Source organism: Ranitomeya imitator, chromosome 5, assembly GCF_032444005.1.
Source record: "Ranitomeya imitator isolate aRanImi1 chromosome 5, aRanImi1.pri, whole genome shotgun sequence".
In the NCBI taxonomy this organism is placed as follows: Eukaryota; Metazoa; Chordata; class Amphibia; order Anura; family Dendrobatidae; genus Ranitomeya; species Ranitomeya imitator.
Genome location: NC_091286.1, coordinates 149,812,692 through 149,934,587, shown reverse-complemented (window position 1 = coordinate 149,934,587; position 121,896 = coordinate 149,812,692). Strand labels below are relative to the sequence as shown.

The window sequence follows — 121,896 nt, the reverse complement described above, 5'->3', positions numbered from 1 at the left end:
CAACAAGACAATAATCCCAAACATAAAGCAAAATCTACAATAGAATGGTTCACAAAAAACATATTCAGGTGTTAGAATGGCCAAGTCAAAGTCTAGACCTCATTCCAATCGAGAATCTGTGGAAAGAGCTGAAAACTGCTGTTCACAAACGATCAAACCTCACTGAGCTCGAGCTGTTTGCCAAGGAAGAATGGGCAAGAATTTCAGTCTCTCGATGTACAAAACTGATAGAGACATACCCCAAGCGACTTGCAGCTGTAATCGCAGCAAAAGGTGGCGCAACAAAGTATTAAGTTAAAGGGGCCGAATAATATTGCACGCCCCACTTTTCAGTTTTTGAATTTCCACAAAAATTTTAAATAACCAATAAATTTCATTCAACTTCACAATTGTGTTAAACTTGTTGATTCTTCACCAAAAATTTACGGTACATTTGGTATCTTTATGTTTGAAGCATGACACGTGGGAAAAGGTTGAAAAGTTCCAGGAGGCTGAATACTTTCGCAAGGCACCGGTGCTCAGGAAGGATATAATGGAACTAGAGAGAGTACAAAGGAGGGCAACAAAATTAATAAAGGGGATGGGAGAACTACAATACCCAGATAGATTAGCGAAATTAGGATTATTTAGTCTAGAAAAAAGACGACTGAGGGGCGATCTAATAACCATGTATAAGTATATAAGGGGACAATACAAATATCTCGCTGAGGATCTGTTTATACCAAGGAAGGTGACGGGCACAAGGGGGCATTCTTTGCGTCTGGAGGAGAGAAGGTTTTTCCACCAACATAGAAGAGGATTCTTTACTGTTAGGGCAGTGAGAATCTGGAATTGCTTGCCTGAGGAGGTGGTGATGGCGAACTCAGTCGAGGGGTTCAAGAGAGGCCTGGATGTCTTCCTGGAGCAGAACAATATTGTATCATACAATTATTAGGTTCTGTAGAAGGACGTAGATCTGGGTATTTATTATGATGGAATATAGGCTGAACTGGATGGACAAATGTCTTTTTTCGGCCTTACTAACTATGTTACTATGTTACTATATGGACATGTAGGTCATTGGAAGTTAAATAAAATAATATCTTGCTATCTGTGATCTGATGTCTTATTCCAGAGAAATTCACATTTTTCTTATATGTAAATGAGCTATTCCATGCTATGGGCTGAACAAAGATCTGCATGAGAATCTGCCTCCAGAGATTATTCTAAATTAACCCCTTCCCGTAATGGTACTCCCAAGTCAGACTCACTCTGTATGGTGCGGGCTCCGGGGCTGAGCTTGCACCTATCTGGGCACATCACAGCTGATCTATACAGCTGAAATGTGCCCGCAACAGCTGTGAGTGGAATCGTGATCCACCCACGGATGTTAACTAGTTAAATGCCGCTGTCAATCTCTGACAGCGGCATTTAACTCGCGCTTACCGGAAGCACATCGCTAATCCCGCCCATCGGTGACCTTGTCACACGATCGCAAGCAGCAGACCTCCCCACGTAGTGTATAACACAGCCCGCAAAGTGTATAGCACAGCCCACGTAGTATATAGCACAGCCACGTAATATATTGCACAGTCACGTAGTATATTGCACAGCCCACGTAGTACATTGCACAGCCCACGCAGTATATTGCACAGCCCACGCAGCATATTGCATAGCCCACGCAGCATATTGCACAGCCCACACAGTATATTGCACAGCCCACGTAGTATATTGCACAGCCCACGCAGTATATTGCACAGCCCACGCAGTATATTGCACAGCCCACGTAGTATATTGCACAGCCCATGCAGTATATAGCATAGCCCACGCAGTATATTGCACAGCCCACGCAGTATATTGCACAGCCCATGTAGTATATTGCACAGCCCACGTAGTATATTGCACAGCCCACGTAGTATATGCACAGCCCACGTAGTATATTGCCCAGCCCACGTAGTATATTGCACAGCCACGTAGTATATTGCCCAGCCCACGTAGTATATTGCACAGCAATGTAGTATATTGCCCAGCGCACGTAGTATATTGCCCAGCCCACGTAGTATGTTGCACAGCCCATCTATATATATAATTGCCTAAGGGTTTTTCCGTCTGTCTGTCTTTCTCTCTGTCTGTCTGTCTGTCTGTCTGTCCTGGAAATCCCACGTCCCTGATTGGTCGATGCCGCCAGGCCTCGACCAATCAGCGACGGGCACAGTATTGACGTAGAAATCCCGCGTCTCTGATTGGTTGAGGCCGCCAGGCCTCGACCAATCAGCGACGGGCACAGCGACGATGATGTCATAAAGGACATAGACATCCCGCGTCTCTGATTGGTCGAGGCCGCCAGACGATGATGTCATAATGGTTGCCATGGCAACGATGATGTCATAAAGGTTGCCTCGATCAATCAGCAACGGACACAGTCTGCCGCAAATTCTGGAATCATCATTGTCCATATACTATGGGGACATGCATATTCTAGAATACCCGATGCGTTAGAATCGGGCCACAATCTAGTGTAGTATATTGCCCAGCCCACATAGTATATTGCACAGCCATGTAGTATATTGCACAGCCCACGTAGTATATTGCCCAGCCCACATAGTATGTTGCACAGCCCACGTAGTATATTGCACAGCCACGTAGTATATTGCACAGCCCACATAGTATATTGCACAGCCCACATAGTATATTGCTCAACCACGTAGTATATTGCACAGCCCACGTAGTATATTGCACAGCCACGTAGTATATTGCACAGCCCACATAGTATATTGCACAGCCCACGTAGTATATTGCTCAACCACGTAGTATATTGCATAGCCCACGTAGTATATTGCACAGCCACGTAGTATATTGCACAGCCCACATAGTATATTGCACAGCCCACGTAGTGTATTGCACAGCCCATGTAGTATATTGCACAGCCACATAGTATATTGCACAGCCCACGTAGTATTTTGCACAGCCCATGTAGTATATTGCACAGCCCACGTAGTATATTGCACAGCCCACGTAGTATATTGCACAGCCCACGTAGTATATAGCAATGTGGGCATCATATCCCTGTTAAAAAAAAAAAAATTAAAAAAATAGTTATATACTCACCTTCCGTTGGCCCCCGGATCGAAGCGATAACCGACGCTCCTTGCGCGCTCTGGTCTGAAGAGTGCATTGTGGTCTCGCGAGATGATGACGTGGTCGAGACCACTACATCATCATCTCGCGAAATCGCAATGCATGGAGCGGTCAACGGAGCGTCACGAGGAGCGGGAAAGCCTTGTTCTGGATTCGGGGGGCCGACGGAGGGTGAGTATATAACGATTTTTTATTTTTTTATTATTTTTAACATTAGATCTTTTTACTATTGATGCTGCATAGGCAGCATCAATAGTAAAAAGTTGGTCACACAGGGTTAATAGCAGCGTTAATGGAGTGCGTTACATAACGCGGTCCGTTAGGGCTGCCATTAACACTGTGAGCGCTGACTGGAGGGGAGTACGGAGCGGCCACTGACTGCGGGGAGTAAGGAGCGGCCATTTTGCCACCGGACTGTGCTCATCGCTGATTGGTCGCGGCAAAACAGCCACGACCAATCAGCGACTTGGGATTTCCGTTACAGACAGACAGAAAGACAGACAGACAGAAAAACAGACAGACAGAAAGACGGAAGTGACCCTTAGACAATTATATAGTAGATATATGTCAGCATTCAGACAAAGAGTAGGGATGCCGTGAATCTGAATAAATAACACAGTGGGATATTGTAATCTCACAAATATGTACATAAATGGGGCTAAGAAATAAATTGTACACATGAATTCCGGATTATAGACTATTACATCATTATGCATTGATGCAAAACTCCCCAGAAATATAGTATCATACAATACCAGGGAAAGACAATAACGTTATGTTTCACTGATTATACAGTTCAACATCATACTGTTGTAAAGCTCAAGGGCAGCAGTGTGCCCAAAGAAAATCTGTTTTAATCTGGCCAGTTTTCAATATCATGATCCCTTAAGAGCCGTCCCCACCGAATCCTATTTAAACCAGCTAGAGATGTAAGATTTAGGCTATGTGCACACGTTCAGGATTTCTCGCAGAAAATTCCTGAGAATTCCGGACATTTTCTGCAAGAAAACCGCATGCGTTTTTGCACACGATTTTGCCGCAGTTTTGCCGCGTTTTTGCCGCGTTTTTTTCCGGACACTTCCCAATGCATTTTGGAGTGGGAAATCCGCCAAAAAAACGGAAAATTAATGAACATGCTGCGGTTTTTACCGCGATGCGTTTTTTTCGCAGAAAAAAACGCATCATGTGCACAAAACATGCAGAATTAATTCTAAATGATGGGATGCTTATTGTATGCGTTTTTTTGCGGTTTTATAGCATTTTTATCGGGAAAAACCGCGAAAAAAGCGCAACGTGTGCACACAGCCTTATAAGGGGGTATGATGGAAAACCACAACTTGTGATGCCTTATAATAATTCCCCTGTGCCTCCTTTAATAATGCTCCACATTGACCTCTTATAGTAATAAACTTGTGCCTCCTTATAATAATAAAAATATCCCTTGTTCTTTCATATATTAAAAATAATAATCACTCCTTGCTTCCCCATAATGATAACAATCCCCCCCCCCATTGTGCCTCCTTATAATAATGACCCTCAGTGCCTTTTTATTGTAATAATGCTCGTGAGCAGTGGCATACATAGAAATAATAGGCGCCCCATAGAAAAAGTCCTATCACATCACAGTAAAAGAAGAGCATACCTGATAACAATGTAGCAGACAAGGCGGACCACAACCAGATAGGCCCTTCTCGCATTTGCCAGTATTGCCAGATGGCCAGTCCGGTCCTGGCATGCACCATAATAAGTGGCATTTTTACACCATATTTCTTGGGGATAATGATAAATTCCCCTCAATAAGTTATCGATTTGGACATTTACCAGGCTGTTGATTTATATTTCTGAGGCTTTCTGATACTTCTTGCATGCATAGATGTGCAGTGAGACTCCTACAGTGCTTTTTTTCCTATACACTTTTCATCTTAATGTAAGAAACATACAAAAATGCTGTCAATTGCTTTTTTTTTTTAACATAGAGCCCAGATCAGTTCATTGCTTCGGCTAAGTGCATTGCTTCACTTGGGCAAACCTTTGTAAAGTTTGTTGAAATCATGGCTAAAAACTGTGCTGATGAGAGAAATACATGTGGGCTGCTGTGCGGAATGGAACAGGTTCAAACAATTAGCAATCAACTCAACATAATATCAAGGTATGCTAATCTTCATTTTATTTGTATGCATCCAATGAATGAAAAGAAAGAAATGTTTACTTTTATTTTATCGTAATAATTTCCAGAACATGATGAAGTTGTCATGCCGTTGCTGCCGCCGCCTCATTCGGGCTCCTCGTATTTTATCCCGGTTTCTTTCTAGTCTTAAAAAGGAGGGGCGTAAAGATGGGGGTACTGTCATGCCGTTGCTGCCGCCGCCTCTCCCCACTGCAGTTCGCCGGGTGCGCGCGCGCGCGCGTCGCATTCAGCTCTGCGCGTGCGCACATCTGATTCCTCTGTTGGCGCTCTTTCCTGTCCTCTCCGTCATCCTGGAGGACTGTAACCCGGAAGTAGCTCCCATGCTGCTATGTAAACTGCTTCCTGCTGCTTCTCTGTGCCTGATGTTCATTTGTGTTTACAAGTGCTTCTGGCCACCTGTGGTCTCTGTGCGTTCCTAGCTCTCTGACTTTGGGTCTCCTCCGCCCTCTGCAGTGCCTGCCTGTTTCCTGTGTTCCTGCCTTGTTCCTTCAGTTCCTTTTTCTCTGCGGTACCTGCCCGGCTCCTATATCTTTTCCTTGCTCCTGTCAGCCTCGGTGTCTCCATATTGTCCTGCCAGCCTCCGTGCCTCCGTAGCGTTCCCATCTTCTCCCTTGTCTCAGTAGTTCCTTTCTGTTCCCTCTATTCCCTTTGTGCCTGCTGTGTTCCCATCTGTTCTCAGTCGACCCTCCAGCTTCTGTGGCGATAGTCCCTCACGGGCCTGCCCCTAACTCTCCCTGTATAGGGGGCGGTCCACCTGGTCAGCTCGTCCGAGAGGGGTTCGTAATCACGGTCCAGTGGGTCCACTCTCCGTTTTTCACTGTTTGAATCTATATGCTCTAATCGGACTGCACTCGGGTGACATCCGAGTGCAGCCAGATTCTTACAGCATCACAGTAACATCAGGCCATGGACCCCGCTGGAGTCTCCGCCACTCAAAAGGAGTTACTCTTTTTGCGTGAAAACCAGACTAGGATCATGTCATTTTTAAAGAATATGGAGTCTCGCCTAGCGGCTTTACAGCCTTCTGATCCTGGTATTGCTCCGCAGTTGGTTGCCCTTCAGCAGGAGCTAGGTCAACAACGGGACACTCGGTCCCATATTTTGAATTTTATGGCCTCCATTAATGATCGGCTTCTCTCCCTCCAGAATGTGGCCTCTGTTTCCACTCCTGTCTCTGCGCCACAACCCTCGCCCCGACTTGCTAGACCTCCTCGGTATGGTGGGGATTCTAAAGCGTGCCGCGGCTTTCTTAATCAATGCCAGTTGCATTTTGAATTGTCTCCGCTACTTTATCCTACCGACCGAGCTAAGGTTGCTTTTATAATATCCCATTTGGAGGGTGAGGCTTTGGCATGGGTTAATCCCTTCTGGGAGCGTGATGATCCTTTGGTCTCCCAACTCAATCCGTTCCTGGATACCTTCCGTAAGGTTTTTGATGAACCTGGTCGTCTGGTCTCTACCACTGAGTCCCTCTTTAACCTTTACCAGGGTACTCTCTCAGTAGCCCAGTACGCCATCCGTTTCCGGACTCTGTCCTCAGACCTTGGGTGGAATAATGAGGCTTTGGTTGGAGCGTTTTGGCGTGGTTTGTCTTCACGGATTAAGGATGAGTTGGCGGGACAGGACACTCCCACCTCTTTGGATGATCTTATCTCCTTGGCCATACGCATTGATCTGCGCTTTCAGGAGCGCACTCGTGAGCTTGCCAGAGAGAGGAGACCTCTTCGCCAGACCACTGTTGCTCGAGGGACTTCTTTTTCTCAAGCAGCCCCGGTGGCTTCTTCATCTTCTCCTGAACCCATGCAGGTCGATCGCCTTAAGTCTTCTGAGCAATGCCGCAAGGAGAGACTCGCACAAGGTCTTTGTTTTTACTGCGGCAGTGCCTCTCATCTCTTACGCGCTTGTCCTCAGAAGCCGGGAAACGCATCCGCCTAGGACAGGTAAGAGAGGCCTTCCTAGGTGGCTATGATTCCTCTCCGCCTCTGGTTTTGTCTGTTATTCTACATTTAGGTTCCCGTCACTTTTCTCTGGAGGCTTATGTTGATTCAGGAGCGGCTGGGAACTTTGTTCAGCTCGAGGTTGTTAACAGGCTTGGGATACCTGTTAGACCCTTGGAGACTCCTAGACAAATAGCTTCCGTCGATGGTCAGCCTTTGCGGGAGACCGTCAACTTGGTTACGGAGGAAGTCGAACTTCAGATTGGAGCTCTTCATCGTGAGAAACTGGCCTTTTATGTTTTACCTTCTTTGTCTCATTCTTTCCTTTTGGGTCTTCCTTGGTTGAGAGATCACGAACCCACGCTGGACTGGCGTACTGGAGATGTTCTACGGTGGGGACAGTCTTGTCTGAACAGGTGCCTGCTTCCCGTCAAGCCTGCGTCCTCCTCTCGGTCTGCTTCGGAATCCGTGGGAATTCCTCCAGCCTATTGCGCTTTCTCGGACGTCTTTAACAAGAAGGAAGCGGAGATTTTGCCGCCGCACCGCTCTTATGACTGCCCGATAGACCTTGTTCCTGGTTCTACTCCACCTAGGGGTCGTATTTACCCATTGTCTCCTACCGAGACTCAAGCCATGTCCGAACATATTCAAGAGAATCTGGCCAGAGGCTTCATTCGAAAGTCTTCCTCACCTGCAGGAGCTGGGTTCTTCTTCGTTAAAAAGAAGGACGGTTCTCTTCGCCCATGTATAGACTACCGGGGTCTCAACACCATCACGATCAAAAACAAGTACCCACTTCCTCTCATACCAGAACTCTTTGATCGTCTGCGTGGAGCACGAATCTTTACCAAATTGGATCTCAGAGGAGCTTATAATTTGATCCGTATCCGTTCTGGTGACGAGTGGAAGACTGCGTTTAATACCAGAGATGGTCATTATGAATATTTGGTTATGCCATTCGGTTTATGCAATGCACCCGCAGTCTTCCAGGAGTTCGTAAATGATGTTTTTCAGGATCTACTTTACACCTGTGTTGTAGTGTACTTGGACGATATCCTTGTGTTCTCTCCAGATCTGTCTACTCACAGAAGAGATGTACGGCAAGTACTTCAGCGTTTGAGAGAGAATCGGCTGTACGCAAAACTGGAAAAATGTGTCTTCGAACAGTCATCTCTACCCTTCTTGGGTTTCATCATTTCCGACGCTGGTTTGTGTATGGATCCGGGAAAAGTTTCTGCCGTGCTCAACTGGCCGCGTCCTTTTGGAGTGAAAGCAATTCAGCGATTTCTTGGATTTGCTAACTACTATCGGCAGTTTATACCTCACTTTTCCTCTCTTTAAGCTCCAATCTCCTCCATGATTCGGAAGGGTGCCAATCCTCATCTGTGGTCGTCTGAGGCCGAAGAGGCTTTCCGGTCCATCAAGCAAGCCTTTGCCTCAGCTCCTATTCTTCATCGTCCAGTGACCAATAAACCCTTCATCCTTGAAGTAGATGCTTCTGCAATTGGAGCTGGAGCTGTGCTCTCGCAGAAATCCTCTTCTGGTCGTCTTGTGCCCTGTGGTTTTTTCTCAAAGATCTTTTCCTCCTCAGAAAAAAATTATTCCATCGGTGATAAAGAACTGTTGGCAATCAAGTTGGCATTAGAGGAGTGGCGGTACCTCTTAGAAGGGGCTTTACATCGTTTTATAATCTACAGCGATCACAAGAATCTGGCGTATATTCGTTCTGCGCAAAGACTTAATCCTCGGCAGGCCAGGTGGGCCTTGTTTTTCGCCAGGTTTGACTTCGAACTTCGTTTCTTGCCAGGAAATAAAAACTCCAAAGCCAACGCTCTGTCTAGGTCATTCCAGGTGGTGGATTTGGAGGACGAGCCTGCACACATCATTGATCCTGCCAGAGTCATCACAGTTTCTCCAGTCTCTCTCACTTCGTTGCCTCCGGGTAAGACCTTTGTCGCTGAAGGGAACAGGAGACGTGTCTTACTTTGGGGTCACGCCTCCAAACTGGCTGGACATGTTGGTTTCAAAAAAACCATTCGTTTGATCTCTCGTTTTTACTGGTGGCCAACGTTGTCTAAGGATGTCCAAAGTTTTGTTGCCTCTTGTCCTTCCTGTGCCAAGAATAAGATTCCCAGGCAACTACCTTCTGGGCTTCTACATCCTTTGCCAGTACCTTCCTCTCCGTGGTAACATTTATCTATGGATTTCATCACTGATCTGCCTCATTCTTCTGGTTCCACCGTCATCTTCGTGGTCATGGAACGTTTCTCCAAGATGGCTCATTTCATCGCTCTCCCAGGTTTACCTTCTGCTCCCGAATTGGCAAAGATTTTTGTTCACCATATTTTTCGTCTTCATGGTCTTCCTTTACATATTGTTTCTGACCGAGGTGTTCAATTCACCGCCCGCTTCTGGAGATCCCTCTGCAGATCTATGAACATTTCGCTTGATTTTTCTTCGGCCTACCATCCACAGTCCAATGGCCAGGTGGAACGTACTAATCAGACCTTGGTAACTTATCTACGTCATTTTTCCAATTCTCATCAGAATGATTGGTCTGACTTACTGCCATGGGCTGAGTTTTCTTACAATAACCATCCCAGCGAAGCCACTAACAAATCTCAATTTTTTATCGTCTACGGTCAACATCCTGGTCTTCCTCTTCCGGTTCCTCCTGTCTCTACTGTACCAGCGGCTGATCTTCTGTCTAGAGAGTTCTCCAGGGTCTGGCAGGAGACCAAGTCCGCCCTTGGGTTGGCTCAAGTTAGGATGAAGAGACATGCGGACAAAAGACGTCTTGATTCTCCTATATTCCATCCTGGGGACAAGGTTTGGGTTTCTTCTAAATTTATCCATCTCAAAATCCCTTCACATAAGCTGGGTCCTCGCTATATCGGTCCATTCGAAGTTTTGTCTCGTATTAATGACGTTTCTTACAAACTTAAGTTGCCTGCCTCTCTGCGTATTTCTAATTCTTTTCATGTGTCTCTCCTTAAACCTGTAGTTTTTAATCAGTTTCATTCTTCTAACCTTTGTTCTCCTTCGCCTGTTTCCGAGGATGATGTCTTTGAGGTTAGGGACATCTTAGCCATGAAAAAACTTAGAGGGAGAACTTTGTTTTTGGTTGACTGGAAGGGTTTTGGTCCTGAGGAGAGGTCCTGGGAGCCTCGAGAGAACATTCGGGCTCCTCGTATTTTATCCCGGTTTCTTTCTAGTCTTAAAAAGGAGGGGCGTAAAGATGGGGGTACTGTCATGCCGTTGCTGCCGCCGCCTCTCCCCACTGTAGTTCGCCGGGTGCGCGCGCGCGTCGCATTCAGCTCTGCGCGTGCGCACATCTGATTCCTCTGTTGGCGCTCTTTCCTATCCTCTCCGTCATCCTGGAGGACTGTAACCCGGAAGTAGCTCCCATGCTGCTATGTAAACTGCTTCCTGCTGCTTCTCTGTGCCTGATGTTCATTTGTGTTTACAAGTGCTTCTGGCCACCTGTGGTCTCTGTGCGTTCCTAGCTCTCTGACTTTGGGTCTCCTCCGCCCTCTGCAGTGCCTGCCTGTTTCCTGTGTTCCTGCCTTGTTCCTTTAGTTCCTTTCTGTTCCCTCTTTCCCTTTGTGCCTGCTGTGTTCCCATCTGTTCTCAGTCGACCCTCCAGCTTCTGTGGCGATAGTCCCTCACGGGCCTGCCCCTAACTCTCCCTGTATAGGGGGCGGTCCACCTGGTCAGCTCGTCCGAGAGGGGTTCGTCATCATGGTCCAGTGGGTCCACTCTCCGTTTTTCACTGTTTGAATCTATATGCTCTAATCGGACTGCACTTGGGTGACATCCGAGTGCAGCCAGATTCTTACAGCGTCAAAGAAGTATTAAAGAGTTACATGTGTTAATTGGTTACATCAAATTTATTTGATGGATAGGTTAAATTAATATCTTAAAAATCTTAACTTTACAAAAAAAATTGTAAATGTATTGTTGCAATACTGAGAACTTTTCAGACAAATACAGCAAACATCTGCAATAACTAAAGCATGTCTTACTTTTCCTCCCACACTCAACCTGTAGAAAAGCATGGTCTTGTGATCTCATACCCCAAAAGTTAAAACTACTTTTGGTGCACATAAACATGTACAGTACAGACCGAAAGTTTGGACAGACCTTCTCATTTAAAGATTTTTCTGTATTTTCATGACTATGAAAATTGTAAATTCACACTGATGGCATCAAAACTATGAATTAACACATGTGGAATTATATACTTAACAAAAAAGTGTGAAACAACTGAAAATATGTCTTATATTCTAGGTTCTTCAAAGTAGCCACCTTTTGCTTTGATGACTGCTTTGCACACTCTTGGCATTCTCTTGATGAGCTTCAAGAGGTAGTCATCGGGAATGGTTTTCACTTCACAGGTGTGCCCTGTCAGGTTTAATAAGTGGGATTTCTTGCCTCATAAATGGGGTTAGGACCATCAGTTGTGTTGAGCAGAAGTCTGGTGGATACACAGCTAATAGTCCTACTGAATAGACTGTTAGAATTGGTATTATGGCAAGAAAAAAGCAGCTAAGTAAAGAAAAACGAGTGGCCATCGTTACTTTAAGAAATGAAGGTCAGTCAGTCTGAAAAATTGGGAAAACTTTGAAAGTGTCCCCAAGTAGAGTTGCAAAAACCATCAAGCGCTACAAAGAAACTGGTTCACATGAGGACCACCCCAGGAAAGGAAGACTAAGAGTCACCTCTGCCTTTGAGGATAAGTTTATCCGAGTCACAAGCCTCAGAAATCGCAGTTTAACAATAGCTCAGATTAGAGACCAGGACAATGCCACAGAGTTCTTGCAGCAGACAAATCTCTACAACAACTGTTAAGAGGAGACTTTGTGCAGCAGGCCTTCATGGTAAAATAGTTGTTAGGAAACCACTGCTATAAACAGGCAACAAGCATAAGAGACTTGTTTGGACTAAAGAACACAAGGAATGGACATTAGACCAGTGGAAATCTGTGCTTTGGTCTGATGAGTCCAAATATGAGATCTTTAGTTCCAACCACCGTGTCTTTGTGTGACGCAGAAAAGGTGAACAGATGGACTCTACATGCCTGGTTCCCACTGTGAAGCATGGAGGAGAAAGTGTGATATGTGGGGGTGCTTTGCTGGTGACACTGTTGGGGATTTATTCAAAATTGAAGGCATACTGAATCAGCATAGCTACCACAGCATCTTACAGTGGCATGCTATTCCATCCGGTTTTAGTTTAGTTGGACCATCATTTATTTTTCAACTGGACAATGACTCCAAACACACCTCCAGGCTGTGTAAGGGCTATTTGACCAAGAAGGAGAGTGATTGGGTGCTACGCCAGATGACATGGCCTCCACAGTCACCAGACCTGAACCCAATCGAGATGATTTGGGGTGAGCTGGACAGCAGAGTGAAGGCAAAAGGACCAACAAGTGCTAAGCGCTCTCTGGGAATTCCTTCAAGATTGTTGGAAGACCATTCCTGGTGACTACCTCTTGAAGATCATCAAGAGAATGCTAAGAGTGTGTAAAGCAGTCATCAAAGCAAAAGGTGGCTACTTTGAAGAATCTAGAATATAAGACATAATTTCAGTTGTTTCACGCTTTTTCGTTAAGTATATAATTCTACATGTGTTGATTCATAGTTTTGATGCCTCCAGTGTGAATGTACAATCTTCATAGTCATGACAATGCAGAAAAATCTTTAAATGAGAAGATGTATATATATATACAGTTATATGAAAAAGTTTGGGCACCCCTATTAATCTTAAGCTTAATGTTTTATAAAAATTGTTTTTTTTGCAACAGCTATTTCAGTTTCATATATCTAATAACTGTTGGACACAGTAATGTTTCTGCCTTGAAATGAGGTTTATTGTACTAACAGAAAATGTGCATTCTGCATTCATACAAAATTTGACAGGTGCATAAGTATGGGCACCCCACCAGAAAAGTGACATTAATATTTAGTAGATCCTCCTTTTGCAAAAATAACAGCCTCTAGTCGCTTCCTGTAGCTTTTAATTAGTTCCTTGATCCTGGATGAAGGTACTTTTGACCATTCCTCTTTCCAAACAGTTCCAGTTCAGTTAAGTTTGATGGTCGCCGAGCATGGACAGCCCTCTTCAAATGATCCCACAGATGTTCAATAATATTCAGGTCTGGGGACTGGGATGGCCATTCCAGAACAGTGTAATTGTTCCTCTGCATGAATGCCTGAGTAGATTTGGAGCAGTGTTTTGGATCATTGTCTTGCTGAAAGATCCATCCCCTTCAACTTTGTCACTGATTCATGAACATTATTGTCAAGAATCTGCTGATACTGAGAGGAATCCATGCGTCCCTCAACTTTAACAATATTTGCGGTGCCGGCATTGACCACACAGTCCCAAAGCATGATGGAACCTCCACCAAATTTTACTGTGGGTAGCAAGTGTTTTTCTTGGAATGCTGTGTTTTTTGGCCGCCATGCATAACGCCTTTTTGTATGACCAAACAATTCAATCTTGGTTTCATCAATCCACAGGACCTTCTTCCAAAAATAAATTGGCTTCTCCAAATGTGCTTTTGCATACCTCAGCCGACTCTGTTTGTGGCGTGCTTGCAGAAACGGCTTCTTTCGCATCAGTCTCCCATACAGCTTCTCCTTGTGCAAAGTGTGTTGTATAGTTGACCGATGCACAGTGACACCATCTGCAGCAAGTTGATACTGCAGCTCTCTGGAGGTGGTCTGAGGATTGTCCTTGACTGATCTCACCAATCTTCTTCTCTGCCTTTCTGATGTTTTTCTTGGCCTGCCACTTCTGGCCTTAACAAGAACTGTACCTGTGCTCTTCCTTTTCTTTACTATGTTCCTCACAGTGGAAATTGACAGGTTAAATCTCTGAGACAGCTTTTTGTATCCTTTCCCTGAACAACTATGTTCAATAATCTTTGTTTTCAGATCATTAGACAGTTGTTTTGAGGAGCCCATGATGCCACTTTTCAGAGGAGATTCAAACAAGAGAACAACTTGTAAGTGGCCACTTTAAGTAGCTTTTCTCATAATTGCATACACCTAGCTTTGAAGTTCAAAGCTCAATGAGGTTAGAAAACCAAAAAAAGTGCTTTAGTAAGTCAGTAAAAAGTAGGTAGGAGTATTTAAAACAAGAAAATGATAAGGGTGCCCATACTTATGCACCTGTCAAATTTTGTTTGAATGCAGATTGCACATTTTCTGTTAGTACAATAAACCTCATTTCAAGGCAGAAACATTACTATGTCCAACAGTTATTAGATATATGAAACTGAAATAGCTGTTGCAAAAAAAAAAACAATTTTTATAAAACATTAAGCTTAAGATTAATAGGGGTGCCCAAACTTTTTTATATAACTGTATATATATAGTATTTATTGTATTTATTTTCTCCTTATTTTTTGGTGTAAAGTACAGTAATAGACTTGCTAACACCAAGTCTACAGTAATAGCCCCGAAAATACAAGTCTATAGTAATATCTCTCAAAACCTCCAATCTACTAGAGTAGGATGCCCCCTAACCACTAGTCTACAGTAATAGCCCCATAACTCACATTCTACAGTTAAAGCCCCATAATCCCCAGTTAACAGTAATAATACATTTAAGCCCCAGGGTATAGTAACAGCCCCCCAAACCCTGATCTACAGTAATAGCCCACCTAACCCGCAGTCTACAATAATAAGCCCATCAGCCCTCTACAGCCGGAGTCCAGCTGGGACCAATTTTTCAGTCCTCGCTTTCTGATTGCTGCATTCACATCATGATTGTGCAGGAGATGCTGAAATATCGGCCCTTCCATGGACGATCACTGTGGCTGATACCCAAACTCTGGCGATATCAGCCAGGGGCAGTGCAGGCTGAAAACGCTCCAGATGCAGCGATCGATAGTGATTGCATTTGGAAGGTTGTGAGAGTGAGAGGGCTCCTTCTTTCAATCCCCTCAACACCTCTGTGATGAAATCAAGGGAAGCAAATGGTTGTCATGGCACCCGTAGGTCACACGATGACCTCCTGGTGTGCCAGGTATGGTTATCTGTTAGATCCAGCCATAGGCAGGGTGTAACAGGCAATCGGCCTGTATAATATCACAGGCCTTAAGCATAGGATAGCTGGTGCATTTCAATGTATGAGACCAGTGATCAGACTAATAAAAGTTAATGTTCCATAGAGGGACTAAGCAAAAAAAAAGTAAATAAAAAGTTAAGAAGATGATTGAATAAATTATTAAAAAAACACATATTTATGTAAAAACAAAAGTAAACCAAAAAAATTACACTTATATTTGGTTTTGCAATGATTTATTAAACTGTCACAATAGTTAACCTCTACAGTGAATGTCGTCAAAAATAAAAAAAGGGGCATCATACCGCTGGAAAAAATGGAATAAAATGCGATAAAAAATACAAATGTAAGGAAAAATGGTATCGCTGAAAAAAGTTATTTGACTCCCACCAAAAGAAATCCAGGGATCTCCAGAAGCATGAGCTGGGCATAATGTACATTCAATACAACATATTGGACACTACAATAGCATATTTGCATTTTCACTTGGCAATATCCATTGCTGATAAAATCACCACTACACCTGTAAATAAATTCCCTGAGGGGGTGTAATTTCCAAATTGAGGTCAAGTTTGGTGCATTCAGTTCTTCTGATACTTAGGGACTCTGTATATTGAGTTTGCAAACAATTCTACCAAAATTTGTTTTCCAAAAGTCAAATAGCGCTCCTTGCCTCCCTAGTCTTACGATGTGGCCAAGCAGTACTGTACAGACACATATGTGGTATTGCCATGTTAACGAAAGATTGTGTAACAAATTATGTGGTCATTTTTACCTATTTTCTCTTGGGAAAATGTAAAATCTGGGGCTAAAACAATATTATAGTAGTAAAAATGTATTTTTTTTTATTCAATGATATAAAATTTTGTGAAACACGTAGTGTTATTATGCTCACTGCAATAATTTTATTAAAAGGTGTGGTTTGTAGAGATGAGCGGTGTTCGAGTCGAACTGTTCGCAATTTCAAATTCGAGCTGTTTTGGGCGGTGTTTGAGTCTTTCAACGAACTCGAACAATTTGTTTAAAATTTGGCTGTTCGAGTTTCGATAACTGTACGTTTATCAAAAGCCTAAATTGATTTTCCCACTAAAACTGCTTATCAATGTTAATAGACTGTTTCGGTGTATAGTGGGCTGAAATAATGCCGATCTCCTTTTTTTTCTTTCCCTCTTTTATAGTGGGTGGTGTAGTCTCTCAGCCTATCAGCAGTGCACACACAGCAATGTACATGTGATGCACACAAGCAAGGGCATGTGTCATTGGCTGTGTATGTCACATGTCCTTGCTCTTTAAGAACCAGCCATTTTCCCTGTCACCACCATTTCCTCACTGCTGCAGCTTAGTGTTAGAATGCACCGCTGCTGCTGTGGGCGCTATACATTCTAAGAGTGTTTTTTGTGAGCAAATTTTCTATTAGATAGAGAGAGATAGGTTTAGGGAGTCAGGACTAGTTGTAATATCAGCCCTTTTCAGAGTAGGTTACAGCAGTTTATAGCACTTTTTGCCAGGCAGGTCTGTGCCAGTGCTTTGCAAGTGTTTGTCACAGCATTTGGTGTAATCTAGTTCAGCCAATCCTTTTGGGCTAGTAGCATTGTCTGGTAGTCATCTGAGTAGCCCGCCTGTGAAGCTAGCTACACTGCTGGTGTATCTAAATTCTTACTGCATCTAACCCAGTAAATAGTTTTGGGCTTAGTAGCAGTGTCTGCACGTCAGCGGAGTAGCCCGCCTGTGAAGCTACACCGCCTGTGAATCTAAATGTTTACTGCATCTAACCCAGTAAATTGTTTTGGGCCTAGGAGCAGTGTCTGCTGCACGTCAGAGGAGTATCCCGCTTGTGAAGCTAACTACGCCACCTGTGTATCTAAATTTTTACTGCATCTAACCTAGTAAATCGTTTTGGGTTTAGTAGCAGTGTCTGCATCTCAGTGGATTAGCCCGCCTGTGAAGCTACACCGCCTGGGTATCTAAATTTTTACTGCATCTAACCCAGTAAATCGTTTTGGTCCTAGTACCACAGTTTGGCCACTCAGCTCTGCTCAGTTTCCATCCATCGTTTTTTGTGCCAACAACTACAGAGTTGCCAATTAGTAAAGCACCTAAATGAGTGGCAAAAGGCCTGCTGCTGGTGGAAAGGGGAATGGGCATGTTGGAAAGGGAAAAAAAGGTTGTGTCTGTGGGCTAGGTGGTAAAGCAACAGTAACATGTGCAGAAGAAACACTATCTTCCAGCCAAAGTAAGATGTCTACTTCTTTTCGTGGACAATCTGATATGATCCCTTTCTTACGACCATCGCTATGAGCATTGCTACAAATTCCAGATGAGGCACAAAAACAGCAGGTGCTTGAATGGATATCAAGTGCTTCTTCAAGTGGGCTCTCCTCCACCTCAACTTTAACATCACAAATACTCCAGTCCTCAGAGGTGTCACCCCAATCGCACTTGCTTCCTCAGAGCTCCCAAGTCTCCAGCCGCCCGTCTGAGTATGGGGTAACACAGATGGTTGGGTCTGCAGAGCTGTTTACTCATACTATAGCCTGGGAATCAGAGGTCTGCTCCAGAGCTTCTGTGAATCCAGAAGAGGAAATGATGCCCAGCTTCTTTGTGAGTCAGATCGAAGCCCAGATGAAGAAGGTTCTGAGCATAATGTAGACCCTCGTTCCTAAACTGTAACTCCTGTTGGTGGAGACAATGAGGAAGATGATGAGGAGAATGAGATACCTGATTGGAACGAAAACTTGACTTTTTGGTCAGGGCAGGAAGAGGTTGGCTCTGAGGACGACGGGTGTGAGAACACACTGGTGATGATGACGAGGTTGGAGACAACACTTACTGTCAACCCACAGTCTGCCAGTCCATGAGGTCAGCAGAGGAGGTGGAGGAGGATGCTAGTGATGAGTCTGGCGATGAGGTTAGGTTGCGCCTTCCTGGACAGAGATGGAGTACTGGAAGCACGTCAACAACTGCATCCTCAACCACAACTGTGCCTTTGAGCACAAGTCGAGTTGGCTTTTCAGGTCACATGGGCTCTAAGGCTTGCATAGCCTGGGCATTTTTTGAGATCGCAAATGATGACCCAACTCATGTTGTCTGTAAGATTTATCTCCAAAAACTCAGTAGAGGCCAAAAAATTAATAGTTTGAGTACTTCATGCATGAACCATCACATGGATATGAGGCATAAGTTGCAGTGGGAAGCTCACTGTGCTACAATGCGGCCTAGTGGGCCGGGCCAACCACCATCTGCCCCATCAAATGCATCCACGGCCTCTTCATCCTCTGTGACTGTGAGGACAGCAGTGGCACATGGGTTTGGACGCAGACCTTCCACCTCTTTACCCGCAACAGCCAGGGTGATTGGCAGGTCGTCAGTAAATTTGCAAGTGGAAACACCTGCTGGTGTTGAGCTCTCTCCGACATTGAGACCACCACATTTTGATCAAAGCAACATATCTCCACCTGCACCTTCCTCACAGACCAGCAGTTTGCCGGGGACACCCTACTCAACCCCGTCTAAGCATGGCAGCAAGCCCTCGGTCCCTCAGATGTGGACAAGTAAAAGACCATTTCCTCCTAGCCATGACAAATCTAAGAGGTTGAATTTCACCATCTGCAAGCTGTTGGCTACAGAAATACTACCTTTCCACCTGGTGGACACAGAGGATTTTCGAGACCTTATGCCTGTCGCAGTGCCCCAGTACCAGATGCCCAGTCGCCACTTCTTCTCAAAGAAAGCTGTGCCTGCGCTACACCAGCATGTCACACAAAACATCACCGCTTCCTTGAGAAACTGTGTGTGTGACAGGGTGCATTAACACCAAAGCCCTAGGCGCACTACTACAATAATAGAGAATAAAAATATATGGGGTGCAAGTGAGTGATAAACCGAAATGAACAAAAGGGAAGAAAAAAGCATCACTCCAAATATGCATACCTCATACATAAGACAAAATACTAGAACATGTTAGAAAAAAACAAGATTTTTATTGGCACACCACACAAATTAAAACATAATTAAAAACAGCAAAAAGGCACCCTGTCCATACACAACATTACAGGAATACCAAATATTGTATACACAATAAATGCAATCTAATGTGACCAAATAAATGCCAGCCCATGCATCTGTGAATAATTGGGCCTATTTAGAGCAAGCCAAAAGGATCGTCATCAGGCTAGAAAAAAGCCCCAGACAACCACAGTTGTAAAACATAGGATAATATAACCAGGCAAAGCCTAGGTCCATATAATAACCCCTATTTGGCTCATGGGATAAATGTACTCCCAAGCTGGCTAACTAATCAAAAGAATCCCAACCAAACCATAAATATGGTACACAAATGCGGAAATATGTTAGGAAAAGCCCCAGAAAATGCTGAGGCTAAATTACCCAGTACAAGATAGTCACCAAGCTGAGGTTTCACAGGCCGGCAAGAGGAAGGACAGGGGCCAATGCAGCCCACGCGTAGCGCCCTCACTGATAGGGCTTCATCAAGGGAGATAATGGCGTGTGTCAAGACTCTTGTTTAAATAAAATACAATAATAAGCATGAATGGTACACCTGTGAGAGAGCGGTGGAGACGCTGATGGAAAGTAACTGCAGGACAGGAGGTGTGGCCGGAAACCGGCAGGCACATATGTAGAGTCAGATGAGGACGGGTATGAGAACTCACACCGTATTTAGACAGTAGGGAACTCGGCCAGCCTGACAGGGTGCATTTCACCATAGATACTCGGATGAGTAGACATGGACAGGTGCGTTACATGTTGGTGACTGGGCACTGGGTAATTATGGTGACATCAGGAGAAAGGGCTGCTGTCCAAGTCTTGCCGTCCCCACGAGTTGAGCGTCGATCCTCTGTATCTCTAAGTTCCTCCACTGCTTCTGCCTCCTCAACCTCCTCTCGGTTCTCCACCTGCACCCAAAGCCTGTCTGGTAATGCCACCCGCGTTCTAACTGTGCAGAAGGAATCCTGCACACCTCCTTACTATGCTGTCACCAGGGTTCATCAGGCAGTGTTTACCTTGAAATGTCTGGGAAATGTGAGTCACACAGCTGAGGAGTTGTGGTCAGCTCTGGAGACCGACTTCCATCAATGGTTGTCTCCACTGAACCTGCAGCCAGGGAAGGCAGTGTGCGACAATGCTACAAACCTGGGTGCGGCTCTTCGCTGGGGCAATTGTTGTGAATTCTGTTGTCGAAGTCCCTCCTGTGGTCGTGAATGGTACTTCGGCGAGTTCTGTCTATGGGCTCCCTCTGGTGGCTGTGAGTGAAGCTGCTGCTTCTGAGGTTCCTTACACAGGTGACGTGGTTTATCCTTTGGCTCTATTTAACTCCTCTCAGATCGTTACTCCATGCCAGCTGTCAATGTTTTTGCATTGGTTCAGTTCGATCCTGGATCTCTCTGGTGACCTGCCTTCTCCTGCAGAAGCTAAGTTCCTAATAGTCATTATTTGTTCACTGTTTTCTTGTCCAGCTGGTTTTCATGATTTTGTCTTGCTAGCTGGAAGCTCTGGGATGCAGAGTGGCCCCTCCGCACCGTGAGTCAGTGCGGAGGTCTTTTATGCACACTCTGCGTGGTCTTTTGTAGGTTTTTGTGCTGATCGCAAAGTTACTTTTCCTATCCTCTGTCTATTTAGTAAGTCTGGCCTCCCTTTGCTGAAACCTGTTTCATTTCTGCATTTGTGACTTTCATCTTTACTCACTGTCAATATATGTGGGGGGCTTCCTTTACCTTTGGGGAATTTCTCTGAGGCAAGGTAGGCTTTATTTTCTATCTCTAGGGCTAGATAGTTCTTAGGCTGTGACGAGGCGCCTAGGTATGGTCAGGAGCGCTCCACGGCTATTTCTAGTGTGTGTGATAGGATTAGGGCTTGCGGTCAGCAGAGCTCCCACATCCCAGAGCTCGTCCTGTATGAGGTTTAACTATCAGGTCATTCCAGGTGCTCCTAACCACCAGGTCATAACAGTACAGCTGGCCTAACACCTTCACTAGGTGGATGAATAAGGATAGACGTAAAAGGGGGTGTACAAACAACCAGGTCTGAACAGAGCTTTATCCATCACAGAATCCACAACTAGGCATGAACGGTATGACCAAAAAACATCTTTATCATTCTTTTCTTCCCAGGTGACTTTTTTTTTACTACTGTTACTGACATAATATCCCTTATTAAGAAACATTTGCAGATATTACATCAGGATGAAAAATTTTCTAAAATTTTAGATTCTGGAGTCAGATATGTGGCCAAAAAAATCACCCTCTTTGGCCAATATTTTACCCCAAGCCTGTATGTGCAAAATGCAAAACCCAATGGCCCTTGGCCATTCCTTAAAGGTTGTGTTAGATCTGATTTATCGCTCCTCAGTTTATGCTCATAAATAAATAACAGTACAGCTGGCCATAAGTATTAATGCATCTCAATAGAGGGATAAGAGAACTTCTGAGACCATTTTTTTTTATTTGCACTGTGTTTTGTCTTTCTTTTCCCCTAGACCTTTGGGTGGTTCAGGACACAGGCGTAGATATGGACATTCAAGGTCTGTCCTCTCGTATGGATCATCTCTCTGCAAGGGTACAAAACATTCAAGATTTTGTGGTTCAGAATCCTATGTTAGAGCCTAAAATTCCTATTCCTGACTTATTTTCTGGGGATAGATCTAGGTTCTTGAATTTCAAAAATAATTGTAAACTGTTTCTAGCTTTGAAACCCCGCTCCTCTGGTGACCCCGTTCAACAGGTAAAAATCATTATTTCTTTGTTGCGTGGTGACCCTCAAGACTGGGCATTTTCCCTTGCGCCAGGAGATCCTGCATTGCGTGATGTTGATGCGTTTTTTCTGGCGCTTGGATTGCTTTATGATTAACCAAATTCAGTGGATCAGGCAGAGAAAATCTTGCTGGCTTTGTGTCAGGGTCAGGATGAAGCGGAGGTGTACTGTCAGAAGTTTAGAAAGTGGTCTGTGCTTACTCAGTAGAATGAATGTGCCCTGGCGGCAATTTTCAGAAAGGGTCTTTCTGAAGCCCTTAAGGATGTCATGGTGGGATTTCCCACGCCTGCTGGTCTGAATGAGTCTATGTCTTTGGCCATTCAGATCGATCGGCGCATGCATGAGCGCAAAGCTGTGCACCATCTGGCGGTATTCTCTGAGCATAGGCCTGAGCCTATGCAGTGTGATAGGACTTTGACCAGAGCTGAACAACAAGAACTCAGACGTCGGAATGGGCTGTGTTTTTACTGTGGTGAATCCACTCATGCTATCTCCGATTGTCCTAAGCGCAATAAGCGGTTCGCTAGGTCTGCCACCATTGGTACGGTACAGTCTAAATTTCTTTTGTCCGTTACTCTGATTTGCTCTCTGTCGTCCTATTCTGTAATGGCATTTGTGGATTCAGGCGCTGCCCTGAATTTGATGGACTTGGAGTTTGCCAGGCGCTGTGGTTTTTTCTTGGAGCCCTTGCAGTATCCTATTCCATTGAGAGGAATTGATGCTACGCCTTTGGCCAAGAATAAGCCTCAGTACTGGACTCAATTGACCATGTGCATGGCTCCTGCACATCAGGAGGATATTCGCTTTTTGGTGTTGCATAATCTGCATGATGTGGTCGCTTTGGGGTTGCCATGGCTACAGGTCCATAATCCAGTGTTGGATTGGAAATCTATGTCTGTGTCCAGCTGGGGTTGTCAGGGGGTACATGGTGATGTTCCATTGCTCTCAATTTCACCTTCCACTCCTTCTGAAGTCCCTGAGTTTTTATCAGATTACCGGGATGTATTTGAAGAGCCCAAATCTGGTGCCCTACCTCCTCATAGGGATTGCGACTGTGCTATTAATTTGATTCCTGGTAGTAAGTTTCCTAAGGGCCGTCTGTTTAATTTATCTGTGCCAGAGCACGCCGCTATGCGGAGTTATATAAAGGAATCCTTGGAGAAGGGTCATATTCGTCCGTCGTCGTCACCATTGGGAGTAGGGTTCTTTTTTGTGGCCAAGAAGGATGGTTCTTTGAGACCTTGTATTGATTACCGCCTTCTTAATAAGATCACAGTCAAATTTCAGTATCCTTTGCCGCTGCTGTCTGATTTATTTGCTCGGACTAAGGGGGCTAGTTGGTTCACCAAGATAGATCTTCGTGGTGCGTATAATCTTGTGCGAATTAAACAGGGTGATGAATGGAAGACGGCATTTAATACGCCCGAGGGCCATTTTGAGTACCTGGTTATGCCATTCGGGCTTTCTAATGCTCCATCTGTGTTTCAGTCCTTTATGCATGACATCTTCCGAGAGTACCTGGATAGATTCATGATTGTATATTTGGATGACATTTTGGTCTTTTCGGATGATTGGGAATCTCATGTGAAGCAGGTCAGAATGGTGTTCCAGGTCCTTCGTGCGAATTCCTTGTTTGTGAAGGGGTCAAAGTGTCTCTTTGGAGTTCAGAAGGTTTCATTTTTGGGTTTCATTTTTTCCCCTCCTACTATCGAGATGGACCCTGTTAAAGTTCAGGCCATTTACGATTGGACTCAGCCGACATCTGTGAAAAGCTTGCAGAAGTTCCTGGGCTTTGCTAATTTTTATCATCGCTTCATCGCTAACTTTTCCAGTGTTGCTAAGCCGTTGACTGATTTGACCAAGAAAGGTGCTGATGTGGTCAATTGGTCCTCTGCGGCTGTAGAGGCTTTTCAGGAGTTGAAGCGTTGTTTTGCTTCTGCCCCTGTGTTGTGCCAGCCAGATGTTTCGCTCCCTTTTCAGGTGGAGGTTGATGCTTCCGAAATTGGAGCTGGGGCTGTTTTGTCGCAAAGAAGTTCTGATGGCTCGGTGATGAAACCCTGTGCCTTCTTTTCTAGAAAATTCTCGCCTGCTGAGCGCAATTATGATGTGGGCAATCGGGAGTTGTTGGCCATGAAGTGGGCATTTGAGGAGTGGCGACATTGGCTTGAAGGAGCTAAACATCGCGTGGTGGTCTTGACGGATCACAAGAATTTGACTTATCTCGAGTCTGCCAAACGGTTGAATCCTAGACAGGCTCGATGGTTGCTCTTTTTCTCCCGTTTTGATTTTGTGGTTTCATACCTTCCGGGATCTAAGAATGTGAAGGCTGACGCCCTGTCAAGGAGTTTTGTGCCTGACTCTCCGGGTGTTCCGGAGCCGGCGGGTATTCTTAAAGAAGGGGTAATTTTGTTTGCCATTTCCCCTGATTTGCGGTGTGTGCTGCAAAAGTTTCAGGCTGATAGACCTGACCGTTGTCCTACGGAGAAACTGTTTGTCCCTGATAGATGGACTAGTAGAGTTATCTCGGAGATTCATTGTTCAGTATTGGCTGGTCATCCTGGAATCTTTGGTACCAGAGATTTGGTGGCTAGATCCTTTTGGTGGCCTTCTTTGTCACGGGATGTGCGTTCTTTTGTGCAGTCCTGTGGGATTTGTGCTTGGGCTAAGCCCTGCTGTTCTCGTGCCAGTGGGTTGCTTTTGCCCTTGCCGATCCCGAAGAGGCCCTGGATGCATATTTCCATGGATTTTATTTCTGATCTCCCTGTTTCTCAAAAGATGTCGGTCATTTGGGTGGTTTGTGATCGCTTCTCTAAGATGGTCCATTTGGTACCCTTATCTAAACTGCCTTCCTCCTCTGATTTGGTGCCATTGTTTTTCCAGCATGTGGTTCGTTTGCATGGCATTCCAGAGAACATCGTCTCGGACAGAGGTTCCCAGTTTGTTTCGAGGTTTTGGCGGTCCTTTTGCGCTAAGATGGGCATTGATTTGTCTTTTTCCTCGGCTTTCCATCCTCAGACTAATGGCCAAACCGAACGAACTAATCAGACTTTGGAGACATATCTGAGATGCTTTGTTTCTGCTGATCAGGATGATTGGGTGTCTTTCTTGCCTTTGGCTGAGTTCGCCCTTAATAATCGGGCCAGCTCGGCTACTTTAGATTCTCCTTTTTTCTGTAATTCTGGTTTCCATCCTCGTTTCTCTTCAGGGCAGGTTGAGCCTTCGGACTGTCCTGGTGTGGATGCGGTGGTGGACAGGTTGCAGCAGATTTGGACTCATGTGGTGGACAATTTGACATTGTCCCAGGAGAAGGCTCAACGTTTCGCTAACCGCCGGCGTTGTGTTGGTCCCCGAATTCGTGTTGGGGATTTGGTTTGGTTGTCATCTCGCCATGTTCCTATGAAGGTTTCCTCTCCTAAGTTTAAGCCTCGTTTCATTGGACCATATAAGATTTCTGAAGTTCTTAATTCTGTGTCATTTCGTTTGGATCTTCCAGCTTCTTTTGCCATCCATAATGTGTTCCATAGGTCGTTGTTGCGGAGATACGTGGCACCTATGGTTCCCTCCGTTGATCCTCCTGCCCCGGTGTTGGTTGAGGTGGAGTTGGAGTATGTGGTGGAGAAGATTTTGGATTCCCGTGTTTCGAGACGGAAACTCCAGTACCTGGTCAAGTGGAAGGGTTATGGTCAGGAAGATAATTCCTGGGTTTTTGCCTCTGATGTTCATGCTGCTGATCTTGTTCGTGCCTTTCATGTGGCTCATCCTGATCGGCCTGGGGACTCTGGTGAGGGTTCGGTGACCCCTCCTCAAGGGGGGGGTACTGTTGTGAATTCTGTTGTCGAACTCCCTCCTGTGGTCGTGAATGGTACTTCGGCGAGTTCTGTCTATGGGCTCCCTCTGGTGGCTGTGAGTGAAGCTGCTGCTTCTGAGGTTCCTTACACAGGTGACGTGGTTTATCCTTTGGTTGGCTGCTCTATTTAACTCCTCTCAGATCGTTACTCCATGCCAGCTGTCAATGTTTTTGCATTGGTTCAGTTCGCTCCTGGATCTCTCTGGTGACCTGCCTTCTCCTGCAGAAGCTAAGTTCCTGATAGTCATTATTTGTTCACTGTTTTCTTGTCCAGCTGGTTTTCATGATTTTGTCTTGCTAGCTGGAAGCTCTGGGATGCAGAGTGGCCCCTCCGCACCGTGAGTCGGTGCGGAGGTCTTTTTTGCACACTCTGCGTGGTCTTTTGTAGGTTTTTGTGCTGATCGCAAAGTTACCTTTCCTATCCTCTGTCTAGTAAGTCTGGCCTCCCTTTGCTGAAACCTGTTTCATTTCTGCGTTTGTGACTTTCATCTTTACTCACTGTCAATATATGTGGGGGGCTTCCTTTACCTTTGGGGAATTTCTCTGAGGTAAGGTAGGCTTTATTTTCTATCTCTAGGGCTAGATAGTTCTTAGGCTGTGACGAGGCGCCTAGGTCTGGTCAGGAGCGCTCCACGGCTATTTCTAGTGTGTGTGATAGGATTAGGGCTTGCGGTCATCAGAGCTCCCACATCCCAGAGCTCGTCCTGTATGAGGTTTAACTATCAGGTCATTCCGGGTGCTCCTAACCACCAGGTCATAACAGGCAATGTCACACACGTGCCTTGTATGGCTCGCGTTTTGAACCTGGTTGTCCAGCAATTTTTATCCCACTATCCCGGACTAGATGGGCTTCTGCAGAGGGCATGGTCGCTGTGTGCTCACTTCCGCCGTTTGCATCCCGTAGCTCAACGACTTACATCTCTACAGAAGTCGTTGGGCCTGCCAGTTCACCGGCTGAAATGCGATGTGACCACACAGTGGAATTCAACTCTGCACATGTTGCAGCGACTGTGGCAGCACCAATGAGCCCTGGTGCAATACGTTATGACGTATAGCCTGGGCCAACAAGATCCAGAGGTGGGGCAAATCACGCTGCACGAATGGTCTCAGATCAGGGACCTATGCACCCTTCTGCACAGTTTTGAAATAGGGACGAAGATGTTTAGTGCTGATGATGCCATTATCAGCATGACTATTCCGGTCATTTACATGCTGGAGCACACCTTAAACAGTATTCGGAGTCAGGTGGTGGGACAAGAGGAGGAGGAGGAGGAGGAACAGGAGGAGTATTATGCTGAAATGATAATATCTCCAAGGTCCAGACAGTCGGCAACACCAAGGCGGCTGGCATTGGAGTGTGGGGGAGAGGGATTACCGAGGGTGCATGGTAGCAGCCAAACTGTTGAGGAAGGTGCAGGAGCCGAGGAAGAAGTCGAGGACCTTGATCAAAATTCTGTTGTGCGAGATTGGGGGGAGAGGGCAGAGGAAGGAAGCATGATTCTCACCTCGCCACCACCAAGACAACAAGGACTTGGTCAGCCTGGATGCGCAAGACACATGAGTGCCTTCTTGCTGCACCACCTGCAACATGACCCTCGGATTGTCAGAATCCAAAGTAATGCCGACTACTGGGTTGCCACACTCTTAGATTACCAGTACAAAAGTAAATTTGGCTAAATAATTCCTGCCATAGAAAGGGATTCACGCATGCAGGAGTATCAGCAGAGACTGTTACAGAATCTTACATCTGCTTTTCCACAAAACACTAGTGGTGCATGTAGTGAATCTCTGAGTTCTAACTTGCCAACCGTGTGACTGTTGAGTCATCACTCAAACCATCTGTAACATCGCATCTGGTGGTAACAGAAATTTTTTCCAATCATTTAAAGAATTTTTTAGACCATCCTTTGCAAGGCCACAGGAGACAAGAAGTCTAACGCATAGCTAACGCCTAGAGAGGATGGTACAGGAGTATCTCCAAGTTAACATCAATGCCATGAACGTGTGGAACTGGACCCTTGCTCATTTTGGGCTTCCAATCTGGAAAAATGGCCTGAGCTCGCCACTGGAGATCTTGTCGTGCCCCGCAGCCAGCGTTCTCTCTGAACGTGTGTTCAGCGCTGCTGGTGGTGTGCTGACAGATAAGCGCATGCGGCTGTCCAGTGACAATGTAGACAGACTAACGTTCATCAAGATGAACAAATCCTGGATCCGCAAGAACTTTTCTACCCCTGTGTCATCCTGGGGAGATTAAAAGCTTGATGATTTTTGAAAATCACCTCACCAACCATTTTAAGAAACTCTGGCGAAATTGATGCCACTTAAGTGTGGCCCAATTTTTGGAAAAAATGGACACTCTTTTGGGAGTGTGTTGTGTTTGACATGACATTGGCATCGTCAATTCCAGGTGGGTGGGGTCGCTCCCCCCCTTTTAACCTTTAGAAACTACATACACTATGGCTTGGGGTAACACAGATGGTTGAGTCTGCAGAGCTGTTTACTCATACTATGGCCTGGAATTCAGAGGTCTGCTCCAAAGCTTAGTGTCTGCTAGTCAGCAGAGTACCCCACCCATGAAGCAAGCTACACCGCCTGTTTATCTAATTACTAATTTTTAACTGCATATAGCCCAGGAAATCATTTTGGGCCTAGTAGCAGTTTCTGCTACTCAGCAGACTACCCCACCCATGAAGCAAGCTACACCACCTGTTTATCTAAGTACTGATTTTTAACTGCATCTAGCCCAGGCAATACTTTGGGCCTAGTAGCAGTTTCTGCTACTCAGCAGAGTACGCCACCCATGAAGCAAGCTACACCACCTGTTTATCTAATTACTAATTTTTAACTGCATCTAGCCCAGGAAATCCATTTGGGCCTAGTTACATTTTGTGCTACTCAGCAGAGTATCCCACCCATGAAGCAAGCTACACCGCCTGTTTATCTAAGTACTGATTTTTAACTGCATCTAGCCCAGGAAATCTTTTTGGGCCTAGTAGCAGTTTCTGCTACTCAGCAGAGTGCCCCAACCATGTAGCAAGCTACACCGCCTTCTTCCTTTCTCAATCTATCCCCTTCGGCTCTGGGGTGTCCGCTCTCCCTCCAGCTCTCTTCTTCTCACAGGTGGACTACCGCGTGTATTTACACTGTGGCTAATCTTTTGGGCCCAGGCATAAGAAGTCGTCGAGGTAATGGATAATATGTGCCCTCTTAGAAACGTCCATGACGACCCATTCGAGGAAGCAACTAAACGCCTAAAAAAGTGAGCAGGATATGGAGCACCCCATGGGCAAACAGCGGTCTATGTAGTATGCTGCTTCATAGAAGCAGCCCAATTGGCGGACACTATTCGGAGGCACAGGTAGTAACCGGAACACCCCCTCAATGTCTGTTTTGGCCACTAGGGTGCCCCTTCCCAACTTCTTGACCCACCTGCTTGCCTCGTCAAAGGAGGTACAGTATATAGTACTGTACTTGGTTCCGTGTCGATGTTGTCTTTTACTGACATGCCCCTTGGATATGACAAATGGTGGATTAGTCTGAATGTATTGGGTTTCCTTTTCGGCATGACTCCCAACGGGGATACCACTACGTCTTCTAAGGAAAGTGTTCTGAATGGACCCGCCATTCTACCTAAAGATATTTCTTTTTTAATTTTTTTATCACGTCTGGGTGTTGGTAGGCTGATTTTAGATTTTTACTCCAGCCTTTCTTTATTTTAGAAGGGCATGACATGCCTATATCTGTGTCTCCTGCTCCTGTTACTCCACCTTTATTTTCGTATGACTATATGTACTTATGACTTTTCCATGTGTTTGTTGTGTCTTCTGAGCAGTTTGTCAGCTTTTGGACACCTTTTAAGGTGTTTTCTATGTGTTTTCCATGTGTTTGTATGTGCTTGTGTTTGCCTGCCATTGGTTTCAATGGGGTTCGACGGTGTTTGTCAAATGTTTGACAAACATTCGTCGAACATGCCCCAATTCGATGAACTGAACCGAACTAGAACACTAGGGTGGTGGCTCAACACTAGTAGTTTGTAAAATGGGGTCACTTATGGAGAGGTCTTGTTGTTTTGACATCTCAGAGGCTCTGACAATGTTACATGGCATGTTACATGGCACCCGCAAACCATTCCAGGCACATTTACACACAATATGGCAATCCTTCCCTTCTGAGCTTTGCACTTTGCCTAAAAAGTAGTTTTTGACCACTTATAGGGCATTTCCGTACTCATGAGACATTGCGTAGCATATTTTATTGTCCATTTTCTCCTATTAGCCCTTTTGAAAATTAAAAACTTAGTGGAAAAATTGTAGCTTTTCATTTTCATAGCCCAATGTTATAAAATTCTGTGAAATATGTGTGGGTTTAAAATGCTCACCAGACCGCTAGAGAAATTCTTCGAAAGGGGTAGTTTCCAAAATGAGGTCACTTTTGAGAGTTTCTGCAGTTTTGGAACCTTGACACCATCCAAAATCTACAATATTTCAGACAATTTTGCACTCCAAAAATCAAATAGTGCTCCTTCTCTTCCAAACCCAGCCATTTTCCTAAACAAGATTTTCTAAGCACATATGGGGTATACCAGAACTCAGGAGAAAATGCACAACAAATTAGGTGGTCCATTTTCTCATGTTGCCCTTGGGAATTTAAAAATTGGGGGCTAAAACAACATTTATGAGGAAAAAAAATAATTTTTAATTTTCATGGTCCAATGTTTTAAAATTCAGTGAAGCACCTGAGTTCAAGATGGTCACCACACCTGTAGATAAATTCCTTTAGGGGCGTAGTTTCCAAAATGGGGTTATTTGTGTGGGGTTTCCACTGTTTAGGCACAACAGGGGCTCTGCAAACTCGATATGGCGTCCACTATCTATTCCAGACAATTTTGCACTCCGAAAGTCAATGGCACTCTTTCCCTTTTGAGCCCTTGCATGTGCCTGAACAGTAATTTTCCACAACATATCTGGGAACTCAGAAGCAACTGAACAACAAAATATATGGTTGATTTTGGGTATGTTCACACGTTCCTGATTTCCATCCTTTTTTTTTCAGGACTGAAACCGCAGCTCTTGGCAGAAAACGCAGGTCCTTTTTTTGGTCCTTTTTTTGTGCTTTTTTTGTGTGTTTTTTGATGCGTTTTTTGATCCTTTTTTTATGCAGTTTTCTATGCAGAGTCTGTGTGTTTTCTAGGAAGTTTTTTTAGGGTTAAAATGGCTGAAAATACCCTAACCCTACCCTTAACCCTACCCCTAACCCTAACCCTACCCCTAACCCTACCCCTAACCCTACCCCTAACCCTACCCCTACCCCTAACCCTATTCTAACCTTAGTGGAAAAAAAAAGTTCTTAATTTTTTTATTGTCCCTACCTATGGGGGTGACAAAGGAGGGGGGTGTCATTTACTATTTTTTTATTTTGATCACTGAGATAGGTTATATCTCAGTGATCAAAATGCACTTTGGAACGAATCTGCCGGCCGGCAGATTCGGCGGGCGCACTGCGCATGCGCCTGCCATTTTGCAAGATGGCGGCGCCCAGGGAGAAGACGGCCGGACGGACACCGGGAGGCCGGGAAAGTATAAGGGGGGAGATTAGGGCACGGGGGGGCATCGGAGCACAGGGGGGGGCATCGGAGCACGGGGGGGCATCGGAGCATGGGGGGGTGGGATCGGGGTAGCCACACTCCGCCCACGCACTTCCGCCCGCTTCCCCGCACTTCCTGCTGCAGCGGTTCGGCACCACAAACCGCAATAAAACCCGCAGATATATTTTTGATCTGCGGGTTTTACTGCGGGTTTGACCTCACAATGGAGGTCTATGGGTGCAGAACCGCTGCGGCTCCGAAAAAAGAAGTGACATGCTCCTTCTTTTTTCCCGCAGCTATTCAGCGCGGCTTTTTTTTTTAAATTCAGGATCATGTGCACATCGGTTCCTGTTTTCCATAGGGTACATTGTACTGTACCCTGCATGGAAAGCAGCTGCGGAACCGCAGCGGCAAAAACGCTGCGGTTCCGCAGTAAAAAACGCACTGTGTGAACATGGCCTTTCTGTTACCTTGTGAAAATAAAAAAATTGGGGCTAAAACAACATTTATGATGAAAAAATGTATTTCTGCAAATGCGACATGGTGTCCACTATCCCAGACAATTTTGTACTCCAAAAATCAAACAGGGCTCCTTCTTTTGCGAGCCATGCCTTGTGCCCAAACAATAGTTTTCCACCACATATGGCGTATTGGCGTACTCAGAACAAAGTGCACAACAAATTATATGGTCAATTTTCTTCTGTTATCCTTGTGAAAGTGAAACATGATTTTAGCACTGATCAGAAGCAATGTTTGGCTCCTCATGCACATGACAGCATGACAAACACATGATGATCACGGGGCTGAACCAGATCAGTAACACAGACTTCCTGGTGAAGTCTGTGTTCGGTGTCTGTGTCCAAACAGTAGGTGTTTGGTGCGGACGCTGAATCTTACTGTTTGGGTTCGCCCATCTCTACTTGTGGTCCTTCTATACTCATAAGGTGCAAGAACTGTGTGCAAATCCAGAAAAGAAATATAAGGAGGCTCATCCATACACCCTTGAAGGAACCAAATAGATTATGAGTGCCTGATAAAAAAAATTAACAAAGTATAGTTATGGTCCTTCTACACTCATAAATGCTTTGCACAGAGTGCAAAGCCAGAAAAAAATTATAAGGAGGGTCATCCATACACTATTAGAGGCAGCAAGTGGAGTGCCTCATAGAAAAATTAACAAATTGTAGTTGTGGTACTCCTACACTCATAATAGCTCTGCACACAAAGTGAACTTGTGGTCCTTCTACACCTATATAGGCTTTGTATTCAGTGCAAAACTATAAAAAAAAAATCATAAGGTAGATCATCCATACACCCTTGAAGGCACCAAGTGGAGTGCCTCATGAAAAAAAATAAAGTGTAGTTTATATACTCCTACACTGATAAACGCATCCATAGACCCTTGAAGGTAACAACTGGCGGGCCTCCTTCAAATATTGAAGTTCAAAACCACTTTATGTAACTGCTTTCATCTGGTGGCGAAGAAAAGTTGTGGCTAATCCAGGCTTTGTTCATTTTTATCAGAGTGAGCCTGTCAGCATATTTTGTTGACAGCCAAAAGCGCCTGTCTGCTATGATTCCCCAATGGCACTAAAACCCTGCTAGCGGCAGGGCAGCACAACACCTTCAAGGCAAGCAAAAGCTCATGTACGGTGTCCAGCTTTGAGACCCAATAGTTGAAGGTCGCAGAGGAATTAGAGATCACTGGTTTTGTCAGTCATGTATTGCTTAACCATCTTTAAAAACATTTCCCTCCTTCTGAAAAATACCCAATCACCAAGACATTGAAGCAGGGAGGGTGTCATAAAATTGGTGCAGGCCTTTAACAGTGTACCCCTGTCTCTGCTGCACCTGGTGTGTCTCCCTTGCCTCTCCTCTTTGGTTGGGCAAGGAAGTTTGCCCCCTGCTGCTAGTGTTGTCTGATGGGAATTTTTCCATCATATTTTCCATAATGGCCTTCTGGTATAGCACCATTTTAGTCGACCTCTCCGCCTCAGGTAGTAGAGATGCAAGGTTCTCCTTGTAGTGTGGGTCTTGCTGGGAGAACAACCAGGACTCTTTTTTGGCTATCATTATTGTAATGCAAGGGTCACATAAAGCAGTTGTAAGTAGGCTAATGGCCATATAATCAATAGGGGGTATGTGTCAGAGATGACTGCTCCCTGCGATGCAACCCGAAGTATTTTGCTTTAGTGAATGTGAGCACTAAGATGTCATTTAGTGCACCTGGGTCCGGGTTGCAGGTAGCTATAAGAGATTGGTGGGTCTGGTTACCCATATACCTCTCCTGTGGGTGTGGTTACAGCTTATGTAACGAAGGCTGTTGTTTGGCACAGGGGCTTGGGCTGGAGGTGTGGAGACCTCCATGGCCTGTGTGCAGACAGGGAGAAGCCTTCCTGTGTATGTGGCTCCAGACCGAGCCTGAGTGCTGGACATTACCCGAGCCTGAATGCTGGACATTACCCCAACCTGTGTGCCCATAGGCCCGAGAGAGCAGGATACTGCCAGTACCTATGTGAGGTCAGGGTCATGTGACCTGGCCATGTTAGTTAGTGGCTGTTGGTGTCTTGGGAGAGCAGTAACTTCCACATAGCTCTCAGAAGAGCTAGAGGACTGTGCTATGGACACTGATGTTTTGTTTTTGCCTGCCCTAAAGGCTGTTTTTCCTTTCTGTTGGTACTTCCAGGGATATGAAGCAAATAAACCCATATGGACTTTGAAAGGAACGTGCCTCCTGTCTTCCTCCTGATGCACCTGAGTGAGTACAATCTCTACATGGTGCATAAAGTTGGCCATAAGTATCAAGGTCCCTACAGCCTACACTTCCCTGTCTCCTCCATGATGACTACTCTCATTCTCCATCTCCTCCATCTCTTCTTTCTTATTCCCCTCCTCAGCCCATCCATGTAGTAGAGACAGAAAGAAGCTTGTGTGGTTATTAGCCTCTGTTGCATTAGCAATCATTTCTTGTACCACATTCTCAGCTTCCACCTCCTCATTCTTACCCAATCTACACTGAGCAGATGAGATGAGGCTAGGCTGGGCAGTATCTCCCTGTCTCATGTCTTCACCTCCACCTGGTACACATGCAAAGCTTCAGCTTTATTTGTGATCAGCGACTGTTTAAGTAGGCACAGAAGTGAGATCATTGAATACTGCATCATTGCTATTCACCATTTTCATGGAGTCCTCAAAGTTTTGGAAAACTGCACAATTGTCAGATATCCATGACCATTCTTCAGTTGTTATGTGCGGAGGCTGACCAAAATACTGATGGGCATGTAGGAGCTGGAAATACACAACTGGCCTCTGCTGCTCACTAAACCTTGCCAGCATGTGAAGTACAGAGTTCCAGTGCGTGGCAACATTGCATACCAGTTGATGAGTTGCATGCGCTGCTGCAGCAGTGGTGGCAGCTGTAGGCAACTTGCTGAAATGGGAGCTGACATGGCTTACCTTGACCAGATGGAAAATCTGGGTCGGTTTTCAGAAACCACTGAACCACCAAACTGAGCAGGTGGGCCAAGCATGGTACGTGTGCTAGTTTGCCAAGTTTCAGAGCGCTACTAGGTTACACCTATTATCACACATGACCATTCCTGGTTGGAGGTTCAGCAGCGAGAGCCACAAATCAGTCTGGTCTGTTATTCCTTTCCCTTCCATTATGCGATGCTCCGGGGGCCTCCAGCCAGTGGCGTGCCACTAATAGTGACACACCACGCAGCTGCTATCGGGCCCATGAGTCCGGGGTGCCCACCCAGTGCCAGCGGAGCAGCGGCAGGCGACAGGAGACAGAAGCCGACTGGTGCGACTAAAGCCTGTCCCCGCTGCTAAATGCTAGCATCTTCCAGGGCATATGTTCTGCCTCGGCTTTAGTGTCCTCTCTATAAAGGCCTGGCATCTAATGTAACTGCCTGTCTGCTATTCCAGTTGGATTGTGCCCAAATGGCTGAATCCTGCCAATTCAGTAAAATAGTGGAAGGCTTGTCAAAGTAACATTCGTTGCTTACCAGACCATCTGTTCCTCACAAATTGAATAATTTGCCAGCCACTGTCCTAGGGCGGGTTCCAGATCATCGTGACACCAGTCTCCATCAGTGGATGATGTGCAAAGCGTCATCAGGGGGTGTTTAACTAAATAATATGGTGTAAAGAACATCACCACCATGTGATGCGTCATGTGCTGTCCGCCATCCAGGGGCGGGTTCTGGATCAACTGATGCTGCAATAAGCATCAACAGGGGGCGTGTTACTAGATTACAAGGCTCGTAACCGCTGCGTGACCCGATCCGCGTCATCATGAGGCATGTCCCTGATCAGCATGATGTGGTGCACGTCATCAATATCTGATATAATACCTTTCATCCAAACGTATGTCCGTGCATCTGCCATGCACACTCTTAAAAGAGGATCACATACTGTAGCCTTGTGCTAGCAGTATAATACCAGATGATACATTCATCTTGCACTCATTGTGCCCACACCAGGATACACATCATAAGGGGATCACATATACAGGAATGTAAATGTATAAATTGAACAATCTCACAGAGATAAAAGGAGGAGGAAAAAGGAGAAGTATTGGAATAGCAGAATGGCCTGTAACTATCAATATAGATATGTCTGTCACATACTTGTTATTAAATATGCAACCATTCAGGATCTGGCTGAGATATTCTCAGTGAGATTTTGCTCATGTAACCCCCTTCAAAGAAAATATATAATGGGGGGTGGAATATTGGTGATAAAATGTAAAGATGGTCCAACGTGTATTTATGGTCAATTGTGTTCCTCAATCAATGGAGGTGAGACCTCATCGAGTACACGGACCTGAGTAACTGAGAAGGAGCTGTAAAACAACCCTAGTTGGTGCTCAGTATATAACATGTAAAAAGGACATTTTTGGCTGATCCCCTAGTGCAGAAAAAGACCCCTAAATATGGACCAGGAGAGGGATACAAGATGGGTAAAATGGAGAGTGAGCCAGGCACAGATAACTATTGAGGAACGGGAGAAAATGACAGAAGGATGCAGGTGGAAGAAAGATATAGGAAGCTCCTTAGGACAATTAGGTGGGGGGGGCTTACTTTTGGGACGGACTCAGAGAAAAAAATCATAATTCAATCCAAAAGGGCTGTATGTTCTAAGCTTGCATATCCATGTCACTTCCTTTTGAAGAATTTTGTCCTTGCTGCCACCCTGATTTGTTCCTCCGATAGGTGATCAGGGCAGAGCTACCAATCACGTCCCGGATATTGTTATCCATATGTAAGATTTCCAATATCTAGCCAGGATGTTTCTGGTTTCTGAAGCCCTGTTATCAAATGTAGTGATAAGGCAGACAGTTTTTTCCTTTTTTTCCCATTTTCCATCTCCCAAGTATATTTTAGGGGTGAGGATTTGTGCCCTATCCGGTTTGAGTGTAAAGTGAAATGCTAGCCGGAAGACATGATCAGGGTATCTCCTTTCACTGAATTTGAAATGGAGCAGATCTGCCTATTTGATTAATTCATTCTTTTCGGAGCAATTGTGGCTTAGGAATATTTGAAATGCCCTTGTCCTTTGTATCTGCTAATGTCATATGCTTGGTGCTTTAAGTTTTTTATCCCATATATGTTAAAAGTTAAGCTTTATGGTTCCTTGGCTAACATTTGCCATTCCCAACTGTCATCTTTTTGTGGCCATGGATACTCCTGTCCCTCTTGAAACATGCAGAGTGAGAGGCCACAATCAAGAAATGATGTTGTAAAGAGTTCCTTAGGTGTCCTAGTGTGGGGTCACTAGTATCCTGGACTCAACGTGGTGAGAGGAAGGAGATTACAATGAGGTTTAAGTGATCCAGATTATTGTCTGGTGAGACTGGACTGTGTGGCAGACTGGGAAGTATGCTGGAAGCATTATCTGCTATCCAACTGACTACCTGTCCGCACTGGTGTGACATCAGAAGTGGTGTACCTTCCTGCAAAGTGGGACAGGAAGCTGTGTGCTGTGGATGAGCATGTTTCTTGTGCTCCAGCAATAGGCATAGTTGCACCTGCTCCACGTCCTCAGCATCTGCATGCACCATCATCAGCACTTTAACTTCCCCATTCCTTACCACACTTCTTATGAAATTTCCAATTGCTAGGTCTCTGGAAACCAAATTTATTTTTAATAACAAAAAACAAATTGGTCACCTGCAGCAGGCAAAGTGGCTTTTTGGGGCTTAATACCACCAAAATGTAGCACAAAGCACTTAATAGTCTATGAATAACAAATTGAATGCAGAAACATTTTTTAATACTTTTTTTGAGTGTTATATACAACCATAATGTAACACAAAGAATGTACTACTCTATGGATGAAAAATTGAATCCAGAACAATTTTTGAACGCTTTTTAAGAGTGTTATACACCACCAAAATGTAAGACAATTCACCGAACGTTTAGACAGTCGTTGAACATGTTGGCCGAACAGTTCAACAAACGTACCCGTACCCCATTAAATTCAATGGGAAATCAAACCAAACATATACACAACACCATAAGCTTTCTTAGAGAAGTAAAGGCGACTGGGCAACTGGTACTGGGGGACTGCCACTGCCATCAACTTTCTAAAACCGCCCGTATCCACCATGAGGGCAGGCAACATTTCCGTGGCCAACATATTGGAAATGGTGGAGTCAAACTGAGTTGGGTCATCTTTTGTGGTCTCAAAAAAGACCCAGGCTAGCAAACTTTCCTGCTCCTGTGAACTGCACACTCACAACTGGTGCTGGTCACAGCCAGAGTTAGGGCTGAGGATGCATTGCTTGTCCTGGTTGCATCACTTTGTGTCTACGTAGGAATCTGCAATGTAACCTAAACATCTTCCTCCTCCACCTCCTCTGCTGATCATCTCAGCTGTGTACCTTTTAGCTCAAACCAAGTGAGATTTACAACCTCATCATCATCCTCTTTGTTCTCTCACTCCTCACCCAGAGAGTCACCCTCCTCCTCTTTCTGCTCTGACACCACAGTACAGTTCTCGTGCACCTCTGGTATCTAAGTCTCATCATTATCACTTCCACTCTCAGTGGTTAATGTCTGGTGACAAGGGTCTGGATTCTGACAAGGATCTGGACTCGGACCTTCAGGGACAAAGGTCCGAGTACCTTGGAAATGCATTGGAAATCTGACCCCTCTAAGTGCTTGTCTTTCGGTGATGTCACCACTACTAAGCCCCGCCCCCGCTCTCCATGCGAACCGACGACGGCGTTTCTCGGCTGGAGCACGCTGCCGCACAGTCATCCAGCTGCTCAGCAACTATGGAGGTTTTCCCCACCAACCAGGGAGAACGCTCCCTGGCATCCCACCGCACTTTAACCTCCAGCTGAGCCGTGCAACTACCGCTTGCGGGCATTGTGTGAAGCGCAACCTGCCACTGATTACATCCTGCAGCAAGTTCTATTCATATAGCGAACAAAAGTAAGTTTTTGTTTCCTTATATATACTATATTTTGTCCTACTACAGGTGTGTTTTTTTATATGCCCCTAGTATATGGTTCTCTATGTGTATATACATATCCCTTATGTCAATTATACTGGGTATTGTATATCAGAAACAGCGATCACTGGAAGCGCAGGGGTTTTTATGTTTTAGTGACTCTAATCTCATTAGTCAGCAGCAGCAGAGAGGCTGACCGAACACCAACAGCTTCCACTATCCCTCTTTTCTCTCTACAGGAGCGCCAGTGTATTATTTATTTGGAACCAATAAATTTTGTTCAGCTTCACAATTGTGTTCCACCTGTTGTTGATTCTTCACCAAAAAATTTACATTTGGTATCTTTATGTTTGAAGCATTAAATGTGGGAAAAGGTTGAAAAGTTCCAGGGGGCCGAATACTTTCGCAAGGCACTGTACTTCTTGAATGTTGCTTTGAGCAATTTGAAGAGTGCAGTTTTTAAAATTGTGTCACTTTTGTAAATTTTGTTCATAAAATGGAAAGCTGCTGATAAACCTTTCACCTTTCTAACTTCCTAAAAAAATTATGTTTAAAAAATTATGCTAATGTAAAATAGATATATTGGAAATATTAGTTATTAACTATGTTGTGTGGTGTAACTATCTGATTTAAGAACATAAAAATTCAAAGTTCGAAAATTGCTAAATTATTACAAACTTGGAATATTAAAATTGTCATCCAGTTTTTAAATTAAAGGGATTCCAGTGTTCAATGCTTAACACTATGAATTGTCATTATTTTAATTTCAGTGTAAAAGCAGCTACAGGATGCGATGACTACTCTGCGGAGGATGTGCTGCTGAAAAATGCACAGAACTTAATTCATAGTATTTTACAAACCTGGAAAGCAGCACAAGCAGCATGTATCAAGGTAAACTATTTTGTCATGTCGTATACTTTAGGATGACAAAATGCTAGTAAAATTCATCCTCTGAATATGAGCACACTAATGCTCCTTTTTACATTCTTGTATTGATAACTTGAAAGGTCTGCAGGATGACATTCTCACCATACATACAGGTGCTTCTCACAAAATTAGAATATTATCAAAAAGTTATTTTATTTCAGTTCTTCAATACAAAAAGTGAAACTCATCTATTATATGGAGTTATGATAAACAGAGTGATCTATTTCAAGTGTTCATTTATGCTAATGTTGATTATTAGATCTACATCTCTGGACCAGATATCACCTCCCTTCTAACAAGAATCCCTCAATGTCTGTCCACTATTTCATCCTTCTCCGCTAGATTTCTGAAACTTAACATGGACAAAACAGAATTCATCATCTTTCCCCCATCTCATGCGACCCCCCCAACGAACCTATCCATTACAGTAAATGGCTGCCCACTCTCCCCAGTCCCACAAGCTCGCTGCCTCAGGGTAATCCTTGACGCTGATCTCTCCTTCAAACCACATATCCAAGCCCTTTCCACTTCCTGCCGACTTCAACTCAAAAATATTTCACGAATCCGTTCATTCCTCAACCATGAATCTGCAAAAATCCTAGTCCATGCCCTCATCATCTCTCGCCTTGACTACTGCAACCTCCTGCTCTGTGGCCTCCCCTCTAACACTCTCGCACCCCTTCAATCTATTCTAAATGCTGCTGCCCGACTACCTGTCCCCCGCTATTCCCCGGCCTCTCCCCTCTGTCAATCCCTTCACTGGCCATCCCATTGCCCAGAGACTCCACTACAAAACCCTAACCATGACGTACAAAGCCATCCACAACCTGTCTCCTCCATATATCTGTGACCTCGTCTCCCGGAACTTACCTACACGCAACCTCCGATCTTCACAAGATCTCCTACTCTACTCCCCTCTTATCTCCTCTTCCCACAATCGTATACAAGATTTATCTCGCGTATCACCGCTACTCTGGAACCCTCTACCACAACACATCAGACTCTCGCCTACCATCGAAACCTTCAAAAAGAACCTGAAGACCCACCTCTTCCGACAAGCCTACAACCTGCAGTAACCACCGACCGACCAAACCGCTGCATGACCAGCTCTATCCTCGCCTACTGTGTCCTCACCCATCCCTTGTAGATTGTGAGCCTTCGCGGGCAGGGTCCTCACTCCTCCTGTACCAGTTATGACTTGTATTGTTTAAGATTATTGTACTTGTTTTTATTATGTATACCCCTCCTCACATGTAAAGCGCCATGGAATAAATGGCGCTATAACAATAAATAATAATAATAATAATTATTATGGCTTACAGCCAATGAAAACCCAAAAGTCATTATCTCAGTAAATTAGAATAATTAACGAAAAAAACTGCAATGGCTTCCCAAGCGTTTAAAAAGGTCCCTTAGTCTGTTTCAGTAGGCCCCACATTATGGGGAAGACTGCTGACTTGAGAGATGTCCCGAAGGCAGTCATTGACACAGTCCACAGGGAGAGTAAGCAACAAAAGTCATTGCTAAAGAAGCTGGCTGTTCACAGAGTGCTGTAGCCAAGCATATTAATGGAAAGTTGAGTGGAAGCAAAAAGTGTGGTAGAAAAAGGTGCAGAAGTAACCGTGATAACCGTAGCCTTGAAGGATTGTTAAGAAAAGGCCATTCAAAAATTTTGGGAAGATTCACAAGGAGAAGACTGCTGCTGGAGTCATTGCTTCAAGAGCCACCACACACAAACGTATCCAGGACATGGGCGACAAGTGACGCATTCCTTGTGTCAAGCCACTTACCTGGGCCAAGGAGAAAAAGAACTGGACTGTTGCTCAGTGGTCCAAGGTGTTGTTTTCAGATGAAAGTAAATTTTGGAAATCAAGGTCCCAGAGTCTGGAGGCAGGGTGGAGAGGCACACAACCCAAGTAGCTCCAGGTCTTGTGTGAAGTTTCCACAATCAGTGATGGTTTGGGGAGCCATGTCATCTGCTGGTGTAGGTCCACTATGTTTTATCAAGACCAAAGTCGGAGCAGCCGTCTACCAGGAAATTGTACAGCACTTCATGCTTCCATCTGCCGACAAGCTTTTTTGAGGTGGAAATTTCATTCTCCATCAGGACTTGGCACCTGTCCACACTGCTAAAAGTACCAATACCTGGTTTAAAAACAACAGTATCACTGTGCTTGATTGGCCAGCAAACTCGCTTGACCATAACCCCATAGAGAATCTATGGGATATTATTAAGAGGAAGATGGGAGACACCAGACCCAACAATGCAGACAAGCTGAGGGCAGCTATCAAAGCAACCTGGGCTTCCATAACACCTCAACAGTGCCACAGGCTGATCGCCTCCGTGCCACGTTGCATTGATGCAGTAATTGATGCAAAAGGAGCCCTGACCAAGTATTTAGTGCATTTACTGAACATACATTTCAGTAGGCCAACATTTTGGATTTTAAAATCATTTTTCAAGCTGGTGTTATAAAGTATTCTAATTTACTGAGGTAATGACTTTGGGGTTTTCATTGGTTGTAATCATCAACATTAACAGAAATAAACACTTGAAATAGATCACTCTGTTTGTAATGACTCTATATAAGAATTTCACTTTTTGTATTAAAGAACTGAAATAAATCAACTTTTTGATGATATTCTAATTTTGTGAGAAGCACCTGTATAGGAAATTATGTTTGTATGGATGAGTAACTGAAAGCCAAGCTCTCCGTTTAAAACTTTTTTGTTTAGTTTTTAGTGTTTAACCTTTCTAATATCATCCACATAAACCTCACAATCGTTCTTTACCTGATATTTACCCTGGTTACAAGTGAACACATCGCTGGATCGGCGTCACACACGCCGATCCAGCAATGACAGCGGGTGATCAGCGACCAAAAAATGGTCCTGATCGTTCCCCAACGACCAACGATCTCCCAGCAGGGGCCTGATCGTTGGTCGCTGTCACACATAACGATTTATTTAATGATATCATTGCAACGTCACGCTTTTGGTGACGTAGCAACGATCCAGCTAAAGATCTCGATATTTACCCTGGTTACCATTGTAAAAGTAAAAAAAAAAAAAACACACTACATACTCACATTCCGATGTTTGTCATGTCTCCTGCCGTCAGCTTCCCTGCACTGACTGTCAGTGCCGGCCGTAAAGCAGAGCACAGCGGTGACTCTGGACTTGTTACCTGTATTAATTGCGACTGTTTGAGTGTGTGGACAGGTGTCTTTTATAACAAGTTCAATCACACTCTAACCTTTTCACCGTAGACAAGACCAAACAGCTGTCTAAGGACACCAGGGACAAAATTGTAGATCTGCACAAGGCTTGGAAGGGCTGCAGGACAATAGACAAGCAGCTTGGTGATAAGGCAACAACTTTTAGCACAATTATTAAAAAATGGAAGAAGCACAAGATGACTGTCAATCATCCTTGGTCTGGGGCTCCATGCAAGATCTTGCCTTGTGAGATAAAGATGATTCTGACAAAGGTCAGGAATCAGCCCAGAACTACCCGGGAGGACCTGGTCAATAACCTAAAGAGAACTGGAACCACAGTCTCAAACATTACCATTAGTAACACACTATGCTGTCATGGATTAAAATCCTGCAGTGCATGTGACTTTCCCCTGCTCATTCCAGCACATATCAAGGCCTGTTTTAAGTTCGCCAATGACCATCTGGATGATCCAGAGGAGGCATGGGAGAAGGTGATGTGGTCAGATGAGACCAATAGAACATTTTGGTATCAACTCCATTCGCCGTGTTTGGAGGAAGAAGAAGGATGAGTACAACTCCAAGAACACCTTCCCAACCAAAGCATGGTGGGGGAAACATCATACATTGGGGTTGCTTTTCTGCAAAAGGGGATAGGAAAACTTCACCATATTGAAGGGAGGATGGATGAGGTCATGTATCGCAAGATTTTGGCAACAACCTCCTTCCCTTAGTAACAGCATTGAAAATGGGTCGTGGCTGGGTCTCCAAGCATGACAATGACCAGAAACACACAGCCAGGATAACTAATTGGAGGCTCCGTAAGAAGTATTTCAAGGTCCTGTAGTGGTCTAACCAGCCTCAAGACCTGAGCCCAGTAGAAAATCTTTGGAGGGAGCTGAAACTCAAAATTGCCCAGCAACAGCCCCAAAACCTGAAAGATCTGGAGAAGATCTGAATGAAGGAGTAGGCCAAAATCCCTGCTGCAGTGTATGCAAACCTGGTCAAAATCTTTAGGAAACATGTGACCTCTGTAATTGCAAAAAAAGGTTTCTGTACCAAATATTAAGTTCTGTTTTTCTATTCTATCAAATACTGTACATATTTCATGAAATGAAATGCAAATTAGTTATGTATGAAGCTGTCCTGCTCTGATCGGGAGAACTGTGGCCAGTCCGTACATTGAGGTCCGAGATTGGACTAATTTGAACATAGGTCTATAAGCCACAATATGGGTGATTTCACCCATTTGAATTGATTTTATTGTATGAATAGTATGAATAGGGTGCAAGCTATTTGCTCTCAGAATGGTCTGCTAGTGAATTATGATAAGATTAGGTTTCAAATTTATAGGTGTTTTCATTACCTATTTTTAGGTATCACTTCATATTTGAAATGACTTTAAATGGCTTAAATGTAATAAAATGACCAAAAGTTACCCAATTTTAAAAACTGCACCCTTCTAGGTTTTCAAAAGCACTTTCAGGAAGTTTGTTAACCCTACAAGTAATTCACAGAAATTAAAGCAAAGTGAAAGAAAAAAAATAAAAATTATACTTTTTTCCACAAAAATGTTGTTCCATTTTCCCTAGAATTACAAGAAAAAATTGATAACACAGACTGTTGTGGAATTTCTCTTGAGCATGCTAAAACCCATATGTGGTTGGAAATTTCTGTTTGGGCATATGGCAGGACATGAAAGTGCAAAATTGGCTGGAATAAGATAGCAGATGCCATGTTGCATTTGCAGCGCCTCTGAAGTGCCAAAACAGAAACCCCATTTTGGACACTACACCCCTCAAGCAATTCATATAGGAGTGTGATGGGGATCTTGATCTCACTGGTGCTTCACAGAATATTATAATTTTGTGCCATGAAAAAGAAATATTGTGTTCTTGGCTATGAAAATGTTGCAACTCCCTGCTGCGGGAAATACACATATGGAATTTGCATGCGTATTCCCGCTAAACACTAGAGTAACCCCCGGATATGGCACGGAGGGTCCGAAAGGAGGGGGCCATGACCGGGCAGGTTGCAAGTGACAGATATATTTGGGGGTTAGGAAAAGGCAGTGGGACCGCAGGGGTAAGCGGGGGAGAGGGGGGGAGAAGTAGTAGGGGATTTATCAAAGGGGAAGTGACATAGGGGAAGTGACTTAGGACGAGTGAAAGGGGGGGCACATGGGGTTAAAAAGGATGCAGGAAGGAGCCGTGACCCTCTTTCGCTCAGGACGTCCGGACATCAAGCAAGCTGCTCTCCCACCCTGCAGGCACACCGAGCTCTCCCATCCCGTGGGAACATCTTACCAGCATGGACGTCATTGCCAGGCTCCAGGCGGCTGCCAGCGCTCACCCCCCAGGATGGTTGGAAAGCATTGCGGAAGGTATCCTGGGAGTGAGCGGTGGTAGTGGGGAGTCCTCGGTGCCAGCTGGTGGGGCAGGTCCGGGGCGCGGGAGTGAGGGCAGCTCAGGATCCCGCAGGAGGAGCGCAGGGGGTGGCAGCGGCAGGAGGAGTGCGCCAGCGAGCAGGCGTCAGGCGACCGATGCTCCATGCTCCGCTGGGCAAAAAAGGCAGGGAGAATGCGGTCCGGAGCCGACAGGGGGGCGGAGGAGGGAGTCCGCAAGACCCACCGCAGCAGCAGGGACAGGGATCTCCAGGGAGGCCTCCGGTAGTAGTCCCAGCAGCAGAAGCGGCCGGGGGTGTGAGCGTTCCATCGGCAGCCAGGAGAGCCAGGACACATGGGCGGCGCCATCTTGCTTCCGGGGTCCTTCTCAAAGGCCCCCGGGAAGCGGGCTGCCCAGCGAGGTGCCTGTTGAAAGAATGCAGATTCCGGGGCCGTCCAGCCAGATGCCTGTGGGGGAAGAGGGGGTGAGGAGAAAAACTCGCAGGACTAGGCCCCCCGGAAAGGCTGTCCATGGAGATGCCGGTAAGGGGGCAACAGCGCAGGACAAGGAGCCCTTCGAGGCAGCAGGGGGCAAGCGTTAACAGACGACGACGGCCCAGGATGATGAGCACCCCCAGGAAGCCAGGGCGACGCATCGGGTTGCAGACCCACCAGCAGAACACCCAGGGCAGAGCCAGGCAGGTGAACAGAACTAGCGACAGGGTGGCCACCACACAATATAGCCACAGGAGCCAAGAAAGAATGGGAGACGAGCGCGCTGAGGGTGGGCGCTGGTCGCAAGGAGCAAGATGGCCCTCATCCCTGGATGCGGACAGCGACGGCGACGGCGAGGAGGATTCCAGGAGCACAGCGGCCGGGGAGAGGATGACTCCCGCGCGGCCTGGTAACTATGAATCCATGTTTCCATCATACCCAGATGCAGGCCCATTGCTAGTGGATGGGGGAGCCAGGGATCACAGATGGATAGTGTAGCCACTATTTTAGGGTCCTTGGAGGCCACCTTTAGGGAAACGAGGGCAATGATAGTGAGTCTGGCAGACAGAATGGATCGTTTTGAGGGACGCGGGCCTGGGCATCTATCAGCTTGGACTAGCCCATACTTGCGGCCTGGTGCCGCTGGGGGTGGGGATGATATAAACAGGGCCCCCGAGTCGGCGGCAGCCGGGGATGAGGAGTATGGGCAGTTAGATGACTCGGCGCGGGGGGATATATATTTTTGTTTTACGGGTAACTTGGGTATGCATCTTAAGAAAGAGATAAAAGAAAACATATGGAGGGATGAGTATGTGGACATATTCGCGCTTTTGCCTGTAGAGAGGTTGAGCACAAAGTTAGGAAAGGATGGAGGGAGGAAAGAAGAGGAGCGAACAATTACGGTGGCACATACGTTTACAAATTGGTGGCTTTCGCGATATTGGGTAGCGTCATTGGGCAAAAGGCGCCAGAAAATTGCTCGCAATTGTTTTGCTACATGGACGCCATTGCTTACAAGTCGTATGGGGGGCAAGCTGGGCTGCGGTATGACGAACAGTTTCGTCAGCGCAAGGCCATGCAACCATCTATGAGATGGGATCAAAAAGATATTGGCCTGTGGCTTCAGATTATGTCTCAGAATCACAGACATTGGATGCCCTTTCAGGGAGGGGCCGGTGGCGCCGGCCATACAGGATACAGCGCAGGAAGCATGGCAGGTGGGAACTTCCAAGGTCGGGGCAGTAATCAAAAACATGGGCTCTGCTGGCAATTCAACGAGGGACAGTGCAAATTTGGAACAGGCTGTAAATTTAGGCACACGTGTTCCAATTGTGGGGGATCGGCACATGGGGCCAATAGGTGGCCTAGGAAGTACGGTGGTAAGGTGGGAGGAGCCAGTCATGGTCAAGGGCCAAACACCAGTCAAGCTACACGCGATGCTCCCTTATCTAAGTAGGTATCCGGATAGGAAGAAAGCAGACTTATTAAGCAAAGGTTTCAAGGACGGGTTTTCTATCCCTTCCCCGGCGCGCCAAACGCCACGGAAGAAGAAGAATCTCAGTTCGGCCTATCAGCACCCCGCAGTTGTAAAACAGAAACTTGAGAAAGAGGTGCTGATGGGCCGGATGGTGGGTCCGTTTAGTTTCCCACCCGTGTCGGACTTGGTGGTTTCTCCATTGGGCATTGTACCAAAGAAAGAACCGAACAAGTTCCGAATGATCCATCACCTGTCATATCCTCGTGGTAAGTCCGTCAACGACGACATCGATCCGGAGTTATGTACGGTGCTATATGCATCATTTGATCTGGCATTAGATTGGGTAAGAAAATGCGGAAAGGGGGCGCTGATGGCAAAAACGGATGTGGAAGCTGCCTTTCAGCTACTGCCAGTACACCCAGAGAGTCAGCGATTGCTCGGGTGCTACTGGGAGGGAGATTATTTCATAGACAGGTGTTTGCCAATGGGATGCTCATTGTCATGTTCGTTGTTCGAAGCCTTTAGCACATTCCTGGAGTGGGTAGTTAAGGATATCATGGGACTGGGATCGTTGATCCACTACCTCGATGACTTTTGGTGTGTAGGTCCTGCACAATCAAAGGTGTGCGATACCATCTTAAAAAGTTTGCAGGGGGTTGCTAAGGAGTTCGGGGTGCCATTGGCTCCCGAAAAAACTGCCGGCCCAACGTCGTGTATCTCCTTTCTGGGAATCATGATCGACACTATATGGTGGGAGTGTCGTCTCCCGGGAGAGAAGGTGGCAGCCCTGAAGGAGGAAATCCTGGTGGCGGTAACACTATGGGGAGATCAGCTGAAGAACCGAAAAGTTAGGTTTAAGTGCGATAACATGGGAGTGGTCATGGCCATAAATAACATCACCACGTCTTCGCCGCCAGTAATTAGAGTGTTGAGACAGCTGGTGTTGGAATGCTTAGTTATCAATGCTCATATTACAGCATCTCATGTTCCAGGAGAATTTAACTCGATCGCTGATGCGCTTTCTCATTTTCAGTGGCAGCGGTTTCGGGCGTTGGCCCCCGAAGCAGAAGAGGGCTTACCCTGCCCTCCCGCACTATGGAGCGTGGCATCAGGGCTGCCGAACCGCTGATCAAGTCATCCGTAACAAGTAGCACGTGGGCGGCGTACGGACGGTCGTGGAGGCAGTGTGAACAATGGCTAGGCCGTGGGAGCGAGGACTTGTCAGAAGAGGAACAGATTGGGGTGTTATTGATGGGAATTAGGCGGGCCGCAGATGATAGTTGGTCAGCGGCAAAAATTAGTCAACTAATTGCAGCACTAGCATTTGGGTTTAAGCTGAGGAACAGAGCTGACTTGACAAAGAGTTTTTTAGTCAGACAGGCCATAAAAGGTTACCGTAAGGGAAGGGGTAGAAAGGACAGCAGGCGGGCGGTGTCATTCGGCATGTTAGAAGAACTAGGAGGGCAGTTAGAGGTGGTGTGCAGGACACAATTTGAGATTTGCCTGTTTAGGTTGGCTTTTTCACTTGCATTCTTTGGAGCTATGAGGAACTGGTAGCACCAGGCAAGGCCATAGCAAGGGGCATTCTAGCCAAAGACATTATAACGACAAAAGGGGGGTTGGAATTTTGGATTAGGAGATCAAAGATGGACCAAAATGGAAAAGGAAAAAGGGTATTATTGGGAAAAGTAAGCGGTTCTAACATGTGTCCATGGAAATGTTTTGGTATATTCTCGGCAGCCAGGCCTAAACAAGGGGGACCGCTGCTATGTCACGAGGATGGGTCATTTTTGTCCAGGTATCAATTTATTAAAGTATTCTGGATGTGTGTGGTAAGGGCAGGTATGGATCCTGGCAGATACACAGGCCATTCCTTTCGGATCGGGGCAGCAACGGAGGCCGCGGTGGGTGGGCTGAGCCCGGAGACAGTGAAGCAAATTGGCCGGTGGGAGTCGCAACGGTACAGGTCTTACGTACGACCTCAAGGTTACGAGGCAGGGATTCCCCCCAGAGTTGGTACATCACACTAATTTCTTTTGGTTTGTTATAGGACAAGTCCCGATTGTCATCTGGATCTTAGGACATTCATACGTTTATTGGGGAGCACAGCGGGCTGACAGAAGGACAGGCGGGAGACATTTAGGTATTGCAAGAGATAGGGCGGTGATTAGGTGGTTGGGATATCGGGGTTTAACATGGGGCCAGGTACTGCACTAGTTTTACCGGGCGGTATACCTCTACGGGGTCCCAGATATATTAGTATTACATACCGGGGGTAATGACTTGGGGGCTAGCTCGGGAAAAGGGCTGAGTGCCAAAATCAGAAGGGATGTAGGACAACTTGGGTTAGCATGTCCAAACTTAAGGATAGTGTGGTCTGACATGGTACCTAGAAGAAAGTGGCGAGGGGCACGGTCAGTTGGAAAGATTAACAATATAAAGGCACAGATGATTGGCCTCGGGGAGACCAAAACATCCAACACTGCGGAGACACCATCACGTGTTTCTCAACGCAGTGATTCCAGAACACTGCCCCCATTCCTTATGGGAATATGCAGATGCATGTAAAGAAGCTGCGGAGACACCATCACGTGTTTCTTGACGCAAGCAGTGAATAGCCAGGCCTTTCCCCGGGAAGGAACAACCACGGGAAGTGCAGCATTCTATGAAGGAAAGCCACCTATGCCAAGCATGGTATCCATCCACAGACAGCTGTTTTGGGGTTATTGCCCCTCATCAGTGTGGAGTAGGAATCTGGCTATTAGGAGCAGTGCCTAGTAAAAAGGCTATAAAGGCACAGATGATTGGCCTCGGGGAGACCAAAACATCCAACACCATTGAGAAACACGTGATGGTGTCTCCGCGGTGTTGGATGTTTTGGTCTCCCCGAGGCCAATCATCGAAGCTGGCAAAAAAGTTCAGTAAAGGGGGGATTCTTGCACTGCGGGACCCCCCTACCGTGGATAGTTACTTTGCTGGTGGTCTGGTGATACCTGGGTGATACCCGACGAGGCAGGTTGGGGTCACGTTATCGTGGGACCCGGAGGGCCACCTGATGTTGGAGGTCGGGTTCGCAGTACCGATGGGTGGGTACCCGACGATGGAAGTCGGGTACAGGCTAACGGTGTGGAGGCAACCTCTCCCCTCAACTCATGGTGCTTCCAAGCATGGAAAAAACGCGGCTGGGAGTAAGGCTGAGAGGGAAGAGGCAGTGCCGACGGGATAAACACCAGACCAGGATCGGGTTAGCTTCGAGGGCCTCACCAAGGGTCTTTTTTATTATTATCAATAATAAATTGGCTGCTGTGGCCGTTATTATCCAAAAATACTGGTGTGGTGTGGTTATTCAAGAAAGGTCTGGGGAGTCACGGGGAGTCAACCGTGCCAAGGTCATGTTTTGCAAGCTTAATTAGCTTGCAGAATGCTAGCGTTTTCCAAGCGATCTGTATCATCGCTTGGAAAACTGATTGACAGGTTGTCATAGTGTTTGACAATTGTGACCAACTTTTTATTATTGATGCTGCCTATGCAGCATCAATAGTAAAAAGATCTAATGTTACAAATTATTTTAAAAAATGGTTATTCTCACCTTCCGACGGCCCCCGATCTCCTCAGCCGTGCACACGGTGTCTTCTGTTCCCAGGGATGCTTTGCGCGAAGGACCTTTGTGATGTCATGGACGCGTGACTGCGACATCATTCCAGGTCCTTCACGCAATGCATCTCTGGGAACGGAAGCCACCGCGTGCACCGCTGAGAGGCGGGAGGACTCCTGGGGCCATCGGAAGATAAGTATATGACTATTTTTTATTTTTGTTCTTTTTTTAACAGGAATATGGTGCTCAGTCCGTTGAGGAAAGTCTCCTCTCCTCCACCTTGGGTACCAACCGCACATGATCCGCTTACTTCCCGCATGGTGGGCATAGCCCCATGCGGAAAGTAAGCGGATCAATGCATTCCTATGTGTGCAGAATACCCGTGATTCTGCAAAAGTAATGAACATGCTGCGTTTTTTCCAGAATGCGTTTCCGCTCTGAAAAAAAACACAGTATGTGCACAAAAAATGCGGAATGCATTCTAATAGAAGGATGCTTAATGTAAGCGTTTTTATCAAATTTTTATAGCGGAAAACCGCCAATAACTCCAAATGTTTCACAGGTATAACAGGAGAAAATGGACCACAAAACTTGTGCAATTTCTCCTCAGTATGCTGACACCCACATGTGGTTGGAAACTACTAATTAGGCACACTAAAAAGATCACGAGGGAAGGAGTGCTGTTTTGAAGTACAACTTTTGTTGTAATAGTTTACAGGCTATATGTAGCATTTTCAAAAGCCTTGGTGGATGTTCCATAGCAGCTAAGACCTCCCAAAAAGTGCCTCTTTTATATAAATTTTGTTCTTCAACAAATTAACATAGGCGTGTAATAAAATTGGAGTTTCGATTTATAATTAAGGAGCATATGTAAGTTGTGCAGGGTAAAGGTACCGTCACACTAAGCGACGCTGCAGCGATACCGACAACGATGTCGATCGCTGCAGCATCTCTGTTTGGTCGCTGGAGAGCTGTCACACAGACAGCTCTCCAGCGACCAATGATGCCGAGGTCCCCGGGTAACCAGGGTAAACATCGGGTTACTAAGCGCAGGACCGCGCTTAGTAACCCGATGTTTACCCTGGTTACCGTTGTAAATGTAAAAAAACAAACACTACATACTTACATTCCCGGTGTCTGGTTATGTACCTCGCCTTCAGCTTCCTGCACTGACTGAGCGCCGGCCGTAAAGTACAGCGGTGACGTCACCGCTGTGCTTTGCTTTACGGCTGGCCGGAGCTCACCAGTCAGTGCGGGAAGCTGAAGGCAAGGGACCTGACCAGACACCGGGAATGTAAGTATGTAGTGTTTGTTTTTTTACATTTACAATGGTAACCAGGGTAAACATCGGGTTACTAAGCGCGGCCCTGCGCTTAGTAACCCGATGTTTACCCTGGTTACCAGTGACGACATCGCTGAATCGGCGTCACACACGCCGATTCAGCGATGTCAGCGGGAGATCCAGCGACAAAACAAAGTGCTGGACTTTCCCCAGCGACCAACGATCTCCCAGCAGGGGCCTGATCGTTGGTCGCTGTCACACAGAACGATTTAGTTAACGATATCGTTGCTACGTCACAAAAAGCAACGATATCGTTAACGATATCGTTCAGTGTGACGGTACCTTAAATCAGGGTGTCAGGGTTTTTTTTTCCCCTTTTGACCATGTCAGTGTGTGTGGCCTTCAGTTGCTGAGCATTAATAATAATAATTTTATTTATATAGCACCAACATATTCTGCAGCAGTTTACAGTTAAGTGGGTACATGTACAAACAATAAAGATATTACAAACTTCCACAGTTACAGGAGAAGTGAGGGCCCTCCTCGCAAGCTTACAACGTATGAAAATGATCAGTTACACTAGTCACTGATAACTATCTGTACTTACGGTGCTAAATTTGTGTGCAGGATTTTGTTTTTTTTATGTACTATTTTTTTTTATCCACACAACCTCTGTCTTCAACCTTTAACTTCAGCGCTCTAATCAGTATTGCACATCATTGCTCAGAACCTGTGTTAAACTTTTGTTCCAGGATTTTTTTTTTCAAAACAGTAAAATAATAATTTATTGTAGTTTCTAATTTTTTGTGGAAAATTACTTGAGTAAGAATTTTACTACAGCTTTTTTCTGCTCATGAATAGAAGTATCGTTAGTGCAAGTTAGTTGTGGACGTTCAGTAATTGTCTTTATTGACAGTAGTTTTGTAATTTTTTTGTGTAATTTCTGAATTTTACTGGAAAATTACTGTAGTAAGGATTTTACTACAGATTTTTCCTACAAGTCATAGCATAACAGTGGTGTAGCACATATTATATTTCATTTCATTTTCATATTCTCCATTTTATTTTTTCAATTTTTTATCTTTTCATTTCTAAACTCTTCATATTTTTTCAATCCTTTTTTTATTGTTTCTTCTTTTCTATTCTTTTCTGTTGTTCTTTTTCACTTTTTCTTCTATTTTAATCAAATTATTTAATTATACAATACAGTATATGTGAAAAACACTATAGACACACAGACACATACACACACCACTCCATGAAAAATAAAATAAAATGGCTAAACATCCCAAAGGCTATATTTGGCCGAGGAGGCATACACCTTCCAACACTGAAGATTCAACATTCCTATATTTTTCCTCCTGGTCACGTCTCAGAACTGCAGATGAGACAATGTCCACTGCTAGGGACCCCCTGTAAACACAACCCCTGAAAGATTATGAGCCTCAGATTCCTAATTTTGTGAACAGATCAGGAACCCAATTTGATACTACAAGCCTCACAGAACTAGACTATTCCAAAGTCCTTTTCCCTGAGGACTTCATAAATCACTTTGTGGCCCAAACTTATTTATATACCCAACATTTTTTATTGCCTCAAACCCCACTTTATTGTTCACTAGTTGGATCTCCGTAGATCCAGCAGAAATGATGAAGTTTTTGGACCTTGCGCTGCACATGGGGATAGTGAAGAAGAATATTGTCAGTATTGGAGTGTGGACATTTTATGTGACTCTAATTTTCCACGTGGCCTTGACCTGGGCACAGTTTAAGGTCAAGTTTTGTCCACCCCAAGATAACCCCAATTTTGACCGACTATTAGAGATGATTGAGCACTAAAATGCTCCGATCCTCGTTACTCAAATCAAGCAATTCCTAAGACTTGGATGCTCGTTTGAGTAACGAGTATAATGGGAGTCAATAGGAAATCCAAGTATTTTTAAGACCCTACAAGGAGCTATGGGGGGCAGTGAAAATGTTGAAATGGATGAAGGAAAAAGTGCTAATTGGAAGGAGAACAGAATAAGGAAGATCCCTGGAAGCATCTCTAACTCCAAGATTGCTGCTGAGAACAATGTTGTCACACTTTTTCTCCAATTTAAGGAGTGGCAATAAAACATTCAAAATTGACAAGAAATTGGAGTTTACAGGAAAAAAATATCAAGAAACATATGTATAATGAGTTGACAAAATTTAAAAAGAATTAAAAAAATATAAAAATATAATAATTTAAGTAAATAAAAATTTATATTTTTTTTAGTGTAATTTATGAAGGAAGCAAGAACTGCCAAAAATGTGATGGGAGAAGGACTCCGATACACCTTGTATTAGACATAAAGGGGGTCTCATACACATTCTGTTCAAATTGTCATGTAGTGGTACTCCTAGACTCAAAAGCTATGCAATAAATGCAAAGCTTGCCAAAAATTACAAGCACGGACATCCATACACCGTTGAACACACCAACTGTAGTATCTCATTCAAATATGGTGAACAAAGTGTAGCTGTGGTACTCATATACCTGGAATGTGTCTCCCTCACCTCTCCTCCTTGGTGAGGCAAGGAACCTTTCCCCCTGCCGCTTGCATTGTCTGATGGGAATTTTTCCAATATATTTTCCATAGCCTTCTGCTATAGCACCATTTTAGCATACCTCTCCGCCTCATTAAGGAGAAATGTAAGTTTCTCCTTGTAGCATAGGCTGAGCAGAGTGAACAATCAGTACTCTTTTTTTGGCCAAGATGAATGTAGCATGAGGGTCACAGGAAAAGCAGTAGTACATAATGTCTGCCATGATTGCCAAGGTCTCTACAACCAACATTTCCCTGTCTCAACCACGATTACAACTTTGTCTCCTCCTCCATCTCTTCCACCTCATTCCCCTCCTTAGCCCATCCACATAGGAGAGACGGGATAAAGCATGTGTGGGTACTAGCCTCTGTTGCACTAGCAACCAGTTCCTATTCCTCCTAAACCTCAGCCTCCATGTTCTCATTGTTACCCAATCCGTGCTGAGCAAATGACATGTGGCTGGTTAGTATTTCCCTGTCTCATGTCTTCCTCCATTTCCCTCTGATCTCTGTGCAATACTTCATGTTTAGTGAGACATATATATATATATCAAACCCGACAGGATATGAGACATGGTTTACATACAGTAAACCATTTCATATCCCTTATTTTTTACATATTCCTCAATACTAATGTTAAAAGTGTCTGTGTGCAAAATTTGAGAGCTCTGAGTGTTAAAGTAAAGAGTTAATGACGGAAAAAACTGGTGTGGGCTCCCGCGCAATTTTCTCCTCCAGAGTGGGAAAGCCAGTGACTGAGCGCAGATATTAAAAGCATAGAGAGGGACCATGGTTATTGCCCCCCGACAAAAAACATCTGTCCCCAGCCACCCCAGAAAAGGCACATTTGTAAGATGCGCCTATTCTGGCACTTAACCTCTCTCTTCCCACTCCCGAGTAACGGTGGGATATGGGGTAATAAAGGGTTAATGTCACCTTGCTAATGTAAGGTGACATTAAGCCTGGTTAATAATGGAAAGGTGTCAATAAGACACCTATCCATTATTAATCTACTATTAATAAAGGGTTAAAAAACACACACACATTAGGAAAAAAGTATTTTAATTAAATAAATACACATGGTGTTGTAATAGCTTTATTATACGCTCAATCCAAATGACGACCCTTGTCTTCTGACAAAAGTTAAAATAAAAAGCAACAATATCCCATACCTGTCCGCCGTACAGTCATGTCCCACGATGTAAATCCATCTGAAGGGGTTAAATAATTTTACATCCAGGTGCCTGCTAATGCAGCTGCCCCTGGCTGTAAAAACAGGGGAATGAATGGAATGTAGCTACCTAGACCTGTGGTGCTGCGCCCCCTGCTGGCATAACCTCATATGAACTCTAGCATGGGAATTTTTCAGAATATTTTCCCACGTTAGAGTTTATATGAGGTTAAAATAGTGGAAGCCAGAACCCAGTCAGACCTTGGGATGGAACACATCCTCCCAACGCTGAGGATTGCAGGCCCTAGGTCAGTCAGGGTTGCCCCCACAGTCTACAGCTCCTGCACCTCATCCTCCTCCTCTTTGGCCTCCATCTCCAAAATGACCACATCAGTCACAAGCTGGAAGCACTGCAGCACTGCCTCAGCCAAGTGGCAACAGTCTGTGCTGACGCTAATATGGTTAGGTGACAAACCGCACAATGCTGAAGAGTTGTGGACAGTGCTGGAAGAGCAGGGAGATCTGTTGCTGAAACCACTGACCCTACAGCCAGGCATGGTTGTGTGTGACAATAGCCAGAACCTGGTGGGGGCTCTGAGACAAGCTGACACACGTACCATGCCTGGCCCATGTGCTTGACCTCGTGGTTCAGAGGTTTCTCAAAACCTACCCGGATCTGCCAGATCTGCTTGCCAAAGTATGCCACCTGTGTGCCTATTTTAGAAAATCAGCTAAATCTTTTGCTGCCCTTGTCGTGCTTCAGCAGTGTTTGCAGCTTCCGTCTCACCGACTAGTGTATGATGTCTGCATGCATTGGATCTCTACACTGCAGATGTTGGAAAGGATTTGTGAGCTGTTTAGGGCAGTTATTGACTACCAGCATCAACAACGCTGTCTGTATTCAGTTCAGACTCCACACATAAGACCTCAGGAGTGGACATGGATGTCAGACATATGTACCATTCTCCAAAACTTTGAGGACTCCACCAAGATGGTGAGCGGCTATGACGCCATAATTATCATCACTATCCTGCTTCTTTATGTTCTGAAATGCTCTCTGCTCACAATCAAAGAGGATGCAATGCAGGCGGAGCACGATGAGATGGAGCAAGGAACCATACAGGGTCATTACACACAGCCCAGACTCATATCATCTCAACGTGGATTGGGTGACAAAAAGGAAGAGGAAGAACAGGAACTAGTTTCATGCGCTATAGACGGTACTACCTGCACAATTGTCGTACAGTCTGTTCAGCGTGGATGGCCTGAGGACAGGGAGGAGGAGATCATGGTCAGTTGTCCTCTTGGTGAGGACATGAAAGTCTTGCCTGTTAGCAGTCTGGCACGCATGGCTGAGTTTATGTTATGCTGACTTTCCCGTGACCCTCACGTTCTCAAAATTTTGGGTGATAGACATTACTGGTTGGGGACACTTCTAGACCCACTCTACAAAGAGAACTTTCTATCTCTTATTCACGAGGTGGACAGGTCTACTAAAATAGAGCTGTACCAGATGGCCCTTGTTGCAGAATTCTTAAAAAAAATTACATTTGAAAACGCTGGCGGCAGAGGTCACAGTTCATTTAACAACCAAGGAGTACAGGTGAAAGAGACACAACTTCAATCTAGCAGAGGCTGGGGAGCACTGAGAGTTCTGGGAGAGTTTTCTCAGACGCTCCCATCGCACCGGCTCTGAGGCGCGGGGTACTCTCACAAGGAGTGCAACATTTGGGAAGTTGCTGACTGTACCAACTTCCTCCGTGATTCCTCTGTGCCTTATAATTATTGGGTATCCAAGCTGGACATGTGGCATGAACTGGCTCTCTACGCCTTGAAGGTCCTGGCCTGCCCTGCCGCTAACGTTTTGTCAGAGTGGGGTTTTTAGTGCTGCTGATGGAATTATAACTGATAAGCGCATCCACCTGCCAACTGAAAATGCTGATAGGCTGACTCTTATAAAAATGAACAAGGGCTGGATTGGGCCAGACTTCTGAACACCACCAAATGCACCACTTCACACCCACACGTGGGTTTATGATTCCTCATTTTGGCTATTTGCTGTTGTCCTCCTTCTTTTCATCCTCATTCCTTCACCACCATATCACCAGAGTGACCTTGGTCCGTGATGCAATACCCACATAATTTTTTTAAAGGGTGTTTATGATGCAAGGAAACAACAATTTGTTAGACAGTGTGTTCATGTATACCCCCAGGGGTTAATGTTTGTCAGCCCATACACTTAGTGCATAGGCATTACAAGTCTAGGCTCCTTTCTAATGGGAACTTTTTTATGAGGCCCTCCTCCACGTCTTTTCCAAGGGGCATTGGAGTGCCTCCAAATTTTTGGCAGCCCTTGCATTCATTGCATAGGCAAACACTACGAGAGACCCACTTCCTAATAATGGGAACATTTTTTCATGAGGCCCTCCTCTACGTCTCTTCAAAGGGGTATTGGGGTGCGTCCAAATTTTTGGTAGCCCTTGCATTCACTACATAGGCAAACACTATGTGAGACCCACTTCCTAATAATGGGTGTCATGCTGCTGCAGTGCAGTACAACGCAACCTTAACCAGAGGGAGCTTGAGAGAGAAGTGAAACTATGTACACAGAGAAGCACCACAGAGCAGCAGCACAGGCGCCACCAAGTGGTGAGAGAGTGGTCAGACAAGCCGAGTCAAAATACAATCAAAAGGGATAAGCAGTACATATGGTCAGAAATAAGCCAGGAGGTTCAGAAGCGGATAAGACAAAGTCAGAAGGCTGAAGCGAGTCCAAATATGAGCCAAGTCAGGAACCAGAGAACAAAACAGACAAACGCTGGGAAAAGGGCAGACAGAGGGAGTCAGCAGACATGGGGCAAGTCAGGGATCACAGCAGGACAAATCAAGGGTTACCAGAGTCAGGTTCACACGCCGAAGGCAGAACTATAGCTGACACAGCTAGCAAGATGCATGGGAGCTAAATAGCAAACCTGAACCCAGAATGAGGCAGAGCAAAGTTAACCCTTGACATCATCTGCCCGGAAAAATGCAGACAGGATTAAACCCTGGAACGGATCATGACAATGGGAACATTTTTTCATGAGGCCCTCCTGTACGTCTCTTCAAAGGGGTATTGTGGTGCGTCCAAATTTTTGGCAGCCCTTGCATTCACTGTATATGCAAACACTATGAGAGACCCACTTTCTAATAATGGGAACCTTTTTTTCATGAGGTCCTCCTCTATGTCTCTTCAAAGGGATATTGGGGTGCGTCCAAATTTTTGGCAGCTCTTCCATATGCAATAATAGTATAGGAGACCCGCTGTTTAATAATAGGAGCAACAAAGCATAGCTGGCTAATGGCTCTCTAACAATAGTGAGGGCCGACTTCTGGCCCTTTAAGAATAGTAAAGGCCGCCTGATGGCCCTATAAAAATTGGCTTTGTGACTTTCAGAGTCCCCCTTCATAAATGAAACCGGTTGTGTCTGATGATGTGTCACACACCACATGGCCAGAAAAGGCTGTAAAATGTTAAAATGACATTACCTAGTGAATGCATTTGTCTTGGTTGAAAGCAATGCAAAAGTTCAAAAACGCATAAAAAACGCTACGTGTGAACATAGCCCATGGTGTGGACGAGCACTTACTTTTTTGGTTATTTATTTTGCCTTATATACAAGTCATTACCCTGGAAAAGATGTTTCTTAACATATTTCCCAGGAAAATACATTTTGTTTTTGTATGTTTTGTTGTGAGTGTAAAAGTGGTGTAAGGCTCTGACAGCATTGTTCACAGCAGTGACCTGGGAGTCAGAAATGATACCAGGGATCTTCCCCATGCTGTTCCCATGTTATTTGCGCACTGTTCCCTTCGATTTCCGCAATTTCTAGTCCCTCTGCAGACCGTCGGGGGGCCGACGGAAAAATGCCCGAGTTTCCCATAGACTTACATTGGGCTCATTGCTCGGGTCGAGCACCCGAGCATTCCAATTTGCTTGACCCGAGCAACGAGCACCCGTGCAATTTAGTGCTCGCCCATCACTAATTATCACAGTAATCCTAATTGCAGCAGTAATCATCCGTCAGATAACATCCCTCACATCCCCACAATTTATTAAAATAATAACACTGGTCAACACAATTTTTCTGGCAAAAGGTTTTAAAACATATTTTACGTCAATTTTGGCTGCTGATTACGAATATGAACTCCGTTTTTGGCTATCACATCAGGATTTCGAGATATGTTCAATTATTGATGAAAATGACTCCTATTGTTTTATGATAAAAACACATAATTTTCGGTACTACATTTTGTATATTTTTAATCAAGGAATAACAAAGATTACAAAGTTTGTGTACAGCAAATCAAATATACTTACAGAATTAAACTGCAAAATATAAAAACACATACAGTGGGGCAAAAAAGTATTTAGTCAGTCAGCAATAGTGCAAGTTCCACCACTTAAAAAGATGAGAGGCGTCTGTAATTTACATCATAGGTAGACCTCAACTATGGGAGACAAACTGAGAAAAAAAAAATCCAGAAAATCACATTGTCTGTTTTTTTAACATTTTATTTGCATATTATGGTGGAAAATAAGTATTTGGTCAGAAACAAAATTTCATCTCAATACTTTGTAATATATCCTTTGTTGGCAATGACAGAGGTCAAACGTTTTCTGTAAGTCTTCACAAGGTTGCCACACACTGTTGTTGGTATGTTGGCCCATTCCTCCATGCAGATCTCCTCTAGAGCAGTGATGTTTTTGGCTTTTCGCTTGGCAACATGGACTTTCAACTCCCTCCAAAGGTTTTCTATAGGGTTGAGATCTGGAGACTGGCTAGGCCACTCCAGGACCTTGAAATGCTTCTTACGAAGCCACTCCTTCGTTGCCCTGGTGGTGTGCTTTGCATCATTGTCATGTTGAAAGACCCAGCCACGTTTCATCTTCAATGCCCTTGCTGATGGAAGGAGATTTGCACTCAAAATCTCACGATACATGGCCCCATTCATTCTTTCATGTACCCGGATCAGTCGTCCTGGCCCTTTTGCAGAGAAACAGCCCCAAAGCATGATGTTTCCACCACCATGCTTTACAGTAGGTATGGTGTTTGATGGATGCAACTCAGTATTCTTTTTCCTCCAAACACGACAAGTTGTGTTTCTACCAAACAGTTCCAGTTTGGTTTCATCAGACCATAAGGACATTCTCCCAAAACTCCTCTGGATCATCCAAATGCTCTCTAGCAAACTTCAGACGGGCCCGGACATGTACTGGCTTAAGCAGTGGGACACGTCTGGCACTGCAGGATCTGAGTCCATGGTGGCGTAGTGTGTTACTTATGGTAGGCCTTGTTACATTGGTCCCAGCTCTCTGCAGTTCATTCACTAGGTCCCCCCGCGTGGTTCTGGGATTTTTGCTCACCGTTCTTGTGATCATTCTGACCCCACGGGGTGGGATTTTGCGTGGAGCCCCAGATCGAGGGAGATTATCAGTGGTCTTGTATGTCTTCCATTTTCTAATTATTGCTCCCACTGTTGATTTCTTCACTTCAAGCTGGTTGGCTATTGCAGATTCAGTCTTCCCAGCCTGGTGCAGGGCTACAATTTTGTTTCTGGTGTCCTTTGACAGCTCTTTGGTCTTCACCATAGTGGAGTTTGGAGTCAGACTGTTTGAGGGTGTGCACAGGTGTCTTTTTATACTGATAACAAGTTTAAACAGGTGCCATTACTACAGGTAATGAGTGGAGGAAAGAGGAGACTCTTAAAGAAGAAGTTACAGGTCTGTGAGAGCCAGAAATCTTGATTGTTTGTTTCTGACCAAATACTTATTTTCCACCATAATATGCAAATAAAATGTTAAAAAAAACAGACAATGTGATTTTCTGGATTTTTTTTCTCAGTTTGTCTCCCATAGTTGAGGTCTACCTATGATGTAAATTACAGACGCCTCTCATCTTTTTAAGTGGTGGAACTTGCACTATTGCTGACTGACTAAATACTTTTTTGCCCCACTGTATATATGGCACACAGATGAATGACAAATGGCAGTTATTTGAACTTTCTTTTCTTGGCTGATCTGTGATGTACAGCTTCTGGGTTGTCTCTCATCAAGCTCCAGCAATAGTCAGCCATCATATGTGAGTCCCACCGGCCTTGATATCGTTCTTCCATTGTTTTAATGTCCTGATGAAAACGCTCCCCTTGTTCCTCGCTCACATCCCCAAGGTTTTGTGGAAAAAAGTCCAAATGGCTGTGTAAATAGTGAATTTTGATACTCATTCTACATCCAAGATTTCGCAGACTCATTAGTAGCTCTTCCACAATCTCTTCATAGCTGTCTGCTTTCTTATTCCCTAGAAAATTCTGCACCACATTATAAAATGCATTCCAAGGTCTTTCTTCTGTCTCATTCATTGATGTGATAAAAGTTGGGTCTCTCATAAGTGTTCTTATTTGAGGTCCATCAAATATTCCAGCCTTTTTCTTCTCTTCACTAAGACCAGGAAAAGTTGAACACATATAGTTAAAGCATTCGCCACTGTGATTGAGAGCTTTGACGAACTGCTTCATCAATCCAAGATTTATGTGTAAGGGAGGAAAGACAATGTCCTTCCTATCCACTAGAGGTGTGATGTGCTGCTGCAGTGCAGTATAGAGCAATCTCCACCAGGGGGTGCTGGCTAAGGAAAGGAGGTTGCACACACAGCACAGCAACACTGAACAACAACACAGGTGTCACAGGTAATGAAAGGGACATGAAACAAGCCAAGGTCATACACGGAGATAGCGGTGCGGTACAGAAGGGGCGAGCAGAGAATCGTCGGGGACAAGCAAGACGTCAGAACCTACCGGGAACGTGGTAACCAAAACGTGAGATGGAGACGGAGTCGGGGTACAGGCCAAAGGTCAGAACAAGTCATAAACGGGTGTAGGCAGTCAGAGGCAAACAGGAACACAATAACAGGGATCAGGTCAGGAGCTCAAACCTTGCAGCATGAACTATAGCTGACACTGGCCCAATGGCTACAGAGGACTTAAATAGTTTAGCCAGCTCCAGGGTGAGGCAGAGAGGATTAACTCCCACATGACCAGTCCAGAGACAAGAGAGCTGAACATAATCTCAGAACTGGATCATGACAAGAGGATCATGGATGACATTCGTATCGCCAGATGCCAAATCCTGTCGCTGAGGCCATTCAGTTTTCACCCAATGCTCTGCTGTAGCTCTACTGTCCCAGTAGCATAGAAAACAAGGGTGTTATCATAACAAATGGGAATTATGCATGTTCAAAGAAAACAAAGATATTCTCACATTTATTGGGAGACTAAATGAAAACTAAATTTACCTTAGTGAACCGTATAAACTGCCACTTTTCATACACTACTTATATTTATCATGGAATTCATGAAAATCGGCTATATACCTATAGGACAAAAACGTGATGTGATAGAGAAATTATAAGATCAGATTTGAATTCAGCACCCTCAAATTAGTCTAAAACTGTTTTTAAAGTCCATGCCAGAATTTTATTTTTTTTGTAGACCAATGTAATTATTGCTATAACACCGGAATATTCCGCATCACACCTGGAACTGGACCACAAATATGAGATTTGCATACATGAGGTCAGGTGCTCAGGTGCTGACTCGACTTATGTTGCCTCTGTCAATACAAGTGATTTGAGCAAGGCAGGACATGTCCAGTCGGAATGTAGATGAAAGCTTATCGCATACTTGCGGTCAGGTGTCTGTCTGGCGCTGGCTTCTGGAGAATTCTCACAGTGTGTAGTGCACATGCTGTGAGGAATCACAAGTCTTCAGTCACTTATTGTCTGCAGACTTTTAACCAAAAGGCCGGACAAATCCTGTCATGATTAGCAGTATATATATATTTGCGCTGGAGATACCATTAATTCTCAGAGGGCTGTTAATTAAAAAACTTCCTACAAACAATGCTATATGCCACCCTTCATCTGAACAGTCACCTTAGTCAGAGCACATATAGCTTATCATCATGCAGCGCTGTTATCCAGAGAAGGTCCTTGCAGCTAATGGATGGTCATATGGTCATATCCTGATGTCCACAAACCATATCTCCCGACGATATGCACAAAGATGATCCTCGATGTTCCCAGAACTAGAGGGAGAGGGTGTTAACCTGTCCCGGCCGGTGACAGGCACCCCTTACCTCGTGGGCAACGCTCCAAGCTTCTTAGCGATAACCCGCGTTTCCAAAGAAAGATTGCCGGCAAGGTGCAGTGAAGCTGCAGGACCTTGCGTGACGTCACATGCACGTGATGCTTCACGTGACCGGCTTACAAAGTGCACCTAGGACCAAACTTCTATCCGACGTGTTTCGGAGTCAACAGACTCCTTCCTCAGGGATGGTGCGGTGCATGACAGAGGTGCTTATATATCTTGTGACTTGTGGAAGCGCTGAACTTACTTATTAAAGGCAAAAAGTTCAATTTCGCTATTAAGGCCATTCGGCATCAGCGTATTCATTTCAAATATCCACTTGCTCTCCTCTCTTGACATTTGGTGGATAAACTTACCTTTCCGCCAGCTCTTTTTTACTATTTTGATCCCAGTGACAACAATGTCTTTTATTGAGCCCTCATGGTATTTCTCAAAATGTTGTGATAGAGGGTGAACCGCAAATTTTTTGCTAATATTGCGTAAATGTTCCCCAATACGCATGCTCATTGGTCGTATGGTGCGCCCTATATATAACTTTCCACATGGACATAAAAATTACTCCTTGAGTAGAACAGGTTATGAAATCCTTAATTTCTACTTCTTCAGCTTTATTGGCAATACTAAATTGTTTCTTCGTGTTTAGTTTTTTACAGGTAAACATTTTTTACATGGAAAAAAACCGGACAAGGCCTTTGATGTATACGGTAGTGTTGGAGACAAGGGTTTACGTACAGTTGGAGCTATCTCCAGCGCAAATATATATATACTGCTAATTGTGTTTTTACATTCAATATTGGACAATTTGGGTAGTTGTGTCCGATTATTTGCTGCAGGAGGACTAGTAAGATTTTTTGTGCAGCGCCCTTAGTTATTTTTAAATCCTGTCATGATGTTTTCCAGTTATAAGTTTCTAGTATTTAATGACCAGCGCTGATGTTACTCATCCCAAATTTAGCTCTACCATTTTGCCACTGCACTGATCTCTATATAATAAAGTACTGTAGACTTATACTTTCTTCACTGGCACCGTTCTTCCAATTTGAGCATGTGTACCCATGTAATTTTCACATGAGAGCTGCAGTTATCTGCAGCCACAAGAGTCACATGGTTGAGAGCAGCTGAATGATGCTGGTGCATTTTTATTTTATGCAGCTCTTTACTGACATATAGAGGGGTTTACCATTATTAAGGTTATCTACAATGAGCCGGAACTATTTGGCTGCAGACTTTCCACTTTTGTTGGAGCAGACATCCACCCTGACAGAATATTGATCAGCTGCAGCCATGTCATATTACCCTCCACAAACAGTAGTGCCGACATTGTTAGAACGGTGTCACTGCTGGAAGGGAGTATTAACTGTTTGCATTTTAGCTAGGATCCTAAAATGATTATTGGAACTTGTCATGATTGATAATTTTATTTAGCTGCAGATATGTGGTTAATCTGCACCTAAATAGCTTTAGGCTATGTGCCCATGATCCGGATGTTGTAGCACTTTGCATGCTGTATCCAAAGCGCCACTGTCTATTGAACACAGATGAATCCGCATGCGATTACTGAACCATATGGATTCTATTGATGTCATTTGTTTTATGGAGGCTCGCGTCTCCACAAGACAAATTAACATATTGCGGTCCTGAAAGATGCACCACATGTGCATCTGTGGACGCATAGTGTACATGGGATTTTTTTTAAATTCCATCCACTACACTGTAACATCTCACTGCTGAGGTTTTGACGCTGCATAAGTTCACAATGTCAAACCCGCAGCTATTACTGATTGTGGGCACGTAACCTTAAAAAGCCATTCAGCTGCTTTAACTTTATTCCCATCGGCAGCATCTGAAATTCAGATAGAGACGGAGCTTCAGTCACTGCTCAGTACATGGTGAATGGGAGATGTATAAGCAGTACAGCCAGGTGTGTACTGATGCACTGCAAAGCAAGCGTGTCAGGAATCCCACCGTGCTGCCAACAATATGTCACAAATCGGGGTGACCTTTGGCCAGCACACGGCTATCACATGTGCAGGGGGGCTTTCTTAGTTATCCGTCCACTGCTACAATGTGATGAAAATACAAACAAGCCTATTGACCTATCAATTTACAGCAGGGGCTTATTTTAGTTATCCCACTGCTGCTATAATATCATGGACTGCAGAGATTTATGTATATCCTGCTTTCCAGTTCCACTTCAGAACTTCCAGCTCTCCAGCGCCCTCCATACCCTCAGGTCAGTCAGGGAACTACACCTAAATAATTGGTCACCGGATGGGCCGCTTCACTGTGGAATGGCTAGCAGGCACGCTGCAGTGAGAGAATTATAAATGCTCAGGCCACAGCCAGACAATAGCTTATAAAACCCTGTTCCTTCACTGCCAGCGGCACCCACCTAGCCCAGAACACACTTTGCTGCCACCAGCTCAGATTTCCAACAGAGAGGGGTTCGAGCCAACCGAAATTAGTAGCTTAATTACTTCAGGCACGTGAAAGATTTGCATAAAACATGAAGAAGACAAACTGATAGTTTTATATTTAACTTTTTACAAGGTAGGCAGTGTTTACAAAAGGTCTATTAAGATTTTACAATATGAGACGATATAAAGTATGTACAGCAGTTATAAAAAAAACATGGATTAAAGAAAAACTCACATTTGCTTAGATCATGTCAGCTAGGTGGAGCCAAATATCCCAGTGCATCAGGAGGTCTTTCTGTAGTGAAATCCCAGGCAAGAGTGAAGGCTGAGTTGAGTGCAGTCACTTATACCTGCAGGCTTGTGACATCACTAAAGGTGCTGGTTTACCTTCACTTTCACTTTAACTTCCCCTCTTCTCAAAGTTACAGATTGTACCAGCAATACTTATAATTCTCATATTTTGGTTTCATAACATGGCAGAGTCACAGCACCCCCATCATTCTTATATTACAATTTGCTTTCTAATGATACCGCACTCGGACTAGTTGGTCCACACTGTTCAGGAGAAATCTGCACTTTGTACTCGTTGTGTTTATTTGCTAGCGGTTACAGTGATAGACAGATCTACTGATGGGAATTCGCAATATGTACTCCTTAGTTTTCTAGCCCAAATCAGTGGCCCAATATCTTACTATAATAGAACAAAGAACCTCATGTCTTTTGAGAGAGACTAGACCAGTTTCAGCTGGTACTAGATGGGAGAATTGTCTATTGCAGCTACAGAGGTTGTAAACATTCTTGTGGTAGGAGGGAATGAGAGGTTTAGGATTCACACACTCACACAGCAACAGAAGCAAAGAGAGAAGGGGGTCAGAGCCCACAGCGTGTGTGATAACAGGGAAAATGAAAAATCCTACTCCATTTTATACATTACTATGACAGCTCTCCCTTTTGCAAGTATCCAGAAAAATTTGGTCAGGCCGCACCCTAAAATAACATTGTCTCTATGGACATCAGGGCGCACGTCCTCACCAGGGGGTTCATCCCAGACAGAAGATCCAAATTCAGATGAAGAAAGGGACAGTGCCACACCAGGAAGTGAAAAAGCAGCTCACATTTTATTCTGCCTCCTGCGGCAATGTTTCGGTCTGAGGACCTTTGTCAAGCACAGTACAAAACATTCCAACCACCATTATATATCCTTAAGCCCACCCCATTAATTAACTAACAACCAATAGGGATACCATAATATAATAGAAAAAACACACAGCGATATAATATACATATACATGAATAAAAACAGTCTTGTATGAGTAGCAGTCATTACATATCACCCTCTAGTACAAAACAATCACCCCTGATCGCTCCCTTCTATATAACTTAGACCACAAATGCACTATAAAGTTCCCAACTTCCAGGATGTAAACAAACTCCATCCTCCTATCAGGGCAATGCATCGGTGGTTGTCATGGTACTGCAGGCATGTTCATGAGAAGCGCAGCACAATCAGGTCACAGCACCGACACCATGTGACCGCACCATGCCCAACATGCAGTGCTCGTCACTACGCAAGCCCGCAGGTCCTTCTCCAACCGCACATGTCCCAGGGCAAGATCCACCCACTCACATCTAAGCCCGGCGTTTCAGTGTGCATCACCGTAATATAACAATCACCGGAGGCTGTACCATGACAACCCTTTCTTCATTTGAATTTAACTCTCCCTTTTGGTCTGCGCTACAGAGGCAGGACCTCTCGGTGCTCCTCCATGCGCACCTCAGCAGGTTCACCCCGGTGGGACAACCTATCTGCATTGCCATGCTCCCTGCTCATTTTGTGTTCGATGGTGAAGTCAAACTGCTGAAGGGCAAGGCTCCTGCGTTGCAGCCTTCTGTTGGTTCCACACATGCTGTTTAGCCAGCGCAGAGGGTTGTGGTCAGTCACCACAGTGAAGGTACAACCGTACAAGTAAGGCTGCAAGCGCTGCGGGGCCCAGACTATGGCCAAGCACACCTTCTTGATGGTGGAGTAGGACACTTCCCTCTCCAGAAGTTTCCAGCTCAGGTACAACACGGGGTGCTCTTGGTCCTCCGAGTCAACCTTGCTGAGCACAGCACCAAGGCCAAACTCGCTGGTGTCGGGTTGCACCAAGAACGGTTGACTGCTTTTAACATGGGGGCATTGCACAGTGCTGTTTTCAATGCCTGGAAGGCCCCTTACAGCCGTTGGTCCAGTTGATGATGTGGGTTAGCTTTTTCCTGGTGAGGTCCGTCAAGGGTTTTGCCAGGCTACTATAGTGCTGTACGAAGCGCTTATAGTACCCTGCAGTGCCTAGGAAGGACATCACCTGTTTCTTTGTCCTGGGGGTGGGTCTGTTCACGATCGCTCCCACTTTCTCAGGCTCTGGCTTTAGGGTGCCCCCGCCTTCCCAGAGCCCCAGGTAGTGGAGCTCACTCATGCCCATCTGGCACTTTCCCGGCTTGATAGTAAGTCCGGCTCGGTGAATTCGCATGAGCACCTCCTCGAGATACTGCAGGTGTTCATCCCAGGAGGAACTGGAGATGGCAATTATTACGTTCAAGGTGAAAAGAGAGTGGACCCTCTGGACTGTGGAAGAGACCTACCCCTGGGCGAGCAGACCTAATGGTAACCAACCCCTATATAGGGACTGTCAGGAGCAGGCCCAGAGGTCGCTAATCCACGGTAGCAGATACCAAGAGGGACGGCTCCGGAGGACAAAGAAAAAGACACAAACTGGAGTACCGGAACGGAGGCGGAGGGACAAATGGCAACGAAGAATGGAAGAGGACGACTAGCTAGAGCTGAAGAAAGGCTGGAACAGGAGCGGAACAGAGGAAGAGAAAGCACCAAAAGAAACGGGAAAGAGGCGAGCAAAAGGGCGAGAGCAAAGGAGTAACACTCGGAGCTGACTGAAGCACAGTAGCACAAAGCAGAAGGGCCAGAGACAGAAGCAAATAGGAGGTGCCTGAGTATCATTTGCTAACAGAGGAGGTGGCCTGAAATACCCCGAACCTACCCAGGATTGGCCGAGACAGAAGGTATCCGGAAACAGAGGATCAGTGTCAGCTGTGAATCCCTGCGCACCTGCACAGAAGCTAGACAAGGTGTCGGGAACGAGCGCGCTGCCTACCAGCAGTAGGACAGCGGGAGCGCGCACTGAAGGCGGGAGTTCGCGACGCCGAGGAGGAGGCGCGCCGGAACCCGAAAGCCGCAGCAAGGCGAGGTGCATTGATATTCTCCAGAGGCTCCCACGATCTCTCCTCAGGACCAAACCCCTTCCAATCCACCAAGAAAAATTTTCTCCCACGAACCCTCTTCATAGCTAAAATATCGCTCACCTCAAAGATATTATCGGCACAGGCAGGCAGAGGAGAGGCGCAGGAAGAAGGGTGAAAGTGATTAAACGTAACCGGTTTGAGTAGGGACACATGGAAGGTATTGGGAACACGGATCGAAGCAGGCAACTTCAGCTTGTAAGCGACATCGTTGACTCGACTCAGAACCTCAAAGGGACCGATGTAGCGAGGACCAAGCTTGCAGGAAGGTATCTTGAGTCTAATGTAACGTGAGGAGAGCCAGAGTTTGTCGCCGGGTAGAAACGGAGAAATATCCAATCGCCTCTTGTCGGCAAATCTCTTCATCCTCACAGATGCCTTATCGAGAGCGCTTTTAACTTGTCCCCAAACAGACGAAAAGTCCGAAGTCAAAGTATCTGCTGCTGGTACTCCAGACGTAGAGGAGATCGGGAGAGGCATATTAGGATGTTGTCCGAACACGATAAAAAATGGAGACTTAGCAGAAGACTCATTGGAATGGTTATTATAGGCAAACTCAGCCCATGGCAGAAGGTTAACCCAATCATCCTGATGGGCGTTAGAGAAATGACGAAGATAAGTAGCCACGATCTGATTTGTTCGTTCAGCTTGACCATTAGTCTAAGGGTGATAGGCAGATGAAAAATCTAAAGAAATCTTCAGGAGTTTGCATAGTGCCCTCCAAAAATGCGAAGTAAACTGTACCCCTCTGTCGGACACAATGTTTTGAGGAAAACCATGAATTTTGAAGATATTAGAAATGAAGATCTTCGCCAATTCTGGAGCCGAAGGTAGACCAGGCAGGGGTACAAAATGAGCCATCTTAGAGAACCGATCTACTACCGTAAGGATGACTGTACAACCAGAGGAATTTGGTAAGTCGGTAATGAAGTCCATGGCGATGTGCTGCCACGGACTAGAAGGTACTGGAAGAGGAAGCAGACCTCCATGAGGTAACTGTCTTGGAACTTTGTATTTAGCACAGGAAGGACAGGAGGCGACAAAGTCTTTAATATCAAGACGCAACGAAGGCCACCAATAGTAGCGAGAGATGAGAAGGAAGGTCTTCTTTATCCCTGCATGGCCTGCTAATTTAGAGGAGTGTCCCCAACGAAGAACTCTCTCTCTCTGTCGTTTTCAGCCACCAGTGTCTTACCAGGAGGGGGACAGGTCATCCTCAGAGGTGCCACCGTGATGATCTTGCAGGGATCCAAAATATGTGCTGGTTCTTCGTCCAAGTCTTCCGGCTGCGAAAGCCTGGACAGAGCGTCTGCTTTGACATTTTTGTCGCCGGGCCGAAAACGAAGCTCGAAATCGAAGCGAGCAAAGAACAGAGACCAACGAGCCTGCCGTGGATTTAGTCTTTGCGCGGTTTGAAGGTAGGCCAAATTCTTGTGGTCAGAGAAAATTACAAATGGATGAACTGCTCCTTCGAGAAGATGCCTCCATTCCTCTAGGGCTAATTTAATAGCCAAGAGTTCTCGGTCTCCAATGGTATAATTACGTTCAGATGCAGAAAACGTCTTGGAAAAGAATCCGCAAGGAACCAGATGACCCACTGAGGACCCTTGGGAGAGAACTGCTCCAGCCCCCGTGGAGGAGGCGTCCACCTCGAGAACGAATGGCTTGTTAATCTCAGGATGGTGTAACAGTGGAGCGGAGGAGAAGGACTGTTTCAAGAGCAAAAAGGCATTCTCGGCCTCCGGGGTCCAAGTCTTCGGGTTGGAACATTTGTGGGTGAGAGCAGAAAGAGGCCGAATAGTTGAGGAGAAATGAGAAATGAACTGCCTGTAGTAGTTGGCAAATCCAACAAACCGCTGGATGGCTTTTATTGCATGGGGACGTGGCCAATTGAGAATGGCATTCACTTTCTCAGGGTCCATCTTGAGGCCGGAATCCGAAACAATATATCCAAGAAAGGGCAAAGAAGTTTGTTCGAATAGATATTTCTCATATTTAGCGTAAAGACGGTTCTCTCTTAGCCGCTGCAGGACCAGGCGAACACTTCTTCTGTGGGACGGCAAATCTGCTGAGAACACCAGGATGTTGTCTAAATATACCACAACACAGGAATAGAGAAGGTTTCTAAAAATGTCATTAACGAATTCTTGGAAGACTGCGGGAGCATTACAGAGGCCGAATGGCATGACCAAGTATTCATAATGGCCGTCTCGAGTATTAAAAGCGGTTTTCCATTCATCACCGGCGCGGATTCGGACAAGATTATAAGCTCCACGAAGGTCTAACTTGGTGAAAATTCGCGCCCCTCTGAGACGATCAAAGAGCTCAGGGATGAGAGGTAGAGGGTACTTGTTCTTGACCGTGATGTTGTTTAACCCTCTGTAGTCGATGCAAGGTCTAAGTGAACCGTCCTTCATTTTGACGAAGAAGAATCCCGCACCTGCGGGAGACGAAGACTTACGAATGAAACCCTTAGACAAGTTCTCTTGGATGTATTCGGACATGGCTTTGGTCTCAGCCGGAGAAAGTGGATAAATTCTCCCCCTAGGTGGGGTGGAACCGGGGAGAAGCTCGATAGGGCAATCATAGGCACGATGTGGAGGAAGGCTCTCGGCCTCCTTTTTATCGAAAACATCTAAGAACGACCAGTATGGAGAAGGTAGATCAGAGGGAACGGAAACTGCCGGAGGTGGAGAAACAGGATGAACTGATTGCAGGCATTGTCTATGACAAGAAGAACCCCAACGAAGCACGTCACCCGAACGCCAGTCAAGAGTAGGTTCATGAGTTCGGAGCCATGGTAATCCAAGCAGAAGAGCATGGGCGAGGTTAGGGAGAACGTAGAAAGAGATCTTCTCACGATGTAGGGCTCCGATCTGAAGTTCAATTTCTTCCGTTACCAGGGTGATGGCGTCTTGCAAAGGTCTTCCATCTACGGAGGCGATCAAACGAGGAGAATCCAAAGAGAGCACTGGAACGCGAAGCCTCCGAACCGCCTCAAGGCTGATAAAGTTGCCTGCCTCACCCGAATCCACATACGCTACCTCGGAAAAACGCTTCAGTTTAAAAATAAGCAAGACGGACAGAAACAGGGGTTGAGAGGGATCAGAATCACCTAGGGAGGCCTCTCTTACCTGTCCTAGGCGGAGGAGTTTTCCGGTCTCTCAGGGCAAGATCGTAGTAAATGCGAAGCACTACCGCAGTAGAAACAGAGTCCCTGAGAACGTCTCTCCTGACGACGTTGCTCAGCCAATTTGACGCGATCTACTTGCATAGGCTCTGGTACGGATGCAGTAGAAGACAACAGGGGCCGTGGGCTCTCTGACCTGCGAACGGAGGGTAAAGAGCGAACGGACCTCCTCTCTCTTATGGACTCACGAGTTCGCTCTTGGAAGCGCAGGTCTATGCGTGTAGACAAGGCTATAAGATCCTCTAAAGAGGTTGGGGTATCTCTTCCTGCCAACTCATCTTTTATCCGAGAGGACAGGCCTCGCCAGAACGCACCTACCAAAGCCTCATTATTCCACCCAAGCTCAGAGGCTAGGGTGCGAAAGCGGATGGCATACTGACCTACTGTTTGAGAGCCCTGTTGTAGGTTGAAAAGCGACTCGGTTGTGGAAGCTAAGCTGTTATGATAAGGTAATTCAGTACCACAATGGACATAGAGGTCAGAGCACATACAGAGACCTGACAATAACCCAAAAACATTGAACGAGCTCTGAGACGTGAGAACTCTGCTGACCGCAATCCCCAATCCCCTCCAACCACACTAGAGGCAGCCGTGGATTGCGCCTAACGCTCCCTATGCAACTCGGCACAGCCTGAGAAACTAGCCAGCCTGAAGATAGAAAATAAGCCTACCTTGCCTCAGAGAAATACCCCAAAGGAAAAGGCAGCCCCCACACACAATGACTGTGAGTTAAGATGAAAAGACAAACGTAGAGATGAAATAGATTTAGCAAAGTGAGGCCCGACTTTCTGAACAGAGCGAGGATAGGAAAGGTAACTTTGCGGTCAACACAAAACCCTACAAAAACCACGCAAAGGGGGCAAAAAGACCCTCCGTACCGAACTAACGGCACGGAGGTACACCCTCTGCGTCCCAGAGCTTCCAGCAAGCAGGAAAAAACAAATAGACAAGCTGGACAGAAAAAAACAGCAAACAAAATAGCAAAGTGGAACTTAGCTATGCAGAGCAGCAGGCCACAGGAACGATCCAGGAGGAAACAGGTCCAATACTAGAACATTGACTGGAGGCCAGGATCAAAGCACTAGGTGGAGTTAAATAGAGCAGCACCTAACGACTTCACCACATCACCTGAGGAAGGAAACTCAGAAGCCGCAGTACCACTTTCCTCCACCAACGGAAGCTCACAGAGAGAATCAGCCGAAGTACCACTTGTGACCACAGGAGGGAGCTCTGCCACAGAATTCACAACACTAAGCGTCCGGGCTCGTCAAAAACTCGGCGGAAAGTCTCAAGAAAAATAACTAACTGAGAAACTATGGGATCATCCCGCTCCCACAAGGGATTGACCCAAGCCAGAGCCTCTCCCTCTAAATGAGACACAATAAAAGCCACCTTGGCTCTATCGGTAGGATATTGCTGAGGGAGCAGTTCGAAGTGGAGACGGCACTGGTTTAGGAATCCCCTACAGAGTTTAGGATCCCCACTATACCTGGGAGGTTTGCCTAAGCGAGGTGGCGGATGGGGTGAAACCGTAGAATTAGGATCCTGAGGGGCTACCTGAGCGGAGAGCGACTGCAAGTTAAATAAACGGTCATCAATAGAGGCCATATAAGAAAGCATGCATGTCTGCGTATCGCGCTGCTGGGAGAGCTCTTGCTGCAGACCCGCAATTTGAGAAGCATTAGCTGGGTCGGAGGTTTGTAGAGCGGTCAGACGAGTCTCCAAGGTTTTTAAGAAAGACATAATGCGCTGCTGATTATCGCGCAGATGCGCCAATTCTTTCTGAGCCGAAAACGCGGCACCTGCGGGGTCCATGGCCTGAGTATTCTATTACGTTCAAGGTGAAAAGAGAGTGGACCCTCTGGACCGTGGAAGAGACCTACCCCTGGGCGAGCAGACCTAATGGTAACCAACCCCTATACAGGGACTGTCAGGAGCAGGCCCAGAGGTCGCTAATCCACAGTAGCAGATACCAAGAGGGACGGCTCCGGAGGACAAAGAAAAAGACACAAACTGGAGTACCGGAACGGAGGCGGAGGGACAAATGGCAACGAAGAATGGAAGAGGACGACTAGCTAGAGCTGAAGAAAGGCTGGAACAGGAGCGGAACAGAGGAAGAGAAAGCACCAGAAGAAACGGGAAAGAGGCGAGCAAAAGGGCGAGAGCAAAGGAGTAACACTCGGAGCTGACTGAAGCACAGTAGCACAAAGCAGAAGGGCCAGAGACAGAAGCAAATAGCAAATGATACTCAGGCACCTCCTAACAGAGGAGGTGGCCTGAAATACCCCGAACCTACCCAGGATTGGCCGAGACAGAAGGTATCCAGAAACAGAGGATCAGCGTCAGCTGTGAATCACTGCGCACCTGCACAGAAGCTAGACAAGGTGTCGGGAACGAGCGCGCCGCCTACCAGCAGTAGGACAGCGGGAGCGCGCACTGAAGGCGGGAGTTCGCGACGCCGAGGAGGAGGCGCGCCGGAACCCGAAAGCCGCAGCACCGGCGGAAGGAGCGGCGCGCCGAGAGCCAGGGACGGAGCCGCCAAGGTGAGTAGCGGCCGTAACAGTACCCCCCTCCTTAAAATCCCCCCTTCCAAAACTGGAGAGAAATTTGTTTAGAAGGTGAGGTGCATTGATATTCTCCAGAGGCTCCCACGATCTCTCCTCAGGACCAAACCCCTTCCAATCCACCAAGAAAAATTTTCTCCCACGAACCCTTTTCATAGCTAAAATATCGCTCACCTCAAAGATATTATCGGCACAGGCAGGCAGAGGAGAGGCGCAGGAAGAATGGTGAAAGTGATTAAACGTAACCGGTTTGAGTAGGGACACATGGAAGGTATTGGGAACACGGAGCGAAGCAGGCAACTTCAGCTTGTAAGCGACATCGTTGACTCGACTCAGAACCTCAAAGGGACCGATGTAGCGAGGACCAAGCTTGCAGGAAGGTATCTTGAGTCTAATGTAACGTGAGGAGAGCCAGAGTTTGTCGCCGGGTAGAAAAGGAGAAATATCCAATCGCCTCTTGTCGGCAAATCTCTTCATCCTCACAGATGCCTTATCGAGAGCGCTTTTAACTTGTCCCCAAACAGACGAAAAGTCCGAAGTCAAAGTATCTGCTGCCGGTACTCCAGACGTAGAGGAGATCGGGAGAGGCATATTAGGATGTTGTCCGAACACGATAAAAAATGGAGACTTAGCAGAAGACTCATTGGAATGGTTATTATAGGCAAACTCAGCCCATGGCAGAAGGTTAACCCAATCATCCTGATGGGCGTTAGAGAAATGACGAAGATAAGTAGCCACGATCTGATTTGTTCGTTCAGCTTGACCATTAGTCTGAGGGTGATAGGCAGATGAAAAATCTAAAGAAATCTTCAGGAGTTTGCATAGTGCCCTCCAAAAATGCGAAGTAAACTGTACCCCTCTGTCGGACACAATGTTTTGAGGAAAACCATGAAGTTTGAAGATATTAGAAATGAAGATCTTCGCCAATTCTGGAGCCGAAGGTAGACCAGGCAGGGGTACAAAATGAGCCATCTTAGAGAACCGATCTACTACCGTAAGGATGACTGTACAACCAGAGGAATTTGGTAAGTCGGTAATGAAGTCCATGGCGATGTGCTGCCACGGACTAGAAGGTACTGGAAGAGGAAGCAGACCTACATGAGGTAACTGTCTTGGAACTTTGTATTTAGCACAGGAAGGACAGGAGGCGACAAAGTCTTTAATATCAAGACGCAACGAAGGCCACCAATAGTAGCGAGAGATGAGAAGGAAGGTCTTCTTTATCCCTGCATGGCCTGCTAATTTAGAGGAGTGTCCCCAACGAAGAACTCTCTCTGTCATTTTCAGCCACCAGTGTCTTACCAGGAGGGGGACATGTCATCCTCAAAGGTGCCACCGTGATGATCTTGCAAGGATCCAAAATATGTGCTGGTTCTTCGTCCAAGTCTTCCGGCTGCGAAAGCCTGGACAGAGCGTCTGCTTTGACATTTTTGTCGCCGGGCCGAAAACGAAGCTCGAAATCGAAGCGAGCAAAGAACAGAGACCAACGAGCCTGCCGTGGATTTAGTCTTTGCGCGGTTTGAAGGTAGGCCAAATTCTTGTGGTCAGAGAAAATTACAAATGGATGAACTGCTCCTTCGAGAAGATGCCTCCATTCCTCTAGGGCTAATTTAATAGCCAAGAGTTCTCGGTCTCCAATGGTATAATTACGTTCAGATGCAGAAAACGTCTTGGAAAAGAATCCGCAAGGAACCAGATGACCCACTGAGGACCCTTGGGAGAGAACTGCTCCAGCCCCCGTGGAGGAGGCGTCCACCTCGAGAACGAATGGCTTGTTAATCTCAGGATGGTGTAACACTGGAGCGGAGGAGAAGGACTGTTTCAAGAGCAAAAAGGCATTCTCGGCCTCCGGGGTCCAAGTCTTCGGGTTGGAACCTTTGTGGGTGAGAGCAGAAAGAGGCCGAATAGTTGAGGAGAAATGAGAAATGAACTGCCTGTAGTAGTTGGCAAATCCAACAAACCGCTGGATGGCTTTTATTGCATGGGGACGTGGCCAATTGAGAATGGCATTCACTTTCTCAGGGTCCATCTTGAGGCCGGAATCCGAAACAATATATCCAAGAAAGGGCAAAGAAGTTTGTTCGAATAGATATTTCTCATATTTAGCGTAAAGACGGTTCTCTCTTAGCCGCTGCAGGACCAGGCGAACACTTCTTCTGTGGGACGGCAAATCTGCTGAGAACACCAGGATGTTGTCTAAATATACCACAACACAGGAATAGAGAAGGTTTCTAAAAATGTCATTAACGAATTCTTGGAAGACTGCGGGAGCATTACAGAGGCCGAATGGCATGACCAAGTATTCATAATGGCCGTCTCGAGTATTAAAAGCGGTTTTCCATTCATCACCGGCGCGGATTCGGACAAGATTATAAGCTCCACGAAGGTCTAACTTGGTGAAAATTCGCGCCCCTCTGAGACGATCAAAGAGCTCAGGGATGAGAGGTAGAGGGTACTTGTTCTTGACCGTGATGTTGTTTAACCCTCTGTAGTCGATGCAAGGTCTAAGTGAACCGTCCTTCATTTTGACGAAGAAGAATCCCGCACCTGCGGGAGACGAAGACTTACGAATGAAACCCTTAGACAAGTTCTCTTGGATGTATTCGGACATGGCTTTGGTCTCAGCCGGAGAAAGTGGATAAATTCTCCCCCTAGGTGGGGTGGAACCGGGGAGAAGCTCGATAGGGCAATCATAGGCACGATGTGGAGGAAGGCTCTCGGCCTCCTTTTTATCGAAAACATCTAAGAACGACCAGTATGGAGAAGGTAGATCAGAGGGAACGGAAACTGCCGGAGGTGGAGAAACAGGATGAACTGATTGCAGGCATTGTCTATGACAAGAAGAACCCCAACGAAGCACGTCACCCGAACGCCAGTCAAGAGTAGGTTCATGAGTTCGGAGCCATGGTAATCCAAGCAGAAGAGCATGGGCGAGGTTAGGGAGAACGTAGAAAGAGATCTTCTCACGATGTAGGGCTCCGATCTGAAGTTCAATTTCTTCCGTTACCAGGGTGATGGCGTCTTGCAAAGGTCTTCCATCTACGGAGGCGATCAAACGAGGAGAATCCAAAGAGAGCACTGGAACGCGAAGCCTCCGAACCGCCTCAAGGCTGATAAAGTTGCCTGCCTCACCCGAATCCACATACGCTACCTCGGAAAAACGCTTCAGTTTAAAAATAAGCAAGACGGACAGAAACAGGGGTTGAGAGGGATCAGAATCACCTAGGGAGGCCTCTCTTACCTGTCCTAGGCGGAGGAGTTTTCCGGTCTCTCAGGGCAAGATCGTAGTAAATGCGAAGCACTACCGCAGTAGAAACAGAGTCCCTGAGAACGTCTCTCCTGACGACGTTGCTCAGCCAATTTGACGCGATCTACTTGCATAGGCTCTGGTACGGATGCAGTAGAAGACAACAGGGGCCGTGGGCTCTCTGACCTGCGAACGGAGGGTAAAGAGCGAACGGACCTCCTCTCTCTTATGGACTCACGAGTTCGCTCTTGGAAGCGCAGGTCTATGCGTGTAGACAAGGCTATAAGATCCTCTAAAGAGGTTGGGGTATCTCTTCCTGCCAACTCATCTTTTATCCGAGAGGACAGGCCTCGCCAGAACGCACCTACCAAAGCCTCATTATTCCACCCAAGCTCAGAGGCTAGGGTGCGAAAGCGGATGGCATACTGACCTACTGTTTGAGAGCCCTGTTGTAGGTTGAAAAGCGACTCGGTTGTGGAAGCTAAGCTGTTATGATAAGGTAATTCAGTACCACAATGGACATAGAGGTCAGAGCACATACAGTGACCTGACAATAACCCAAAAACATTGAACGAGCTCTGAGACGTGAGAACTCTGCTGACCGCAATCCCCAATCCCCTCCAACCACACTAGAGGCAGCCGTGGATTGCGCCTAACGCTCCCTATGCAACTCGGCACAGCCTGAGAAACTAGCCAGCCTGAAGATAGAAAATAAGCCTACCTTGCCTCAGAGAAATACCCCAAAGGAAAAGGCAGCCCCCACACACAATGACTGTGAGTTAAGATGAAAAGACAAACGTAGAGATGAAATAGATTTAGCAAAGTGAGGCCCGACTTTCTGAACAGAGCGAGGATAGGAAAGGTAACTTTGCGGTCAACACAAAACCCTACAAAAACCACGCAAAGGGGGCAAAAAGACCCTCCGTACCGAACTAACGGCACGGAGGTACACCCTCTGCGTCCCAGAGCTTCCAGCAAGCAGGAAAAAACAAATAGACAAGCTGGACAGAAAAAAACAGCAAACAAAATAGCAAAGTGGAACTTAGCTATGCAGAGCAGCAGGCCACAGGAACGATCCAGGAGGAAACAGGTCCAATACTAGAACATTGACTGGAGGCCAGGATCAAAGCACTAGGTGGAGTTAAATAGAGCAGCACCTAACGACTTCACCACATCACCTGAGGAAGGAAACTCAGAAGCCGCAGTACCACTTTCCTCCACCAACGGAAGCTCACAGAGAGAATCAGCCGAAGTACCACTTGTGACCACAGGAGGGAGCTCTGCCACAGAATTCACAACACTAAGCGTCCGGGCTCGTCAAAAACTCGGCGGAAAGTCTCAAGAAAAATAACTAACTGAGAAACTATGGGATCATCCCGCTCCCACAAGGGATTGACCCAAGCCAGAGCCTCTCCCTCTAAATGAGACACAATAAAAGCCACCTTGGCTCTATCGGTAGGATATTGCTGAGGGAGCAGTTCGAAGTGGAGACGGCACTGGTTTAGGAATCCCCTACAGAGTTTAGGATCCCCACTATACCTGGGAGGTTTGCCTAAGCGAGGTGGCGGATGGGGTGAAACCGTAGAATTAGGATCCTGAGGGGCTACCTGAGCGGAGAGCGACTGCAAGTTAAATAAACGGTCATCAATAGAGGCCATATAAGAAAGCATGCATGTCTGCGTATCGCGCTGCTGGGAGAGCTCTTGCTGCAGACCCGCAATTTGAGAAGCATTAGCTGGGTCGGAGGTTTGTAGAGCGGTCAGACGAGTCTCCAAGGTTTTTAAGAAAGACATAATGCGCTGCTGATTATCGCGCAGATGCGCCAATTCTTTCTGAGCCGAAAATGCGGCACCTGCGGGGTCCATGGCCTGAGTATTCTATTACGTTCAAGGTGAAAAGAGAGTGGACCCTCTGGACCGTGGAAGAGACCTACCCCTGGGCGAGCAGACCTAATGGTAACCAACCCCTATACAGGGACTGTCAGGAGCAGGCCCAGAGGTCGCTAATCCACGGTAGCAGATACCAAGAGGGACGGCTCCGGAGGACAAAGAAAAAGACACAAACTGGAGTACCGGAACGGAGGCGGAGGGACAAATGGCAACGAAGAATGGAAGAGGACGACTAGCTAGAGCTGAAGAAAGGCTGGAACAGGAGCGGAACAGAGGAAGAGAAAGCACCAGAAGAAACGGGAAAGAGGCGAGCAAAAGGGCGAGAGCAAAGGAGTAACACTCGGAGCTGACTGAAGCACAGTAGCACAAAGCAGAAGGGCCAGAGACAGAAGCAAATAGCAAATGATACTCAGGCACCTCCTAACAGAGGAGGTGGCCTGAAATACCCCGAACCTACCCAGGATTGGCCGAGACAGAAGGTATCCAGAAACAGAGGATCAGCGTCAGCTGTGAATCACTGCGCACCTGCACAGAAGCTAGACAAGGTGTCGGGAACGAGCGCGCCGCCTACCAGCAGTAGGACAGCGGGAGCGCGCACTGAAGGCGGGAGTTCGCGACGCCGAGGAGGAGGCGCGCCGGAACCCGAAAGCCGCAGCACCGGCGGAAGGAGCGGCGCGCCGAGAGCCAGGGACGGAGCCGCCAAGGTGAGTAGCGGCCGTAACAGTACCCCCCTCCTTAAAATCCCCCCTTCCAAAACTGGAGAGAAATTTGTTTAGAAGGTGAGGTGCATTGATATTCTCCAGAGGCTCCCACGATCTCTCCTCAGGACCAAACCCCTTCCAATCCACCAAGAAAAATTTTCTCCCACGAACCCTTTTCATAGCTAAAATATCGCTCACCTCAAAGATATTATCGGCACAGGCAGGCAGAGGAGAGGCGCAGGAAGAATGGTGAAAGTGATTAAACGTAACCGGTTTGAGTAGGGACACATGGAAGGTATTGGGAACACGGAGCGAAGCAGGCAACTTCAGCTTGTAAGCGACATCGTTGACTCGACTCAGAACCTCAAAGGGACCGATGTAGCGAGGACCAAGCTTGCAGGAAGGTATCTTGAGTCTAATGTAACGTGAGGAGAGCCAGAGTTTGTCGCCGGGTAGAAAAGGAGAAATATCCAATCGCCTCTTGTCGGCAAATCTCTTCATCCTCACAGATGCCTTATCGAGAGCGCTTTTAACTTGTCCCCAAACAGACGAAAAGTCCGAAGTCAAAGTATCTGCTGCCGGTACTCCAGACGTAGAGGAGATCGGGAGAGGCATATTAGGATGTTGTCCGAACACGATAAAAAATGGAGACTTAGCAGAAGACTCATTGGAATGGTTATTATAGGCAAACTCAGCCCATGGCAGAAGGTTAACCCAATCATCCTGATGGGCGTTAGAGAAATGACGAAGATAAGTAGCCACGATCTGATTTGTTCGTTCAGCTTGACCATTAGTCTGAGGGTGATAGGCAGATGAAAAATCTAAAGAAATCTTCAGGAGTTTGCATAGTGCCCTCCAAAAATGCGAAGTAAACTGTACCCCTCTGTCGGACACAATGTTTTGAGGAAAACCATGAAGTTTGAAGATATTAGAAATGAAGATCTTCGCCAATTCTGGAGCCGAAGGTAGACCAGGCAGGGGTACAAAATGAGCCATCTTAGAGAACCGATCTACTACCGTAAGGATGACTGTACAACCAGAGGAATTTGGTAAGTCGGTAATGAAGTCCATGGCGATGTGCTGCCACGGACTAGAAGGTACTGGAAGAGGAAGCAGACCTACATGAGGTAACTGTCTTGGAACTTTGTATTTAGCACAGGAAGGACAGGAGGCGACAAAGTCTTTAATATCAAGACGCAACGAAGGCCACCAATAGTAGCGAGAGATGAGAAGGAAGGTCTTCTTTATCCCTGCATGGCCTGCTAATTTAGAGGAGTGTCCCCAACGAAGAACTCTCTCTGTCATTTTCAGCCACCAGTGTCTTACCAGGAGGGGGACATGTCATCCTCAAAGGTGCCACCGTGATGATCTTGCAAGGATCCAAAATATGTGCTGGTTCTTCGTCCAAGTCTTCCGGCTGCGAAAGCCTGGACAGAGCGTCTGCTTTGACATTTTTGTCGCCGGGCCGAAAACGAAGCTCGAAATCGAAGCGAGCAAAGAACAGAGACCAACGAGCCTGCCGTGGATTTAGTCTTTGCGCGGTTTGAAGGTAGGCCAAATTCTTGTGGTCAGAGAAAATTACAAATGGATGAACTGCTCCTTCGAGAAGATGCCTCCATTCCTCTAGGGCTAATTTAATAGCCAAGAGTTCTCGGTCTCCAATGGTATAATTACGTTCAGATGCAGAAAACGTCTTGGAAAAGAATCCGCAAGGAACCAGATGACCCACTGAGGACCCTTGGGAGAGAACTGCTCCAGCCCCCGTGGAGGAGGCGTCCACCTCGAGAACGAATGGCTTGTTAATCTCAGGATGGTGTAACACTGGAGCGGAGGAGAAGGACTGTTTCAAGAGCAAAAAGGCATTCTCGGCCTCCGGGGTCCAAGTCTTCGGGTTGGAACCTTTGTGGGTGAGAGCAGAAAGAGGCCGAATAGTTGAGGAGAAATGAGAAATGAACTGCCTGTAGTAGTTGGCAAATCCAACAACGGCGGAAGGAGCGGCGCGCCGAGAGCCAGGGACGGAGCCGCCAAGGTGAGTAGCGGCCGTAACAGCAATGTCATCCAAGTATGCCACGGCGTACTTCTCCTGTCCTTCAAGTAGGTGGTTGAAAGTGGCAGGGGCATTCTTCATGCCGAAGGGCATGACTGTGGACTCGTACAGTCTGAAAGGTGTGATAAAGGCAGACTTCTCCTGCGCCTCTGGGCTCAGGGAAATCTGCCAGTATCCTTGAATCAGGTCCATTATGGTCAGATATTCTGCGCCAGCTAACCTCTCAACCAGCTCCTCGATGTGTGGCATTGGGTGCGCGTCAGAGGCTGCAATGGCATTGAGCCCCTTGTAGTCCACGCAGAACTGGGTGGTCCGATCGTTCTTTGGCACGATGACTACAGGTGAGGCCCACTTGCTCTTTGACTGTTGTATCACCCCAAGCTGTAACATCTCATCAATCTCCTGGCGCATAACCTGCTGCACCTGGTCGGAGATTCGATAGGGTGTTCGCCGTAGTGGGGCATGATTCCTGGTGTCCACCTTGTAGACTGCTAACTCAGTCCTACAGGTCGGTTGGAGAACACGGCCCAGAAGGGTTCCAGCTTAGTCCACAACTGCAACCGCTGGGGTTCGGTTAGTGAGGCGCTTATCTCCATGTCCTCAATGGACCCACTGGCCTTGGCTTGGGCCAGCATGTGCAGGAGGGGGTTTTCCTCCCCATCTTCAGGCAGGCTGCAGACCAGTAGGATGAAAGGTTCACGTTCATGATGAGCCTTCATCATGTTGACGTGAAAGGCCTTTTGCCTACCCCGAGAGTGGTCAAGCGTGACCACGTAGGTGACCGGGATGAGCTGTTGGTGGATGACGTATGGGCCTTCCCAGGCTGCCTGAAGCTTATCCTTTGGTAAGGGGACCAGCACCCACACCTTTTGACCCACGTGGGAGGTCCGCTAAAGGGTGTTCTGGTCGTAACAGTATTTTTGATCAGCCTGAGCCTGCGTCATGTTGTCATGCACCAACTGCATCAAGGTCTGCATATTGTCATGGAAGCGCTTGACATTCTCCACTATGGACACTTCAGAAGGGTTTGGCTCCTCTTCCCAGGATTCTTTTACCAACCAAAGGGGTCCCCAGACTCGCCTGCTGTACAGGAGCTCGAAGGGGGAAAACCCAGTCGAGGCCTGTGGAACCTCTCAGTAAGCGAACAGCAGGTGTAGGAGGTAGCGCTCCCAGTCGTATCCTTGGGTCTCAACCAGCATGCGGAGCATCTGTTTGAGGGTACCATTGAAGCATTCAAGCCATTGGTCGGTGGGTGATTCGCACTCGATACCAGATGCTTCACCTGCATTCTCTTACAGAGAGCATCCATTAGGCGAGACATGAATTGGGTCCCTTGATTGGAAATCATCTCCCTGGAAAATCCTACACTTGAAAAGATAGCCAACAGTGCATCCGCCACCTTATCTGCCCTACTTGAGGCCAGAGCTACTGCCTCTGGGTACCGGGTAGCATAGTCTACTACAGTAAGGATGTATTGCTTTCCAGAGCTGCTGGGGACGGCCAGCGGGCGCGCAATGTCCACCGAGAGCCTCTGGAAAGGCTCCTCTATCACTGGCAAAGGGATCAGGGGAGCCTTAAGAGCAGGCCCCGCCTTCCACACTCTTTGACAGGTGACACAGGAGCGGCAGTAGTTTGACACATCTCTTCCCATCCTGGGCCAATAGAAGTGTTGAGACAGCCGGGCCTTAGTTTTGCTGATCCCAAGTGTCCAGCGAGCACGATCTCATGGGCAATCCGCAACAACTCTCTCCAGAATTGCTGTGAGACGACCAGCTGTCTTTCCCTCAACCACTCCTTTTGCGATTTTCCGGGTACTGTCTCCCAGTACAACCTCCCTCATTCCCAGAATACCCTCTCCTTATCAGTCATGGAGGTGGGCGTCTCGGCAAGTTGTCTCACATTCTCTAGGCTCGCATCTGAATGCAGAGCGGCCTGAAACTCCTGGCTAGGAGAAGCTAGAAGCAACATCAGGGTCCCTTCCCCATGGGAACCCTCTGGGACCTGCTCTGGTTCCATCTCTGGTTCAGTCACACCTGTGACTGAGGAGGGTCCAGAAGCCAGACCGTTATCTGTGTTCTGGGCACTCTGACTACGGGTGACAGCAGCTATGTAGGCTGTCTCCCCGGGGATTTCTTCAGACCCATCAGCCGGCACTGCTTTGGCCTCTACCTCCCCATCCACCCCATTACCTCAGGAGCAGTGCTACTTATAGGCCAGTTACCTTCCTCGGTGGCACTGGACAATTGCATGGCATCACCTTCCTTACGGTCCCAATGCACCTCCCTATTTCCTTGAGCACCGACGCTTGCTCCTGTTAGGGGTTCCTCAGCCATCCCACCCCGCGGAGTGACGTGGCTGAGCACTCCTGCACCCGTGGACACATCAACCTTTGCAGAAAACTGGTTATCAGGTTCAGTTGGCACATTTACATCATTTTCAGCAACATTCCTAGGGAAAAAATGGATGCATCGTTTTTATCATTAGCATTATCGGTATTACCCTCGGCACTTCCTAAAAATCATTCTCAAGTACATTATTAACTGGAAAAGCTTGGTCAGGTAACACATGCGATTTCACAATGCCATCATAAGCATTCGATCTGGGAGATGAGTCAGGGACATAGCATGCAACCATCTTCCCCAAATCAGTCCCCAATAAAACATCAGTGGGCAAGTTATCTGACAGCCCCACTTCCTTCACCCCAGTCCCGGCACCCCAATCTATATAAACCCGGGCCATTGGCAAGGGACAGCTGATGCCCCCAATCCCGGTGAAAGTTAGGGTTTTCCCCGGAATGATCTCTTCAGGGGCCGCCAGTTCGGGTCGGATGAGGGTTCATTCAGCCCCGGTGTCCTTGAGGTCTGTAGAGACATGGCCCCCCACGGTGATGTGCTGCACATTGTCACCCACCCTCCCAACCACCCCACCCACCAAAAGAACTGCTGCGTTAGGCCTTGGCTGGGGGGTTCCTATGCTTGTCTGGACAGTAGGGACTGATATGACCAGTCTTATTTTAATGTATAAATATATGAGGGGACAGTACAAAGACCTTTCTGATGATCTTTTTAATCATAGACCTGAGACAGGGACAACGGGGCATCCTCTATGTCTGGAGGAAAGAAGGTTTAAGCATAATAACAGATGCGGATTCTTTATTGTAAGAACAGTGAGACTATGGAATTCTCTGCCGTATGATGTTGTAATAATGAGTGATTCATTACTTAAATTTAATAGGGGACTGGATGCCTTTCTTGAAAAGTATTATGTTACAGGTTATATATACTAGATTCCTTGATAGGGCGTTGATCCAGGGAACTAGTCTTGATTGCCGTATGTGGAGTCGGGAAGGAATTTTTTTCCCCAATGTGGAGCTTACTTTTTGCCACATTTTTTTTGCTTTCCTCTGGATCAACATGTTAGGGCATGTTAGGTTAGGCTATGGGTTGAACTAGATGGACTTAAAGTCTTCCTTCAACCTTAATAACTATGTTACCATGTTTGCAAACAAACCAATGGTCGGTGGTAGGCCTGGTGCTGTTGGCAACAGGGACAGGGCCTCTGTTGTGTTGGCTGGCAGGGGCACTGGTGTTGGTTGCAGGCTTACCCCCACTCCAGCTGGCGGTGACTGGCTTCCGCACTTCCGATTTATGGTTGGCCTCATGGGCATCGGCAATCTGTGCTACTTTCATCATGTCTTTGGGTTCTCGGTCCATCATGAACTGTCGCATCTCAGCTGGGCAAATATGTAAGAACTGGTCTTTGAACGTCAGGTCTCACAGCTGGTCTGTGAACATCAGGTCTCATAGCTGTGCAAAGGTGGTCACTGACAGTTTTTGCATCCATTGGTCAAATTGGGTCCCAAGTCCATGTGCCACATCGCTGTAACTGTCGTGTGGGCCACGTTGGAGGTTCCGGAACTTTTTACAGTAAACCTCGGGTGTAAGCTGGTACTTGGCTATCAGGGCCTGCTTCATGACCTCATAGTCGTCATCCTGGTCTTGAGAGAGAGCAGCAAACGCCTCCAGAGCTTTGCCTTATAGCCCTGGGATCAGGTATCGGGCCCATTCTTCCGTAGACAGCTGGTACTGTCTGCAGGCTTTCTCAAAGGCCCGCAGAAAAGTGTCCAAGTCCCCATCCTTTTCTATCACAGGAAAGTGCTCGGGCCGGGGCTTCGGTATCTGAGTGATGCTGGGCTCACGGCTCCTGGCAGTGGAGGGCATCCCCCCTGCCGGACCATCTCCAGTTCATATTCTTGCTGGGCTTGGTGCTCGGCTCTCTCAGCCTCCCACTCGGCTCTCTCAGCCTCTCGCTCAGCTTGGGCATCCTGCTGGATCAGCTACAGACGTCCCTCATGGTCGTCAGCGGGGAGTTGTTCCAAGGCCATCAGCAGGTGGGGGTCCAATTCACCCTGGTTGCTAGTAGGGCTGGCATTCCATGGTTAGACCCCTGCTGCAGCACCACCTCTGCTTATGCTGGCTTCTGAGGCCTCTGGGCTCTGGCCGTTTTCCCGTTGCACTAGAGCCGTGACCAGTTGATCTTTGTTTTTGACGTCAATCCGCCACACCCCGCAGAGGGCAATAAGAGCTTCCTTCTTAAGCTGCTTATACCACTTTTCTCCCATCACAGCCATGGTTGCCAAATAAAAGATAGGAAAGAAAAATGAAAAGAATGGTAGGGGATAATCACCAGTACATAAAATTGTCTCAGGACTAGCAAACACTGAGTTCGTTCTCCAAACTTGTTTGCGCAGAGTCCTCGCAAGAACTCTGCAAGTTTTAGTGAGAGGAATGATTGCTCAAACCAGATCACTAATGCTCTATGATCCCACCGCTCTGCCACAAGTCACGAATCCCACCGTGCTGCCAGCAATATGCCACGAATCCCACCTTTGGCCAGCACACGGCTATCAAATGTGCAGGGGGGCTTATCTTAGTTATCCCTCCATGGCTACAATGTGATGAAAACACAAACAAGGCTATTGACCCACCAATTTACCGCAGGGGCTAATCAGTCACAGCACCCCCATCATTCATCTTATATTAAAATTTGCTTTCTAATGATACCGCACTCGGACTAGTTGGTCCACACTGTTCAGGAGAAATCTGCACTTTGTACTCGTTGTGTTTATTTGCTAGCGGTTACAGTGATAGACAGATCTACTGATGGGAATTCGCAATATGTACTCCTTAGTTTTCTAGCCAAATCAGTGGCCCAATATCTTACTATAATGGAACAAAGAACCTCATGTCTTTTGAGACAGACTAGACCAGTTTCCGCTGGTAATAGATGGGAGAATTGTCTATTGCAGCTACAGAGGTTGTAAACATTCTTGTGGCGGGAGGGAATGAGAGGTTTAGGATTCACACACACACATAGCAGCAGAAGCAAAGAGAGAAGGGGAGTCAGATCCCACAGCATGCATGATAACAGGGAAAATGCAAAATCCTACATTTTATGCATTATCGTGACAAAGCAGTCAAAGTTTCGGGACATGCTTACATCCAACGCTCACTATGTACTGAGCGGTGATTGTAGCCGTGTCTCAACCTGAGGCTGCCGAGAGGATTAAAGTTAATTTCTTTCCATAACTGAGCTTTCAATGCAGCTGCACAGTTTTATAATGCTATTAACCTGCAGATTAAACCTTTATCTGCAGGTTAATAGCGTTTACACATTTTGAATGACATTTCTATACATGTACCTTATTTAAAGGCGTTGCCCAGACTTGGGGTTATAGTCTACAGTTACTCCATGTAACGGCAGATTTGTAAATCCACACAGTGTGCAGTATATGCATTGTTAGGATTCTCTACAAGCAGGCAGTTGTGTGACTGCCAGTATGTGATTTGCATGCCTCCGACCACATTTTGGCTAGATGTGTTCGGCCTCGCTCAACACACTTGCATTAATCGAGGCCACGCCTATCTAGTCAGAATGTGGCCTGGAGTACACAAATCACATACTTGCAGTCACACAACTGCTAGCTCGCTCCTAGAGAATTGCGAACACAGCGCTATTTGAGGATTCATATGTAGAATTTTGTGTCACACAGAGTGACTAATAACTTTAATCCCAACTCTGGAAACCACTTTAGCTTGTAATAAAAGATATAGTGTCTCATGCACATGTGGATCCGTGCACTCTACATGTGTATGAAGCCCAATATCTTGCTCTACTCTCCTGGGACATGTCTTTAATAAAATTAGATTTATGTAGTGGGGGTACTGAGGCTGGCGCTCTGACTGTGAGAAGTGAGGACTTGGAGAGAGTCAAGGGCAGTGTGCTGTGATAATTTGACCTGCATCTCTACATATCTCAGGCCAGATGCACACAGCAATATTCAGGACCTTGGAAAGCACTTTATAACAAATAGCAGACTTAAATTAAATTAACCGCATGAAGAGATCCATCAAGATAAAAACAAAAAACCTTTATTGATCATATTAAAAACATACAACAAGACTGAATCCAATACACAAAACAAAGTGTCCGGTGGGAGAAGGGTGTCCGGCACTGCTAATGTGGCAATAGAATGATAGGCATATAAGAGCAGTCACATACTATGATAAATTTCACTAGAAGCCATATAGCGAAGAAACTGCAGTAAGCACAAGTAAATAGCTGAAACAAACAGGCATATGTCAGAACGGAAATGTCTATATATACAAGGGGGGGCAATAATGCCACCCAAAGCCTCTGCAATAACCTTGTTCCCGTCCCCTGGAAGAAGCTTGGGCGAAACGCGCGTCGGGGCGCTCGTGGGAGCTGGGTCTCTTGGCACGATTAGGTAATATATTATAATTCACTCCATTTGCCACGTGGTTGCCGTATTAGTAGTGGAAGCATAGTTGGTATAGCTGACCAGGTATACAAGCACGGGAACAAGGTTATTGCAGAGGCTTTGGGTGGCATTATTGCCGCCCCTTGTATATATAGACTTTTCCGTTCTGACATATGCCTGTTTGTTTCAGCTATTTACTTGTACTTACTGCAGTTTCTTCGCTATATGGCTTCTAGTGAAATTTATCATAGTATGTGACTGCTCTTATATGCCTATCATTCTATTGCCACATTAGCAGTGCCGGACACCCTTCTCCCACCGGACACTTTGTTTTGTGTATTGGATTCAGTCTTGTTGTATGTTTTTAATATGATCAATAAAGGTTTTTTGTTTTTATCTTGATGGATCTCTTCATGCGTTTAATTTAATTTAAGTCCGCTATTTGTTATAAATTGTTAGTGGAAGTGCCATCCATAGCTCACACATAGACACTTTGTGTATAACCTTGGAAAGCACTGCCTGCTGCTCCGACTCCTCTCCTACCTCCTCAGAATCATTATGCTGGCCACAGGAATGCCTCCTCTCTGCCCTCCTTTGAATCCTTTTGCAGCCTGCTCTGCCCTCTGCTCCGCCTCTTCTCCGCCCTCCTATGAATCCTTATGCTGGCTGCATCATGGCTGCTCCGCCTCCTCTCCGCCCTCATCTGAATTCTTATGCTGGCTGCATCATGGCTGCTCTGCCATCTGCTCCGCCTCCTCTCCACCCTCCTTAGACTCCTCACTACAGGCTGCATTGCTACCCAGCCTGCACACTCTGGAGGCAAAGGGCCGGATGTGGCCCATGGGCCGCAGTTTGCCCAGCCCTGTAATAGTCTATGGATGACTAATTGATTCCAGAAATAATTTTTCAATGCTTTTTTGGAGTGTTATATATAACCGAAATGTAACATAAAGCACCTAATACTGTATGGATGACTAACTAAATCCAGACAAATTTTTGAATGCATTCTTGGAGTTTTATATACCATTGAAATGTACTCTAGAGCACATAATAATCTACAGATGAGCAATATAATACCAAAAAATATTTGAATACTTTTTTGGAGTGTTATATACCACAGAAATGTACTGCAGAACACAGAATACCCTATGGATGAATAACTGAATACAGAAAAATGTTTCAAAGCTTTTTGGACTATTATGTAACATTGAAATGTACCACAGACCACATAATAGTATATGCATGAGTAATGAAATACAGAAAAATATTTCAATGCTTTTTTGGAGTGTTATCAATTACCTTTTGTGGCTTACCCTCCTTGTGGAGTGTGTCAAGGAATGCTTTCTGGACATCTGTCAAGTCACCAGTCTTCCCAATGATGTGGAGCCTACTGAACAGACTAAGGGACCTTTTTAAATGCTTAGGAAGCCTTTGCAGGTGTTTTTTGTTAATTATTCTAATTTACGGAGATAATGACTTTTGGTTTTTCATTGGCTGTAAGCCATAATCATCAACACTAACAAAAATAAACATTTGAAATAGATCACTCTGTTTGTAATGACTATGTATGAGTTTCATTTTTTGTATCGAGAACTGAAATTCACTTTTTGATGATATTCTAATTTAGTGAGAATCACTTGAATTATACCTACAGCATTAACACTGAAAGTGAAGTAACCTAATGCACATTTTAAAGCAATATTTGCTACAAAATAAAGCATATACGCATTTCTTTTTTTTTTTCATTTTGTTTTCCTTGTTTTTATCCTTAACAGAGCACTGAGAATCCTATTTATAGCAAAGAAGAGGAGGAAGTTGCTGCATTTTGTTCACAGCTAAGAAAGAAATTGCAAAGTCAAAGAGCCAAAGACACCTATGAAATCCTGTAGATGTACAATGACATGAGATGTCTCATATTGTAAATTTGTCACCCTTAGCGTCTTCTGATATTTGAGCTTTAACATGTAATTCTAGCTAATGGGGACTTAAGTAATTACATATAGTTTAAAGAGGAACTTTCATCAAATGTTTCATGTTGAACAGGACACAGGATGTAAAAGTGGCTGCAGAGCAGAATAAAATATATATATTTCTTATCTCTCGTTGCGGAGATATTAGCAAATTATTTGTCATGTAATGGGTTAACTTTTTTAAAGTCCAAGTGGGTGTTATCATTTTTTTTCTAAGGGACGGTGCTTCTTGAAATGTCCTTTTTAAAAATTGCTTTGTCCAACACCCATATCATGCATCTAAATAAAGAAACAATATATGCTTCCTTTATGTGAGATCGCATTGATGTTACGATGGAGGTTAACTATTTATGAAAGCTATCCCCTTAATCAAGTGAAATTCCAGATTATATACTTTTGCAAAATTAACAGATCCATTTGTTTTTCTATTTGTATACCTTAGCAAAATTATTATTCAAATGCATATCTTCACTGACCACAAGGTGGTGCACATGAGATTTGTATGTCCTTTACACTCTCTATTCTTTAAACTAAATATTTAATTTTTGTACAAATCTTTCTATAGATTTCATAAAAATAAGTTGCCCACTTTGTTAATTTATTTCCATATTTCTGTTTGTGACATTTCTATTTTAATTTTGCTAAAGCAGAGAACTATTGAAAAAAGAGGCTAATGCACCATTGGACTTACTGTAGTTTTTCCTTTAATACAAATAGAGCCCATCAAATTGAATGGATACTGTGTAATTGGAAGTGGAGATTAAATAGCTGATTCCCTCAGTATCTCTTACTTGACTCCTTCAGTATCTCTTACTCGATTTCATCAAAAGTAGATTATTATGGATTGCAGTCTCTGTTATATCCTGCTTAAGGGGCACACAACCATTGTTCACCGTTAAACCCCCATGTCAAGAAACAGCATTCACAATGTTCCAGACTTCTGTTATCTGTGACCAGCAGGAACACTTCTTGGCCCAAGAAGGTTTGAGGTAAAAAAAAAAAAAAGAAGAAAGCATATAATATTATTAATTACCAAAAGAAAAATCCTTTGTTCCAAAAGGGCAAAAAAAATATTGCACATAGCCAGAGGCTACTCACTCCTTTGTTTCGCTCATCTTTTAATTGAAGTGTCCTAGGGGGGCTGGCTTCATAAAATATGCCCAACCAATAGTTGACCACCAGGTAACCACCCCTTGCCTTCAAAATAGCCTTAACTCTAGATCAGGGGTGGGGAACCTTTTTTCTGCCAAGGGCAATTTAGAATTTTATAATAGTGCTCGGGGGCCGTATAAAATTAATGACTTAAACATTAGCCAACTATACACGGGACCTGAGGTACACAGCACATGTGGGGTACACGGGACCTGAGGTACACAGCAAATGAGTGGTACACAGGACCTGAGGTACACAGCACATGTGGGGTACATGGGACCTGAGGTACACAGCACATGTGGATTACACAGGACCTGAGGTACACAGCACATGTGGGGTACATGGGACCTGAGGTACACAGCACATGTGGAGTACACGGGACCTGAGGTACACAGCGCATGAGTGGTACACAGGACCTGAGGTATACAGCACATGTGGGTTACACAGGACCTGAGGTATTCAGCACGTGGAGTACACGGGACCTGAGGTATACAGCACATGTGGGTTACACGGGACCTGAGGTATACAGCACGTGGAGTACACGGGACATGATGTACATAGCACATGAGTGGTACACGGGACCTGAGGTATACAGCACATGTGGGGTACACAGCACATGGGTTCATGGGACCTGAGGTACACAGCACATGGGTGGTACACGGGACCTGACGTACACAGTACATTGGTGGTACACGAAGTCTGAGGTACACAGCACATGGGTGGTACACGGACCTGAGGTATACAGCACATGGGTGGTACACGGAGTCTGAGGAACACAGCACATGGGTGGTACACGGGACCTGAGGCATACAGCACATGAGTGGTACACAGAGTCTGAGGTACACAGCACATGGGTGGTACACGGGACCTGAGGTATACAGCACATGGGTGGTCCACAGGACCTGAGGTACACAGTACATTGGTGGCACATGAAGTCTGAGGTACACAGCACATGGGTGGTACACGGGACCTGAGGTATACAGCACATGGGTGGTACACGGAGTCTGAGGTACACAGCACATGGGTGGTACACGGGACCTGATATACAGCACATGGGTGGTCCACAGGACCTGAGGTACACAGTACATTGGTGGCACATGAAGTCTGAGGTACACAGCACATGGGTGGTACACGGGACCTGAGGTATACAGCACATGGGTGGTACACGGAGTCTGAGGTACACAGCACATGGGTGGTACACGGGACCTGAGATATACAGCACATGGGTGGTCCACAGGACCTGAGGTACACAGTACATTGGTGGCACACGAAGTCTGAGGTACACAGCACATGGGTGGTACACGGGACCTGAGGTATACAGCACATGGGTGGTACACGGAGTCTGAAGTACACAGCACATGGGTGGTACAGAGTCTGAGGTACACAGCACATGGGTGGTACACGGGACCTGAGGTACACAGCATATGGGTGTATGTGTACAGCACATGTATATAATGTATGTATGTCTGATGTGTAATGTATGTATGTGTGATGAGTAGTGTTGAGCATTCTGATACCGCAAGTATCGGGTATCGGCCGATATTTGCGGTATCGGAATTCCGATACCGAATTCCGATATTTCCCGCGTATCGGATACCGGAATCGGAAGTTCCCAGAATTCAAACTGAACGCAGCAGCCAATGAGGAATGAATGGAGGTGTGGGCACATCCTGTTTAGCATGGTGGGCATGTAAGTACTGGCAAGGCTGTGATTGGCTGCTGAAATGATGTCACTCTGCACTATAAAAAACGCTGCCGCCATTTTGCGCTCACTCTGCTGTGATTTCAGTTAGGGACAGGACGCTGTGTTCTAACTGAGGGCCAGTTGAGATAGCTAATTGCTTTATTTTCCTTTCCCAAGGCTAATTTAGCAAAACGCTGTGTGTTCTTCACTGTTCACCTTGCTCTTGCCTTGCAGCGCTGTTTTAACAGCGTTCTGCAAGGTCTGTGTGTGTGTGTGTGTGTGTGCAGCTCACTCTGTAGTCTGTGTGCAGCCATATACCCGGTTGTATTCAGCTCAGGGGGGGTTCACACTGCCTCACACAGTTGTCCTTTTTTGCTCATAGTGCAGCCTGCTGCACATTTTTTCTCAAATTTCCTATTAGTGTTTTTCCACCCGTCTCCAGCTAAATTGTGGAAAAACACTACATAGGATAACCTAGAGGGGGGTTTTTGGGCCTTGCAGCGCCGTTTACGGCTGTCTGCACGGTCTCCGTGTGAGCCCAGCTCGCCCTGTAGTCTGTGTGCAGCCATAGCCGGTTGGATTCAGCTCAGGGTTCGTTACTGCCTCATACCTTGAAAAAAATTTCCCTTTTTTTCAAATAGTGCAGCCTGTTTAAAATTTTAAAAAAAATTTCCTATTAGTGTCTTTCCACCCGTCTCCAGCTAAATTGTGGAAAAACACTACATAGGATAACCTAGAGGAGGGTTTTTGGGCCTTGCAGCGCCGTTTACGGCTGTCTGCACGGTCCCCGTGTGAGTTAAACTTGCTCTGTAGTCCGATCTGCAGAAAAAAAAAAAAGGAAAGTTCACCAAACACAACTTAACACTTGTGTAGGCCACATTTGAAAAATAATAAAGTTTAGTCCACACTTTACAACATTAGTGTTTCTTACATCTGCTAGGAGGAGCATTTCAGGAATAAGCACACTAAGGCCTTAGTACTTTTCTGCTTATCTTTATCTGTCAACCAAGATGAAGAGGGCAGGGAGTAAGGCACGTGGGCGCGGAGCAGGGAGAGGAGCAGGGAGAGGACGTGGTGATTCTGTGCCTGCTGCGGGCACCGGTGACTCGTCGTCACTCAGTTTCAGCAGGGAACAGTCCTTCATGCGCAGCTTTGTCGGAGAGCGCCGTGCACCGCTGCTGCGTGAAGACCAAATTGAAGCCGTTGTCGGGTGAATGGCAGCTAACGCCTCGGCATCGACTTCAGTTAGTGCCACATCCTCTCAGGCACAGAGCACTGGAGAGCAGCCATCTGTCTCTTCATCACCTGCCAAATTGGCCAGGCAGTCAGAGAGCCCAGGACAGGAGCCGTCTCTACTTCTGTTCTCTGAATCTCTTGGCTTGGAAACAGGGGGCCAGCCAAGCAGCATTGGAGAAATGGAAGAAGAGGCAGTGTGCAGTGATGCCCAACAGCTTTGTCTCTCTGACTCTGAAGAGGCGGGTGGGCCAGTGCCTCCGGTGACCACAGCGCAGTACGCATCTGATGATGAAACTCAGGTGCCGCTTTCTGGTGCGTACTGTGCTGCCGAGACTACCCAGGAGGAGCAGTTGGTGGCAGAGGGTAGTGGAGATGATGAGGTCGTTGACCCATCGTGGCGTGAGGAACAGGAAGGTGGTGGGAGCAGCTCTGAGGAAGAGATTCCCCTTACGGGCCAAAGAGGGAGAGGGAGGGGGAAGACTGCGGAGCCTGTAGCCTCCACTTTGGCACCCGTTAGGAGCCTGTCTCTTTCCAAAGCCAAAAAGGGCGCTCCCAAGACTTGCAGTGCCTGGTCCTTTTTTGACACAGTTGCAGATGACATTTGTTTTGTCAAATGCAAGCTGTGTCATCAGAAAGTAAAAAGAGGGAAAAATGTCAGCAACCTCAATACCACAAATATGTGGAAACATGTGCGGACCAGGCACGCGGTGGAGTTACAGAAACACACTGAAGATGTAGGCCAACCAACAGTGGCAGCTACCACCTCTTCAGCTCGTGTTGCCTCTTCCTCCATCTCACGCACAGCTGGTTTGGCTTCCTCCCAGGATCGCCATGGAAGAACCTCTGGCACTGTTGTCCAGAGACCTTGTGTAATTCTACCCACAGCACCACCTTCCCAGTCATCCTCACACTCCCAGTCTACTCTACAGCCATCGGTAGTACAGGCATGGGAGAAAAGGCGGGCATTCTCGGCCAACCACCCCCGAGCACAGGCTCTGAATGCAGGCATTGCCATACTGTTGTCCCTGGAAATGCTCTCATTCAGGCTGGTGGAGACTGACAGCTTCCGTGACTTGATGGCATTGGCAGTCCCACAGTACAAGGTGCCCAGCCGCTTTTACTTCAGCAGGCAAGCTGTCCCTGCCCTGCACAGGCATGTTGAGGGAAACATAAAACATGCGCTACTGAACGCCGTCAGTAGCAAGGTCCACCTCACCACCGATGCGTGGACCAGTCAGCATGGACAGGGGCGATACGTTTCCCTCACTGCCCATTGGGTTAATGTTGTTGAGCCAGGTACAGATCGTGCGAGTGGCGCAGGACGTGTCCTGCCCACTCCAAGGATTGCAGGAATCCAGTCTGTACGCATTGACTCCTCCTCTTACACAAGTTCCTCAGAATCATCTCTGCAGGAGCCGTCACAGTCCACCTCCACATGGACCCGTGAACGTTTACCTATGACCGACATGAGCACAGCCGTGGCCAAACGTCAGCAGGCCGTCTTGAAACTAGTTTCATTGGGGAATCGAAGCCACACAGCGCAGGAGCTCTGGAATGCCATCAAGCAGGAGAGCGATGTGTGGTTACTGCCAGCAAATCTCCAGCCAGGCATGGTAGTGTGTGACAATGTCTGAAATCTGGTGGCAGCTTTGGCCCTTGGCAACCTCACTCACATCCCATGTCTGGCACATGTGCTCAATTTGGTTGTGCAGAGTTTTCTGAGGGACTATCCGGATCTTGATGCCCTGCTGCACAAGGTCCGCCTAGAGTGTGCTCACTTGCGGCGTTCCAGCTTGGCAAGATCCCGCATTGCTGCTCTGCAGCGCCGATTCCGCCTTCCGGAACACCGCATCATATGTGACCTACCTACCCGGTGGAATTCCACGTTACATATGTTGGAGCGGTTGTGTGAGCAGCAGCAAGCAGTTATGGAGTACCAGCTGCATCAGGCGCAAAGAAGTCGCAGTCAGCGCCGATCAGACTTCACAACCACAGAGTGGGCCACTATGAAGGACGTCTGCCAGGTTTTGCGTCCTTTTGATTATTCCACGCGGATGGCAAGTGCAGATGATGTACTAGTCAGCATGAATGTCCCCCTTATCTCCCTGCTTTAGCAAACTTTGCAAGGGTAAAGGGATGATGTTGTGGAAGAGGTGGAGGATGAGGAGTCACCTTTTCCATCAGCTTCTGGAGAGTCAGCGCCACGTGGTTCCTCACAAAGGGGTACGCAGGGGCCACTTTGTGAGGAGGATGAGGAGGAGTCAATGGAGGAGGAAGAGCTCCGTCCAGAGGAGGGAGCGACACAATTGTCCAGTGGTCAGTGTGTACAGCAAGGGTGGGGTGATGACGAGCGGGCAGAGATCATGTCTCAAGCAGGGGACAGCGTTTCTGGGCCAGTTGGCACTCTGCAGCACATGGTGGAATTTCATGCTGCAGTGCCTGAGAAACGACCGCCGCATCGACCACATTCTCAACATGCCTGATTATTGGGTGTTCACCCTCCTCGATCCTCGCTACCGGGACAACGTCCAAAACCTCATACCAGCGTTGACCCGGGAGCGTAAATTGCGGGAGTACCACGACACACACTGATGAATTCCATCATCTTCTCCAGTCCAACTGAGAGGAGTGCTGCTAGTGCTTTACAAAGCAGCTCAGTGCGTCGAGGCAGTGGGGGAGGCTCTGCCCAAAGAGGGAGCAGAAGCAGTGCCTCTGCCCAAGGCAAGCCCAGTATGGCACAACTCTGGCACACTTTTGTGTGCCCGCCCCAAATGTCTACACCATCACCGGCGGCTCCAGTCAGCAGGAGGCAACGGTTCCGTCAGATGGTGACAGACTACATGGCTTGCCCTCTTACTGTACTCCCAGACGGCTCTTCCCCGTTCAAGTTTTGGGTCTCTAAGCTGGATACATGGCCAGAGCTAAGCCAGTATGCATTGGAGGTGCTGGCTTGCCCTGCGGCTAGTGTCTTATCGGAACGTGTCATTAGTGCCGCAGGTGGTGTACTAACAGACTGTCGCATGCGACTATCCTCCGATAACGTTGACCGGCTTACTTTCCTGAAAATGAACCAGGCCTGGATCTCGCAGGAATTTGCCACTCCTCTGCCTGATTAAGTAATTGGGTGTCATCCAGGTCTCCTGATGTGTTCATCTTTCTACCACCTGAACTATTCCTGGGCTCCAACACCGCCAGTTGCGGCTCAGAAGTGCAGGCTGCACAGTAAAAACATACGACCCAGTGTTATTGGGTTTCAGTAACGTCTGCTGATCCCCAGCTGTGTAGCCGGCAATGTGTCCTGCGACCGCCATGCTGGCACAACAACCTAAATGTAAGGGAACCTGTCCCCCCCCGGCGTTTGTTACTGAAAGAGCCATCTTGTGCAGCAGTAATGCTGCACAAGGAAAAGGTAGCTCTTTTATTTTAGCTCCTTGCACACGCAGAACTTAACACTTATAAAATGTGTTCACTGATACCGTTAAACCGTCCCGGAGCTGGGACTTTCCTTCGTAATGTGACGCAGCACAGCCGTCATTCCTACCCCCTTGGTGCCATGCGCTGCCTCCTCAACGTTGTTTTAAGCTGTCACGGAGCCTGCGCTGTTCTGTTATCCCTTGGCCATGCCCTATTTGCGCTGCCTGTCTTCTGACATAATTTGGTGTCAGGCTGGCTGCGCCTGTGCGGCCGCGCTGCCCGAGATCCCGCCTCGCAGTGTCTTCTGATTGAATCACACTGCGGGCCTTGGATCCATGGGCATGCGCAGTGCATATCTTCCCCTCGGGCTCTCGCTCATCTCCCTCCGCCTTCTTTAGACTGTGCGCCGTCAGCTGATCCCTAATAGCATGCCACGGCCGTGACACCGCACAGTCTGAAGAAGAGGGAAGGAGGGGAGTGAGAGTCGAGGATATGCACTGTGCATGCCCATGGATCCAAGGCCCGCAGTGGGATTACGTTAGACGACACTGCGAGGTGGGATCTGGAGCAGCGTGGACGCACAGGCACTGACAGCCTGACACCAAATTATGTCAGAAGACAGGCAGCGCTAATTTGGCATGGGCAAGGGATAACAGAACAGCGCAGGCTCCATGACAGCTTAAAACAACGCTGAGGAGGCAGCGCACAGCACCAAGGGGATAGGAATGACAGCTGTGCTGTGTCCCATTACGAAGGAAATTCGCACCTCCGGGACGGTTTTACGGTATAAGGGGACACATTTTTAGTGTTTACTTCTGTGTTTGCAAGGAGCATAATTAAAGGAGCAACCTTTTCATTTTGCATCCTTAGTACTGCACAAGATGGCTCTTTCAGCTACAAACGTCTTGGGGGGGGGGGTTAATGGTTCCCTTTCTACTTGCTCCAATCAGGCTTCGGCCTACACTCTGTTCCTCTGCTCCTCCTGCTGTCCCTGGGCTCTAACACCGCCAGTTGGTGCCTGGAAGTGCTGTCTGCACAGTCAACAGTCGCTCCTCTGTTATTGGGGTTCAGTAACGTCAGCTGATCCCCAGCTGTGTGTGCAGCAATACCTCCAATCTGCTCCTCCTGCTGTCCCTGGGCTCTAACCCCGCCAGTTGGTGCCTGGAAGTGCTGTCTGCACAGTCAACAGTCGCTCCTCTGTTATTGGGGTTCAGTAACGTCAGCTGATCCCCAGCTGTGTGTGCGGCAATACCTCCAATCTGCTCCTCCTGCTGTCCCTGGGCTCTAACCCCGCCAGTTGGTGCCTGGAAGTGCTGTCTGCACAGTCAACAGTCGCTCCTCTGTTATTGGGGTTCAGTAACGTCAGCTGATCCCCAGCTGTGTGTGCGGCAATACCTCCAATCTGCTCCTCCTGCTGTCCCTGGGCTCTAACACCGCCAGTTGGTGCCTGGAAGTGCTGTCTGCACAGTCAACAGTCGCTCCTGTTATTGGGGTTCAGTAACGTCAGCTGATCCCCAGCTGTGTATCCGGCAACGTGTCATGCGACCGCCACGCTGGCACAACTAAAATGTAAGGGGACCTGTCCCCCCCCCCCCTAGGCGTTTGTTACTGAAAGAGCCACCTTGTGCAGCACTAATACTGCACAAGGAAAAGGTCGCTCTTGAAATTATGCTCCTTGCAAACGCTGAACTACACACTCATGTAATGTGTCCCCTCACACCGTCCAACCGTCCCGGAGGTGGGACTTTCCTTTGTAATGTGACGCAGCACAGCCCTCATTGCTACCCCCTTGGCACCGTGCGCTGCCTCCTTAGCGCTGGTTGATTCCGTCATGGACCCTGTGCTGTTATGTTATCCCTTGGCCATGCACAGTTTGCGCTGCCCGTCCTCTGACATCATTTGTTGTCGTCCTGGCTGCGCCTGTGCGTCCACGCTGCCCGAAATCCCACCTCGCAGTGTCGTCTAATGTGATCCCACAGTGGGCCTTGTATCCATGGCCATGCGCAGTGCATATACTAGCCTCTCACTCCCCTTCTTCACGCTTCTTCAGACTAGGCGGCGTCAGCTGATCCCTAATAGCATGCCACGGCCGTGACGCCGCACAGTCTGAAGAAGCAGGAAGGAGGGGAGTGAGAGGCGATGATATGCACTGCGCATGCCCATGGATCCCTGGCCCGCAGTGGGATTACATTAGATGACACTGCGAGGTTGGATCTCGGGCAGCTTGGACGCACAGGCACTGCCAGCCTGACACCTAAATGATGTCAGAAGACGGGCACCGCTAACTGTGGATGGCCAATGGATAACATTACAGCGCGGGCTCCGTGACAGAACCAAACAACGTTGAGGAGGTGGCGCACGGCACCAAGGGGGTTGGAATGACGGCTGTGCTGTGTCACATTACAAAGGAAAGTCCCACTTCCGGGACGGTTTGAGGGGATACATTATATGAGTGTGTACTTCAGCGTTTGCAAGGAGCATAATTTTAGGAGCCACCATTTTCCATGTGCAGTATTACTGCTGTACAAGATGGCTCTTTCAGCAACAAATGCCTGGGGGGGGGGGGTTAAAGGTTCCCTTTCAACTTGCTCCACTGCAGGCTTCGGCCTACACTCTGCTCCTCTTTGATTCCCTGGGTTTCAACACTGTCAGTTGCCACCTGGAAGTGTTGTCTACACAGAAAAAACACTAGCTGATGTGTCAGTGGGGTTCAGCACCGCCAGCTGTTCCCCTGCTGTGTAGTCGGCAACGTGTCCAGCACAAGCCACGCTGGCACAACAGACCAAAAGCTGCCACCAGTGCAGGCCTCGGCCTACACTCTGCTCCTCTCCTCCTCCTGCTGCCCCTGGGCTCAAACACCGCTAGTTTTTGCCCGGAAGTGCTAGCTGCACAGAGAACAACAGTCAATGTGTCAGTGGAGTTCAGCAACGCCAGCTGTTCCCCTGCTGTGTAGCTGGCAACGTGTCCTGCAAACGCCATGCAGGCACCTGAACTGAAATTAAAGGGAACCAGGCCCCACCCCCCCAGGTGTTTCTATGTATAACAGCCACCTTGTACAGCAGTACTGCTGCATTTGTACAAGGTGGCTGACTTTTTCTCCTTGCCCACGTTTAATTAAACACGTACTAAATGTGTCTCATTGAGACCATTCCACTGTCCCTGAGGTGTGACTTTCCTTTCTAATGATACGCAGCACCACCCTTGGTAGCGCTTCCCGTCTTGTGACATCATTGGTTAGCTGGCTGCGCCTGTGCGTCTGCCCTGCTCGAAACAACTCCCCTCGGTGTCTTATTTTTTTGGACAGCGAGGGTGTGATTGATGGGCATGTGCAGTGCATATGTTTGCCTGTGTTCACACATCTCCTTCCGCCTTCTTCAGACTGGGTGGCCTCATGGCCGCGGCATGCGATAAGGGATCAGATGAGGCCGCCCAGTCTGAAGCAGGTGTAAGGACATGTGTGAGCGGCAAACATATTTACTGCACAAGGCCACGAATCCCAGCCACGCAGTGTGATTTTTTGAAAACACACTGCGGGTCTGGGTTTCATGGCCATCGCTAACCGCACCGGCCAACATGAAATGATGTTGGCAATCGAGAGTTGCTAGCCATGAAGTGGGCATTCGAGGAGTGGCGTCATTGGCTTGAAGGAGCTAACCATCGCGTGGTGGTCTTGACTGATCACAAAAACTTCACTTATCTCGAGTCTGCCAAACGGTTGAATCCTAGACAGGCTCGTTGGTCGCTGTTTTTCTCCCGTTTTGACTTTGTGGTTTCGTACCTTCCGGGCTCTAAAAATGTGAAGGCGGATGCCCTGTCTAGGAGTTTTGTGCCCGATTCTCCGAGTTTGCCTGAGCCGGCGGGTATTCTCAAAGAGGGGGTAATTTTGTCTGCCATCTCCCCTGATTTGTGGCGGGTGCTGCAAAAATTTCAGGCTAATAGACCTGACCGTTGCCCAACGGAGAAACTGTTTGTCCCTGATAGATGGACGAATAAAGTTATCTCTGAGGTTCATTGTTCGGTGTTGGCTGGTCATCCTGGAATCTTTGGTACCAGAGATTTGGTGGCTAGATCCTTTTGGTGGCCGTCTCTGTCGCGGGATGTGCGTTCTTTTGTGCAGTCCTGTGGGATTTGTGCTCGGGCTAAGCCCTGCTGTTCTCGTGCCAGTGGGTTGCTTTTGCCCTTGCCGGTCCCGAAGAGGCCTTGGACACATATCTCTATGGATTTTATTTCGGATCTCCCCGTCTCTCAAAGAATGTCGGTCATTTGGGTGGTTTGTGATCAGTTCTCTAAGATTGTCCATTTGGTGCCCTTGTCTAAATTGCCTTCCTCCTCTGATTTGGTGCCATTGTTTTTCCAGCATGTGGTTCGTTTACATGGCATTCCAGAGAACATCGTTTCTGACAGAGGTTCCCAGTTTGTTTCGAGGTTTTGGCGAGCCTTTTGTGCTAGGATGGGCATTGATTTGTCTTTTTCCTCGGCTTTCCATCCTCAGACAAATGGCCAGACTGAACGAACCAATCAGACCTTGGAAACATATCTGAGATGTTTTGTTTCTGCTGATCAGGATGATTGGGTGTCCTTTTTGCCTTTGGCCGAGTTCGCCCTTAATAATCGGGCCAGCTCGGCTACTTTGGTTTCGCCGTTTTTCTGCAATTCTGGGTTCCACCCTCGTTTCTCTTCAGGGCAGGTTGAGTCTTCGGACTGTCCTGGTGTGGATACTGTGGTGGATAGGTTGCAGCAGATTTGGACTCATGTAGTGGACAATTTCACTTTGTCCCAGGAGAAGGCTCAACGTTTCGCTAACCGCAGGCGCTGTGTGGGTCCCCGACTTCGTGTTGGGGATTTGGTTTGGTTGTCATCTCGTTATATTCCTATGAAGGTTTCCTCTCCTAAATTTAAGCCTTGTTTCATTGGTCCACATAGGATTTCTGAGGTTCTTAATCCTGTGTCTTTTCGTTTGACTCTTCCGGCTTCTTTTTCCATCCATAACGTGTTCCATAGGTCATTGTTGCGGAGATACGTGGCACCTGTGGTTCCATCTATTGATCCTCCTGCTCCGGTTTTGGTTGAAGGGGAATTGGAGTATATAGTGGAGAAGATTTTGGATTCTCGTGTTTCGAGACGGAAACTCCAGTATCTGGTTAAGTGGAAAGGTTATGGTCAGGAAGATAATTCCTGGGTCTTTGCCTCTGATGTCCATGCTGCCGATCTGGTTCGTGCCTTTCATGTGGCTCATCCTGGTCGGCCTGGGGGCTCTGGTGAGGGTTCGGTGACCCCTCCTCAAGGGGGGGGGGGTACTGTTGTGAATTCTTTGGCCAAGCTCCCTCCTGTGGTCGTGAGTGGTACTTCGGCTGGTTCTGTCTATGAGCTTCCTTTGGTGGATGAGAGTGGTACTGCGGCTTCTGAGTTTCCTTCCTCAGGTGATGAGGTTAAGTCGTTAGGTGCTGCTCTATTTAACTCCACCTGGTGCTTTGATCCTGGCCTCCAGTCAATGTTCTAGTATTGGTCTTGCTTCCTCCTGGATCGTTCCTGTGGCCTATCTATCCTGCATAAGCTAAGTTCTGCTTGTGTTACTTTTGTTTGCTATATTTTCTGTCCAGCTTGCTATATTGGTTTTTCTTGCTTGCTGGAAGCTCTGAGACGCAGAGGAAGCACCTCCGTACCGTTAGTCGGTGCGGAGGGTCTTTTTTCCCCTCTGCGTGGTTGTTTGTAGGTTTTTGTGTTGACCGCAAAGCTATCTTTCCTATCCTCGGTCTATTCAGTAAGTCGGGCCTCACTTTGCTAAATCTATTTAATCTCTGTGTTTGTATTTCATCTTTACTCACAGTCATTATATGTGGGGGGACTGCCTTTTCCTTTGGGGAATTTCTCTGAGGCAAGGTAGGCTTATTTTTCTATCTTCAGGGCTAGTTAGTTTCTCAGGCTGTGCCGAGTTGCATAGGGAGCATTAGGCGCAATCCACGGCTACCTCTAGTGTGGTGTGATAGGATTAGGGATTGCGGTCGGCAGAGTTTCCACGTCTCAGAGCTCGTCCAATGTTTTTGGTAAATGTCAGGTCACTTTGTGTGCTCTGAACTTCAAGGTCCATTGTGGTTCTGAATTACCTGTTCATAACAGACCACCAGAAGTCTTCCTAGATCTGGCCGTCGAGCCAAACTGAGCAATAGTGGAAGAGCCTTGGTGAGAGAGGTAAAGAACCCCAAGATCACTGTGGCTGAGCTCCAGAGATGCAGTAGGGAGATGGGAGAAAGTTCCACAAAGTCAATTATCACTGCAGCCCTCAACCAGTCAGGCCTTTATGGTAGAGTGGCCTGACAGAAGCCTCTCCTCAGTCCAAGATATATGAAAGCCCGCATGGAGTTTGCTAATAAACACATGAAGGACTCCCAGACTATGAGAAATAAGATTCTCTGGTCTGATAAGATGAAGATAGACCTTTTTGGTGGAGAAAATCAAGAATTGTTCATCGCCTGCCCAATACAATCCCAAGAGAGAAACATGGTGGTGGCAGCATCATGCTATGGGGGTGTTTTTCAGCTTCAGAGACAGGATGACTGATTGTCATTGAAGGAAACACGAATGCGGCCAAGTACATAGATATCCTGGATGAAAACCTCTTCCAGAGTGCTTTGGACCTCAGACTTGGCCGAAGGTTCACCTTCCAACAAGACAATGAACCTAAGCACACAGCTAAAATAACAAAAGGTGTGGCTTCAGAACAACTCTGTGACCATTCTTGACTGGCCCAGCCAGAGCCCTGACCTAAACCCAATTGAGCATCACTGGGGAGACCTGAAAATGGCTGTCCACCAACGCTCACCATCCAACCTGACGGAACTGGAGAAGATCTGCAAGGAAGAATGGCAGAAGATCCCCAAATCCAGGTGAGAAAAACTTGTTGCATAATTCCCAAGACGACTCATCGCTGTACTAGCTCAAAAGGATGCTTCTACTCAATACTGAGCATGTGATATTTCAGTTTTTCTTTTTTAATACATTTTCAAAAACTACTACATTTCTGTTTTTTTATTTTTTTAGTCAAGATAGGGTGCAGAAAGTACATTAATGATAAAAAAATGAACTTTTTTGAATTTACCAAATGGCTGCAATGAATAATAATAATCTTTATTTTTATATAGCGCTAAAATATTCTGCAGCGCTTTACATACATTATCATCGCTGTCCCCGACGGGGCTCACAATCTAAATTAAACAGAGTGAAAAATTTAAAGGGGTATGAATATTTTGCGCACCGAGTGTACATTCTTTAAATGGGATATAGTCAGCAGTGGGGTACCGCAGGGATCTGTGCTAGGACAAATTCTTTTTATCCTCTTTATTAATTACCTCGTGGATGGCATTGAGGGCAAAGTGTTAGTCTTTGCTGATGACATTGGACACTGAACTACGTAGGATTTTTAAATCTGACCTTGACATTACACCATTGCAAAAAAGGATGCCTGAATGGGCAAACACTTGACAAATGAGGTTTAATGTAGATAAATGTAGAGTAATGCACCTGGGACGAAGTAATCCCATTGCTAAATATACATTAAATGGGAGTAAGCTTGGGAATACAGAGTAGTAGAAGGACTTGGGTATTCTGGTTACAAGTAAGCTGAGCAGTAGTATTCAATGTCAAGGAGCAGCCACAAAGGCAAACAATATTTTAGGGTGTATAAAAGGAGAGGTAAAATCCCCAAATCCCAACATATTGTTACCCCTCCATAAATCACTTGTGAGGCCATTTCTAGAATATGGAATCCAGTTTTGGGCTCCACAGTTCAAAGACGGGCAACTAGATTATTATAAGAGATAGAAAGCCTCTCATATGAGAGGATGGAAAAGTTGGCTTTGTTTAGCTAAGGCTACTTTCACACATCAGGTTTTTTCATTCCGGCTGATTATGGCTTTTTTGTGAAAAACCGGAACCGGCAAAAATAAAAACCAAAACCGGTTTTTCCCGATTGACTTGTATTAGCGTCGGATGGCCCAGCATTCCTTCCCTTTTTCTTCCAGATCCGGCAAAAATTTTGATTCCGGCATCTGGAAACAAGTCTACTGTTACGTTTTTTGTCTGCGGTGAAAAAGCAGGAAGGGCCGGATTCGGCTTTTTGCTACAATGCATGTCTATGGACGCCAGAATGCGCCGGATCCAGAAAAAGGCGGATCTGGCGGCCTGATCCAGTTTTTTAATCTGAGCATGCTCAGAACCTATAGGGCTGCCCCCAGGACACATATAAAACAATGCCATTGAGGCCCTCACTCATTTCCAGCCATACTGCAAGAGAGCCAACACCCTGCCTTCCAGCAAAAGCCTAGCCTGCCTTCCAGCAAGAGCCTAGCCTGCCTTCCAGCAAGAGCCTAGCTTGCCTTCCAGCAAGAGCCTAGCCTGCCAGCAAGAGCCTAGCCTGCCTTCCAGCAAGAGCCTAGCCTACCTGCCTTCCAGCAAGAGCCTAGCCTGCCTTCCAGCAAGAGCCTAGCCTGCCTTCCAGCATGAGCCTAGCCTGCATGCCTGCCAGCAAGAGCCTATCCTGCCTGCCAGCAAGAGCCTAGCCTGCCTTCCAGCAAGAGCCTAGCCTGCCTTCCAGCAAGAGCCTAGCCTGCATGCCAGCAAGAGGCTATCCTGCCTGCCAGCAAAAGCCTAGCCTGCCTTCCAGCAAGAGCCTAGCCTGCCTTCCAGCAAGAGCCTAGCCTGCCTGCCTTCCAGCAAGAGCCTAGCCTTCCAGCAAGAGCCTAGCCTGTCAGCAAGAGCCTACCGGTCATGCCGTAAGCGGCGTTAAAGGGGCAGGACGGCATACTGGGACGGCACCTGTCCCTACCACTTTAATGGGGCCCTGTCTTTCCCTTATCTCGGGGTACCTATGATGGTTAGGAGGCCCGAGCCGCCAGCGTATCCCTGTCTCCTGTGCAGGCCCTATTAGTGGCCCCCTCTACCCCCATAGGAGGTGGACTGCAACAGTGTAATTATACAACAAATAACAGGGTAAACAGACAAGGTAACTAAAAGACTCAAACTCACCAAATGCTCACACAACCACAGAGGAAACACAGAGAAGGGAAGAGAAAGAATAAACTAGGAAGGAAAACAGGTTAAACATGCAACCAAAACTGCAGACACCAATCTCTGTAAATAAACCTCTAACACCAACACCACTCTCCTTCAACCTCCAAGCCAGGCAGTAGAACTGATCACTGACACTAGCTGAAGTCAGGACTGGGTCTATATAGAGGATCAGATTACAAGATCCACTTCAGCTGAGAGACCCAGCTCTCAGCAACTCAGTAAAAAGGTTAACTTCTGCACTGCTGGCACAAAGCAGCTAGGTCAGAATACAGGTGAAGAGCTTCTGTTCATTGTGTGAACAAGGCCCAGAGCGCTGCGGTTCTATGGAACCTCTCTGTCTCGGTAGCCCCAAGACACTACCTGCCAGCAAGAGCCTACCTGCCATCAGCCATGTCTTCTTCTGGGAGCCCTCCCCCTAGTTGGCAGCGCACTGAGCTGAAAATATATTTTTTATATAATTTCTCGCTCAAGCTCTCTCGCGCTGTCTTGCTCTCTTTGTCTAGCTCTCTCTCTCTAGCTCTCTGCCTAGCTCTCTCTTTGTCTAGCTCTCTCTGTCTAGCTCTCTCTCTCTGTCTAGCTCTCTCTGTATGTATGTATATATACACAGTACAGACCAAAAGTTTGGACACACCTTATTTAAAGATTTTTCTGTATTTTCATGACTATGAAAATTGTAAATTCACACTGAAGGCATCAAAACTATGAATTAACACACGTGGAATCATATACTTAACATACAAGTGTGAAACAACTGAAATTATGTCTTATATTCCAGGTTCTTCAAAGTAGCCACCTTTTGCTTTGATGACTGCTTTGCACACTCTTCACATTCTCTTGATGAGCTTCAAGAGGTAGTCACCGGGAATGGTTTTCACTTCACAAGTGTGCCCTGTCAGGTTTAATAAGTGGGATTTCTTGCCTTATAAATGGGGTTGGGAGCATCAGTTGTGTTGTGCAGAAGTCTGGTGGATACACAGCTGATAGTCCTACTGAATAGACTTAGAATTTCTATTATGGCAAGAAAAAAGCAGCTAAGTAAAGAAAAACAAGTGGCCATCATTACTTTAAGAAATGATGGTCAGTCAGTCCGAAAAATTGGGAAAACTTTGAAAGTGTCCCCATGTGCAGTTGCAAAAACCATCAAGCACTACAAAGAAACTGACTCACATGAGGACCGCCCCAGGAAAGGTAGACCAAGAGTCACATCTGCTTCTGAGGATAAGTTTATCCGAGTCACCAGCCTCAGAAATCGCAGGTTTACAGCAGCTCAGATTAAAGACCAGGTCAATGCCACACAGAGTTCTAGCAGCAGACACATCTCTACAACAACTGTTAAGAGGAGACTTTGTGCAGCAGGCCTTCATGGTAAAATAGCTGCTAGGAAACCACTGCTAAGGACAGGCAACAAGCAGAAAAGACTTGTTTGGGCTAAAGAACACAAGGAATGGACATTAGACCAGTGGAAATCTGTGCTTTGGTCTGATGAGTCCAAATTTGAGATCTTGGTTGCAACCACCGTGTCTTTGTGCGATGCAGAAAAGGAGAACGGATGGACTCTACATGCCTGGTTCCCACCGTGAAGCATGGAGGTGTGATGGTGTGGGGGTGCTTTGCTGGTGACACTGTTGGGGATTTATTCAAAATTGAAGGCATACTGAACCAGCATGGCTACCACAGCATCTTGCAGCGGCATGCTATTCCTTACGGTTTGCGTTTAGTTGGACCATCATTTATTTTTCAACAGGACAATGACCCCAAACACACCTCCAGGCTGTGTAAGGGCTATTTGACCAAGAAGGAGAGTGATGGGGTGCTACGCCAGATGACCTGGCCTCAACAGTCACCAGACCTGAACCCAATCGAGATGGTTTGGGGTGACCTGGACCACAGAGTGAAGGCAAAAGGGCCAACAAGTGCTAAGCATCTCTGGGAACTCCTTCAAGATTGTTGGAAGATCATTTCCGGTGACTACCTCTTGAAGTTCATCAAGAGAAAGCCAAGAGTGTGCAAAGCAGTCATCAAAGCAAAAGGTGGCTACTTTGAAGAACCTAGAGTATAAGACATAATTTCAGTTGTTTCACACTTTTTTGTTAAGTATATAATTCCACGTGTTAATTCATAGTTTTGATGCCTTCAGTGTGAATTTACAATTTTCATAGTTATGAAAATACAGAAAAATCTTTAAATGAGAAGGTGTGTCCAAACTTTGGTCTGTACTGTATATGTATTTCACCATCTTTCATTTTTGTAGGAAGCTACTGCTGCAGGAGAAGAGGTGCTTCCAGAAGAAGACCGAAGGGGTGGAGAAAGATCTGGAGCGGTATCACAATTGGTATGTTTCTTTCATGCATCGCGGAACCACAAACCACACACTACACCCAACACATAAAAACAAAAGATTACAGAAAGAACAATGCACACAACACATCGAAACAGATCATTGGACACATCGCACAACATGAACAGAATGATCATTATAGATCTCAAAATGTACACAACACATAAAAAGGCAAACTACAAGCACACAATTGTTGTTTTTCTTTTAGAGTTCGGATTCTGGTGCTCCATCAAGAGATCCTCCGAGTGGCTCCCAGGGTCGTCGGTGTGAGAGTCGTGGCGGCCGTCATCGTGTAAGCAGCTTTTTTTTGTGTTTTTTGGTATTTTCTTTATGTTTTGAATCTAATTTTATTTTTTTGGCCTTTTTTATAACAGGCTTCACAGCGTGCTCATGATTCGGACAGTGAGGAGGTCGGCCTCAATATTGACCTTCTCATCGATCTGATCCGAGACAGGGAGCCACTGTGGAATATGGGTGACCGCCGCCATGCTGATGTCATAGTGACCCGTCGACTCTGGGAACAAGTATGCCAACAGCTAGTTGAGAACTGGGAGGACCTCGATGTTCGGGCCCAGAGTCAAAAACGTAAGTATACACAGTTTAGTTATGTTGATGCATTCAAAGTATTGTATCTTAACCAATTTGTGTTTCATCTTTTATACAGGTGAGAGGATTGTGGCGGTCTATCAGGGATCGCTTTAAGGAGTTCAACAAAGAGATGCGGGCTCCGAGTGGTTCTGGAGGACGCAGGAGAAGATACAAATATGCCGAAGCCCTGTCATTCCTCAGGTCAACGATGGTGACCCGAAAGTAAATATTACCCACCACATGTAATAAGCAATGTTTTACATGTCTAACCCTTTTTTGTTGTTTCAGCAAGGGCCATGAAATATCAGTATATTAATTACTTTTTTTTCTTTGTTCCACAGCACTGTCGGGAGCACTCAGGAGCCTGCAGCTGCGTTGAACCCTTCTGGGGTGATCCCTCAGGAGTCCGCCCCTAAGGGACACTTCGACAGTCCCGGCCCCTCTGCACCTTCCCAGCCTTCCAACCCATCTGATCCCTCAGTACCATCCACCAGCGCTGGAGCATCCTGGCTGGTTCCATTGCATGAATCTGCTGGTGAGAATATAGCTTTTCCTGTACCCCACCCCTCTGCTGCTGCCACCTCTAGTACACCTGTGGCTTCGGGGCGACAGTGGCAGAGGGGTCAGGTACAGAGCTATGCGCCCGAGTTCTTGCACCTGAAAGTATCCATCCAGAACTGTCTCATAGTTTTATCTGAGCAAATGGCTGCAGGTTTCAATTTAATAAATAAAAGCATACTCGAATTGCATACACTTCTGCTAACGATGCATTCAGAGGCAAGTCAGTCACCGAACCACACTTTTTTCCGGTCGGTACTCGAGCAAATGGAGAAGCTATCTACTGATCAGCAGATGCAAGCAATGGAAGCCTGCCAGTCTACTCTAGCGCTCATTGCCTCCAAAGCCACCGCACTTGCCACCCCTCCTGCACCTGCCCCCCCTTTAGCCACTGTCAATCACTACAGCCACTACCATCCTCCTGACCCGTACCATCAACGTGCCCGAGCCCCGTTCCACCAACCTCACCATTACCCACATCGTGACTGTGCCTCGTCCCACCATCCAGATCACTACCAGCGTCCCGCCCGTTCCCCTTCCCACCATCCAGACCAGTATGAACATCCCTCCCCATACCAGTTTCCAACATCTTCCGCGCCTCTTCTCCCTGCCCACTACCACCAGCCTCATTCACCCGTCATGTCCCAACCCCCTTCTCCACCCCCTCAACGCTTCAGCCTCCCAAACCATCAGCTACACCCCTCCATACCAAATTCCTAACCCAACTCCCAATTTCCTGTCCACCCGATTCACTTGCTTTTTCCACCCCTTCACCACTACCTATTGATTCTTCCCCACCACCACATTCCTCTCTCCACACTCCCACTGTCGAAGTGTTCCTATCTGACAGCCCCTCCAGCACTATCTCCACCCCGACGTACTCAAACCTCTAAGTTTTGGCGCAGCCAAATAAAGTTTATTTTTGTGTTGCCAAGCAGAATTTTATTATTGTTTTGTTAAAAAATTGTAATAAAACTGTGTTTTTAAAGCTAATTTGTATTTTCTTTATAAGGTATAGTTAACACTTGGGTTAAAGATGGTTTATTGGTAGAGGTAAAATACTTTGGGTAGAACCCAAAAAGGTACACAACTTTGTTAAAGAAGGTAAAATACTTTGGGTACAACCCAAAGAGGTACACAACTTGGGTAAAAGAAGGTAAAATACAAAACTGTGCAGGATAACACAAGCTTTCACCACCTCATCAACAGTGTATGTATACAAGTTTATAGGTGTCAGTAGAACTCTCCATTTGGCGGTCAAAATCCCAAAAATGCACTCCACCATTCTCCGTGCACGTGTGAGGCGGTAGTTAATTCTTTTAATTTGGGTTAATCCACAACTGGAGTTGGGTTTCAGCAGATGTTCTGACAGCTGGAAAGCTTCATCCCCAACACAAACAAAAGGCATTGGTGGCCCAGAGGTTTGAGGCAGTGGTCTTGGGGGGAATTGAAAGGTGTTTCCATACAAATGATGCCCCATTGCAGACAGTATGAAAATTTGGGAATCATTAGAGCGGCCAAATGCCCCAATATCCACCACTACAAATTTGTAATCCGCATCTGCCATGACCATCAGCACAATGGAAAAGTACTTTTTATAGTTAAAATATTCTTATCAAGAACCAGCCGGTTTCACGATACGGATGTTTCCCGTCCACCGCGCCCAAGCAATTGGGAAACTGACACACATACTGGAATTTCTCGGCTACTTCCAACCAATTCTCCATTGTGGGGTGTGGTATAAATTCATCGTGCAAAGAGTCCCACAGTGCACGGCAAGTGTGCTTTACAATTCCGGAGATGGTGGAAATTCCCAGTCTGAACTGGAAATGTAGTGACTTAAGGGATTCTCCAGTAGCAAGAAATCTGTGAACAAAATCAAGGCAGAAATGACTACAAAATCAAATTACAATCAATTAAAGTGTACTACAGTAGTACATACAATAAAAATGGCTTACCGAAGTGACCATCAGACGCTCGGCCAGTGAAATAGAGAATCGGCAATACGTATCACTCCTTCGGATGAGATGTTCAACTCGGTCCACCAATGGATCAAAGTTCTCCGGTTTCATCCGCACATATGAGAAAACTTTCTCTGGGTTCCTTGAAGCTCCACGTGCAGTGTAGAAAACACCCCACATGTCATTCTCTGTGTGGTGATGGGGTGGATCCACAAACGGCATCACCGCAGACGCATAATGCATTGACTCTCTAGCTCCTTCTCCAGAACAACTGCTTTCCAGCGATTCGCCTCCACAATGAAATCCACGTTGTTCTGCAGAATCTTTGCAATAACGGCATCCATCTCTCTCCAAACACTTGCTCCTCTCCAACCTGTGACTGATGGGCTGTAGGAAGACTGTATATATAGTTTTGAGGGAGCCAGTCACATTTTGGAGCCTCCCAGGGGTGTTATAAAAAACCGGATGGAAACCCAGACGAAACGGATGCCAACCGGATGGGACGGATCCGGTTTCTCGCCGGATCCGGACATTGGATCCGCCTGAAATCTGGATCCGTCCCATCCGGTTTTCACAAATTACACCGGATACGGCGCTGTGGCGCGATGCCGGAATCGGCATGCGACGAAAAAACTGATGTGTGAAACTAGCTTTAGAAAAAAAACGCCCCATAGATCTCATTTACATGTTTAAATATATGTGTGGCAAATACAAAAAACTGGCATGTGACTTATTCCTTCCAAGGACTATACATAGGATCAAGGGGCACTCATTGTGGGTGGAAGACGATTCCGACAGCTAAATAGGAAAGAGTTCTGTAACCAATGGTGTGATATAATAAATGAAGCTATACTTCTAAGTTTGAACCCCCATTACTCTAGTGCACACCGCTATGTTGCTGTATGCCAGTCGCCTGACTGCTGCAGCCAATCACTAGTCTTGGTAGTCAGGTAACAAAAGAATGGAATGTAAATTCCTTTTCGGATTAAAAAGGGTTGACAAATGTCTGTCTGTACCACATAGGATGGTAAGAGCCAAGTCTGACACGTGACCACTGCAACTAACAGAAATTACAGACTTGCAGGGGACCAAGAAGCGCTAGAAGAGGAGGCTGTAAGGTGAGTATGATATTAGTTTAGGACATTCTACATGTTTCTTTTTATTACAAGGCTGGAAACCCCCTTTAAGGCTCAAGTGTCATTTTAAAATAAAAAAAACCTTCCTGCTGTCCCTGGGTTTATAAAATGACTTTTATGCTATTTCACACCAACACTGTTCCCTTTCTGTACTCATCAATGCAATCCTTATGGTCTGCAGCCAGAAGTTTATATTTAAGTAAAGTATGTGAAGAATCTAAACTCTGCCTCTGATCATCCATGCAGTGTATCCCAGGACTTTGAAGGTACATACACAGTAAATTTTGCAAATCAACATACAAAGTAGTTTTGTTATTAAATCCAAAGTAGGTTATCGGCATTATCAGATTCTCAAACATGCCTCATATTTCTTAAAAGAACAATAAGCAGAAGACTAAAGAAATTCTCAAGTAAGAAACGCACATGGTCTACACTACAAAATACTAAATGAAGAACACATTATGTGGAATCCCTTGGGATATAGAATACGTAAGTAGTAGCCTGTTACTGACCGGTCATCATGATAATGTTCAGTTTTCAGTTTCTTTTAGTTTATAAAGGCAAGAACCATTAGCATATAAAGGAGATCAATGAAACATTTTTTTTATTAAAATGAAACATTCACCTTTTTTTTTCTTTTTTCTCGTGGCTACCATTAAACAGAAATTGCATCTACATTATATTGGTGCTATCACTGAATTTACTTCAGTCACTTTATTATGTTTTTAAGGTAGGCAAACAGTCATGCTTGGACTGGCCCATGCATGAACACGTGAATCCCCCAATGGGTCCTTGTGTAGGAATGAGCCCCCTAAAAAAGCAACAGTTATCACAATATACAGTACTTGATTCACTATAAGCAGAAAAAGGCAGCATCTCATCATTCAGTTAACAAACTACACAATGTTATATATAGAAACATATGTACATTTATGAATGGGGTAGCAGAACAGTTCGCCCCCAGAGTCAATGTTACTAGTGGGTACTTGGCATCTGAGTCCGACAATGCAGACAGGAAGAAAAGGTGCAATCCCTAAAACAAGTTCAGGATTAGTATATTGACCACCTTCCTGACCAGGCACATTTTCAGGCTTTTTTATACATTTGCTTTTAATCGCGCAATTTTTTTTTTTATTTACGTTTTTTTACAAACTAAAAAATGTGAAAAAAAAAACCATGTTAAATTGCATTCCCCATTCAATTTATTTTTATATATTCAATATTTTTTTTTTTGCCCAGTGTTGTCTAGAATAGGGATTCAGACTTCTGGTGAGGGTGGGTTTTTTTTTTTGTTTGTTTTTGGTGTTCTTTATTTATTCATTTATTTATTTCATCTATGTCACACACTGCACCGTTACAAGTTCTTGGAAGATTTTTGGAGGGCAACATTTTTCTTATTGTTGATTACCATTGTAACTGGGGCTGGATTATTAGACCCACTTACACAGCAAAATTCAGCCTTCTACCTACATAGCCTATTAGGATCCAGAAGCTACTGCTCAGGTCCTAAGCCTAGCAATCACATGATTTCTGGGTCTGGAGGAGGAAAGACCCATCACTGCTTCCTAATATATATACACTAGATGGAGGCCCGATGGGAGGGCGGTAATGTCACGATGGGGGCAGTCATGTGGCGCTGTTGTTGCCTAATGCCATTCTGTGATAATCTAATGACATTTGCATCAGGGGACTCATGAGCTTGACGCCTAGTCTCATTTGCCCTTTGTTGTCTTCGACGTTGTGCTTTTGCTGCTTTCCTTTCATTGACATTGGCGTACTTTTTAGTAGGAGGAGCCATGCTGGCATTGATCTTTGCTTTTTAAAGGGGATTAAAAGTTCATCTGAAAAATTGTCTGTGTCTGACTGTGTACCGAACATACCACAGCTCCTGGGCAGAGGAGGAAGCAAAAGACAATACTGAGATTACAGCAGATCGCAGTGGATACATTTTGTGTGGTAAAATATTTTTTGACAGTCAGTGAAATATTTAACCTCACAGAATTAATCCACAGTGATCCCCTGCTGTAATGTCAGTATTGTCTTTTGCTTCCTCCCCTGCCCAGGAGATATAGTATGCTCCGTACACAGTCAGACACTCACCCCTGTGTCTGACCATGTACAGAACATACCACAGCTCCTGGGCAGGGGAGGAAGCAAAAGACAATACTGACATTACAGCAGGAGATCGCAGAGGATACATTCTGTGAGGTAAAATATTTTTTAAAAAGTCAATGAAATATTTTACCTACAAAATGAATCCACTGTGATCCCCTGCTGTAATGTCAGTATTGTCTTTTGCTTCCTCCCCTGCCCAGGAGATGTGGTATGCTCCGTACATGGTCAGACACAGTCAATTTTTAAAATGAACTTTCGTTTGTGGGAAAACCCATTTAATGTGACCGGCTTCCTCTACCTGTAGACACGTTGCGCATCTGCCATAGGGATCAGCCGAATGATTCACTGCACCTGCGCGTAATTCGTACAGGCGCAGTAAATCAGACTGCCACCATCTTTGTGCAGACAGATAGCGGCGGTCACATTAAAACTGCGCATCCGCTCCTCCTGTACAACGATGGCGGCAGTCAGTGAATCATTCGGCGGCGTGTTCGCGACGGTGTTCCGCTTACGGTATCGTGCAAGAGGCTGCATGAGTGTGAAAGTGAGTGTGTGTGTGGTGTGTACGGCATAGAGTGTGTGTGGTGCATACGGCATAGAGTGTATGTGTGTTGCGACAGTGTTCCACTGGTGGCACCGCGCAATAGGTTGGTACCAGTAGAAGTTTCCATATTGAGACATCATCACTTGGGTGTCCCAATATGGTGGTAGGTGAACTTCCTCCACTTGGAATTCTGGGATACGGTGACATCTGGACAGAATAGGAAATGAAAACATTACAAGGCAATTATATAAATAGACAAGCGCTAGTTCAGAACTGAATATACAGAGATCTGCAATGAAAATATGGGAAAAACCATGTTTGCTTTCTCCATTGGAAGTCTGGTTGTGTCTGATATCTGGCTCCCCACCTCCACAGTTGCATGATCTTCTGCAAGCTCTTTACTTTGCACTAACATTTTAAAACATCAGTGTAAAGTGTGGATTGTTGGATGTTTATAGTCTATGGGCAGTCCAGAAGTGAACATGAAGAGACCATAACCTTTGCATTAAATGTTTTATTATATAAGCACATCAAGTAATTTATGGGAGAACTTGACAGAAATTTCCTTACTCCACCAAGACAATTCATTGTTCCACAGCACTAGAGATGAGAGAGGCAAAATTTTAATGTGCTTGTTCACGTAGATTTTCCGGTAAATTTAATTTGCAGAGTAGTTCTTCATGAATTTAATGTCCTTTATTGTGCTCTACAATCTCTTTAGATCCCAGAGATTAATAAAGGTAATACATAAATACATAAAAAAAATCTTAAACTCACCTTACCACTCACCTCTCCGGCCCCAGTCGCATCTTTTCGTCCTCATCTCTCATGCTTGAATTCCTGGGCTTTTCGCTCTGAACCGGGCTATCTGACTGATAAAGCATTGAAGCTTGGGAGGGTTTTGAGCCAGCGCAAAAAAGGTCAAAATGTCATGACATCACCAAGTGTGCCATGACCTGATCAGACCCAGAAGTAGTGGCTCAGTGTAAGATGCCTAGAGATGTCAGCATAAGAGACTAGGAAGATACGACAGTTGACGAAGAGTAACAGAGGGTCTGGAGAGGTGTGCGTTAAGGTGAGTGTAAGTGTGTTGTTTTTATTACTTTTTGATGGACCAATAGAGTTTAGAAAAACTGCAAACAGCATTGAATTACAAAAAATCTGCATTTTGGCAAATTCAGATTCTTATAAAACCCAATTCCACTCAAATTTAAATGCTCATATCTACCCAGAACCCATAATATTCAATTGGCTTCCCATTTATTGCTAGGATGTGCTAGGTCTTCAGAGATCTGCATTTAGTAAATTCACACTGGATAATTAATGGAAGTCCTGAATAAATAACTCCTTTCTGAAACAATAGCGATGTATTTTACATAGAGGTATTTATTTTTAGTGGGGTTTCTCATTCTGGTCTTGGAAAACTCCACTTTAAGCTGCATTTATTCTTATGTGTCAGGTATCTTCAGTTCACCAGTCTGATATTAATAACAGTTTCTTTAACTGTGAATTCTCTAAATGTATGTTTAAAAAAGGGCTTGTCTGATCTCTATATCCCCTATAATAATGAGTATTAGATATTAAATGTTTCTGGAAAAATGTGCATGTGTAAAGTCTCCAAATTACAATTGACCATAGCAACAAGCAAAATACAAAAATAAAAATGTCTCAGAAGTTTCATCCAACATATGATAGGATTAAAGTGTTTAATAATCTCTGCTAATGTCCTGAGTTTAGTAACGACCCAAAACCAGGGATTTACATTAAATGGTGAACAGAGGACTATGTCACTTTAATCATTTGCACTCATGAGACGCAGCTATTTGAAACAGATTTGAGTGATCAGAGGTGTAAAGATAAATAAACCATTTAACGACATGAAACATCTGGCGTTATGCAGATCAAGTAATTCTCCATATTTTCACTATATAATGCAAACTTGCTGAGTGAAGCCTGAAGCAATTAAGTATTTCCATTACATTTGACTGCAGATCAAGATAGTACATCACTTGTTATGGCCAATTACATGACAAGCTCTGTTATATCTTCACATAAAGAGGCCTTTATTGTATCTAGCTCCTATATTTACAGTTGGCCTTTAAAAGTTTTATTCCAATGTGTTCCTAGGCTAAGAGTAGCACAAAGCCTTTACTGGTTTACAGCCTCTAGACTTAAAGGGAATCTGTCACCCCCCCCCCCAGGCGTTTGTAACTAAAAGAGCCACCTTGTGCCGCACTAATGCTGCATTCTGACAAGGTGGCTCTTTTAGTTCGGGTCCCTGGCACTGCTGAAATAATCATTTATTAGCGCCGGGAACGCTAATAAAGGAAGAGGATGCGGCGCCCGGCATGCAGAGGCCATGAGTGACGGCTGGGAGGCCTCTGGATTAGGGGGGTAAGACCTGCCTCCCTGGCGATTTCGAGGTATGAGGGACACATTTCAAAAATTATTATTTCAGCAGTGCCAGGGACCTGATTAGTGCTGCACAAGGTGGCTCTTTTAGTTACAAACACCTGGGGGTGATAGGTTCCCTTTAAATAAGAACATGTTCATCCTTTGAAAACAAGAAGTATCTAAAAACTAGTGAGGAATTAGAATGTATATTAGAAAATTAAACAGCTTTTCCTCATACAGTGATAAGGCTTTATTTACATACTATCTGTGAGGATATGGCCACTTACAAAAGACTATAGGACGAATGGACGTAGAGCGTAGTCCACAGCTCTACGAGATAGACTTTTCAGCACGGAGCACCTATTGCGTTGATATTGTTGTTTTATTAGATAGTTTCTTGCTATGTTTTATTAGTGATTTGCTTGCCCGTCAGTTCAACCTCAGGAATCTGTGGGCCAACCAAAAGTTGGGAGTGGGTATCGCCTGGTACGCGACCAGTGGAACTACTGATCTCAGATTGGGAACTTGTGGACTGAGGACAATGTATGTTGGCCATCTACCTGGATTTGTTGTACAACCATGGATGTATGGAATAAAAATAGTTGGCTCGTTAACCTGCCGAAGTGATTTTATAACACTACTCCAGACACTAGCATTATGCTGTGTAGCAGCAACATCTCTGGCAGTATGACATAGGTGTCACCCGAAATTACACCTAATATTAGTTACTGTTAGCTTTTTATTTCATATCCATTGCATTGTTCAACGGTAAAATTAAGATTTCACTGATTGCTCTCTGTAGACTCCCATTGCTCACTTTAAACATGGAACCATGACTTTATGTGCTACTCAAAAAGAAACAGTGGTTCATTAGACACACATGAAATTATTGTTCAGTCTCATTCATATCTAAATATGTACACGTCAACCTTTAATTGCATCATGAACATTGTTATTTTCTCATATACAAGACATTTCAGCAATATGGCCTACTAGTTTTTGGGTATATTTATAACCCATAACAGATACATCCTAGCAGGGCAGCGTCACCACGTGGTGCACCCTGGCAAGTTCCAGGGCCCTGGATGAACAGGGGGTGGTCCACTCACCTTCAGGAACACTGGTACACTATGGCGCTTGTGAGTCAGGGGATGCCGATGCCAGCACTGGAATCAGCCCCCCTCAAATACTTACTTCTCTCTGGTCTCCGCTACTCCTGTCTCTGTTGCTCCGGTTTCTGCTGCCACAGTCACTTCAGCGTCTTCTGACTCTCTGTGACGTCTCATGGCAGAGGGCACAATGATGTCACTATAGCACGTTGTTTGGCT

At 46.1% G+C, this 121,896-nt stretch overlaps 1 protein-coding gene across 1 annotated transcript; it reads left to right on the top strand.

The window, feature by feature from the left end:
- Positions 1-5,101: 5,101 nt before the first annotated feature.
- On the top strand, positions 5,102-92,508 carry LOC138680583 (vinculin-like). Its single transcript, XM_069767930.1, has 3 exons — positions 5,102-5,266; positions 39,755-39,875; positions 92,188-92,508. The coding sequence occupies exons 1-3, from the start codon at positions 5,169-5,171 to the stop codon at positions 92,299-92,301; spliced, it is 333 nt and encodes a 110-aa protein (XP_069624031.1). The 5' UTR covers positions 5,102-5,168; the 3' UTR covers positions 92,302-92,508.
- Positions 92,509-121,896: the final 29,388 nt, after the last annotated feature.

What these genes read in the sequence shown, in the direction of transcription:
- LOC138680583 (XM_069767930.1), top strand. Translation starts at nt 5,169, where the DNA reads ATGGCTAAAAACTGTGCTGATGAGAGAAATACATGTGGGCTGCTGTGC. An exon ending in CAACTCAACATAATATCAAG is followed by an intron (nt 5,267 to 39,754) that starts GTATGCTAATCT and finishes TTTTAATTTCAG; the next exon opens with TGTAAAAGCAGCTACAGGAT. An exon ending in CACAAGCAGCATGTATCAAG is followed by an intron (nt 39,876 to 92,187) that starts GTAAACTATTTT and finishes TATCCTTAACAG; the next exon opens with AGCACTGAGAATCCTATTTA.